Raw genomic sequence first — 144,179 nt, 5'->3', positions numbered from 1 at the left:
TATGTTTCATTTATATTATTGCATTGCAAGAATTTTAAAAGAACTTAAATCACCTTTACCAACAGATTCTTCTTTCTGTTATTACAAGAACCCATATGACAAAGCTGCATATCAGAAATTATGTGATGAATTTAATATTTCTCCAAATACAAATTGGAGACAAAAACTAGAATCATCATGTCAAGGATTAGGAAGTTTTGAGCAATATTATAAACCAAGTGGAGAATATAGACAAAGAAATAAAATTAAAGGACCTTTCTTTAGTACTCATGATACTATTAAGCATGAAAAAGATATAAGTATGGCTTGGACTACTTTTATTTTAGATAATGGGAATGGATTTACACAATCTGGTGTTGAACGTATTAATGAAAGTATTAAAATTTATGTATGGGCTTTGTTAGGTGCACAATCACAAACAAAAACAGAAATTTTAAAAGTAGGAACAGGATTTGATGCACAAAAACAATTCTTAGCAAATGTACAAGATGTAATAAATAGTCCTATCGATTTACCCACCCAGATATCGAATTATGAAAATGTTTTAAAATATGCAAGAAGTAAAGTTGATTATGCTTATGGACTTGGTTTATATATGTCTCCCAGTGATATGGTTTTACAAATTGGAAGTATTGTTGGTTATAATAATAAAATTATAATTGCAACAGAAAATCAAACACTTGGGTTAAATGATGATTTAAATAATAAAAATTTTGATCATGTTGATTTTAAACCAAAAGAACCTGTAAAACCACAAGAACCTATAAAACCTGAAAAGCCTGAAGAACCAAAAATAGATCCAATAAAAAAAATTGAACATGAAGATCATGAAGATAATAAACAAGCAATAATATTTGTAAGTATTGTAATAGGATTTACAGCACTTTATTTTTTCAAATAATCTCTAGCAGCAGTAAACAATAAACTAACAACTAAAATAAGCAATGCCCATAAGTTGTTTGCAAACCAATTTACTACGTCTTTTGTTGCAGACAATAACCAAGAAACAATAGAACCTATAATACCTGGTAATGCAGCTGCTAATTTTCCTGCAAGAAAAGATAATAATTTTCCAAGATTTTTTAATTGTTTTTTTATCCAGTCTTGTACACCACCACCTTTTGATGGAGGAGAAGGAGAAGGAGAAGGAGAACCAGTAAATACTTCAACAATAACACCAATAATCATTCCAAAAGCAGTTAAAACACTAACTATTGTTATTCCTTGTTCTCTGAATAATGTTCTTATTCTTTCACCTAATGTTTTGTCTTCGTTTAACATTTTATGTATTGTTTGTTTAAATCTGTTTACTTGACTACGTAGTTTTTCTTTATTAATATTAATTACTTCTAGTCTTGCACTTCTCTCAGATTCTAACTCTCTTATTCGACTACTTATTCTATTTATTTGAAATTCATCATTGTCTTCTTTAGCTTGTTCTAATTTGGCGTTTTCTTTTGCTAAGTCTTTATTTGTTTCATTCAATTTTGCTAATTCATTTGCAATCTCTTCTTTTACTGATGTCATTGCACTGATTATACCATCCATCTCTCTTTTTGTCATATCTGTTTGTGTTTCTTCATTTATGAAAGATGTTCCTTGTTCAATAAATGAAGTTTCTATTTCTTTCACATGTGTTTCTTCATTACTTGCTATTTCTAATAATTCTTGTCCTTCTTGTTGTGTAGATATTTCTTGTAATGGAATTTCTATATTATCGAGTTCACGAATTGGTGCTTTTATCTTTTTTTGAAAATCTTGAAACACTGATCTACCTTCTTTTAAATAATCAGATATTTTATAATCATCTACACCTAAAACATCCCTGACAAAATTAACACCGTATTCTTTTTGAAGAGTACTAAATTTATAAAACTTTAATACTCCTTTTTGGTAATATGTTAATGCAATATCATTACCTTTTTCATCTTTTACATATAAGATTTGTCTTTCATTATGATCTTCCCTAACAAAAAAACCTACTTCATTACGTGTAGTTTCACCATTTTTTTTATAAAATTGTTTAATCATTTTTTTTGTAGTTTCTTTTTTACGAATTTTAACATCATTTTCTGATAAATCTCTTGATTTTTCAAATTCCTTATTTATATTATTTTGAAACTCTTCATCATCTTGAAAAGACGTTTCTTCTTCTTCATAATCATCATCATAATCATTATTTTTAAACTCAGGATTATCAAACTCATAACCTCCTTCAGCCATTTTATTCATCTAAAATATTAGATAATAAACAATAAAAAGAACCTGTTAAAAACAACTTAAGATAAAAATAATTAAATTTTTTATTTAACATTATTTTTACATTTTCTACTAATTTTTCTTTTGTTTCTTCATCCATTTATTTAATTAAAAATTGATTCATAGTTTGGTGGATTTCCCACGTTCACATAGTGGTGATTTTCAACTAAAGTTATTTTGTTTATAAAAATTATAGATTTTCCATTTTTTTTTTTATTTCATTTCTTACTCTATTTTCTGTTTCTTCTATAATTTTTCTTCTTTCATCTTCTGGTAAACTTTTTGAAGTTTTTAAATTTGCCATTTTTAAATTTTTTTTCATCTCATTAAATTTTTCTAGTTCTTCTAAAATAAGTTTAAATTCTTCTTCACTTATTTTATTGTCAGTTAAAGATCTAGAAATTAAATCTTTAATACTATTTAATTTACACTCTGCTAAAGTTTTTATTTCATAATGTTTTTTAGCTTTTGAAGTAAGCTTTCTTCTTATTAATTTTATTACACCCCCAACACTACCGCATGCGACTGCTGTAATCTGTAATGGTAATAAAATAGGAATAGCAATACCTATACCTGCAGAAATAACTGATGCTGAAATTAAAGTTGTATCTATTCCATCTGTAAAGTTTACTCCTCTTTTATATTTTTTATATAAAGAATTTCTTTTGTCTCTTTCATTTTTTAAAGAATTTTCTATTTCTGAAATTTTTTGTAATCTATAGTTTTGTCCATCTTCTATAGGTAATTCTGGATATAAATTAGGAGCTGTAGGTTGTTTCATTTTTTTAAGTAAAAATTGATTTTTTTATTTTTCTCTTAAATCCCACAGAATTCTTTCTCTGTCAGTTCTCCCGGTTTTTTTATTTATTTTTTTTTGGAATTTTTTTGTTGTTTTTTGGGTGTTTTTATTGTTGGTTTTTTTCATAAAAAAGTATTACAACGGAATCTATTCACAACACAAAATAATAGAATGAATAAACACTTACAGATGATTTTCTTGTGAAATACTCCAATCTCTCCACTGTCAATAAACGTCTGCTATATGTTTACATCACCCAGGCAACATGTTGTCATCAATAATGTTTTATACAGAATCGATCGTTGCTATTGAATTAACTATAGAAAGTTGTGAAAAGATCCTTTGATCATCGGTTTAATGTAATGCTATTGATTTGTATGCTTAGTTTCAATAAAAAGCTGCTTATGAAAAGCAATTGAAGTTGTAGTCGTATTGATCCGTTTTATTACTAGACTATATTGATAAAATTAATTAAAAATCAAGGTTGGGGCGCACTGGGGAAATTATTTTTTCTCTTAAATCCCACAGAATTCTTTCTTCGCCTGTTCTCCCGGTTTTTTTTATTTATTTTTTTTTGGAATTTTTTTGTTGTTTTTTGGGTGTTTTTAATAACGTTTTTTTCCAAAGTAAAAAAAAAATTTTTTTGGGAGTAAGAAAATTTGGTGTTTTTTGGGGTGTTTTTTTGCTTTTTTATGAAAATTTAGGGCTCTTTTACTTGAAATGAGGGTAATTTTTTGGGGGTCAAATTTTTTTTTTTTTTTGGAGGGGGTGCGCTGGAGTCGTTCAAGTACTATACTACTTTCCACGCAGGCATGTACAGCTAACAATTCTTACATACAACAAATAAGTTGACCTATTGCTTACAGCTTAAGAAAAACTGACCAAAACACAAAAACTTTACACTGAGCAATGAACCGTGAAAATGAGGTCAAGGTAAAACAAAAGCTGTGTGACTTACATATAGATCATTAAATATTTCCTATACACCAAATATAGTTGACCTATGGCATATAGTTTTAAATAAAAAGACCAAAACTAAAAAACTGAACTTTGACCACTGAAAAATGAAAATGAGGTCAAGTTCAGATGACATCTGCCCGCTATACATGTACACCTTACAATAATTCCATACACCAAATATAGCAGACCTGTTGCATAAAGTATAAGAAAAACAGACAAAAACACAAAAACTTAACTATAAACACTGAGCCATAAAAAATGAGGTCAAGGTCAGATGACAGCTGTCAGTTTGACATGTACACCTTACAGTCCTTCCATACACCGAATATACTAGCCCTAAAGCTTATAGTATCTGAGATATTGACTTGACCACCAAAACTTAACCTTGTTCACTGATCCATAAAATGAGGTCGAGGTCAAGTGAAAACTATCTGATGGGTATTAGGACCTTGCAAGGTACGCACATATCAAATGTAGTTATCATACTACTTATAATAAGAGATAATTTAACATTACAAAAAATATAAACTTTTTTTCCAAGAGGTCACTGAACCATGAAAATGAGGTCAAGGACATTGGACATGTGACTAACGGAAACTTCGTAACATGAGGCCTATGTGTACAAAGTATGAAGCATCAGGTCTTCCACCTTTTAAAATATAAAGCTTTTAAGAAATTAGCTTACGCCGCCGCCACCACTGCTGTCATAGCCGTAGCCGCCGGAAACAAAAGTTGCTGCCTCGACAAAAACAATCTTTCTTATTTTCTTTTAACATAAAACATATCACTACGAACAAAATGCGACTCGGACACACGGCTGATTTGTTTCACAGATACCATTCGGTAATGGCCTCCATTATTCTGCCATCCATTTACATCGTCGTTTATAAGCGAAGTGTTGCATTATATTAATAATCAAGCAATAATATCAGACTTGAAAAAAAACTCCGCCAATACCTGAAGAATGTAAAAAATATTGCAGTCCCCTAGTTCACGAAGCAAGTTCTAGATTTGCACTTTGTACACAGGATGAAGTTTATGTTGTTTATGGCCCTTGTATTGCGGCATGATCTATTACATGTTAGAAGCATTACCTTATTCTTTTTTTACATTTTAATTGTAGCTGAACATGATGTAAGAAGAATAAGGGAAACAACAGAGGTCAATTTTGATATCAAAAGACATAGGGAGATAACTCTTTTGAAAAAAGAAATGCATAATAGCAACACAAACAAGACTTAAAACGAGCATTATCAACCGATTGATCAGTTCTAAAGGAAAAATCCAAAAACATGAGAAAAATGGCTGTGATGTTAGTATTGGTAGTGTTACACAATTTGAAAGTGATTTTTCTCTCTGTCAAGAAACCATTTTAATGAGTGATAAAAATTATTGTATTGGAGGGTGACTTTGTCATTTGTTTTTGGTTGTACTTTTTTTATGCATATTGAAAACAATTTTTCAGTGATTCGACCATCAGTTACCTGTTATGCTATCTTTAGCTGTCCAATATTTTTAAGAAAGAGGAAGGCTATTCTTAAAAATATTGGACCGTTAAAGGTAACATAATAGTTTCTTACAGGTAAATGATAGTACAATCACTGACAGAACGGGTGCAACAATAGAATGACGTCACAACAATGTTTAAATAACAGTTAAAATGATTTGTGGTTTATGTATGAATACCTATCAAATAACAAATAAAGCCATTACTTGATATCAATACAAAACCTTCAACCTTGAATAAGAGGTTTGTTAACTCCTATATTTACTGATTTTCTTCCCTTATTTCTGTCAATAATATGTAAATGGTTATATCAAGCATCAAACACTAACTCGTCTAGTCTCGTGGTCAATTTAATATACACGAAAAGGTAAAATCACAAAAGTAATGATATTAGAGGAAAATTCAAAAAGGAAAGTCCCTAATCAAATTGCAAATGACAAAAAATATCAAACGAGCGGACAACAACTGTCATATTCCTGACTTGATACAGGCATTTGTAAATTGTTGTAACAAAGTAAACAATTACAAATCAGACCATGATTATAACCATAATGTCAGATCTTCAGTTTTTTTGTCTAAAGAGCTGGATATTATCGCACATGTCTGTATGAGTTAATATAATAAATAAATGTTCTTTCAGTATAATTTCAGCAGTATTACAATTAAACAACTATCATTATATCACAAACTGTGTTATACACTACTGAACACGAAAAATACACATTAGTATCTATTTAATACCCGTTGTAGGGAAACCTTTCTTTGGAAAATAAACACCCATTTAAATTGTCTTAGATTACATTCAATATTATTGAGGTTAATGTACACACTGTTGAGCAGCGATTCGCCATGATAAAAACCACTACGAAATTTGTGAAAGATAGCCTCAATTCCAGGACATCTGTCTCAATGTCAATAATGGTTGCATGTTTGGTCATGGACACAAATGATAATTTAGAAATGCACTGTTTTTATGCAGGTGTCCATTTTTCTTATTTTTCGGAATTTAGATAAAAAAGACAGTGTCACTGTACTATTATTATATTATTTGTTCATATATGTTTAATTGTTTGAATTTGATAATACCATACTCATTTTATCTCGATGTGTTTGTATAAATTTAAAGTGTTCAACAAACTTTCATCGAATTTATTATGTAAAGTTATCTTTACTTACATTTTAATCGACTTTGATACTTGATAAATCAGTAGATCATTCATTCCTTAAAATCCACTGGCAAAACTTGATATAGACATCTTCCAAGCATGAAGACATTTGTTCGTCGGTGTGTGTTATTATATATATAGATGTGTATATACACATGATAAACGGGTGTATGCCAGGTAAATGAACTTTAAAAAACAAATATTGATTGAGTTATCGTTCCTTGTCTTGCAAGTTCATTCGGAATATTACAATTTTGTCGTGTAACTAGCACAAAATTATACATATCCCTTATATTACTATAAAAGCCTGGTATTATCAATATTTTTCATTTAATGATAATTGTACACCCCCTTTTTTTGGAACTTCTGCTTTTTGTTACAGCGTAGCTTTTAGGCGATATTTATCATGTATAATGACAGATTATATAATTATCTTAAATAGTTAAATTTATTTTATGTAAGTAGAGCACTGCCGTTTGTTGTCGTGTTACATGTTTTTCGTTAATTGTGTTACATTTGTCATTTGTAGGGGCCCTTTTTTAAGCTGATTATGCAGTATGTGATTTGCGACAGTTGAAGACCTTAAGATGACCTATACTTGATATTTATTCAAATGTTATTGTGTTTGCATTAAAATATTTGTCAGAAAGAACGATTTTAAATGTTTTAGTCGGTAATAATTTTATATTTCTTTACATTTAAAATTGTATCATGCACACATATCAAGTAATAAGACACACGCCAGGTTTTAAGTTTGTTCAGCAAAATAGCCCAAACATTATCCAATTAACAGCTTATTGATAAATCATGTATTCAAACACTTGTTTATTTGTCTTCACAGCAGGAAATCCCATACACATATGTTGTATTTCTGGAACAGATTTCACTCTATAAGGTTTTATACAATAGTGTTCTACACATTCTGATATATACACTAGTATATTGTTTTCGTTTTAATCCTTTTGTCTCTATGGTCAGTGGTATAATTACCATGATAAAAAATAAAAATGAGCGTCACGGATGAGTCTGATGAAGACGAAACGCGCGTCTGGCGTACTAAATTATAATCCTGGTACCTTTGATAACTATTGAATAGGTTAATTAACATCAATAATTGTGCAATTTGATATCTCCTAGATTTTATTATGAAATTTGGCGTTTGAACTATAACTGTATCAAGCATATTGCAGCAATATCATTATCCAGTTTGAGGATTTTAAACAAAAAACCTAGTTTATATTCAGTCAATTTCAATATTTGTTTAGCCATCGATATGTTTGTGTTTATAATTTTCTAGCTTTAAATCGATTAAGCTTGAACGTTTCTGGTAAAGATATAATTTAATTTCATTTACTATCACGTGTTCGTAGCCATTGTGCTGCAAGCTTTTGAATACGGAATCAATTGGGAAATGTATATCCAGTACGCACATGTAATGCATGTGTTATGCAGAAACAAATTGATTATTTAAAAAAAGGTAACGTAGGGTTGACATCACATAATTTAAAAGGACATAACTATCCATAAACTAATTGACCAAATAACGAAGATTTGCACAATTACAGGTTACCATGGTTTCGGTCTAAGAAATAAATGACAGTTTACAAAACAAGAGAAGAAAACGTAAACGGTAAATCGATTTGTACCATCGAACATGAGGTCGACAAGACATTAACTTGTGATAATTTATCTATTCGTTCCCCAAACCTGAAATTATTTCATTGTCTGCATACAAAATGCTTTTAAATGAATATGACCGTCTTTAGTTTAAAATATATGCCATCCTGAACGTTAAGACATGTTTATAGGTGTACTATCACCATGGATTTTCCCCTATAAGTCTTGGTTAAATTTGCATTTAAAGAAAAAGTACAGGTTTCACCTTTATTTCAACCACAGAAATACTTTGCATGAATAAAGTTTAATCCTTTCCAGTGCAACAGTGAACATTTCACACTACATTCCATTGCATATAAGAACGTTACCATCACCAGAAGTAAACAGCCCATTTTTTACACTGTTATATACTGGTTACCGGCTGGTAACTATGCAACCTTAACTATCCAAAATATTTCATAAGACCATCAAATAAAAGGGACTGAAGCTTTTAGACACCCAACATACATGTTAATGACTCAGAAAAAAATAAGTGAATTGAAATGCAGGGTTTATTTTCTACAACTGTCAAATTAAAGGGAATATTTTTTTAAACTTACTTTCGTATACAACCGGATGGGACGTACCATGATTTGATGGTTTTACACCTACATGAGTAAATGAAAACTTCGTCTCCCGATCGACTGTTTACTTTTACTCTTTCCGTTAATGTTAAGATGGTTAATGTGTATCGTGACGTTTGATAAAAAAAAATAGAGACGTTCCTGAAGCCTGTATTGGACAGATCAGAACTCGGCTAATACAGAAAAATTTCTTCCGAAATCCTGTATTTGTGTTAACTCGGCCAATACAGAAAAAAAAAATTGGCCAAGTTATTCTGTATTGGCCAAGTATATACCTTTTATTGCATATATATAGGCAGTTTTCATCATATTAAGTCCAAAAAGAGTGTGGTTAATTGATAGACCGCTTTTCAAAACTCGTACATCGATGGACTAAAAACAAAATCGGGGTAACAAACTAAAACTGAAGGAAACGCATTAAATATAAGAGAACAAAGACACATTAAAATGTAACACACACATAAACGGACTAAGTATTAGACAAAATCCGATCAGAAAAACAAATATAACATCAACACCAAATACATGAATTTGGGATAGAAAAGTACCGTGACACGTCTTCTAGTAAAATTAAATAAAGGCAACAGTAGTACACCGCTGTTCAAAACTCATAAATCCATGGACAAAAAACAAAATCGGGGTAACAAACCAAAACCGAGCGAAACGCATTACATATAAGAGGAGAACAACGACACAACACCGAAACACAACACACACAGAAACGGACCAAGCATCAGACAAAACACCACGAGAATAACAAATATAACATAAAAACCAAATACATGAATTTGGGATAGACAAGTACCGTGCCACGTCTTATCTTACAGTGTAGTTAATTAATAATGACATGTTTTGTGTACCTTAATTGATATACATTTTAATATATATTTATCCTGTAATTGGGTGTTTTTCTATACAGATACAACCCTCAGACTTTTAACTTTAAAGCTCCGCCCACTGCCGGACTGAAAATTGTATGAACCTGCGTGACCCTAGAATGTGTATTGCAATTGCATTCCAATGACGTATAAATTGCGAATTCTTTGATACGTTCTGTTTGTTTTCAAACATTTCTTTAGAGCAATACAAATCACACCAATTTTCTAGTATACACACATGAACAATGGTCTTGTCTACGATGACTATCGATTACAAAACTTGAATTTGTATGATTGTGTAACAAAAACAACCATGTAAATTTCAGCATGCATATTTAGTACCGTCGCTAACATTTTTAACAATAAAAATCGTGGTTACCCTTCTATCGATAAGTGTCATGCCAAAAAATGACTTACATGTCCCCGTCTTTCCACCAACAATACGGTAAGGTCCACGTTTAATGGTCGCACATTTTCTTTGAATTTCAAAACTGATATAACTTGAAAAACGAACAGTATTATTTATTTACTCACATGAAACAAACCGGGATGTGGTATCCAGTACGTAGGTGAAACTGGACGATATTTATCTAAACGCACCCAAGAACATCTGTATCGTTTTAAAAGACCCAATAAATTCAAAAGTATCTTTTATCAACACCTTAAGAAGCACAACCATCCTTTTAAATATTTAGCAGTTCAACCTTTAGAAGTAGTAAATAAGCAGCCTGGTGAATCTCATTCAAAGTTTGTACGATCACGCAAAATAATTGAACTAAATTGGATTAAAAAATTACAGACAGTCTACCCTCTCGATCTTAATGATAATATCATGGGAATTGGTAATATATCTAGAACCGATTCCGTTAACATTTTGGTTATAGTTTTAAAACTGTTCGAATAAAATGTTCTCACGGTCGCAGATTAAATCGCAAAAGAAGAAAAATTCGGACCAATCATACCAATATTTTTGACCTAATTTCTATTTCAAAAAACAACGGCAGACATTATATGTTAACAAAATGACGTTCATTACCGGTTTATAAGTTAAATAAAATTTTTGAGGAATGCAACACAATTTCATATAGCAGTCCTAAGTGTGAAATTGTTCAAATAATAAGGGCATATTGTTATTCTAAACTATTTCCCAAATGTGATCGCCCTGTAGATCATGAAACACATTTTTTTTTAAATAAAGTATGTCAATAAAGGTTTTGATTTTGTAAATCTTGCCGGTATATTTAACGACCGTTCTGTTAAAGAACAAATTCCGGGAAATTTCGACAACACTGAGCTACCTCTTATTGTTACATTTACAAGAAATCTACCCGGAAGTTTGTGTTTAATTATAGTCAATTGTGTAAAGATGTTAATATCAGTGAAAATACACCTACTTCATGTAATTGTAGTAATTCCGAATATATTTATGGACCCATTTCCCATGTTATAACAGGAGATCTTAACATCGTTCAATCATTCCTCAGAAAAGGACATAAATCTCGTCCCCCGTCAATTATTAATTGGAATAAGTGTCGTAATATCATCCACGACTCACTCCATACTTACTGTATTAAATGGATAAAACGGGAAAAAGCTAACAAAACATATTTGGACTCTTTTTTTAATTCAGTAATGAAGATAGTATATATTTGAATACAACATTTTAAAGAACATTTTACTTTTAACAATAACATGAATAACCACAATACACCCATTTCTCGTATCAAACATAAACTTAAAGAACTAGCCAAGGAATTTGTGTTTGTCCCGGCCGATAAAGCTGTTAAAATTATTATTATTGTTTGACATTGAGGTTCTGAAAAAAGAAATCACCAATTTACCAACATTCCAACTGACTCCATTTTCAGAAAACGACATCTGTAACAAACATAAACTTTTAGCTACCACTTTACAAGCAGATCCAAATACAATGAAAGTCCCAACTTGGTATTGGCTTCCGAAGCTACACAAAACACCTTACAAATATAGATTTATTTCGTCTTCAAGCCATTGTTCCACTACTAAATTGTCTATTCTTCTTACCAGCACACTTGGTACAATTAATCAAAGTACTGTAAGCGCTGTAGGCAGTTAACCAAAAACCAAGGCATAATTATAACCAGTTGCTCCACAGGGCGCAGCCTTATACTACCGCAGAGGTTAAACCCTGAACGGTTGGGGCAAGTATGGACACAACATTCAATCTGGATTCAGCTCTAAATTTGGATTGTGATTAAATAGTTGACACAGCATAGGTTTCTGACACAGAATGAATGTGGTCTAATGAACTTTTTTTTTGTTTTACCTTTGAGCAATTCACTACATTGTTGAATATAAATCCTCTCAAAAAAATGTTTGAAGAAATTTTCTTTTTATTTATGAAATCTGAAATGAGAAAAATTGAAATCAGCATTTTTTTATGAAATCAAACAAAGTTTAATTTTAGACTCTTTTGGGCCTATACATGTAAATTATTATTCCTAAACTGTTGGAACCAAAACTCCCAAAATCAATCCCAAACCTTTCTTTTTTTGGTCATAAACCTTGTGTCAAAATTTCATACATTTCTATTCACTTAAACTAAATTTACAGTGGATGGGGTGACCCTAGGGACTTCCCCTATATTTCATTTGATTAGTTATTTAGTCTCAAACATAAATGAATATTGTCAAGGGGTGGGGATCTCATCCGTTTCAAAGTTTTCAAACAGGAGGAGGTAGAGTGGCCCAATGGACTCCACCTATAGATCATAAGATTTGCTTACATTCAGGTAGCATATATATAGTTGCACTATTTGTACCTGTCCCAAGTCAGGAGCCTGTAATTCAGTGTTTGTTGTTTGTTTATGTGTTACATACTTGTTTTATATAAATAAGCCGTTAGTTTTTCTCGTTTGACTTGTTTTACATGTTCTTATTGGGGCCTTTTACAGTTGACTATGCAGTATGGGCTTTGCTTATTGTTGAAGGCTGTATGGTGATCTATAGTTGTTAATGTCTGTGTCATTTTGGTCTCTTGTTGACAATTGTCTCATTGGCAATCATACCACATCTTCTTTTTTATATATGCATGTCTAAAATCTTTATGTATAAGTTTTGTCCATGTTCATTGGGCCCTTATATGTGTTACATATTTGTTTTTATTTATTTATTTTATATAAATAAGGCTATTAGTTTTCTCGTTTGAATTGTTTTTACATTGTTTTATCAGGGCCTTTTATAGCTGACTTTGTGGTATGGGCTTTGCCTATTGTTGAAGGCTGTATGATGAGCTATAGTTGTTAATGTCTGTGTCATTTTGGTCTCTTGTGGTCAGTTGTCTCATTAGCAATCATACCACATCTTTTTTTTTTATAAAAGAAACTTCCAGCTATTTAACTGACCAATCAAAATTGAGAAGAAAAAAATACCCCTTGAAATTGCAGTAATATGTTTAACTTTTAACGCATCTAACATGGATTACCAACATTTATCACTGATAAAGAAAATTTATACTGTTACCAGGAATATATATATTATTAGATAAACTGCTCCCAGCTTTCACATTGTATTGGATTTTGACATTAAAATTTTTGTACAAAATATGTTCTTCTTTTTCTTTCTTTTACATATATCTTTTGGTTTTCAATTCTAGTGTTTATATTAATTTACCATGCATAGATGCATTTTGTCACCTGTCTGGAATTTTTTTTAAATGATAGCCAAACCCGGGATTACCCTTATCCGCTTCCGGAATCGGATCCAATATTGTATTTGTCTACCGGCAGCCATTTTTTTTCAATGTTGTTTTACAGATAGTGAGATACGATTTAACTCGGATTTACACATTGTTTGTCGGCGATTATCTGTATAAAGCTAGCGGTTGATCAAATTGAACATGGCTGTCATGAATAGTAATGATGAAAATAAGTTTGAGATCGTTTATTTGGAAACTTTGGTAAAAATGTTTGGAAAGTTATTTTTTTAATTTTCTGTCAAGGTCCTTATTTTAATAGACTACTGGCGTAGTTGACTACGTATTGACGACAAACAAGATTCCTACGATTTTTGCAATTTGGGAAATCTAAACTACTAGTCTTTAGAGATTTTCGGCGATTAAATACAGCATACATTTGTTCTTTGACATCTCAGCCAAAAGTTCAAGGGATAATAAAATACATTAGGACTCCAAATGTGCTCTACTTCATATGTGCAACTTCAAATATTTGGGAAAATCGACGATCATTTAAGAATTTTCTGGTCATACTTTTTGTAATCCAGAATGAAAAGTATAAAAAAACTGTCCAATAAGTTACAAATAACATAATATCCAGCTAGAAAAAACAATGGCACGTATTTCAGCATTTCTTGGGTAGAACACAAATCCAAGGTACTCGAATAGGCAGCTTAACTGCCTAAAAACCTGATAATAAATTATTCAAATAAGGCCTCCGAAAATAGTGGAATTAATTACTTTTGGAGTGTCAAGAACTCGTTAGAAGTACTTGATAAATTGCATGCTTATATTGGTGATTTTGAATCTGTTCCAAGTTTTGATTTTTCTACTCTGTATACCACATTGCCTCACATTCTCATTAAGAAAAAAATACACACACCTAATTAAATGGACATTTAAAAAGTCAGAATGTGAATATATATGTTCAAACTCTTTTAGGTCATTTTTTAGTTGCAATAAACAAAACAACTATGTCAATTGGACATGCTTTGATAATATATATGCCCTTGAATTTTTACTAGATAACATTTTTGTTCGCTTCCGTATATCGTTAGGTTATCGGAGTTCCAATGGGGACTAACTGTGCACCACATATTGCAGACCTTTTTTTTTGTATTACTATCAGTTACAGTTTATGACAAAAATAAGCAAAGACCCATCGAAACAACATCTGATACATAAATTTAATAATACTTTTAGATATTTGGATGATATTTTGGCTCTCAATAATGACGACTTCAGTATGTATATTACAGAAATTTACTTTAAATAAAGCTAATAATAACAATGACAACTGCCCTTTCCTCGATCTTGATATATATATCACTAACGGAAAGCTGAATACTAAAATTTATGATAAAAGAGATGATTTTTCATTTCCTATCGTTAATTATCAATTTTTAGATGGTGACGTTCCCTTGTCACCATCTTACAATGTTTATATATCTCAACTTGTACGATTCGCTCGTGTATGTAACAATGTTTTAGATTTTAACGAGAGAAATGTATGTATTACTAAAAAATTATTACACCAGGGTTTTCGATATCACAAACTAGTCAAAACATTTACTAAATTTTATCATCGGTATAAGGACATCATTCGTAAATATAGCTCAACATGCAGACTTCTTATACGTTCAGGTATTTCACATCCAATTTTTTTATGGAAAAATTCTTTATAAATCACAAAGGTGCCAGAATTCACCTCAAAAACTTATAAAACCTTTGAATAGACTTATTAAGAAGGGATATAGTTACGATACTGTTGTCAGGTCATTAAAGATTGCATATTTTGGCGTTAATATTGATTCACTTATAGGGTCTTTGCGTCGGAACTAAACACATTTATTAAAAAAACAGTTGTTGGCATGACACGGGTTATGTTCTTCTCATATATGTTATGATGATATGATACTGAACCCCTAACGGGAAGGATTGTGCCTGATGTTCATATGATGAAATCATAATCTTTCAGTCAACTTAATTGAAGTTTGAAGCTGGCATGTCAGTTAACTGCTAGTAGTCTGTTGTTATTTATGTATTATTGTCATTTTGGTTTTTTTCTTTGGTCACATCTTCTGACATCAGAATCGAACTTCTCTTGAACTGAATTTAAATGTGCGTGCTGTTATGCGTTTCCTTTTCTACATTGGCCAGAGGTATAGCGGGAGGTTTGAGATCTCACAAACATGTTTAACCCCGCCGCATTTTTGCGCCTGTCCCAAGTCAGGAGCCTCTGGCCTTTGTTATTCTTGTATTATTCTAATTTTAGTTTCTTGTGTACAATTTGGAAATTAGTATGGCGTTCATAATCACTGAACTAGTATACATTTGTTTAGGGGCCAGCTGAAGGACGCCTTCGGTTGCGGAAATTTCTAAGTACTGAATAAAATTTCAAATTTGTTTAAACATATTCAATATGCTAATCAAGTTATGTTTATGTTGTAACTAATGGGTTGAAATATTGTTTTTGCTAATTTTTTTGGGAAAAAAGTGTTTTTTGAAATCTCAAAAAATGCAAAAAAAAAATGGTAATTTTCGTCTCAAATCAATGCTTTAGATATGAAAACAACACACAGTAACTTTGAAACCATTCGGATTAGTTTTAAGATTGTTACCGCTTTTTGAATATCGCTCTACACATATTGTCTATGGTAAATCAGTTGATAATGTTTACATTTTAACGATTTCTCGTGGGGCTTCACAAATAAACGAAAAAACTGTATGATTTTTGAAAACAAATTGATGGCAAACACTGTCTTTACCTTTAAATGAGAGGTTGGCATCATTAGTTGGAATTTCTGTTTTTGAAATTGTCGTTTTATGAAAATTTTGTAAAAAAAAAATCGCGAAAAAACGTCACAAAAGGCAAAAAAAAAAAATTTAACGGATTTATATTTCCATAATGATTAAGTGAACTTCCTTCAATATTGATCCAATAAACGGTTAACTTTACCTTTAATTTGAAAAAAGGTCTTGTATCGTTTCTTTTGTTGACTAGTATATATCATCATACCTGTCAATCTTTGGACATTTACATGCAGTTCATGACCGGCATTGAAGAAACACATCTCAAGTCAAAAGGCATACGAACTTCAGTTGAATTCAAGTATTAAGGGGACATTTATTTGTTAATCAAATCTTACACTTTCCTAAATAAGTTCTGATGGTGAAGTACTAAGTGAAAATAGGATAAAATTGATGTGTATATCTGTATCATTTCAAGCCTTACTGTACCCTCTATCCTAGAGTCATTCATTGTATTATTTCAATAAACAAGCTTAAGTACCTTTTTTTTAATTTCTATCCAAATATTCAGCATTTATATAAAATAAAATGTTACATTATTTAACAAAAATATTCACAAAACAATGTAAAAAAGTATAATGACAAAGACACACAATTATCAAGAAATAAAAAATAGTAAATGGAATGACATGCTTTAGTCGTGTAAAGTGTATTCAAATAGTTATACTATCAATATTACTATTCTTATTTCTAAGGAAATTCCCTTTTTTAAAGATAGCTCTCTATATATAACTTAGGTATTTTGATGAAAAAAATATTTAAATTATCAGTTTAAAAGCTCACGAATCCGAGCGGAAAATGGTAATTTTGCGAATTAAGGGATTATTTAAAGGCCAGGTGGGAATTTCAACAAAAATCCAGGAAGGGGCAAAATTATCAGAAGTTACCAACAGTAAAGGGGTCATTTGACAGGTATGATAGCCCCTGAATGTTATGTGATCAAAATAAATTCACTAGAAAATCATACTAAGACTGTAGAGCTACATGAAATAATCCACAAATCTACATGCCATTAAAACAAATCGAACTCAAGTATCCACACTAGAATGCACTGAACAATCATATTCTCACGGAACAGTATCATAATGTTTGTAACAACAGAATGAAGCATTGATCTATTGGTTAACATGGTTAACAGTCAATTGACTTTCAAAATGTACAAATATAAAAAAAAAAACCACATAAGTTTGCATCAACCTTTTAACATTTATGAAGAACCTATATCTGACTCATTAATAACAAATGCAACTGCAGTTTGTAAATATTCTTTCATTGCACTTTTCACTTCAATTGAATTATGTCTCAAGGGTTGGTAGATAAATCTGTACGGTTATGTTCGTAGATGGATATCTAAAACCCAAATCATTTAAACAACTTGTTCTTTTTCTTAACTAAAAGGTGTCTATCTTTTCTCTGTACTTTCACTTTCTCTGTATTTTCACTTTCTCTGTTGTTGTACATCTACTTGTCGTGGTGTGTTAACGTGTTGATTATTTCTAGGTAGTTCTTCTGTAGACGTATTTTATAAGCGGGAACATCTGGTAGTTCTAAAATAATGTAATAAATGTGTTATTAATAAAAATATTCAGTTACATGTTTTCGTACTGTCTTTTCATTCACTACTTTACCAATAGCTTCCAGGATAAATCCATACATTAATTAAACAATCAATTTTTGAGAGGAACATTTGCGCTTTATAGCAAACTGGTAGAATACCTTACCTAACAATGACTTTACGGTTCAGCTAACAAGCAAGCTAACCAAAGATATAACCTTAAGCTATATCCTCATTGAAACCGGCTGTTATAGTATTTACCTGATAATGCATAATGAAAAAAGTTTCTTTTAATCAATGATAATTTTAAACCATTTACAAATGTCATGTCATATAGTTCAAGTAATATGCCATCATAGAAAGCATTTAGCAGTTTCAATAATAATAATGTTTCATTTTTGATAAACCTGATTATTTTTGTATTTTATAAAGATGAAATCTACTGGTGAATTTTCATTCATTTTATTCTATCAATAAGAATTTGATTAAACTGTCGTACAAGTGAGAGGTTCAGCGCTATAAAACCAGGTTCAATCCACCATTTTCTAAATTTGAAAATACCTGTATCAAGTCAGGAAAATGAAAGTTGTTGTCAATTCGTTTGATGTGTTTTGTCATTTGATTGTTTCATATGATCAGTGACTGTTCGATTGAACTCGGATTTCAGTGATTTTGTGAGTTTACTCAATTCAATCAAAATCATCAACTATTAATCTATCACAATCGGAAATATTGAAAATATTAATGGTAATTAAAAAGTTTTAATCAACAATTTATTTGTGCTCTAGTTTTATTCATTGTTCTGACCTATCTAGGATTTTTTTTATGATTATAGCTACAAGTCTATCAGTCAACCAATCTTTTCTACTGTCTTAGAATGCGAAATACTCAATAGTAAGATGTCTTTGTGAACAACAGTTCTTGCTAGAAAATAACACACCATACAAATGAAAAGGGTAGAATAAGTAGAAAAAAGTAGATGTGGTATGATTGCCAATGAGACAACTATCCATTAGTGACAAAAAACAACTATAGGTCACCGTACGGCCTTCAACAATGAGCAAAGCTCATACCGCATAGTCAGCTATAAAAGGCCACAATATGACAATATAAAACAATTCAAACGAGAAAAGTAACCGCCTTATTTGTATAATTTTTTTACGAACAACAAATATGTAACATATAAACAAACGACTACCACTGCATTACAGGGACCTGACTGGACAGGCACATACATTAATACTGTGGGGGGATACATGTTCGCGGGATCCTAACCGTCCCTATAACATGGGACAGTGGTACAATGTAAGAACAAACTATCGGTTGAAAAAGGCTTAATTCTTCAGATGGAAAAAATTGCACGTGGACTTAGAAGCATTCTTGATGCAGTAGCACTTATTATTAATTAGTGCACATGATTCCCTTTTAATGTTGTACATTTGTTGTACATACAATAAGGGAACAGTAATACCTATAGAGCTGTAAATTACACTTTTTTAAAGTGTAAATATGCCTTAGAAATTGCATTGTACCATGAACAAATACTGTACACATATAAAAACGTCGAGTTGATTTAATTTTTTGAAACGAAAAATACCAAATGTTGTAAAGTATTTATTAACTCATGAATTATCTATATTGCCCCTTCTTTTAGCATTGTTATGAGCGTAACAAAAACAATTGAAGGTACCTTAGCTATATTTTTCTATTCACAATTTGTGCAATGTCCTTTTGAGGCGACTGGATCACATATTTAAGATCAAGCACACCATGAGATTCTGTTTAATCAGTGCCAAAATGTCAATAATGTACACGCATGCACCACTATTTATACAAATAAATAACTATCCCAACAATGTCAAAATGTTAAACATAGACTTACGATGTTTTTTTTTTTATAATATTACATATTCTTACAAAAATAAAATATAGACAAATTGTGGACCAAAATATTAATAGGCAATTTATTTTTTGATAATGACTCCATCATCTGGAATAACTACTCTCTCCATAGTAAGTGGCTTGATATGTTTGTTAACAGAATCAGTTGAAATAACAAAATATGATATACTGGTGGCAAAGTGCTAACAGTAGGAGTGATATACAGGTTATCATACGGAGTGATGGACTTTCGAATCATGATATGCTTTACAAGTTGTTGTGTATTGTATAATAGTACAGTTGCTAGGTTTATTACAGCTATTTCTAATTTCGATAAAAGAGTCATGTGCACACAAGGCCTTGTAGGCATAAAACTTTGCTCAGTGCTCGGAGCACAAAAATCATGCTCGAAACATGAAATCCAGCAATTTGATTGGTTGATATTCAAGTCTTAGTACACAAATCATGCTCGAAAGTTTTATGACCGTGGGGCCAGGGATCTATCTGTTTTAATGTACGATAACATACACACATCTTACCTGTTTTAGTGTTTGGTGGCACTGAGCTTGGTGAATCAAACTTCAATTTTTGTGCTAGATCTTTATACCCACTATTTCGCAATAAAACATCAATACAAACAGATTTATTAGGCTCTCCCCTTTTGATCACGATAGCTAGCATGGTGTTTTCCTGGTCAGTATTTTGTTCAATGGTACGTCTGTCGTCTACTGATATCACTAACTTTGTCATCATTTGATCCAAGATATTACTGAAGTCTGATTTGGTATCTACAATCGTATAAATTAACACTTTAAAAATGAATATTATATACAATAGACAGCATTACATAAGAAAGTGTGGTCTCAGGTGTTAATGAGACAGGTATTCGTCGACTAAATGACAATTCAGGTTATTGCAATGCCTTATTTGCTGGCAATTAGCAAAAACTCACTTATATCAGAAGATACGAAATTATTCAAAAAAGAAAAAAAAGAAGTCTTGGTTCCTACGTGACTGAACAATATCAATAGAAAACCAACTGAAATATGACATTACTAGAATTTTCATTGGTCACATTCATTCATTTATTTGTTTACAAGACTTTGGACAAGAGGGAGAACTTCATTACAAGATTTACTTCCGGAGGAATATATTGATTGAGTGTATTTGATAAATCCTTTCGAAGTTTTTAGCTCTCCAGACATTTAACCTTCGTTGCTTATTTAATATTTCAATTTTATTCATTCGAGTGTACCGATTAATTGTGTGCGTTCATCTTAATGGATGACTCTCTTATCGTTGATGAGTTATTTTGCATGTTTCCGTACTTATGAACTTCAAAGTCAAATAAGGAATGTGACATGTTTTAAGACGTTAATGTGAGCTTAACCCACCACTGAAATCAGGAAATACCTGATAGGAAATGCAAGCACGGGAATATCATATCAATTGGGAGATATCTACCCCGTATGCAGATGCTGCTGGAATATTGCTACTTAGAAATGGAAGTACACAATTGGAAAGCTGAAATCATCTCTTTTGTTGTAACGTTTGTTTTTAACCGACCCTCATTGTCAATTTCTAGATGTAGATGTAGGTCAAGATATGAGGTTCTTAAATGTTTTGTAATAGAGAACTGTGCTAATTTAACTTTAGACCTAAATGCTTATAGGTGAATGAAGTTATGTATTACACATTGCCATAGCATCATGTTATTTTATAAATGTGGTTGAAACTGAGTTTAATATTACATCTATTAGGTAGTTTGTGCCTTGGTGACACAAAATGTAACACCAATACATATCAGCTTAAATAAAACCTTACCTGCTGCACGTGGATCTAACTGTATTTGTTTCTGTAGAATAAAAGAAGGGGGTTTTTAATAAAAGAAGGAGGCTTTTTAGAGTTTGTGATAGGAGTGCACATGCTAAAATGTATTGCCTGCTTTATTGACTAATATTTGTTTTGTTGATATTTCTGCAAGGACCTCATTAACTTTTCATGATTCAAGAAAAAGAGTTCAATGTCATATAGATTAAGCCTAAAATACATATACATCAAATGTAATCCTTCCTTCCACAAAATATAATTGACGTATTGCTTATACTATAAAAGAAACCTACCAAATCATGCGAACTTGAAATTGACCAATAATCTATGAAACTGAGGCCAAGGTCCAATAACCCTGTCAGAAGGATATGTTAACCTTAAAATCATTACATATATTTAAAATAGTTAACATATTGCTTATAGTCTAATAAACAAGCGTAGCAATGATACTTTACATTGCTCAAAAGACCTTAAAAATACATTGAATGTCGGATGATTAGACACACATATTAACATTACAACAATTGCATATACGCCAGATGTAGTTGAACTATTATTTGTAATGTAAAAAAACCCAGACCAAAACCCAAAAGTGAAAACTTAGTAACGAACCTTGATAATGAGGTCAAAGTAAATTAAAACATGCAGACTAGCATTGTACAACACTTCCATACACCAAATATAGATTACAAATTGCTTGTAGTTTAAGACAAATAGACCAGAACACAAAACCTTGCTTATTAAATGAGGTAAAGGTAAAATGATAAATGTCAGGCTGACATACTCATTGTAAAATTTTTCCATACAACGAATATAACTAACCTATTGCATACAGAATTGTAAAAACAATCTAAAATACAAAACTTAACTTAAACCACTGCACAAAACGAAGTAGGGTCCGATGATACCTGCCGGTTGAACATACACAACTCCTTATATACACCATATAGTAGAACTATTGCTCATAGTATCTAAGATATGTACTTTACCACAAAAACTTAACCTTCTTCACTGATTCATGACATGAGGTTGAGGTCAAGTGAAATTTTGTATGACAGCCATTAGAACCTTACAAGGTACGCACAAACGAATGAACAGACACACAGACAAAACACAGTGTACCTCTAGGTAGAGCATACAAATAGATGTCACTATTATGTCAAGTGTCCACTATTAAAGTTTGAAATCACTGTTAAAATTTTCAATCACTATCATTAATACTTCAGGTATTGAAGAAATACTAAAAGTTCTCCTGTGTAAATTAATCCTTTTATATTATGTAATTATAATTGATAGGAATGACAATGCCTTCTTATTTCTATGGAGCCTTTATCGTTTATCTAGACATTTTCACAAAATTGATAGAGAGAGACCAGCAATTTAACCTAAGTGTTATACTGAAAATATCAGGTCAAAATTAGGTTGCTAATTAATTTGTTGCACATTGTATTTCAAGATTATACCTTCCGTTATCTATGGAAAGAAAAACTAAATCCAGTTATAAGTTATATATGGAAAACAAGGAAATACATTTGTAAAACGATTAGATACTAGGTTTTGATCATACACAAGCTTCTGTCCACGTTTAGTAAAAATCCAGGAAAATTTGTTGAAAACTTCAACCATAGAGTGAATATAGTTTAAGCTAGCAGAAAAGTCAATGTATTAGTAAAATTCAGATACATAGGAATTTAGTTTTACAAAATTCACTTCTAGATACTATCATAATCAAGATTCAGTCAAAATTTCTTAGAAATCCAACATGGTTTAACATAGTGATTAAAAATTAACCACATAGTGACTATCTGTGCACGCGGCAGATCAAGCCAGCATAATGCTGTGATCACCATGATCACTACGGCTCCCTTTTGCGACAAATGTCAAAGGCTCCACAAAAAATAAATTAAAGTTTAAAAAAAGTGCATGATAAAGGACGAATAAAATACAAAGATCTTCCACACTGTACAATATTATTTGAACTTTCAAAGGTCCTTAGAAAGGAAGATATGCAAAGTGAAAAAGGATTAATATAAGTTGCAAAACTTGCATTGTTTCCCAATCAACTATAAATACATATGTTCAAACTAATTAAGCAAGATATAAGATGCACAGTGACATAAAGAATATTGAACTAGATTTAGATTTCGATTGAATTAACTTTAAGATTTTGTATAACTAACAAAAGGAGAAGGACAATCGCTCTTTAATGAGTCATCTAGTAATTGTCATGCAAACAAGGAGTTATATATTGATATAAAGTAGAGGATCATAGAACAGATTTATAATATCGACCGATGCTATTTGATAACAAAACATTTTATAGCCCTATTTACCAGGTAAGCAAAAAAACAACAATGGCACTTATATTACAACATGAGTATGTGTCAATTTGGAGAAATAATGTAAATTTTCCATTGCTGATGGATCTCCAATGATGAATTTTTTCATGGATGTCATTGGTGATAGTTATAAAATTGATCATGACACCAGTACTATGATTAAATATCTAATGACTATTTCAAGGTTTATATCTAATCTTCAAAAAGGGATAGGTTAAATCAAAATATTGCCTTTTCGATAAAGAACGTTAGCAATATAGTGTTATTTCCTCTGTAGAAACTTACAATAAAATGTGTCTATTAAGTATTAAAAATCACTTACCAATGGTGCTTTTTTGTGTTGATTTGACCATTCGTCAATGAACATGTGTTTAATTTGACATGTATCACATTGATATTCTGTTATAGTCTCTTCCATGAACTTGTTTGGTCCTGTGACACACTTTGGCTCAGTTAGGCCACATTCCCAGGTTTTCTCAAATTTTACATTTGACATTTTGAATCTTTTATGCATGATTGTGTTTAATTCCTCTGTCACAAAGTCAGCAATGTTTTTGTACAAACCTTTTTTAATTTCATTCCCGAACTCCCAAATCTGAATTTGAATAACATTTGGACATGTCATTACAAGTAATTTTCTACATTTTGTTGCATCTTGTAACTCAAAGACAGCAGTGCTTTTGAAAAGAGCAATTTCTCTTTCCTTCTGTCCAGGGACAACCCTAACTGCAATGTTATATTTCCTGCTAAGTGAAGCAATCAAATGATTATGAAGATGTGGAGGTAGAAATATAAATTTGAAACACATCCAAGTTGATCTTTTACCATTATCTTTTGTCACATTAAACATTTCATGAATATCAATCTCAGGTTCTGCTTTAATCATACAAGGTACATAGTAGTAAGGCATTTTTTTGGCACCCTCTGATTTGTTTGAACGTATAATGATATCAAATTTCTCCATTACTTTCAGAATATATTCTTTGTGATCGTACAAAATCGTTGTCTCTTTTTTAAATATATCTTCTAACACCTCATTATTCAATTTCCCTGTATTATAAAATTCATTCCACTTTCTTTGATTCTTAGTACTAGCTTGGAATTTCTCTGCTGTAACAATACATTTAAAAGCATCAGACAGCCATTGTGTATCTAAAATAATATCATCTGGGAGATCCCCGAAATAAACTAAAGATCGGAGTTCATGGTGAAATTCCAGAAAAAATATCAGTTCTTCCTCACTTAAAGGCATTAGTGTATCAGTTGAAATGGCCTTAATTTCACGATAGGAAATGATTGGGAATTCTTTTTTCTTTTCTTGAAGTAGTTGTTCCAGTTGAATGAATTTTAACGGATATTTCATGTTCCATGTTCTCATTCCTCTGGCTAAGTTAAGAATGTTTTGTCGTATCTGCTGGAATACACTGCGCTCATCGTCCTTATTGGAAATGAAGTATTCACATCTCACATGACCACGTTCATCATCAGCCAGTTCATTAGTGTACTTTAACAGGTTTTCTCTGCATGCGATCTCAATTTTTGTCTAATTTAAAACAAAACATGTAACATAAAAGAATCTTTTTCAAATATTGAAAAACAGTTGCTGCATCTATATGTTATAAAAATAATACAAGTGTCCATCATTTCATATTATATCTTTTTTATTATGAATTTGCTTTATTTTCTACACGCTGAGAAAACACGTATACACAAGGATTAACAGAATGACAGTTAAACGATATAACATATGGGTAAACACGAATATTTGTATAATTACGTACAAAAAGGGCATTCTATTTCTCTAAAGTAAGAAGTCAACTGTAGATTTCGACCATGTTCAGAGGCGGATTTAGGGGGGGGGACTTTTTCAGAAACATTTTGGTTGGTTATATGGGGAATCACTGAAGCGTGACGGATTTCCCCCCCCCCCCCTTAGGCAGTCAGTGGGCCCCCTCTTATGAAAATTTCTAGATTCGCCACTGATGTTGACATGATCTCACCCTGCTGTCTATTTTAAACGTTTCTGTTTTTCTGTTATAAATATGGGAATAATATTACAGTGAGTTGACTATGGGTGTTACCGTTAACCTGTAGCTATTGTTCAACTAGATTGAAACATTGACAATACAATAGGGACATTTAAATTGACCAGTTGGTTTGGCAGATTTAAATCTACCTTGATGCTACCTGTACAGTTTTTTATTCACCTAACCAAAACTTTCAGCATGCTTTTTTCCTGAAGTATTTTTTATCCTATGACTTCACCTGTTTAATTGTTACTGTTGTAGTATTGGAACTGAGATAGTTTTTTAGAACTTATAAAAAAAATTGTATGGCATCAAGCCTCCAATTTTTATCTTTGTTGAATAACATAATTTGCATTCAATTAAGTTAGTTTATATGGTATAAATAATGCTAGAATATGACCACTTATATTTGATAACAGACACAAACTTATTTCATGTTCTTATATTAACTAAACAGTTGTGAATTTGATAAAAAAAAAATCCTTTCATGTTTTTTTTTTATTAGAGAATCCTAAAACAGTTTAAGAAATTAACATTGTTATTAGTCTTTTTGTTATGGAAATGGATTTTTCCCTGAAATAATTAATCGTTCAAATGCCAAAAAACACAACATTTATACAGAAAAAGAGATTTTTTTTTACTGTCATTCAAAATTTTAGAAGAAGGCAAACCAGATCAAGACTATATGTTTCCATAAAGGAATTTAATTGCATGTCATATAATTCACTACATTTCCTCCTTAATGTTTTCATAGCCAAATACTATGAGTGCTTAGATTTTTTGTATATTGTTGAAAAAAAAACACTTTTTAATATCTGTTTGGCTTTTTAATAGGAAATAACTCAAAATAATTTGTTTTTGACATGTTCCTTGTACAAATTGTTAATGTATATTCATATTGAAATTTCAAAATCATATTTGAATGAACTATTTTATTTACTCTACATATTTTATATCTCATCCAGTATTCCATTTTCTTTATCTGAAATAATTCATAACATTTTTCTAATTTTATAAACATGATGAAAGTTTTCGAATATTTGTTCATGCTTTTGACTATATAACTAATTTTCTCTCTATATCAATATTCCGTTAAATTTCCCATGATATATATATCCCTAAAAACAGGTACAGAATTTTGTAATATTTGATTATTTCCATTATCACATTTAAAATGAGTATCCTCACTTTACAAATATTTTGGATAAGTTTGTTCATATATTTACACTATATCACTTGATTTTATTATATCCACAGTATTGAGTTTTTATTTCATTTGTCATACATGTATATATTCCAATTAAACAATATTAGATCCAGAACTTTATAATGATTATTTCCAATTTCACATTCATATTATCCCAACATTAGGAATATTTTGGAATATTTTACTTTTTCATTTCACTTTATCACTACATTAGACTATATCCACTTTATGAATTTAACATTTGGTTTCATTTCCATGATAATTCCGATGATATATATTCCATTTAAACAGGTGAATCACTCTTATAATATATCCCAAAATTTATAATGAATGTGTTGAAATTATTTCTCCTTCTTGCATTCAAATTTGATTTTTTATAACCTATATTCCATATTTTGCAAATTGAATTTCCTTCAGTAAACACAGTTTTTTTTCCACAAAAATCCTCTTATAATAAATTACAAAGAAAAACACCGCAAATATCATAATCCGAAATGAAAATCTTGAAGGGACATTATAAAGAAATGCACAACATATAATCCATCTGAAAATTGAAACTGAAATCACCTGGATAGCTCATTCATGTGTCACTGACAAATGGACAATACTATGTATGAGGGTTACAAATTTTAAGAATCATTTATTATTTAAAAACAGTTTTAATTTTCATACATATTAATATGCAGTTAACAAAATATTTTACTGATTCAGATTTTATGGTAAATTTTAGAAATATTATCAATACTGGGGATTTAAAACAATGAAAACCATAAATAGTTCTACCCTTTCAATTTTTTGATAGAATAATCCTAGGTCAAGAAAAATTTCAGGAAAAAAGCATGCTGAAATTTTGGGTTAGGTGAATACATTTTTTTACAGGTAGCATCAAGATAGATTTAAATCTTACAAAACCAACTGGTCAATTTAAATCCCTATTGTATTGTCAATGTTTAAATCTGGTTGAACAATAGCTACAGGTAAACAGTAACACCCATAGTCAACTCACTGTAAAGAAAATTAAAATAATAAAAATTGGTCATCAAAGGACAAGAACTTCTACAATATGCCGTCTAACAGTTTTATCGTACAGACGAGCTTTACATTGTGAACATTTTACCACTGTCAGATTTTTTTAAAATAGGTTTTCAAAATTATAGGCAAAACTTGCATTATTGACCCTTTTGTTCTTCCTTCAACCCTGTAAATCATCTTGGTTGGCGTACCGGATCATTAAATAAATTAATTCCACACTTCATACAAAATGTATTATTGTACCCGTAAGAAAATACAAAAAGAACTTATATTGGTATATTAGTAATTCCACTTGAACATAATAAAGTTATCCCTTAAAGACAAGAACAAACAATAGCAGTGTCTAAATATTTTACAATGTGTAAACATGATATACCGTGTCTGTTTCCGAGGTGGATTTAGGGGGGCCTGCACTGGTCCCCCCTTTTTTTCAGAAAAAAATTTTGTTGGTTATATAGGGAATCACTGAAGCGTGACGGAATCGCTCCCCCCCCTAGGCAGTCAGTGGACCCCCTCTTTCTAGAATCGCCACTGATGTTGACATGATCTCACCCTACTTTCTATTTTAAACGTTTCTGTTTATCTGTTACAAGTATGGGAATAATATCAAAGAAAATTAAAATAACAAAAAATGGTCGTCAAAGGACAATAACTTCAACAATATGCCGTCTAACAGTTTTATCGTACAGGGCCTGGTTGTTCAACTTGTCGTTAACTTAACGTAAGCGTTAAATTTAACGTGTCGTTAAATACTCTAACGTATCGTTTCTTAACCCATGGTTAAAATGGTGTTGTTCAACTTGGTTTAACGCCGTTGTTAGTTAACGTTGACGTTAAATAATTTAACCACTCGTTAAATATTTAACTAAAGTTTAGAGATTATCTTCTTTACCCACAATGCATTGGTTTGTTAATATTTACTTCAACATGGCTGACAAGTCTTCTGCTAAAACACAAAGGGATAGAAAACCCAACTTCACCCAAGAAGAAGTAAATGTAATTCAAGACCAAGTGCAAAAGAATTACAAAGTTATTAATGAAAAGTTTGGGGATGGTATAACCAATTCCAGAAAGACAGCTGTCTGGAGCAGGATTTCCATCTTGGTTAGTGCTTTGGGTGTTGCCAACAGGTCTCCAAAAGACTGCAAAGACAAGTGGGCTAACACCAAGAAGGAGGCTAAGAAGGTTTTTAACAACCGTAACAAAGAGCAGAGGTCTACTGGTGGTGGTCCACAGCCCAAAAAACTGAGTCTGGCCATTGAAAGAACAATAGACCTTTGTAAAGACTCAGCTTCTTTCAAAGGTCTTGAAGGAGTTGAAAGTGTACTTGGTATGTATCAGTAACTAATTTATACTCTTTTGTGAATATATAAAAATAACAAATCTTTAAATGCTTAACGATTAACGTATTATTGTCTTATAATGAATGGCTTGGTGTTAGTTTCAAGACTGTCATTACTCTGGAAAATGAAAAAATAAAAATCAATTATCAACACTAAAAAAAGTTGACTTTTTAGGTCCCCATCGATTAGTTTGTATCGAACAGATGCAGATCGAAGGGGCTAGGAAACCGGTCGATCCCCTCCCCTTTGTGGTCAGTCAGTACCCGCTTACAAAAAGTTCAGGATCTACCTCTGGTATAGGCAATGATGTGAGACCGTGTATCGATCTCAAAGTACACTTAATCAACATTTTTATGAAAATCTTCTAATTTAAATAATTTGGTCTTCAAGCTGCTGGCCAAAGCAGAGGTCCAACAGGTCATACACTTTATCTGGAAATCTCAATTTCATGCAATACTTCTGTAAATTCAACAAGAGTTTTAAGGTATACAGACACATATAAAGATATATGTTAAAATATTCATATGGATGTGCATGTATCATTTTTATTTCAGGTACTGTATTTGAAGGGTGAAATGGCAAAACAGACAAAAGAAATGAGGAAACTAGACCTCCAGATAGAGTTGCTGGAATTAATGAAACAAGACAAGGAGAATACACCATTAACATTTCTCAACTTTTAATGAATTAAAATATTTATTTTTCTTATTAATTAACAATTGTTTGCCACACAGTTTTCACTCGACCTCATTTTATGAATCAGTGAACAAGGTTAAGTTTTGGTGGTCAAGTCCATATCTCAGATACTATCAGCAATAGTTCTAGTACATTGGGTGTATGGAAGGACTGTAAGGTTTACATGTACGACTGGCAGGTGTCATTTTACTTTGTCCTCGTTTTCATGGTTCATTCGTCGATGTTTAGTTTTCTTGGGTAATGTTAAGTTTATGTGACAGTTGTAATATAGCTTTATTATGTTAATCAATTGTGTCTGATTTTATGCCCTTTAAGGGCCCTATAATTTGGGAAATAAAAATATTCTATTCTATTCTATTCGATATTAAGGACTATCCACACAATATCAATGATCAATATCAATGATTAGTAAAGAAGGCTTAATATTTCTGCGTGTGTACTCTTGTTTTAATTCTGGCTATGCATTTATTTGGTATTTTTATATTCATTCTTATCGTTTGCTTTACATCCAGTGGCAAATATTTCATGCATGTTCATGATGAGAACAAATTTACAAAGAGTACAATAACTATAATCAGACCCCTCACAGGATTTTGTAATATGCATGGCGTTACACTATATATCCATACAACGCAATCAGATTATACATCCCCTTTCCAACTGGCGTATTTACACACCCAACAGTCTATGGAAGACCCACTTTGCGACAAAGTGAAAAAAATCTAAAGAATGACCTTAAATGTATACCTTAATCAAGCCTTGGGGTAAAATGTCATTCAGTTTACAGTTGACAATGAGATGGTGTTAAAAAAGTGTGACGACCGACACTTCGTAGTGCCAATAAGCTCATCATAGATACCAGGACCAAATTTAGTATACGCCAGACTCGCGTTTCGTCTACTAAAGACTCATCAGTGACGCTCGAATTCAAAAAAGTTAAAAAGGCCAAAGTTGAAGAGCATTGAGGACCAAAATTCCTAAAAGTTTTGCCAAATACAGCTAAGGTAATCTATGCCTGAGGTAGAAAACATCTCGAATGCATGTATTTTGAGAAAACATAACTTGTATTATTTATCACAATTTTATATTGGATGAAAAAATAAAGACTCTTGTGTATTAAACATGTATTTCAGTTGAAGAAAACTCTTGCGATATGCTCTCTAATGTGTCTACCATCCTGTTCTCCTTCAAAATTCGGAACTTGCACTGGTTGGTCTTGCTGAACATGTACACCACAAAAGTCTTCCAAAGGTTCATTCCTTGTTGAAGCTATGTTATGTAGAACAGCACAAGCACCAAACACTCGACAGACTTTTTCTGGTTTCATTCTGACCTGAAATTTATAATTTCATAATTATGGGCAGGAAGATATCTTTCAATTAAAAAAAAACTGTTTCAGAAACGACTGACTTTGCTTGCAGGAAATAGATTGTGTTTCAGTTCCTTCCGTGCAGTACATTATATGGTACTAAAAATTGTAAATAAAGAAATTATGATACTTGAACTTACTTTGACAGTTTTTCTTCGCTTCGAAATTGCCACCCCGTGTCAAACATAGTTGACACCCGGCATGTGGCGTTCTACACGGTGAATATCATCCCTATTAACTGCGGCTCGATCTGTAACAATTGTCTCTAGTTTTACAGAGCTACATTTAATTTTGATGGGGATAGTGTGGCTTGTATGAATTTAAAAAAGTCAAGACAAGAGTTTCGAGTTAAAAAAAGAGGCAGGATGACAATTTATTTATGAAAGTGTGAAAATAAAAAGGCATTTTTCATACTAGCCATCCCCCTCAAACAATAAATGGTAGCTCCCTAATTAGTATACTTTTTATAATTAGTTTCTTTTTTGTGTCCCTTTTTACTCAATATATATTTTTTTCTTCATGGCTGAAGTTTTTTTGGGCATTTTTTGTATGAAACTGCTGAGGTAAATTAATCATTTTAGCTATGCATCACTATATAGGATTATCTCATTGTTGAAGGCTGTACAGTTACCTAGCGATGTTAACTTCCAAGTGATTTGGTCTCTGGTCATTGACAATCAAATCACTTTTTTGTTATCATATTTCAAAGTATTCTATAATTATTTTTACCTCAGAGTGTAAAACATGAAATCTTCTCTTTAAGATTCCAAAAGCCCTTTCAATAATGGATCTTGTACTGGAGTGTGCTCTATTAAATCTTTGCTGGTGTCTTTCTCTGGGATTTAGATATGGTGTCATGAGAAAAGGGCGACATGCATACCCGCTGTCTCCTAGTATCAAACCGTCTGCAAGTCCTCTGTTGTTTGTCTCCAGGTAGTGGCATAGGTTTGATGTGTTGAAGATGTGGGAATCATGGGTTGACCCTGGCCAGTTAGCAGATATATTGGTAAATTTCCCTGAAAAAATATTAAACTAATTCAATTCTATGCAGAGTACTAATTAATGTTACAGTTAACTGCAGCTTGAATAAAGGTCACTCAGTCTATTGCTACTTGTGATTAATTAGAGGGGGTATAGGAACTGTATCGGGACTCCAGTAAATATATATTTTTTTTTTCAATTAAAAAGTGTAACTCAACTAGAACTAGTCTAATTTTCATTGAGGCTCATTGAAACCCTAAAAAAATGCATACAGATGATTGAAACTATTAGTATATTTAATAATTTTATAATTTATGAATGTTAAAAATCGTCAGTTTCAGTGAAGAATATATATATGTTTCCTTCAGTATGGGGAGGGGGGTCTGGATCCAGAAATCCTGTGCTTAAAAACACAAAATCCCGAGATCCAGAAATTCAAAAAAGAATTCCCGGATCCCGAAAGGGTCATTCCCAAAATCCCGAAAGGGTGTCATTCCTGAAATCTCGAGCTTAATATAACGTACACCTGATCCCGTACAGAAAAAAATACAACAGTAATAATATGCCTTCCTTTGCCAACATTGTACAGATTAGATATAGCACATATAAATAAGTGGCACAAATAACCACACTGTTTGGAGTGACAGGTGCGCGGTCTTATTGGAAAAGATAGCACACAATGACCCGATCGTCGATCGATCACTTTTAATATTTGGGTCGTATCAGATCGAGGGCCGAATTGTAGAGTTACTGATGAGAAAGTTTAAGGGAGATAATAAAGGTAAACAAATAAACAGACGAAGAGGATATAAACAAATTAAATAAGTACCTTCATAATCACACACAGCCTGCACGTTCACACTATTGAACCTCTTTCTGTTAACAAAAGCTGCCTCGTCCTCTGATGGCCCTTGTATCTTGATGTGTGTGCAATCAATGCACTCCAAAACATTTGGGAAGTTCATTTCCATTTGTCTGTGGAAACCACACTTCATCCTGTTTTTAGAATTGATGTATTTTGGCCACTGGATGAAGTTGTCTTTCACATCAAGTAAAGCATTGGTAACATCATTCACTGCTCTAGATACAGTTGCTTTGTCGTAGCCCATTGTATCTTCAATTACTTGTAAAAATGACCTAGAGGCATAAAACCTCAAGGCTATGCATACGTGTTGCTCCACTGTTAGAGCAGTTTCCTTTGCTGTAGATCTTATTAATTTATCACCCACAATATTGCATATATAGGCTATAGAGTCTCTTCCAAACCTATATCTTATTCTCATTTCATTGTCAGTCAAATTGTTTAGATGTGAAACCATTCCTCTGAAGATTTTCTCTTTTCTTTGCCTAGGTACCATTAACAGAGCAGTCATTTTATCAATTAAAAGGCTCCGTTAAGTTTTTAACGTTGGTCAATAGCAGCGTTAGATTTTACATAAGTTATCGACAGTTTAACGTTGTGTTAAATCTAACGTAGAGATGAACAACAGGATTAACCATGTTTTAAATTTTAACGAAGTGTTAGCATATTTAAACGACAGCGTTAGACTTAACGACAAGTTGAACAACCGGCCCCAGATGAGCTTTACATTGTGAACATTTTACCACTGTAAGATTTTTTTAAAATAGGTTTTCAAAATTATAGGCAAAACTTGCATTTCACCTTTTTGTTCTTCCTTCAATTCTGTAAGTCATCTTGATTGTCGGACCGAATCATTAAATAAATTAATTCCACACTTCACACAAAATGTATTATTGTACCCGTAAGAAAATACAAAAAGAACTTGTATAGGTATATACGTAATTCCACTCGAACATAATAAAGTAATCCCTTAAAGACAAGAACAAACAATAGCAGTGTTTAAATATTTTACAATGTGTAAACATGATATACCGTGTCTGTTTCCGAGGTCACAGCATCTTTCCATGTGCCAACAATAACTACTGGTGGATCATTATCACCCAACGGTTTCTTGTCAGATGTATTTTTTCTCTCTTCAAGTCTACTGTAGCAATGTATTGAGTCAATCCATAGTCTGAATAAGGCTACAAAGTCAAAGAACAACTGTTTTATATAATAATTTATTAAAAGTCCCTACTAGTTATGACAACGGAAGTTTTAGGATATCAATTGTATACAAATTGTAAATCGATTCAGAAAATACAAATCACAATTTATAAAGTAAACCATTGTAAGTCAATGTACGGCTTTCAACACGGAGCCTTGGCTCACACCGAACAACACGCTAAAAAGGGCCCCACATAACAAGTGTAAAACCATTCAAATGGGAAAACCAACGGTCTAATCTATATAAAAAAAACGAGAAACAAAAAAAACGTATAAATTACATGAAACAAGGGAAAACTACTGTACATCAGATTCCTGACTTATATAATTATTTTAATTTAATATTTGCAGCTGGATTGCTCACATAACAAGATAATGTATGTTAGGAATGGAAATGAGACCACAATACAAGGATGTTAACAGACGGTACTTAAGTATATTGGTATTTAATGAAACATTTTATTTGTGTATTGTTTGAATACTGCTCTGCTATCATGATCTTTTTAAAGGCATTGAGTTGTAAACTTCAACCAGAATACTTTAAAAATTATAAAACGCTTTCATGCTTTAAGAGTGGTAATTTCTAAAACTTAATATTAACACCTGAATCAGGCAGTTTAACTTTTGTTTACCAACTTAATTTACTAATTCTTTATTTTGCACTATTTTATATCTGTTTGACACAATTGTCTTACTTTGTGGATGTAGTGAAATACAGTTTTATATGTTAACGACAATCTTGCATGTTTATTTGGGATTTCAACATGTTAAACAATTTTCATACGGTCCCTTACATTAAGAAATTCCAATAATTCCATTACACAACTTAACCAAAAATATTAGTAAGTTTAGACATTATCTGATAGTGGAAATCTTGAAATCAATAATATGATCCCTGTTAGACATGCATTATTCACTGATATAAAATGATCACCATTTATTAAAGTTAAATTTTGAATTTAAAATGCATGTATTTTTGAATAGATTGTTACATATAGGTTGCACTTTGTAAACACAGCTGTTTCTCAAATCACCCCAGGCCTCTTATAAGGAGATCTAGAATATTCATAGAAAATTAATTTTGTTTACATACTTGTTCCCAGTTTTGCTCTATGTGTTGCATATCACAGAGACATAACTTGGGACTGTTACCAGAAAATACAAATGTGTATAGTGTTGATATTGAAATCTGTGATAACCTTACAGTAGCGGTAGATATAGTTAGTGAAAATTAGTGTTAGTTTAAATTCTGAGAAGGTCAGGGCATGAACACATTCCTTCCGGAGCACCTGAGATCACCCCTAGTTTTTGGTGGGGTTCGTGTTGTTTATTCTTTAGTTTTCTATGTTGTGTAAAGTGTACTATTGTTTGTCTGTTTGTCTTTTTCATTTTGAGCCATGGCATTGTCAGTTTATTTTAGATTTATGAGTTTTACTGTCCCTTTTGGTATCTTTTGTTTCTTTTTGAAAGTATGCGGCACATCCCTATATTTTGACCTTTGAAAAAAATGTGGTGCATATACATTTTCACTTCTAGGATATGATGGTTTCCAAAACTTTATAGTAAAAGTGGTACAGTTTTTGCCGTAAAAGGAGATCCAATGGGAAATTGTATTGTCAATATTTACAGAAATGCAACCTACAATAGAGTAATGGAAATCCAATTCTTGATTAGCTGATCTTTCAGATATGTGATACTCAATTCGGAATGCATACTGTTGTTTATAATCAAAGCTGTTAACCAGGGTTAAGACAAACATATTAATATGATCAATATTAAAACTAAATGATATTATCACATTTGTTTGAACGTATTCAATTTATATTTGAAAAACAGAAAAAACGTACGATGTGTATTAATTTAGGGGCCATCTGAAGGACGCCTCCGTGTGCGAGAATCGCTCACTGCATTGAAGACCTATTGGTGAACTTCTGCTGTTGTCTAATTTCTATGGTCGGGTTGTTGTCTCTTTGACACAGTCCCCATTGATCTTTTCTGTACTCTTATTTTGAATTGCAGTTGAATTTATTTCATGCAAAGTTAATGATTGATAACTGTACGATAGTTTTAGGGTTTTCAGTGAAAGAAACCTTTTTTTTTCATTCAAGCTGTCAGATTTATCCCACTTTTAATATAGAAAATTATACCCCTCTTTAGATTTTCAAATTATCAGATCTATACAGTAAACACTATTGTATAAAAGCTTAACGCAATGTACATTTGACATTCATTTTAATAATACAGGGGAAATGATACAGGGGTTTAAATATCCAAGGAGGGGGTCAATTTCCTGCTTTGGAAAACTGATCCTTTTTAATTTTCAATCTAGGATTAGACCCAGGGTTAAATTTTCAATGATGAAAATTTCACCGGGTTCAACTTTCCTAGGGTCCAATGTTTCATATGACATCCTTTTGACAAGATATTGTTTCATAGAAACTTGCACAATACAATGTGTACAATATTTTCTCACGTAACCTTCATTTTAAAACAATAAATATCATCTTGTAACAAAGATTGAAACAGTATCCAGTATTTTACATTTGAAAAATAAAGGTCCATTTTAAAATAGAAGAAAAGTCTCAAACGGAGGACAAACATACATTTTTCTCTTTTAAAATATACAGTCTGCCAAAAGTTAAACACCACCTATTTCTATTGCATGAATTTTTTTTACTTAAAAAAATCAGATTATCCTAAAAAAAAAATAGAAAATATTCATGTAGCAGTATTTGTCATCCAATATCAATAAAAGTCTCTACAAAGAATCTTTGGTATATTCGGGAAATTTTATGTCAATATTTGAGTCCATATGATGTGTAATCATCTTTCTTCCGGTATAGAACCATAACTCGGCGTCTCACACTCTGTACAAGCCTTCTGGACTTAAGTTGAGCAAATTAAATAAATTCAGCAACAATTGCTCCTCTTACATCGCTAAGATTTTGCAAAGATGGATCTCTGCAATCGAGATTTCTGCCAATAGCTTCCCAGACATGTTTGAGAGGGTTTATATATGGAGACATGGAAGGACAAAAGATACTTTTTAGTATCACCTGTTTCTGGCTCTGTGTACTTGGTTGCAATCCTTGCCCTGTGTGGTCTAGTATTGTCGTATATGTACAAGGGTCTTGACGAAAGTGGAGGATTATCAAAACGGGGGACTGCTATGTTTTCAAGCACCAAAATCCCTGTTTGTCTGTCCGTTCATGCTACTCTTCAAAATATGCAGACCCACGTAACAACAGTATGAGAAGAAACCTAATACTGTAACATAACTGGCAACGTATGGACATGCAGTTGTCAGGTAAATGATGTTTTGGTCCTACGAAGTTTTTTCCCAGCCATTTAACTCGTATTCTGCAGTCTTTTGGTCGTTTCAGAAACCAACTCTCATATGACCAATGCATTTTTGTTAGCTTCTCATGTTCCAGCGTTTATGAAACCTAAGTATACGGTGCCTGGCTGTTAGTTCAGGTCTCTCGACAACATGACGTACTCTTATATGTAGGTAGCCTTTATGAAGTCGACAAACCGATATTCTAACAAAACCACCTTGAGTCCAGTGGTATCTAAGCTTTGGGGCAGGAGTAAATTAGTTGGCTTAAGCACGTCCAATAAGCAGTCTGACATCACGATCTGTAGCTAGGTGGAATCTTCCAGACCTTGGTTTAACATATACAGTTCCTGTGTCAAAAGATGTTGTAAAAATCTGACAATTATGGTGTGAATATCATCGAAATGGTTACCTATGCTTCCAGTGCTCCTATTGCCATTTGACATGTCAATTGTTTGTCAATGTTCAACAACAGATAATGTACGCCTTGCCATATGTCACAGTGACTTGATGAAGGTCAAATTTCACCTTTACGCGAGACAGTAGGAAGAAGATTTAAAGGCAGCGAAACAATGTATTCGAAAACTGGCAGATGACCTTTAATAAAAAGTTGCTTGGCATGTTTATCGGAGTTTTATTTTCTTTGTTGTAATGCATTTTCTTAGTGTATGTTATAAACAATTCTTAACACCAAATATAAATGTTTTTTTGCGATACATGAAGTTAAAAATTCATATGTAGGTGGTGCTTAACTTTTGGCGGACTGTATATATGTACTACAATCAACCAATTCGAAAACATTATAAAAGCTTTAAATACATAAAATCAATTTTGCAGATGTTAGAACAATCAACAAAATATAAAGTTATAAGTGAAAGGATTATGTATTCAGTCTGTTTGAGAACAAACTTTAACATCAATGAAATAAGTATCATTGTTTAGCATACTGGTTTATTAATGAAATTTTACCTTGTGCATTATGATCATCAGCTTCATTGAGTTTTGTAACAACAAGATACATTGCATCTTGGGACAGAAAGGTTTGATGTGTGTGGTAAAATTCCTCATCTCCTGCAAAATCCCACAACAAAAATGTGGCATATTCCTCTTTGTCATTTACATCAACTTTAGACTTAGCGGATAGCATAGTTTCGAAATCCTTTGCTGCTTGTTCAGATGGCTGCTGGGGAGTTATTTGAGGTTCTGACTGAGGTTCAGCTGCTTCTGGAGGTTTTATTATTAGCTTGGATGCTGTCTCTGATTTCTTTAATTCATCAACAGATGTGACAGGTGTGTTGTCCTTAATGGCTATGTGGGACTCTACCGGTTTTTGAATTGGTTTTTTGTCCTGAATTTTTCCTACGTACTGTTTTAAAAGTCTTGCTTGAGTTTGAGTATCCTCATAGTTTTCTATGATTAGAAAAGAAAAATATTAGTTTTTGTCTAATATGTTGTGTAAAATACTAAAAAGAAATGAGAAAATTCTTAAGATAAAAGTATCAAAAACACATTATACATGGCGAAAGATACCAGTTTCGTAAAAAAACAAAACGACAACAGCCGAAGGAAAGCAACTGTAGATAAAACACGACATAGATTTTGTTTTATCGACAATTTTTTGTTCATAAATAATATCAGCAAACTTTGGAAACATTTAGCGACTCTTTTCATAATACAAGAAAATCCAGAGCCTGAATCGCTCACCTGTTATTTTTTGGTTGTGTTCAATGATTATTTTTGATTTTGAATATATAGTAATGAGTGGTTCAAAAATGCCATTTAAATGTTTTGTACCTTGTCATATTTTCCCTTTAAACATTTAAGCATGCATGTTCATTTGGGATACACTTTATAAACTAGATACCCTAAAGAAAATACAGTTTAAGTTTGATGCGTTTTGGTCCAGTAGTTTCAGAGGAGAAGATGTTTCAAATAGTTTACAACGACAGATGACGACTACAGATGACGGACGGACTTTAAGTGATGACATCAGCTCACATAGAGCCTTTAGTGCCCCGGTGGCAAATACTTTTAATTCTCTTTTAGAAAAACCATAGTAAAATCTTCATATTGGTTAAATATAAGAACATTCTTTCTGAGGAAATGTGTGAGGAAAACTTTACAGAACTTGATACCAACAGATATATGAAAGACTATACCATCAGACCATTATGATAAGTGTACCAGATAAGGACACACCATGTTTTTTTAAGTATCAACACCATACCTTCTTGTTTATTCCATATGCCATCATCAGACATTGCTTTGCATTTAATTTTATGAATTTCTATTCCATTTGTACTGGTAACATCTGTAATGTCTTCACCAAATAATCTTCTTATCAATGTTGTCTTTCCAGCACCTTTTTTCCCAACAACTACTAAACGTATATCTCTCTTAAATTCATAGCCTGACTGAAGTAGTTTGAGGTACAAATCAATTGATCTTTTGTCGGCCATTAATTTGATCTCAGTTGGAACAATATCGCCTGCAATGATTTTTGTTCATGAAGAGTTTTTTTTATTAAGAAGAATATCACAACTTTACTCCATTCAATTAAGTATACTCATATAACAATTCTTTGGTGTGCCTGCATTTACTGTATTTAAATTTGAAATGTTTTTTGGGGATTACGACACACACGACATAACAAAATAAACAGCTATACTAGTAGGGTAAGATTTGCCCTTCATACTGTAAACAGGGAAATTTTCGCGGTAGTTTTATTTTAGCTATTTTCGCGGTAAGAATAGAAACAATAAAACGACCACGAAAATAACAAGGGAACTCTTTTTATTACATTTACTTTTACAAGTTGTGACTTGGATGGAGAGTTACCTCTTTGACACTCATACCACATCTTCATATATCTACGCATATGAATAGAATATATATATATAGGACTACTGTATAACACTGATTTTATAGACGACACATATATAACTGAAATCATAACTATATATCTTAATAAAAAGCAAAGTTAGAAGTTATGAATTTAATGCAAACAGTTCACCATAAACACGAAAGCAATCATAACGGATTTTGTTATGTAAACAATACTCATTGCAATTATGTTAATGATACATGTCAATCAGTAATAAAATTATCATCTCGTTGAATCTACTACACAGATTAATCAGATCAAAAGATCGATTAATTAGCATTAATCCTGAGAGCATTTTATTTTGATTCAATCTTAATTAAGGTCTACTTTTTACAAGCAAACATGACAAACTTATAATCTACTTTAACATTAATGAACCGAAAACAAAAGATTTCTGATTGATTTTATCACTTGATTTAAGATATATGTAAAGCTGATCACTTTTCAAATCATTTATGACAATATTTATATGGGCCACTGGGAAATCGCGAATTCAAAATGGCATGAATTTGGATTGTGTTAGTAAATCGCGAAATAAAGACGGTGCGAAAATTTCCCGGTTTACAGTATTCATATCGAAATTGGTGAAATCATAAAACAGAATAATGAAGACATCAAATTGGTCAATATGCGCAATAGATTTTCCATATGCTGTAATAGTAACTTTTTCTTCTGAGGCTCAATCTATATCGTAAACTTGGATATGTATGATGGCTTGTTTTGAAGCCGAGACATTTTCACGTGTGTGGTTAAATTTTCGAGGTATGAAGTGAGATTCATTTTCCCGTAAATTACCAAACCCAAAAAAAAATCGTGTTGCGGATCCTTGTAGTAAAGAATCCCTTTTCGCACAATAAGATCTATGAAAGTTGAATTCTTTGAAAAACTTTAATAACTTCTTAGTCTTTTAAATTTATCATAAGGTCCTCTTCTTTTTAAATAAAAACATACAACAGCATGCCACATACGGGACAGAAAATATCTTGGTATATATTTCACAATGAATACCCTTCGTCAATATTTTACCCATTGATCTTCTATGAACTTTTTCCTCTGATAGAAAGATGGAATAAAAGTTCAACACATTATCTATATATCTGTGTCTGTGAGAAGAAAAAACTCCAGTAAATCTAGTATTTTTAAAAAGCCATTTTTTTCACCACCCTTTGGAAACTTGTATACATTGGGATGACCGGAAATTTTAACTGTTAACAAAACTTAGAATTTTTTAAATACTAAGGCTTATCTAAATCAGGAATATATTATCTTAGCTGTATTTGGCAAAACGTTTAGGAATATTTGGTCCTCAATGCTCTCCAACTTCGTGTGTTATTTGGATATAATTATTTTTTGATTTGAGCGTCACTGATGAGTCTTTTGTAGACGAGACGGGCGTCTGACGTAGGTGAAAAATTTCAGTCCTGGTATCTATGATGAGTTTATTTATGGGCAACTACTTCGAAACTGGCTAATAGGTTTTATATCTATCTCATTTAATTTCACAATAGCAGCAAACAACTGCTAAATATGCTGGGAATACATTAGATCATTTATGGCAAAAACTTGTACAAGCTGCTGTGTTTTGCAATTTTTGATAAGGATCATACATCTTGCTTTGCCAAATGCCTTACTAGATTCCCCCACCTTGCATGGTCTTCAACAATTGCCAGTATTTATTGAACATTGTCATTAATGATGAATATCTCTATGAATAATTAGATGATAATTTAAATCATTTTGACAAATGTGTGGATCGTATCCTGCTGAACTTTTTTTCTTTTTCTAAAATTTAGAATTTTCAAGATAATGGACAAAACTATGTTTAAAGATATCATTACACAAGGAACAATAACTTGATTAACAAGTCGACAGAAAGGCCATTCTAGCTTATTTGTGGATTTTGACTTGCTGGTCGAAAGTGTATGTTTTTTTTTTACAGTTTTCAGAAATAGTTATCAAAGGTACCAGGATTATAATTTAATACGCCAGACGCGCGTTTCGTCTATATAAGACTCATCAGTGACGCTCATATCAAAATATTCATAAAGCCAAACAAGTACAAAGTTGAAGAGCATTGAGTATCCAAAATTCCAAAAAGTTGTGCCAAATACGGCTAAGGTAATCTATGCGTGGGATAAGAAAATCCTTAGTTTTTCAAAAAATTCAAAATTTTGTGACAGGAAATTTATAAAAATGACCACATTATTGATATTCATGTCAACACCGAAGTGTTGACTACTGGGCTGGTGATACCCTCGGGGACGAAACGTCCACCAGCAGTGGCATCGACCCAGTGGTGTAAATAGTTATCAAAGGTACCAGGATTATAATTTAATACGCCAGACGCGCGTTTCGTCTATATAAGACTCATCAGTGACGCTCATATCAAAATATTCATAAAGCCAAACAAGTACAAAGTTGAAGAGCATTGAGTATCCAAAATTCCAAAAATTTGTGCCAAATACGGCTAAGGTAATCTATGCGTGGGATAAGAAAATCCTTAGTTTTTCAAAAAATTCAAAATTTTGTGACAGGAAATTTATAAAAATGACCACATTATTGATATTCATGTCAACACCGAAGTGTTGACTACTGGGCTGGTGATACCCTCGGGGACGAAACGTCCACCAGCAGTGGCATCGACCCAGTGGTGTAAATAGTTATCAAAGGTACCAGGATTATAATTTAATACGCCAGACGCGCGTTTCGTCTATATAAGACTCATCAGTGACGCTCATATCAAAATATTCATAAAGCCAAACAAGTACAAAGTTGAAGAGCATTGAGTATCCAAAATTCCAAAAAGTTGTGCCAAATACGGCTAAGGTAATCTATGCATGGGATAAGAAAATCCTTAGTTTTTCAAAAAATTCAAAATTTTGTGACAGGAAATTTATAAAAATGACCACATTATTGATATTCATGTCAACACCGAAGTGTTGACTACTGGGCTGGTGATACCCTCTGGGACGAAACGTCCACCAGCAGTGGCATCGACCCAGTGGTGTAAATAGTTATCAAAGGTACCAGGATTATAATTTAATACGCCAGACGCGCGTTTCGTCTATATAAGACTCATCAGTGACGCTCATATCAAAATATTCATAAAGCCAAACAAGTACAAAGTTGAAGAGCATTGAGTATCCAAAATTCCAAAAAGTTGTGCCAAATACGGCTAAGGTAATCTATGCATGGGATAAGAAAATCCTTAGTTTTTCAAAAAATTCAAAATTTTGTGACAGGAAATTTATAAAAATGACCACATTATTGATATTCATGTCAACACCGAAGTGTTGACTACTGGGCTGGTGATACCCTCGGGGACGAAACGTCCACCAGCAGTGGCATCGACCCAGTGGTGTAAATAGTTATCAAAGGTACCAGGATTATAATTTAATACGCCAGACGCGCGTTTCGTCTATATAAGACTCATCAGTGACGCTCATATCAAAATATTCATAAAGCCAAACAAGTACAAAGTTGAAGAGCATTGAGTATCCAAAATTCCAAAAAGTTGTGCCAAATACGGCTAAGGTAATCTATGCCTGGGATAAGAAAATCCTTAGTTTTTCAAAAAATTCAAAATTTTGTGACAGGAAATTTATAAAAACAGACCAAATAATGTGCAAAAAAATCATCATTAAATGGCAATAACTTCAATAAATAGTCGTAAACAGTTTTGGTCATGTTGATGTATTTGTATATAATTTTCTATTAAAGATTCAATATATTTATTGTTGATGTTTAGATATGTCGAGGCAAAACCGCAAAAAAGGTAAGAATTGTCATTACACTTAATTACGCTGACTCTAATAAGAAGTCCACTAAGATTTCAACACTGTTTAATTATTTTTATAACTTGCATTGCTGATCATGTTGCTATTTTAGGTTTCTTTCTATCTATTATAGTTTAAAGCTAATCATGTAAATTGGTAAAACTAGTAAAAATGGTACAATACATATGTTAAGGGTAATAATTATAAGCAGTCGACAGATATTAACAATAGATTGATAAAATTGAGAATTCAAATTGGTAATGTGTCATAGGGATTACAATCCGAACAAAAAGCAGAAAAAAGTCGAAGGCTCAATATTCTGAACATTAGAGCCAAAGTCAAGTTTCTATTTTAAAAGCAGTTTTCCAAATAATGTTCTTTTGTAGCCATGTCAGACGCAACTTGGTTGGCAAGCAGACATATATCTTAACTAGATAGATACCCAAATAATGAAAAATAATAAATTGGTGTCCAGTAATTTGAACTAGAGAAGAGGATAACTGAACTAGAGGCTCTCAAGAGACTGTGTCGCTCAACGTGGTCTATGAGCATATTAAACAAAGGACACTCTCCAACATTGTAGACAAGATTATACCATGGAAAAAATCTCTATTTTGTTGATCTTGTATTTCTGATCTTTTAGTCTGTTAGGTTATTGGACTTTTTAATAGATCTAGCCTTGTTGATCTTTTTTTGTGATTTAGAGAGTTTATTTGTCTAGATCTTGCCTTGCTGATCTTTTTTGTGATTTAGAGAGTTTATTTGTCTATCATAATGAGGCTTAACAGAAAAAGGTTTCTCTCTAAATATCATATGTTACTCGAACAAAGGCAATAAATAGGTGTGCTATGAGCGCATGATATGCCCGTCACATTTTCAGAGAATTAAGTTCAATTACTTTTCAATGTCATATTAGACATTTATGAAAATCAAAAGGGAGCTCAGGCCTCGACAATAACCTTGTCCGATTGTCCGGTACCAGAGAGAAAAAAGGTTGGACAAGTAAAAGCTGTATCACGCTTGTCCATCGGGACAAGTACAATTATTCTGCAGAAAACAAATTTCATCCAACTTTGATGAACAAGTATAATATTAAACAAAAAACAAAAATTAATTTGACATGTTTCTGTATTCTGTTTATTTAAATGCAAAACCTTTTTCTTCAACATGTTTACTTGCAGTGGATAATTTTTAACTGGTTTGTTGTCAGGCACTTTTTAACAGGTAAAAGGTATACTATTCTAGGAAACCAGTCTTACTGATCCGAATCAATGATGCACTTTGTAGATAAGGTAACTTTACCGGTCCTACTAAAAAGCGCCCGAGAGCGCCCGGGAAAAGAAAAAGCGCCCGGGGAAGGAAAATTAGCGCCCGAAAGAATAATATAATAATATTTTATAACAATAAATTTTTTCATTAAAAAAAAAAATAAATCATTGCTTGTGTTGTCCTTAATATACATGTGGATATGATGCCTGAAGTCTAATATTTTCGCAACTACATGGTGAACACTTTTTTATGCAGATGCTGATATACATTTATAATATCTTTTTTATGAAACTAAAACTGTTTCAATGGCTATGCTTATCAGGGTTTTAATGCTTATTTTTAAATTTAAACCAAACTCCTGCTTTTTACCCCCTTGTTTTAACTACGGTACATGTATAGTACTGCTTTATTTGCTGATGTATTATGTGTAACTCTTTTAATTTTGATTAAATTAATATTTATCTGTGAAATTTAAGTCGCCGTTTTTTTTACATTTTTCATTTTGATATCGTTTTTGAAAAACATGCCTTTTGATGTCTTACATTTTATAAATCTTCCGCATAAACTGTGATCCATTATAATCAGACTTTCGAAATAGTATTCATAAATTATATTATTGTTAAAATTGAAACATTCATACTTGTTTTATTACAAATGTCTACTATCTGAATTTGAAAATTACTGGTCTAAAATTCAAAAAAAATAATGTGCATAACTTATTTCATCAACACAAAGTTGTCTCATGCCAATGAAATATCTATATATTTTTCCCGGGCGCTTTTTCTTTTCCCTGGGCGCTTTTTATTAACCCGGGCGCATTTTAGTAGGACCCAATTTTACAGTACAGTTCATCACTTGGAAAGATTCAGCTCCAAGTTTAGCAGACAGTTAGGCACCGTATGAGACATATTTAGTAGACATGATTGATAGACAGTTTGGCAAGCCAGGAGACATTTCGGGACCAAGACAAATCAGTTCCTCATTTTGCTACCTTATTTTGTTCCTTATAATAATAAATACCATACCAGTAATTTTTCCCAAAAATATTGTTTTTTTAATTATTTATCATAAAATTCACAAAATCATATTTGATCATAAGTATAAAAAAAATAATACTTGCAATATGGCGACCTATAGTTAATAATTTCTATGTCAGTTGGTCTCTTGCAGAGAGTTGTCTCTTTGGCAATCAGACCTTATATATATCTTCTTCTTTTTATTAATTGTATTTGAATACACTTTTTTCAACTTCAAAACAACAGGATACAAATCCTATGAGTGTAAAGGCCTATCAGATGGTGCCGCATGAGTCTAATGAGACTGATGAAAAATAGAACCTAACTCCTGTGACATGACAAGTTGTACTTGACTCATATTTTTGAAGAGTATTTCAAAAGAAATGCATCCAATTCTGTTCTATTGTTTGAATATGTTTTGTTCTACTTTAATGAACTTAAAATGTAAAAAGGGTATTTGTAATAAGAAAAAATTGGACAAGTAACAATTTCATTCGGACAATTAAGTTTTGGTATGTACTTGTCCTACTGGACAAGTTGAAAAAAAGTTATTGTAGAGGCCGTGGAGCTTACATCAATAGATATAAATAATCCATCAAAGTGTAATGAGAATTACTGAAAGCATTTTTGAGTTATTGTCCAAATACCGGGAAATCACCCCTTTGATAAGAACAAAACCCCAAAACTCGTAAACATAAAATCTAAAATTTATAAAATTCTAATGAGGCTCACATAAATAGATTTAAAAAAATTACCAAATTTTTATGAGAACTGCTGAAAGCATTCTTGAGTTATTGTCCAAAAACTGGAACATTCCCCCTATTTTATGAATAAAACCCTGTAACTCGAAAACATAAAATCTAAAATGTATAAAACTTGAAAGGGAGCTCATGTCAATATATATAGGTATAAATAATTCACCAACATTGCTTGCAAGTTCAGGTGAAAGCATTCTTGAGTTATAATCTGAACACTGGAAAAATCAATCTTTTTCTAATGAAAAAAAAACAAACTAAATGGAGCTCATGTCAATAGATATAAATAATTCATCAAAGTTGTATGCAAATTCGTTAAAGTGTTTTTGAGTTAATATCTAACATGTTAAAGTTGGATGGACAGACAGATGGACAACAGTATACCATAAAAAGTCCCATAAACAGGCGTATAGAAATGAAAAAAATCGTAAAATTTGCCATTGATGGGCAATAACTTCTATAAGAATTTGTCTAACAATTTAGACTTTTATATGGACAATTGGTAGAGCTCATTATTCTGAACACATGTTTCCTTTCAGATTTTCTCTATTTATAACGGTTAAAAAAAACTAGACAAAACTGTTGATCCCTATGTTAAATTTTAGCAATGACAGACATTTTGGTTGGTAGGCAGGGTTATCTGACACATCATATATAACTAAATACCTTAATGATGATATTGGCCAAGGTTGGTTAAATTGTCTCAGGATTCAATTGACCACATTTGGTCTTTTGAACTTATGTGTAGATCTTATTTTGCTGTTTACAGTTTATCTCCATTCATTATAATATTCAAGATACTAACCAAAAATTTTAAAATTTCCATAAAATTACCAATTCTAAGGCAGCAACCATACAAAAGGTTGTCTGATGCGTCTTAAATTTCAGTTCAGAAGATCTTTACCTGATAAACGTTTTTATACATGTCAGATTTGCTTTCAATGCTTTAGTTTCAGAGATATAAGCCAAACACTGCATTTTACCCCCATATTCTATTTAAGCTATGGCCGCCATCTGGCTAGATGGGCAGGGTATTTTTCAAACTACACATCCTGAGGATGATTGAGGCCAAGTTTGATTTCATTTGGCCCAGTAGTTGCAGAGGATAATTTTTTTTGTAAAAGAAACAGAAGCTCACTGGCCGAGTAAATGGAAACAATTTTATAATGTGAAATTTAATTAAAGGATAAACTTGATGAACTTTCAACAACTGAATTAAAAAAGAAATCTAGAGGCTCTAAATAACCTGTACGGTTCACCTGGATTTATATGCATCTTCAACAATGGACACCCTTTAACATCATAGACCAGAATATAAATCATGACTAAAATATCTCTTTCTGAGTTTATATGACCGAGAGTTTTTTTTTTTTTTACAGTTTCGCTCTTTCTACTAAAGTGTTGCCAAAATACACTATAATGGTTAACTTTTACAAACTGTGACATGGAAGGAGAGTTGTCACATTTACACTCATACATTAAACATCTTCTAATATATATAACAAATATTTATTTAAGGGCAATCACTTAATTTCGACATGGGCCATGGTTTATAAACAGTCTTTAAACTAATATGAGCTGATAGTTATGTAACTTTCTAAAAAATATTGATCTATTACTGTAAATAACAAGTAGTTACTATCAATCTAACTTAATTCTAAGTGTTCGGTAAACAGGAAGTTGTTGAGTGATGATCATGAAAACGCATCACACGGAATAGCTGACTTATATAAACCCAGAAACCAAATTTCAGAAATCCATTTAATGTAATTCCTGAGAGAAAAGCAACGAAAATACTAATTAGACGGACAGACTGAAGACAACCCATGTGTAAAATGATGTAAGATGTAAGTGTTTGGTTAACAGGAAGTTGTTGAGTGATTAATCTGAAAACACATCACACGGTATAGCTGACTAATATATCAACCCTGAAACCAAATTTCAGAAACCTTGTAATGTAGTTCCTGAGAAAAAAAATTACGAAAACTTGGATGGCATGTGTAAAATGATAAAATGTTTTGTTAACAGAAAGTTTTTGAGTGCTGATTATGAAAACGCATCACACGGTAAAATTGACTTATATAAACCCTGAAACAAAATTTCAGATATCCTTGTAATGTAATTTCTTGAGAAAAATGGGACGACATTTTTCAGTTTGGATGTCATATATAAAATGATGCAAGTGTTTGGTAAACAGCAAGTTGTTGAGTGATGAATCTGAAAACCCGTCCCACTGTATAGCTGACTTATATAATAAACCCTAGACCATATTTCAGAAATCCTTGTAATGCAGTCCCTGAGAAAGATACAACGAAAAATATTCATGGGACGGACTGACGGACTGATGGATGGACTGACAGATGGACAGACAGAGGTAAAACAGTATACCCCACCTTTTTAAAGCTGGGTTATAATTAACCTGAAAGTGGTACACTACACTGTAATCTCTTTATTGATAAAACATGATTGTTTTAATTTACATGTATTGTTCTAAAAAAATGCACTATGGAATAACTGTGTTCTGTGTTGCTATTACATGGAACTCTCATGTTTGATCATATATTAAAATGAAGAACAGAAGGTTCTGAATGTTCTGAGCCATACCAATACCGCAATCTGTACCATAATCCGAATATCTATTATAACTGCAAATATCTTTGACTTACTATTTGTGGTTCATCTTAAACTGACCTAATCACAAGTTTAACATGTAAAATATATGCATACTTTTCAAAGTTAACAGACCATGATTGTGGGAACAAAGGCCAAATGATCTCCATGAATATGAGATTTGCTTATTCTAATACACCTGCATATCAAACATTGTTGGTCTGCCTTAAATTTATCTAATCATCTAAATTTTAAGATTTATACTAAGTTAACGTTTAAGGTTGATAGCCAGAGAAAGTTTGAAATTGACATTTTTAACAACTTGCCTTTTAGGCAAGTGACCATGATACATTACTTGTACGCGAGCATGGAGTTAGAAAACAAGTTGTCTAAATTTTGTTCTTGGTTTATAAAATGTTAACTGCCATTTATGGATATATTTCATGTAAATGCATTTCAAAACGGAATAAAATGTAGCCGTTTTGCAAAATTGCAAACGAAGGCATTTAATCCACCTAAGTCCAAATATTTATGATGAGATGTTTAAGCAAAATATCAAAATAACATTTCAAGACGTCATTATTATTTGGATTATATTGACCAAAGAGCAAAGGAGTAGGTCCGGTTAGGACCGATTTTGGCCTCAAATTTCAGGTTCATCTGACAAAAGATGTTGACCACTTATTTTATTTGATTCAATTAATTTATGTGAAAGATTTTAACTAATTTAGTCATTAAAAACGCTCCGATTCAAGCTCAAATATGAAAAATCTACCAAATATGCTGAAAAATGTCACTTTTAAGATGGTTTTTGGCAAAAATGAAAGTGGCCGCATCCGTGTTCATCCTCAACCTTTATATATGTTATGTATTATCATCAAATACAACTTACATTTAAATATTATGGATGAACACGAATGCGGCCACTTTCGTTTTACACGAAAACCGTCTAAAATTTAACCAAAATGCTAGAATTGTGAAGATTTCAGTAATTTAGCATGACTTAATGGTGCTAGTATTCGATATATGTACATCGTATTGTCAAAAACAGTCACATAATGGAAGGGCAGACACTAAAATTACTGAACTGATAGATTGATATGTTTTCCTTCGGAGGTAATTTTGTTTTTTAAATCGGAGATTATGCATCTTTTTCATCCAACTTGAAATATACCCATGTCGTCGACTAGAAATCTAATTGTTCTGCTAAACTGTGTACTAGATAAATTGAAAACTTATGCAAATGGTGTTTTTAAAATAAAACACTTCGTAATTGAGAAGAAAATTGTAATTTTGTTTGTTTCTTTTAACTTTTAACTTTTTTGTCACTAAAGTAAACATTACAGTACACATTCATCGCCTTCTCTAGCAAAGAGCTTCGATTCTTTTGTTCTATTTCAACCGGGTTTCCGACTGTAAATAATATAGCAATGCTGTTCGTAGGCATCCTTAACATAATCATCCTGATCAACGGATCACCAAAGGCCATTTCTTCATAGGAAACAACGCCTGTTTACAAAATATTTTGTACACACGTTGATAATTTTGTATTGGACGAACTTTTTTTTGAATGAACCCTACTCTTCAAGTATAAAGACACAGAGTAACGTTCGTCCTATCATGATTTCAAAGCTTTCAACATCGATTTCAAACAAATGCTTTGAAACTCTGAGTGTTCATGTCAAACGCTCACGTGATACAAAACAGACAAGACCTCATACGGGAAAGATAAAACCCCAGGATTCCGGTAAAAAAGTTTTGAGCGGATATACAAATATAAGATTTTTTGTAGGAACGGAAAAATAAAATAAAATCTTGCTGGTAAGGCCAGGATTTTTTAATTTGTTGGTTTACGGATCCGCCGACCCAATTTTGCTGATTTCCAAAATAAAAATAAAATCGAAATTTCAGGCTTTTTTTTATTCTCGCCGACCCTAACAAATACATTATTCCTGAAAAATAATTAAAATATCCTTTTTTATGAAATGAAATGCATTAATCACTAACAGAAGTGATGACACTTTCTGTTGTGAAAAATTAAACTTTCAGTTTACGTTTCTAAAAATAGACAAATCAATTATTAATGACCTTGAAATGTCGTTTGCGCAAATAATTTTGCGGAACGAAACCTGGGTTTAAAACCAATTACACTATAAGTTCGTTTCCCTTATTTGTCACCAGTCCGTAAGATGCATGTTCTCATATAAATAGACTTGTCCAAATGTGGACAGGTGGAAGTTCAAGACATCAAGTTAAAATACTGAATGTAAACAATTCATTTGATATTTTCTTGTTTTATAGATAATTAAAGAATATCGTCCCTTTAAATAAAAAACGGGAATGCATGACAACAGATTGGAATCAATTATTTAACCTGATATTCTCGTTTTTCCAGTGGACGAGTCTATTACGTTTTTGACACGTGTGTTGAAACTTATTTTCGTACGACGTTTTTACTTTTTTTTCTTTATCAGTTTTCGTGCTTATTATTGTTCACCAAGTTTTGATTAAAAGCTAAGTCAAATAACTGACGTCAATCTGTTTTTCTTGTTTGTGAAATGACGATTTAATTTCGTCTTTGTCAGTGTACCCTCCCCCCCCCCCCCCCCTTTTTTTACGGGAAATTATTAGACATTGTCATGCGATGTTTACAGCTGAGCAATAATATTTCATCAAACTAAAATTTAAGAACGATGAAAAAATAATATGACAAACATATTATTAGAAAGGTGAAATATATTTTTATTTTGCATATCAGTTTTCTGTCTTGAAAGATCTTAATTTTTTTTCTTTTTCTTTTTCCGACCGACCGACCCGACTTTTTCATGGAGAAAATCCGTAAACCAACAAATTAAAAAACCGTGGCCTAAATACAAATAAAAGATTTTCAGGCGGAACGAATTTATAGGGTCGGTCGGTAAAGGGCAAACAAACAATATTTTAATTTAAGCCTCATCAATACAATGCAATTAATTGGATAAAGTCGTACAGTAAACATGTTGTCATTCTGCAATTCCTAGAGTGGTTGTATAATCATGATAATGAGTTAAAGCTAATGAAATAAAAGTCAATAAAAATTACCTTCTCTCCCTTGTCCAGCAGTCACACCTGAAGATTTCTCTGACATGACAGTCTGAAAAATGAGGAATATGCACTGTAATTATATATCTTCACCAATATCACTTGAAGAACTATTAAAATATTTAGCTATAAACCACCTAGAAAATAATATATAATACAAATGCTCCACATTACATGAAACATATCAAACACTTTTTCCTATTTTTCATGATAACAGAGAGATATATTTAAAAGTTTAAAGGGAACAGGTTGTTTTTGAATTTGTAAAATCCCCTTGCAGGTATTTTTGTCCAAAAAAAATTTACACATTATGCAGGAAAAACCTGTCTTACTGATCATTTTGACCAAGCGTTAAAGTTTTAAAGATAAAACACAGAAATGAAAATAAACAAGAGGCTCAATCGCACTTGTATCGCTAACCTTGACATTTCTGCCAAAACTTAATTGGATTCATTGATGGATTGATTGACGGTGGTTAACACAACTTTCAGAATTATTTGTTTCATCATTGCAGTCAGTTTTTATTGGCGGAGGAAGCCTGAGTAGCCTTAGGTTACCATGGACCTTCGGCTGGTCAATTAAGATTGGAGTAAAATGCACCTCATAAACTCATTGTTGGAAGCAGTGTAACAAGATTATTTGGTGAATATAGGAGGTATGTAGATCTTGACAATCAGAGTATTTTTGCTCCTGAGAGATAGTTTTTCAATCAGTTGTGGTTTTCAAGATATAAGACAATTAATGATTGATTGATTGTTTGTTCTTTAACATCCATTAGCAAGACAAATACAATTAATGCAGTTTTCCCTCATGTCTATTTCTATGGCAGCCATATTTAGTATTTTAAGGCTATAATTCCTTTATAAGTCATCCAGTTGTTAAGGTTGTATCAGCAGTTTTATAGACCTTGCAATTCCAATTATTTTTGCAGTTTCAGTTGAACTTCTCAATCATTGTTTTCACGGATATTGGAAAAGCATTAAAATTTGTAAAATAATGTCATTTAAGGTCAATTACTCCTATGGTCCATTGTTTTTGGTCAGGTTGACATTTTAAGATCATTTTATATTAATCTCTTCTGCTATAAACAGTTTTTTACATATCTCATAAAGTTTGTTTTTTTAGAAAAGAGACAAAAAAAGAAAACAAGCATTTGGAGATGATTGCATTGCAATACAGCCCCCCACCTGTTAAAAAATCATTTTATCGAAACAAAATTATAATTTGATCTAGTAATTGTCATGTTGTTAACAATATAACAAATATTACATCAATATCTTCAACCATGACGGAATAAGATGTGGTAAACTGAGTACCTGCGTGAATCCCAAGAACCATAACTCTGCAAACTGATTATCAGAACCAATATAAAATTTGATCTTGAACTATAACTTGTCAGGGTATGTACCAAATATCAAATCAATATCTTCAAGCATAATAAAACTAGAGGCTTTTTGAAATCATCAGTCCGGAAAAAAATCCGAAATTGATCTGTAACTTGTCATGGTCAAGCTATATACCAAATATCAAATCATAATCTTAAAGCATGACAAAAATAATGTGTGGAAAACTGATTACTTGCCTGACAGGACAACAACTCTTCAAAAAAGCATCAGATAGATCTGTAATTTTGTCATGGTAAAACTAAATACCAAATATTAAATCAAAATCTTAAATATAAAAAAGATGATGTGGTATGATTGCCAATGAGATATTTGTTCCGCCTAACCGATGTTCCACCAGAAAACATTGTTATAAACAATGTCATAATATCTGTTCCTGTTGACAAAAACAATTCTATATCATTTATTCCGTTAGGAACATATACTGTAATATTTTCCCCTGGAAATAATATTCCAGAATACTTTTTCCATTTGGAACTTATATAATGAAGGAACTTCTATTTCAAGAAAGAGACAACTCTTCACAAGAGACCAAATGACACAGAAATTAACAAATGTAGGTCACCGTACTGCCTTCAACAATAAGCAAAGCTATAAAAGGCCCCAAAACAACAAATGTTAAACAATTCAAACAAAAAAACTAACAGCCTAATTTCTGTCTAAAAAAAAAGGACGCAAAACAAATAGGTAATACAGCAACAAAAGACAACCACTGGATTACAGGCAATACGAAAAAATGTGTTGGAAACCCAATTGCTGGAGTGAATTTAGGAAGTCCTGCCATATGAAGAACACAAACTCACAACCTGAATGTTAAAAGCCTAGTGATAACTGAGTAGTCAACTAGGTAAGGATACTTGCAAAGTTTTACGAAAGCCAAGCCTAAAATACAATACAGTTATCTCCATTTTTAAGCATTCTACATAAAATTTCAAAAAAAAAACCAGTTAATTGTCGACATACTGTCTGTGAAAGAATATCATATATCGAATTTAAAAAACTTGCTCTCGCCTCGTTCACTCTAGAATGAAATAGAAAACATCTAAAACTTTTGTTGATTATTGAAGAAATCACATAACAATAAATTAGTGAATTGAAAAATGATGGCTTAGCTAGTTAAAGTCCATTAATAATTGCATTACAATTTGATTTTTTTTTCAAGACTAATGTTTAATTGTTTAAAGATTTTTCTCCTGAAGAATCTTGGTTTTGCAGCATTTGTTTTCTTGGCTTTATATTTCTTTATATTTTGTAACTTATTTTCTACTTGAAACATTTGTAATTCAACACTATATTTGTACCTGTAAGTATTCCATCACTTCTTTATACTGTCCTCTCATTCTTTCTGCTGCTAAGTCGTATGGAGTCTGACCCTGAAATACACATAACAGATAAATCTTTATATTGCTTTCATCTTTTTTATTACAAAGAAGACTTTTTTAACATATATCTTATAATTAGTAGCTGGGTGATGTTTTATTTTATTTTTAAAGATGCTAACCATATCATTTTCATTCATTAAATAAATCTCTTCAGACAACATTCAGATTATTGTTCACAATTTTCTGAAGACTTCAAATAGGTTTTTAACTCTTTTTTTTTCAAAGGATATGAATAAATGCTTCATCTGTTCCCATTTGGTCTTGATTTTTGTTGCAGTTTGAAGAATGATAAATACATCCTTATATCTACACAAAGGGTGTGGGATATGGGGGGATTTCATCCTTAACTATCTTTTTACAATTTTTGGACACATTACAAATGTATCATGATTATTGACAGTTCTTTATATTCTTATATTATTCTCTATTCTTTATATTATTGTATTGAATTATTCTATTATAATTGTATCGAATAATTCTCTATTTATTAACTGTTTGCCTATATCTCGATAACCCCTTTACATCCTCCTATATCTGTATAAACCCATTCACTCCCTGGTTTACGGACAACTAGTGTCAAAGGTTAGGGTCGGAGGTAAAAAAAATAAAAATAAAATAGCAATCTTAGATTTTTTTTTTGTTCACGTATAACTGTTCTGAAAAATTTGAGTCGGAGGGGAAAAAAAAAAAAAATGCTGTTCATTCATGACATTACAGGGGTTGAGGAGGAGAAATAGTTTAGCTCTTATCTTGATATGCTTTGCATTTGATGGATGGATGGTCAATTGTTGTTTAATGTCTAGTGGCTAATCAGATGCATAATTAGGATGAGAATATGATAATGAGAAATGAAATGCTAAACTGACACACTGAGCCAGAATTTAAATGTGCTAGCTCACAAGGTAACAGTTCCCCCAAAGATATGTTACCTTACCCAAACACATTATTCTGACTCCTTTAATAATTGCAATTGCAGCGTGCTTGGCGAAGAAGCAGCAGATACCAATTTTTAAGTCTTTGATTTGACCGGGTCAAGGTTCAAACCCAAGATCTCTCACTCTCCAGGTGAACACAATACCATCACATTTAAGGTGCACGTGGTCTTCACGTATGAATATATGTGCATGTTTGACCCAAAAATCTTTTGAGGACAATATACTTGACATAAACAAATTTCTTTGATTTATGAAATGTTTGATAATCAACATGATCAACTGTGTTCATGATCCTATCATGCTGATGAAGAAATAGCAATGTACCAAAGTTTGACTAAAACACATATTTTGTACAGACAAGAAATTTGTTAGCATCTAAATTATGCATGAATCCCGTTCGTTGAAAAGTGGAAATGGTGGCAAAGAAATAAAAAGTTGAGATCAATGTTTTATTTTCAACAGGTAACTGCAGATAGTTCTTTAGTTTTTCCTCTTCCCATGAACCTTCATAGCATTTCTGACAGCAGGTAGCTTGCTCTCAGTACGTTGACCATCAAAGTTAATATTCAACTGAAAGTAGATGAAGCCGTCAGACTCCATGGTCCTCCCTCGTTGGGTTTTTGAATTCGTCTGCGTCATTTCGAAGCTTTTCAAAATACGCCGTTCACTACAAACGCTTTATTGACACAGACAAAACGTTTTGGAACGCCTCGGATTTTTTTATTCACAGCACTCGAAAAATCGGGTCGGCGGAATAAAAAACAACATGAAATCAAAATTTTAATTTTATTTCACTTTTAAACAAAATCGGGTCGGCGGATCCGTAAACCAACTAATTAAAAAAAAAGGCCTTATACATCTTTTTAATGATTCATTACTTAATAGTTGAACACTGGTCATATACTATAAAATATTACCTCATGTGATTTAATCAAGGGACTGGCACCTCCTTGTTCTACCAGACATCTTGTGGTCTGTAGATATCCAAAGCAAGCAGCCATATGTAAAGCTGTGTATCCACTGTCCTATAATATAACCAAATAACATGTAAATATTATGTACAATACTTCGTTATCAATATCAATAATATACAACATGTCCTACAACTGACATTTACACTTGTCTGATAAACTGGACATTGTTGTGTAATAAATATAAACAAAATATATATCACATGAATCAGTGGTCAAAACTGAATAAAATGACCAGTCACACTTGTATTTATATTGTATATAAACAATAAATAAACATGGTTTGTTGTGAAACGTCAAAACTTCCATTAAACCTGATATCTTAAAAAAATATTTTTTTCAAGAAATGTGTGAAATAATTATATCAATGGATTCAGTAGAACAAAACAAGTAAAATGAGACCCCACTTTATATGATTCTTACAAATATTTGTTTGTTAAAACTGTCTAATTAACAACAGGAATTAGTGTAGATTCAGTATAATCATTCATTTTAATAAAAAAATTTTTTTTTAGAAACATGAAAAGGAGTAATATTTTCTGATTTAGTGGTCAAAACTGAATAAAATGACCAGTCACACTTGTATTTATATTGTACATAAACATTAAATAAACATGTTTTGTTGTGAAATGTCAAAACTTCCATTAAACCTGATATCTTAAAAAAAAAAAAATGTTCAAGAAATGTGTGAAATAATTATATCAATGGATTCAGTAGAACAAAACAAGTAAAATGAGACCCCACTTTATATAATTCTTACAAATATTTGTTCGTTAAAACTGTCTGATTAACAACATGATTTAGTGTAGATTAATAGTAATGTGATGAGACTAAGTAGATAACATACTGCTGTGATGTCGATCTTACATCCTGTATCAATGAGGAGTCTACAGATCTCCAGGTGTCCTCTCATGGCAGCCATCATTAATGCTGTCTCTCCACCATACTGGAATAATACAACTGACATCAAAACTTGTCTGATAAACTGGACAATGTTGTGTAATAAATATAAAAAAAAATATATCACATGAATCAGTGGTCAAAACTGAATACAATGACCAGTCACACTTGTATTAATATTGTATATAAACAATAAATAAACATGTTTTGTTGTGAAATGTTAAAATTTCCATAAAACCTGATATCTTAAAAAAAAAAAAATTTCAAGAAATGTGTGAAATAATTATATCAATGGATTCAGTAGAACAAAGCAAGTAAAATGAGACCCCACTTTATATAATTCTTACAAATATTTGTTCATTAAAACTGTCTAATTAACAACATGATTTAGTGTAGATTAATAGTAATGTGATCAGACTAAGTAGATAACATACTGCTGTGGTGTCGATCTTACATCCTGTATCAATGAGGAGTCTACAGATCTCCAGGTGTCCTCCCCAGGCAGCCTTCATTAATGCTGTCCATCCATTACCCTGGAATAATACAACTGACATCAAAACTTGTCTGATAAACTGGACAATGTTGTGTAATAAATATAAACTAAATATATATCACATGAATCAGTGGTCAAAACTGTTTTTTTTGTGAGATGTCAAACTTCCATCAGAACTGTCATGTTAATTTTTTTTATTTTTTTTTAAGAAATGAATAAAATATTTACATCAATGGATTCATTACAATTCCCTGAGTAAAATGACATCTCACTTTATATAATTCTAACAAGTATTTGTTAATATAATGATTAAATCTGTCTGATTAACATGATTCAGAATAATGATAATTTTTTTAAAAAGTAACTTTTTCAAAGAAATATAATAATAGTTACATTTCCTGATTTAGTGCGAGTAGACAAACAAAACGAGACCCCACTTTATATAATTCTGACAAATATTTGTAGTCCATTAAACCTGTCTAATTAACAACATAATTTTTTATATATTAAGGAATGTGGTCAAAGTGAAGCAATAACATACATGTGTGATATTTGTTTTACACCTTGGTGTAAAAAATGTTCTTGTAAATATTCAAAGTAAGAACTTTATCAACTATAATTCAAAACAAACAAAAACAATTAATGAGAGAGAAAAATACCTTTATGCATTTTTTTTTCTCTCACTTAAACTGTTAAATATAAAACAGATTTTGATTTAATATCAAATTCAGTATAATGATATAAATATCAGTTTCCATACAGATATATTATTATATTATGTTCTGAAGTAACATGTAGTTGTGTGTTTTATACTGCTCCTGTACAATCTGTTATGTTATGAAGTAACTTCTTGTTATGTGTTTTATACTGCTAATGTACAATCTGTTATGTTCTAAGGTAACTTGCAGTTGTATATTTTATACTGCTGATGTACAATCTGTTATGTTCTGGAGTAACATGTTGTTATGTGTTTTATACTGCTTATGTACAATCTGTTATGTTCTAAGGTAACTTGCAGTTGTATATTTTATACTGCTTGTGTACAATCTGTTATGTTCTAAGGTAACTTGCAGTTGTATATTTTATACTGCTGATGTACAATCTGTTATGTTCTGAAGAAACTTGTAGTTATGTGTTTTATACTGCTTGTGTATAATCTGTTATGTTCTGAAATAACATGTAGTTTTATGTTTCATACTGCTTGTGTACAATGTTATGTTCTGAAGTACCTTGTACTTGTATGTTTTATACTGCTTGTGTACAATCTGTTATGTTCTGAAGTAACTTGTTTTTGTATGTTTTATACTGCTTGTGTACAATTTGTTATGTTCTGAAGTAACTTGTAGTTGTGTGTTTTATACTGCTTGTATACAATTTGTTCTGTTCTGAAGTATCTTGTAGTTGTGTGTTTTATACTGCTTGTGTACAATCTGTTATGTTCTAAGGTAACTTGCAGTTGTATATTTATACTGCTGATGTACAATCTGTTATGTTCTCAAGTAACTTGTAGCTGTGTTTTTTATACTGCTGATTGTGTACAATCTGTTATGTTCTGATTTTATACTGCTGATGTACAATCTGTTATGTTCAGAAGTAACCTGTGGTTGAGTATATTATACTGCTTATGTACAATCTGTTATGTTCTGAAATAACTTGTTATGTGTTTTATATACCGCTAATGTACAATCTGTTATGTTTTGTAGTAACTCGTAGTTGTGTGTTTTATTATGCTAATGTACAATCTGTTATGTTCTGAAGTAATTTGTAGCTGTGTGTTTTATATTTCTTATGTACAATTTGTTCAGTTCTGAAGTAACTTGTAGTTGTGTGTTTTATACTGCTTGTGTACAATCTGTTATGTTCTAAGGTTACTTGCAGTTGTATATTTATACTGCTGATGTACAATCTGTTATGTTCTCAAGTAACTTGTAGCTGTGTTTTTTATACTGCTGATTGTGTACAATCTGTTATGTTCTGATTTTATACTGCTGATGTACAATCTGTTATGTTCAGAAGTAACCTGTGGTTGAGTATATTATACTGCTTATGTACAATCTGTTATGTTCTGAAATAACTTGTTATGTGTTTTATATACCGCTAATGTACAATCTGTTATGTTTTGTAGTAACTCGTAGTTGTGTGTTTTATTATGCTAATGTACAATCTGTTATGTTCTGAAGTAATTTGTAGCTGTGTGTTTTATATTTCTTATGTACAATTTGTTCAGTTCTGAAGTAACTTGTAGTTGTGTGTTTAATACTGCTTGTGTACGATTTGTTCTGTTCTGAAGTAATTTTTAGAACTTTGTTTGTTTTATACTGCTTATGTACAATCTGTTATGTTCTGAAGCAACTTGTTTTTATATTTTTTATACTTCTGTTATTATAGTTCTAAAGTAAATTGTTGTTGTGTGTTTATGTACAATATTCAACATTTTGAAGTTACTTATAGTTTTCACTATTTCACTGTGCTTTAATTTTAAGTAACATGTAGTTTTGTGTCTTTTTTGTACATGTACCACAAAAGGCTGTATCTTCAAATGATTTTTCTATGAATTATTAAAATAAGGTAGTTTTGAATGTGACTATTTTACTTACATCTTGATAATCAATGTCTGCACCATTCTGTAGGCTTAATTTTAAGGCTTCTATATCTCCATTCCCAGCAGCTGTAGTAAGTTTCTGTAAGTATAACATAGAAATTACATTTAATCTTGATAATCAATGTCTGCACCATTCTGTAGACATAATTTTAAGGCTTCTATATCTCTATTCCCAGCAGCTGTAGTAAGTTTCTGTAAGTAAACCGTAATAAAAATATATTGTAATGAATGTCCTTACTGTTAAATTAGGTAATAATTATGTTTTCTTCTGTTTAGCAATGCCTACATAAATCAGTAGTATCCTTCCTTCAAATAACAGACAGAGAGGAATTCTTTAAATATCATATAATTGTTGGGATTTATGCATTTTATATTATAAAGAAAAACACCAAGAGTGCACACACTGAAATGTCTCGCCTTCTTTACTAATCATTGATATTATGTTGATAGTCCTAAATAAAAAGCTTTATCACAAATGTCACATAAACTTAACATTAACCAAGAAAACTAAACATTGACCAATGAACCATGAAAATGAGGTCAAGGCATGTACAGCTAACAATTCTTCCAAACAACAGATAAAGTTGACCTATTGGTTATAGTTTAAGAAAACCAGACCAAAACACAAAAACTTAACTCTGAGCAATGAACCGTGAAAATGAGGTCAAGGTCAAATAAAACCTGTGCGATTGACATATACATCATAGAATATTTCCATACAGCAAATATAGTTGACATATATTGCATAATGTATTAAATAAAAAGACCAAAACTCAAAAACTGAACTTTTGACCACTGAACCATGAAAATGAGGTCACGGTCAGATGACACCTGCCAGCTAGACATGTACACCTTACAAGAATTCCATACACCAAATATGGCAGACCTATTGCATACAGTATAAGAAAAACAGACCAAAACACAAAAACCTTACTGTAACCACTGAACCATGAAAATGAGTTCAAGGTCAGATGACACCTGCCAGTTGGACATATACACGTTACAGTCCTTCCATACACTGAATATATACTAGATCTATTGCTTATAGTATCTGAGATATGAACCTGAACACCATAACTTAACCTTGTTCACTTTTTCATGGAATGAGGTCGAGGTCAAGTGAAAACTGTCTAACTGGCATGAAGACCTTGTAAGGTACACACATACCAAATATGGTAATCCTATAACTTATAATAAGAGAGAATTTAACATTACAAAAAATATTGTTTTCAAGTAGTCACTGAACCATGGAAATGAGGTCAAGGACATTGGACATGTGACTGACGGAAACTTCATAACATGAGGCATCTATATACAAAGTATGAAGCATCCAGGTCTTCAACCTTCTAAAATATGAAGCTTTTAAGACATTAGCCGCTTTCGGATCACTATCCCTATGTCGAGCTTTCTGCGACTTGACAAAAATTGTTTACCTTCAAAAATTATTTTTTTATAGAATCATGGACTAGATTTGGCATATCCTTGATTTTTCTTTCTTGTAGTATTTTCTGGACTTTGACGTTTGTCCTTTTAAAGACACGTAATACACTTAGTCCTTTAATTGCCCCTACTTTTGTCCTTTTTAAGACATGCAGTTGTGTTTTTCATTCACTTAGTCCTTTAATTGCCCCTACTTTTGTCCTTTTAAAGACATGTACATGTAGTTGTGTTTCATTTACTTAGTCCTTTAATTGCCCCTAGGTACTTTCTCATCCTTTTTAATATCAGTTAGTAGAAATCTCTCTATTACTTTACATAAAGAGATACATATATAAATGAATGTAGACTGAATGAATGTAGATGTAGGATATTAAAAAGCAATGAGAATGTAACCTAACAAGAAAAAAAGTATGTTGTATCAGTCAGCTCTGTATACCATACAATAGATTCGTCTTATTTAACTCACATGAACTTAACAATGGCAAGGGGAGATAACTTCTGTATTTTTTTTTTTTTTTATGTAGAAAAATTGTCCAAATATTTTTTTCAAATAACTCTTCAGACCTTCTTACAGTTACATATTTGAAATTGTAAACAAGGATTCTGAAGGTACTACATAAATAATACACTATCTCCCACCACCCCCTTTAAGGATATTTTTTTTTCTCTCCAACCTCCCGCCCCCACTTCCCATCTCCCTCAAAAGCTGTCCACCCCTCATACATCATGTACATTCATACTTGAAAAGTATTCCCTAAATTTCTTAAACTGCATTTTTGTTTGTCATCAGTTACTGAATACTGATTCAAATGCTGTTTGTGTCACCCGTGTAATGAGTAGAAATGTTTTAGAGTGCACCTTGCTTTGTCCCAGTTTTGTATTTTTTTGTTTTTGGAATAAGTAGTTTGGTAGTTCACTAAGAATTCTACTAGTTTTTGTCTAATTGTACACTAATGGGGAACAAAACCACACAAGGAGACTATTAAGTAAATCTTACCTCATGCCAATCCTCCATTATATCCTAAAAATAGAAAAGAAAAATTGTATTCGATATATACTGTTGAGTTATCATTGAGGTACATGTATTATAGTTACTGCCAATTAAAAATACATGATCATTATTGGATGTAATATACTGACCTAATATTTTTATATATTAATGTGACCTACCGAATTAGACTATTTACCGAATTTGTAATCACATAAGCAACATGACGGGTGCCACATGTGGAACAGGATCTGCTTACCCTTCGGGGGCACCTGGGATCATCCCTAGTTTTTGTTGGGGTTCGTGTTGTTTATTCTTTAGTTTTCTACGTTGTGTCATGTGTACTATTGTTTTTCTGTTTGACTTTTTCATTTTTAGCCATGGCGTTGTCAGTTTGTTTTAGATTTATGAGTTTGACTGTCCCTTTGGTATCTTTCGTCCCTCTTTTAGATACTAATTTTAATTGAATAATAATAGCATTGAAACAGTGATTTATCTCAACTTTTCTGGCAATAAGACTGCACTATTAGAAGTTAATGAACTGAACTAAAAAAAAAATTGAAGATTTGATAACATACCTAAATGATGTACAAATGTATTCTACAAGCAGAATGTGACTCTTTCCATGGAACACCAGAACATCTGTTGCACTTTCCCAGGTCTAAAAATTTCAAAAGGTTTTTTTATCAGCTTTAAGGCACACATAAAAAATATCAAGAAACATTTTCTTAAAACACTATTGATAATCTACTAGAACAGTCACAATAAATTCAACTAGTTTTTTTTTTTATTTTCTATGTGCTTTTCCTATAACATAGTGGATGTAGTTAGAAGTTGTGTATAATCTTTGTTTTTCCTTCATTGTTCTTTTCAGCAGTGGATTTTTTCTTTTGAAATATTTAAGATTTATCATACCAAGGCTATTTATAGATAATTATATGGCACGGGTTTTGCTCCTTGTTGAAGACTGTTGGACAGCCTGTAATTGTTTATAAATGTGTCCTATGGTCTAGGAATAATGGTATCATTGTTAATCATACCACACCTCTTTTTTATCATATGGTATGGGTTTTGCTCATTGTCGAAGGCTGTTGGACAGCATGAAATTGTTTATATCTTTGTCCTATCGTCTAGGAATAATTGCATCATTGTTAATCATACCACAACTCCTAATTATCATATGGCATGGGTTTTGCTCATTGTTGAAGGCTGTTAGACGACCTGTAATTGTTTATATCTTTGTCCTTTGATCTAAAAATAATTGTATCATTGTTTATCTAACCACACTTCCTTATGATTATATGGTATGGGTTTTGCTCATTGTTGAAGGCTGTTGGACAAACTGTCATTGTTTATATCTTTGTCCTATAGTCTAGGAATAATTGTATCATTGTTTATCATACCACATTTCCTTATTTTTATACAATAAAATGATCACAGATACCCCTCCCTCTTAACATACTTAATGTACTTACAGGATTGAAGCTATAAGTAAGTTTTACAATTTGCCTAAAAATATGTTAAGTCCTGGACCATTTGAAGTTTCGAGTGAAAGGCCCTCCTCAAGAAATTCAATGGTCCTAAAATAAGTACTAATGTAACAGATTGTAGGCCATGGACCTTTGTTTTCCAAAATTCAAAGGTTCTCTCACAGAAATGAAGGGTTCCTGACCATTGGGCCCACACTAATTTAAAACTATGAAAAGTAAAGTAAGAATAATGTAATGGTGTGTTATATTGCCATATTTTAGGTTGTTGCTTGGTCCTTAACTAAAAGCTCTTTTCAAAAATGGCACTAGCCTATGCTGTGGGACCATAACTTCAAACAAGACAAATAGATCTGTGTCGCTGCATGCAATTGATTGAGGTAACATATTTACTGAAGCATAAATGATCATTCCATAAAATCATAAGAGCCAAAAAATTTACATGAAAATTATCGTTGTACAATGAGTGTTGCAAAATTTCAAACTATTGACAAACAGGGAAAAGCTGCACAGCCGAAAAAAAATTGCTAACACGCTACAACTCAAATTTGTCAAACTGTTCATCTAATATAAAATCATTCCCTTCTATAGAAGCCAAGAAAAGTTCAAAGAAAGTTTCATTGTACAATGAGTGTTGTATAATTTCAAACTATCGGCAAACAGGAAGCGACTGCATGGTAGATGTGAAAACTGCTTCGTCTGTATTGATTTACCTCATTTTAGAGAAGCAGCAAATATTAATTTTCAAGTCTTTGGTTGAACTGTCCAGGGTTCAAACCCACCACCTCCCACACTTAAGGTTAACACAATACCACAACACCGTGAAGATCAACGAGGCAGTTTTTATGAGAAAAAAAATTGTTATGCAATTTTAAAAAATATGATACATACTAATTAGATAAATACTGATGAATGTACCTCTGAGGTCAGCCTATTTTATAAGTATAAGGTTGTGCCATCATCTAAAGCATCTGTGAAAATTAACTATAAATCATATTTACTTGTTTAAGCCTGAAATATGTAAAATATATGTATCACTTAAAAATACTTCATTGGTACTTCTATTTATAGTTAACTGTTATGAATGTTTCTTATAAATATATCAATGTTTGTGTGTTGTCTCCTTGTATAAACATATCAATGTTTGTGTGTTGTCTCCTTGTATAAACATATCAATGTTTGTGTTTTATCTCATATCAATGTTTGTGTATTATCTCCCTTTCTTATAAACATATCAATCTTTGTGTGTTATCTTCCTGTATAAACATATCAATGTTTGTGTGTTATCTCCCTGTATCTTATTAACATATCAATGTTTGTGTGTTATCTCCCTGTTTCTTATAAACATATCAATGTTTGTAGGTTATCTTCCTATATAAATATATAAATGTTTGAGTGTTATCTCCCTGTTTCTTATAAACATATCAATGTTTGTGGGTTATCTCCCTGTATAAACATATCAATGTGTGTGTGTTATCTCCCTGTATAAATATATCAATGTGTGTGTATTATCTCCCTGTTTCAATAAAATAAACTTACAATTATATTAAAGTTATATGGTTTGCTACTGACCCCCTACGGATCCATAGACTAGAGGGTTATTAAAATCCATAGGGGTTGGGGCCAAAGGGGGTCAGTAGTGAACCGTATATAGGATATAGCAAATTTATTGCACATGGGACTTTTCCTGTTGCATTTTGTAGAAAAATAAACTATGAAATACAACAACATCAATAGATGACGTCACCATTAACAATAGACAGATGTCATGAACCCATATGAAATTTACTAACCCCATACGGATTCATTTGGGGTCGCCATGTGACGGCTTTAAACCAATGACAACATCATAGTTCACCAGCGGAGCGATTAAAAGGTATAATGCGCAATTATTTCATTAACATGAATAAATCCTAAATGTTATGGCCAGCTTCATAAAAATGTAGACCTTGTCATATGAGGTTATTTTTGAATTGTTGACTATATATTGACCTGTACACATCTCCAAATATTGACCTGTACACATCTCCTATATATTGACCGGTACACATCTCCTATATATTGACCTGTACACATCTCCTTTATATTGACCTGTACACATCTCCTATATATTGACCTGTACACATCTCCTATATATTGACCTGTACACGTCTCCTACATATTGACCTGTACACGTCTCCTATATATTGACCTGTACACATCTCCTATATATTGACCTGTACAGGTCTCCTATATATTGACCTGTACAGGTCTCCTATATATTGACCTGTACACGTCTCCTATATATTGACCTGTACACATCTCCTATACATTGACCTTTACACATCTCCATTCTTGACTTGTTGGGTTGCTGTCTCATTGACATTTATCTCACTTTATTTTTCTTTAGCACAAGTTCCATGCTCAAGTTCAATCAATCTATTTTTGAAGGCAAATAACACTGTAATGATGTCATGTGTCTTGTTTACTATAAAAACATTAGAGTTATGGTATTTTGAATGTAAAAACTATATGTTGATTATCTCCCCTTATAGAGTTTGAATATTTTACATTGGAAACAAATTTCAATAGTAAATGATCCTATATAGTTCACTATACTGTACACTTACCTATAATAACAACTTGGCTGGACAAGGATCACATGGACTATAATAACAACTTGACTGGACAAGGATCACATTGACTGGACATGGATCTAATAAGTATAAATAATAGAAGTTCAAACTAAAAACATGGCTAAATAAGAAAAAGACAAACAACAGTACACAAAACACAAAATTAACAAGAATGTGTCCATAGTACACAGATGTCCCACTCACACTATCTTTTTCTGTGTTTAGTGGACCTAAAAATTGGGATAAAAACTATAATTTGTCATTTAAATTATAAAGATCATATCACATGGAACATGTATACTAAGTTTCAAGTTGATTGGACTTCAACTTCATCAAAAACTACCTTGACCAAAAACTTTAACCTGAAATTTGCACTATCATTTTCTATGTTCAGTGAACCGTGAAATTGGGGTCAAAACTCTAATTTGGCATTAAAATTAGAAAGATCATATCATGGAGCACATGTGAACTAAGTTTCAAGTTGATTGGACTTTAACTTCATTAAAAACTACCTTGACCAAAAACTTTAACCTGAACGGTACGACGGACGGACGGAAGGACAGACGGACGCACAGACCAGAAAACATAATGCCCCTCTACTATCGTAGGTGGGGCATAACAATTAAAGACTGAGCAACAGGAAACCCATCAAAAGTTGAGGGCTATCTCAGGTGCTCCACATGTGGCACTTGTGTTGCTCAATAATAAGTCAGGGATGATTCCAGGTGTTTTCAAATGGGTCCCTTGAACATCAAATTGGGAATTTGTATCCCTATTGGGAATTTTTTATGCATTCAATCTAAGACAAAATAATATCATTTTGCTGTAAAAACGGAAAATGTTTATTAAATTTCGCCTGTACACTGATTGAAGAAGTTATTGGATTGAGAGCAGGGAAGTTGTAATACATGAATAAACTTTATAAGATATCTTATATACTTTTTAAGATATCTTATATACTTTATGAGATATCTTATATACTTTATAAATTATATAATCGTGTGGTCTAGTGGAACAGCTACCGTGCAGGCAATTTGGTGTCATGATATCTCAGAAGCATGGGTTAGAATCACGGCGAGGAAAGAACAAAAACTTTGCAAAAGCAAATTTTCAGATCTAACATTGTTGGGTTGATGTTTAGACGAGTTGTATATATATACATAATGTACACAGCCAGGTGTCACCATCACTGCTGGTGATCCGATGGATAAATCTGTTGTAGAGTTGTCACTGGCTATCTTATATAATATAGAAGATATCTAATATTGATTATAAGATATCTTACATAGTATATACGATATCTAATATAGTTTATATATTATATAGTTTATAAGATATCTTATATAGTTTATAAGATATCTTATATAGTGTATAAGCTATCTCATATAATTTATAAGATATCTGATATCCTTTATAGGATATCTGATAAATATACAATGTACATACATTACTCCCAACACTTTAGTATTTAAATCGAAATCATTATTTGTAATTTTCAAAGAAATCGAAATAGTTGAAACACGGAAAACGAAGAGGACCCTAAAATGAACTGGTTAGGAAACAGAAATATGCTCTTGCTCAACGTGGAAGTGGGGTAACAGGCGACCATAAGTACAAAGAAAAATTATATGAGATATTAACCACTGAAAAAGTCATCCATTGGGTATTTTTTCAACAGATCATCTTTATTAACTTACCTTGATTCAAATGGATTTCAAATTGAACTGGCCAATTGTTGAATTCAGAAAATCAATTACAATAGTTTATATACTTAATTGATAAGATATTTAAAGCAATTGAACCAGTGAATTTTAAAATTATTTGGATCATTTTCATATCTTTTGAAACAGTTCCATAATGATGACATAGTATATTTTGGGGGGTAGGGGGAGGGGGGCATTTCATGAATGGTCTATCATCAACATTATTTTCAACCAGTTGCTTCACAGGGCGCAGCATTATACGACCGCAGATGTAGAACCCTGAACAGATTGGACAAGTATGGACACAACTTTTAAGTTTGATACAGCTATAAATGTGGATTGTGATTAAATAGTTGACACACACAACATAGGTTTATGTCACATTATGAATTTGGTTTAAGAAATGAAAATTAGAATTTAAAATTTTTAAATTGGATATTAAACTATTATGGTTCAATATCCAAAATGTAGATACATGATTATATTCAGGATATTATAGAATTCTAAAAATTAGTTTTACCAAAGAACCCCATTTATTCAATTTTTGATGAAATCAAACAAAGTTTAATTTTGGACCCCGATTTGGACCAACTTGAAAACTGGGCCAATAATTAAAAATCTAAGTACACTTTTAGATTCAGCATATCAAAGAACCCCAAGGATTCAATTTTTGTCAAAATCAAACAAAGTTTAATTTTGGACCCTTTGGACCATAATGTAAACCAATTTAAAAACGGGACCAAAAATGAAGAATCTACATACACAGTTAGATTCGGCATATCAAAGAACCCCAAATATTCAATTTTTGATGAAATCAAACAAAGTTTAAATTCCTAAACTGTTGGGACCAAAACTCCCAAAATCAATACCAACCTTCCTTTTATGGTCATAAACCTTGTGTTTAAATTTCATAGATTTCTATTCACTTATACTAAAGTTATAATGTGAAAACCAAGAAAAATACTTATTTGGGCCCCTTTTTGGCCCCAAATTCCTAAACTGTTGGGATCTCAACTCCCCAAGTCAATACCAACCTTCCTTTTGTGGTCATAAACCTTGTGTTTAAATTTCATAGATTTCTTTTGACTTAAACTAAAGTTATTGTGCAAAAACCAAGAATAATGCTTATTTGGGCCCTTTTTTGGCCCCTAATTCCTAAACTGTTAAAACCAAAACTCCCAAAATCAATCCCAACCTTCCTTTTGTGGTCATTAACCTTGTGTCAATATTTCATGGATTTCTATTTACTTAAACTTAAGTTATTGTGCGAAAACCAAGAAAATGCTTATTTGGGCCCTTTTTGGCCCCTAATTCCTAAAATGTTGGGATCAAAAATCCCAAAATCAATCCCAACCTTCCTTTTGTGGTCATAAACCTATTGTTAAAATTTCATAGATTTCTATTCACTTTTACTAAAGTAAGATTGCGAAAACAAAAAGTATTCGGACGACAATGACCATAATGATGACATAGTATATTTTGGGGGGTAAGAGGAGGGGGGCATTTCATGAATGGTCTATCATCAACATTATTTTCAAAAATGCTCAAACTTTTGTCTTTTGATGAAATAGAGTAAAATATAAAATAATTTCTTTTACAAAACAAGCTTTCATCAAATTACATAACCAGCTCTGCTGGGCGATCTACTTTTACAAGATCAAATACTCCCATTACATTGTAATCAATTGAAACTGGCTGCTAAAACTGTTTAACTCATGTTGACATACTTAAATCATTGTTAATAAAATGTGATTGTTGTCAGCATTCTTATCCGGTTTTTACTACGTTTTGACGACAAACTATGAAAAATTATAGTTTTTCTGAAAATACCGACTTTTATTTTATTTTCCTGAATTGGGAATTTATATTAACAAACATTTTGGGGGACGCTGGCCGATTTAAGGGCTGCTAAGCAGCTCTAAACTGTATAGTGGAATCATCCCTGTAAGAACAAAGTTTTCATTGGTTGAATACAATGTTGACCTCTTTCATTGAATGGTTGCTGTCTCATTGACATTAACATCCAATCTTCAATTCATACACCACAAGTGACTTCTTTGTAATGATTGCAATGGTTTGTTTAGTTTGGACTCCCTAAAGCAATTAATTACTCATGGAAAGATTGGAAGAGTATCTTGAATAATTTCAAATCATGTTTAGATATGGTGCGGACAAAAAAGAACAGAAATAAGTGCTGGTGTAATACTCCTTAGAATTATCTCCCCTTTAAGAATGTTAACATTTACCATGTTTACGATTGAAATTTAGTTCTGAATTTCATTTGATAAAATAAATAACCAAACGTTCCAAAACAATTTGACTATAATATTCACTTAATACCTTTACTAAATTATAAATCGACTGGACTTGAATCAAACATAAATGGACAGTAGATCTTTAAACTGAAAATATAAAATAGCTCAATTACAGTTTCAGATAAATATCGGTTGAACCCTTTCTGAACATATATATATATACTTTTTTAGCTTGTGACAAGTACATTGACGTGTAGATTGCGTAGTTAACTTTTTTTCCTACTTATAAAAAAAAAATGTAAACAAGAAATAATTGTAACAGGATGCTGCTACCAAGTCACCCAAACAAAGCACTCAAAATAAGTCATTCCCACGGTCGCCTGACATTGAGCATGTTGAGCAACGTCCAATACAAATTGGTCTGGTTTGGTAAAGTGATATATGCACAAGTGACGTCTAGGTATTACACCTGTATGTCATTCAAATCTTCTTGTTATCATGTAAAGCAATATTCATGATTCAGGGGTGGGGATCTTGACAGTTTACAAGTTCTTAAACAGGCAGGAGATAGGGATAAGAGTGACCCTAGGGGACTAGCCTTTTATTTCATCTGATTTGTTTTATTATCCAATACAAGAATATATATGGTTAAGGGTAGGGGATCACAACCGTTTACAAGTTTTCAAAAAAGAAGGGGGTGGGGTCACCCCTGTGAACTTCTTCTATATTTCATTTGATTTATTTTATTGTCCCATACAAAAATATATATGGTTTATGGGGATCTCAACAGTTTACGAGTTCTCAAACAACAAGGGGGTGTGAGTGACACCTGGGGACTCGCCTTCTATTTCATACGATTTGTTTTATTGTCCAGTACAAGAATATATATGGTTAAGGGTAGGGGATCTTGACCATTTCCAAGTTCTCAAACACGTGGGGTGGGGCTGACCCAAAGGGACTCCCACTTTATTTCATTTGATTTGTTTTGTTGCCCCATACAAAAATCATACAAAAATATATATGGTTTATGGGTGGGGATCTCAACAGTTTACAAGTTCTCAAACAACAAGGGGGTGTGAGTGACACCTGGGGACTCGCCTTCTATTTCATATGATTTGTTTTATTGTCCAGTACAAGAATATATATGGTTAAGGGTAGGGGATCTTGACCATTTCCAAGTTCTCAAACAAGTGGGGTGGGGCTGACCCAAAGGGACTCCCACTTTATTTCATTTGATTTGTTTTGTTGCCCCATACAAAGATATATATGGTTTAGGGGTGGGGATCTCGACCGTTTACGAGTTCTCAAACATGAGGGGTAGAGTTGACCTGACTCCCACTTTATTTCATTTGATTTGTTTCGTTGCCACATACAAAAATATATATGGTTTAGGGGTAGGGATCTTGACTGTTTACAAGTTTTCAAAAAGAAAGGGATGGGGTGACTGACCCCTCTGGAGTTCCTCTATATTTCATTTGATTTATTTCATTGTCCCATACAAAAATATATATGGTTTATGGGTGGGGATCTCAACTGTTAACAAGTTCTCAAACAAAAAGGGGTTCTGAGTGACCCTCGGGGACTCGCCTTTTTTTTCATTTGATTTGTTATATTTTACCGTATAAGAATATATATGGTTTAGAGGTGGGGATCTTGACTGTTTTTAAGTTCTCAAACATGAGGGGTTGGGTGGGGTGACCCCATGGACTCAACCTAAATTAAATTTGATTTGTTTTATGGTCGTGCGATCATTACTAAAAACCATGTGTGTCTGTCTGTCACTTACTGTTTTCAAGTTATAGTCATTTGAAAAATTTAAAAAAAAATCCCATAGGGTTCTATAGTAAATTCATCCCTTCTGTTGGCCCCTCAAAATTCACCTAAATAGACCACAAGAAGAAAAATAATTTAAGAACTGAGCAAAAAAAACTTTGTTTAGGAGTCTTAATAGCAAAAAGTATAATTACAAATTTTGTTATAGTCTGATTTTCTAATTTTCTAATGCCAAATATGGAAAAGGTCGAGTTTGTTGTGGGCAGACATGAGATGATATACCATGGTACTTTCGATACTCTCTGACTTCTACGTATTCATTTAACATTTGTAACTAGATATCATTGAGATGAAAGCCATCTCTGTGGGCCCCGCTGTCAATATCGTGGGGTAATAGTGATAGTACTATTTCATAGTATAATAGTGATATGACTGCATGATGTGAACTAATTGTTGACTACTCTAAGGAGTCTCATGTGTGATTTCAATCTAAGATTTTAAGTTAAAACTGATAAATATTCTCATCTTACTTTCATAGTATAATAGTGATATGACTGCATGATGTGAACTAATTGTTGACTACTCTAAGGTGACTTCTGGATGTATGGATTGATGTTTGAACAATATGTTTAAAGGTGCTGCCCAATTGATATTTGTCACATATTTTTAGAATTATGCCTTCAATATATTATGACCCACAAAGTATAAAGTATGAAATATTAACGGTTCTCGAGAGGTAGAGCGGACACAATTTGTTAAGAACAACAAACGGATGGACAGACTGACAGACTGACCTTAGACCTAGGATGCATACATTATGACACATTCTCTGGTGTTGCTTTATATATATGTTAAGTTGAAAATGTTTGTCAGGTATAAAGTATGAAATAATAACAGCTGTCCTCTCAAAATATAGTGTGGATCAAATTTGTTAGCGATGGACAGATCAACAGACAGACAGACAGACCTTTGACCTAGGAAGTGGTACATACATCATGACACACCCTCTGGTGTTGGTTAAAATGGATGTCAAGTATCATATTTGAAATCATAATGGTTCTCAAGATATAGAGCGGACACAATCTTCACCACAGGACACAGGATTGTCAACTGAAACCAAAGTTTTTTTGACGTTGACCTTTGACCTAGGAAGTTTTACATACATCATGACACGCCCTCTGGTGGTGGTTAAAATGGATGTCAAGTATAAACTTTGAAATCATAACGGTTATCTAGATTTGGAGCGGACACAATCCCACAGGACACGGGGTTGTCAACTCTAAACCAAAGTTTTTGACCTTGACCTTGACCTTTGACCTAGGAAGTTGAACATACATCATGACACGCCCTCTGGTGGTTGTTAAAATGGATGTCAAGTATAAACTTTGAAATCATAACCGTTATCTAGATTTGGAGCGGACACAATCCCACAGGACATGGGGTTGTCAACTCTAAACCAAAGTTTTTGACCTTGACCTTTGACCTAGGAAGTTGTACATACATCATGACACGCCCTCTGGTGGTTGTTGAAATGGATGTCAAGTATAAACTTTGAAATCATAACGGTTATCTAGATATGGAGCGGACACGATCTTCACCACAGGACAGGGGGTTGTCAACTAAAACCAAATTTTTTGACCTTGACCTTTGACCTAGAAAGTTGTACATACAACATGACACACCCTCTGATGTTGGTTGATAATCATGTTAAGTATTAAGTATGAAATCATAATGGTTCTCTAGATATGGAGCGGACACGAAAGTGTTACGGACGGACGGACGGACGGACAGACGGACGGACGGAAAGACGGACGGACGGACAGACGGACGGACGGAAAGACGGACGGACGGATGGACGGACAGACTGATCACTATAGGGCGACCCGCCTTAGTCGGCGGGGCCCTAACTAGAGGCTCTAAAGAGCCTGTGTCGCTCACCTTGGTCTATGTGCATATTAAACAAAGGACACAAATGGATTCATGACAAAATTGTATTTTGGTGATGGTGATGTGTTTGAAGTTCTTACTTTACTGAACGTTCTTGCTTCTTACAATTATATCTATAATGAACATTGCCCATTAGTAACAGAGAAAAATATTTGGTAAAAATTTACATAAATTTACCGAATTAATGAAAATTGTTAAAAATTGACTATAAAGGGCAATAACTCCTTAAGGGGTCACTTTATTTGTAGATCTTACTTTGCTGAACATTATTGCTGTTTACAGTTTATCTCTATCTATAATAGTATTCAAGATAATAACCAAAAACGGCAAAATTTCTTTAAAAATTACCAATTGGAGGGCAGCAAGCCAACAACCGATTGTCCAATTCATCTGAAAATTTCAGGGCAGATAGATATTGACCTGATAAACATTTTTATCCCTGTCAAATTTCCTCAAAATGCTTTGGTTTTTGAGTTATAAGCCAAAAACTGCATTTTACCCCTATGTTCTATTTTTAGCCGTGGCGGCCATCTTGGTTGGTTGACCGGGTCACGCCACACATTTTTTGAACTAGATACCCCAAAGATGATTGTGGCCAAGTTTGGATTAATTTGGCTCAGTAGTTTCAGAGGAGAAGATTTTTGTAAAAGATTACTTAGATTTATGAAAAATGGTTAAAAATTGACTATAAAGGGCAATAACTCCTAAAGGGGTCAACTGACCATTTCGGTCATGTTGACTTATTTGTAAATCTAACTTTGCTGAACATTATTACTGTTTACAGTTTATCTTTATCTATAATAATATTCAAGATAATAACCAAAAACTGCAAAATTTCCTCAAAATTACCAATTCAGGGGCAGCAACCCAACAACAGGTTAACCGATTCATCTGAAAATTTCAGGACAGATAGATCTTGACCTGATAAACATTTTTACCCCTATGTCAGATTTCCTCTAAATGCTTTGGTTTTTGAGTTATAAGCCAAAAACTGCATTTTACCCCTATGTTCTATTTTTAGCCAAGGCGGCCATCTTGGTTGGTTGACCGGGTCACGCCACACATTTTTTAAACTAGATACCCCAAAGATGATTGTGGCCAAGTTTGGATTAATTTGGCTCAGTAGTTTCAGAGGAGAAGATTTTTGTAAAAGATTACTTAGATTTATGAAAAATGGTTAAAAAATGACTATAAAGGGCAATAACTCCTAAAGGGGTCAACTGACCATTTCGGTCATGTTGACTTATTTGTAAATTTAACTTTGCTGAACATTATTACTGTTTACAGTTTATCTCTATCTATAATAATATTCAAGATAATAACCAAAAACAGCAAAATTTCCTCAAAATTACCAATTCAGGGGCAGCAACCCAACAACAGGTTAACCGATTCATCTGAAAATTTCAGGGCAGATAGATCTTGACCTGATAAACATTTTTACACCTGTCAGATTTCCTCTAAATGCCTTGGTTTTTGAGTTATAAGCTAAAAACTGCATTTTACTCCTATGTTCTATTTTTAGCCGTGGCGGCCATCTTGGTTGGATGACCGGGTCACGCCACACATTTTTTAAACTAGATACCCCAATGATGATTGTGGCCAAGTTTGGTTTGATTTGGCCCAGTAGTTTCAGAGGAGAAGATTTTTGTAAAAGTTAACGACGACGGACAACGGACGACGGACGCCAAGTGATGAGAAAAGCTCACTTGGCCCTTTGGGCCAGGTGAGCTAAAAATCGTAGTCAGCGTCGTAAAATGTCCATTCATTCATATTAATTTTCTCTTCAACCAGAGAAAGGTAGGAAACCTTAACAAGAGTGCACACGCTGATATGTCTCGCCTTCTTTACTAATCATTGATATTATGTTGATAGTCCTAAATATAAAGCTTTATTACAACTGTCACCTAAGGTCAGATGACACCTGCCAGTTGGACATGTACACCTTACAGTGCTTCCATACCACGGGGTGGTCTCAACATGGGATTTTGGGTACAGGTGTGCAGCTGGAATTTTAAAAACACCCCCATTCATATATTGAATAATTGTGAAATCCCTACCTATACATATATTTCACATCGAAATCATAACCCATTCATATATTTATCAGCTCAAATAGTACCTATATGCATATACAATCTTATTATACATCAAAATTGCACCCCATTGATATATTTGACGGATCAAAAAAGGGACCCATATCATTCCAGCGGCACATATGTATATACCTTATATAGGAAGAGACCCCCCCCCCCCCCCCCCCCCCCCGTGTTCCATACACTGAATATACTAGACCTATTGCTTATAGTGTCTGAGATATGGACTTGACCACCAAAACTTAACCTTGTTCACTGATCCATGAAATGAGTTTGAGGTCAAGTGAAAACTGCCTGACGGGCATATGGACCTTGCAAGGTACACACATACCAAATATAATAAACAGCTGCGCCATGATGATACGCCCGACGTCTTGTGTGGAAGTTTTATCCAATAATCATAAATAGTTTTTGAGACACGGCGGGACATGTGAAACCCCCAACCCTGTTTTTTTTTTACAAAAAACTAAATATCACTTAAATAAAGTTTTAAATCATCACCAAAAAGTATACAGATCTTTAGATTAATATAACAAAGAAGTGTGTAAAGTTTTAAGCAATAATCATAAATTGTTTTTGAGGTACGGCACAACATGTAAATAAAACCTCCCCCTTTTTTACAAAATACTCAATAACTCAAAAATGAAATTTTGAATCATCACCAAAAAGTATGCAGATCTTTAGATTAATATAACAAAGACATGTGTAAAGTTTTAAGCAATAATCACAAATCGTTTTTGAGATATGGTGCGACATGTAAAAAAAAACCTCCCCCTTTTTTACAAATACTCAATAACTAAAAAATAAAATTTTGAATCATCACCAAAAAGTATACAGATATTAAGATTAATATAACTAAGAAGTGTTTAAAGTTTTAAGCCATATTCAAGTAGTGTTTTTGAGATACGGTGCGACATGTGAAAAAAACACACCCCTGTTTTAGTTACAAAGTGCCGTAACTCAAAAAGTTTTAATCTTATTTTCACCAAAAAGTATACAGATCATTTGACCATCATAAGAAACAACTATGTTAAGTTTCATGAAATTTGGATAAGTCGTTCTCAAGTTAGGGTGCGACATGTTTACGCCGGACACTGGACATTTGTATACCATAATACGTCCCGTCAAAATTTTGACGGGCATATAAAAAGAGAGAATTTAACATTACAAAACATCTTAACTTTTTTTTCAAGTAGTCACTGAACCATGAAAATGAGGTCAAGGACATTGGACATGTGACTGACGGAAACTTTGTAACATGAGGCATCCATATACAAAGTATGAAGCATCCAGGTCTTCCACCTTCTAAAATATAAAGCTTTAAAGAAGTAAGATAACGCCGCCGCCGTATCATTATCCCTGTCGAGCTTTCTGCAACAAAAGTTGCAGGCTCGACAAAAACTAGGAATATAGTACTCACTTTTGGAGGCACACATATACATGTATGGATCTGGGGCCGTATGCATAAAACATCTTAACTTAAGTATTCCTTAAACTTAGATTTCACTAAGAATTTCCTTAGTTAAGTCAAATTTTTAAATGGTATGCATAAACTTACTTAAGTTTTCACTTAACTAAGGAATACTTAAATCGGAACCTATCTCTAATTACTGTATGATATATATTAGCTCATCACATGTACTCACCCGTGTAAAAGTGTGTTATGATTATTTAAATTTATTGTTCAATGCATGCTTTTATTTTAAAGAGCTGGGGTTTATTTGATAAAGGTATGTAAAACAATGAAATAAAACGTAACATAGTTATAAGTATAATGATGAACAATTGGCGCAAATAAGACAACGCTTTTTATGCTTGATGTTTTGACAGATGAGCATTGAAAAAAAATATTTCGGTAATCCAAAACTTTCCTCTACTTAACTTAGGTCGCATTTCTTTCTAACCAAAACGTTTTCTAAACGCTACATAAGTAGAAACAAATACATCGTTTAACATGTTTAATAAGTCTTTAATGTCCCTGTTTGAACTTTCAATAAAGCAAGCACATGTTGCTGGTAACAGACTTGTTTACAAAGGTAGAAACAAATACTTTGTTTTATCAAGTTGAAGATAGAAACAAAAACAGCGTTTTTACTAACAAACGACAAACTGCAGACGCATTTTTAGCGTTTGTATAGTTTGTCAAAGTTTATGGAAACTTTGCAAACGTATGTTTGAATGAAACAATCAAAACATGTGCGCGCTTAGCGGTTTGCATCATTTGTGTTAGAAAGGATTGCTTATGGTAAAAAAAATCTATTTTGATGTGAAATTAACATTGTGATTGCTTCCCTTTCACAACAAAAAAGGGGGAGGGTAGATTTTTTTTCCAGCAATCCATATACAAACTAGGATAATTTTCAAAAGTCCTACAATCTTTACTAAAACAAATTATTACATGAAATATATTCTCCCTGTAAGGGAATTTTTTTTTTAAGGGTATGCCCTACGTCTTTAGAATAAAACTGAATTGAAAATTCAAATGACGCACCGACCACCTCATCCCCCCCCACCCCCATAAAAAAGAACCCCCACACACATATATATAAAATGTGGTTTTGCATGCTCTCTCTTCATTCCTTAATTCTGTTTTAACTAACAGTTACAATTGATACCGTGAGGTGTATTTTAACTATTTTTAAAAAATGTGCAGAGTAAACAAAAGAAAAATAGTACCATGAATACATGTGTGTAAAAACTGAGTACTTTTTGGTATACATAACAACGAGATTGGGAAATAGTATATATAACTACCCACTGTTATCTCTTGATTATACGTGATTTGAAGAAGGTAACGATGATCTTTAATACTTACTTATTATTTAGCAATAAATAAATGAATAATTAGTATTTAATTAGCTCTTCATCTTTTATATAAGCTTTGGATTTCAAATATTTTGGCCACGAGCATCACTGAAGAGACATGTTTTGTCGAAATGCGAATCTGGTGCAGAAAAATTGGTACCATTAATGTTATTAGTACTGATATATATATATATTGATCAATCAAATTGTAGGTTACATATTAATGTTCTACAAAAAACGCAAACTTTCGACTGATTTTTAACTATTTTTGAAAATTTAAGGTAGCTCTATAGGTACCTTAGACTTAAGTGTTATCTTATGCGTTTCCTTAGTATAAGGAGTTTTATGCATACCACTTAAGTTTTGTGGGCGTGACTTAAAACAAATAAGATATTACTTAGGAAATACTTAGTTTAAGATTTTTTATGCACACCACTCAGATAAAAAAGGGCGGAGTTTCCTTAACTTCAGTGTTTTCTAAGGAAAATCTTAACTTAAGTAGCTTTATGCATATGGGCCCTGACGCATGTCCGGAGAATACCGATAAAAGCATAACGTAGAAACTGCTGTCATGTGTGTGTATTAATTTTACTTTCCGCATAGGGCAGAATCCACGTAGTAGTATTTGTGATTGCCATTTTCAAAACGAACTTGAATTATTTCATTAATCGATGCAAATTCAGTACATTTTAATTCAAGCTGTATGCTATCAAAATAGAACAGCTCAAAATTTCAAAAGCATCTTTCTATTATTAGTTTTTCTAACACCAGTACTACATTATCTAGAAGGAGGACACACTTCCTAAAGTAAGATAGTCTGTCTCACTTCCGGTTAGAGGCCAATGCCTTAAGAATGTTTATTGCTATAGCAAGCTATAGCAAACTTTCCAAAAATGAAGTAAATGTAGTAAGATATGATGGGTGTTTTATAAATTGAATTTTAAATAAAAATGGACCTTTCTATGAATAATGGAGGACCTTTAAGTATCTTTGGTCAAAGGTCCTGGACCTTCCATTGCTTAAAGTAAATTTGAACCCCTGAAAATATACAACTTGAACATTTTTATTCATAAACAATTCAATGATACAATATTGCATACATATTATAGAGAATAATACATGGCAAAATCTGTATCATATGTTGTATCATCCTGAGACACCAATATCAGCCCAAGGGCCTTTAAGCCTGATGATATTGGTTGAGGGCATGTGATACAGATTTTGCCATGTATTATACGCTGTATCATATATTTCAACAGGAGTATTATATTATATGAACTGTTTTTTCATCCATAGCACTGGGTTACCTTCAGTTCTACTTTTGTCTTTGGCCTTAAAAGGACTGCTCAATTACTTATCCAAAGCACCTGGGTTACCTGAAAATTTGCGTGCTTTTGTTTTAAAAATATTTTGTTTAATATTGTATTTTTTTGTGTGTTTTGTAATTTTTATAGTTGCATATAGTGTGCCAAAAATATGAAAAGTAGGGGTGTGATAAAGGGTATGCGATAAACATGATAAAGGGTGTGCATTAAAGTTGCGCGATATGGATTTTTTTATCAAATATTCAAAACTACTGTATTTACTACTAAACATATGATAAATTTATGCAACACACAGGCCTCACTGTCAGTCAGTGGTACTACTTGAAGAAGTAAATATTAATATACTTACCAGTATATAAGTAAATTTGTAAGATACTTATACAAGACTTAGTGTATTTTATTTATTTTTATAGGTAAATAATTTTTTGGCTTATACAAGTAAACAAGAGGCTCTCAAGAGCCTGAATCGCTCACCTTAATTCTTTTGGTTAAATCTCTCATCAATGATTATTTTGGCTTTTCAATTTATTTAAATGTTTTTTGGATCGTCCTATTTTCTTCAAAAGCCAAAAAAAATAATCATTTTCTCCTATGTTCTATTTTAGCCATAGTAGCTATGTTTCTTGACATACAAGGAAATAAAATATAAAATTTATACTAAATACTCTGAAACTCATTTAGCCTAAGTTTGGCTGAAATTGATACAGCAGTTTCAAAGGAGAAGATTTTTTAAAGTAAGTCAACATGATGAACAAATTGCGAAAAAAAGTCCTTAAAGGGCAATAACTCCTTAAGGGGTCAATTGACAATTTTGGTCAAATTGACTTAATTGAAGATCTTACTTTGCTGAACATCATTGCTGTTTACAGTTTATTTCTATCTATAATTATATTCAAGATAATAAACAAAAACAGCAAAATTTCCTTAAAATTATCAATTCAGGGGCAGCAACCCAACAACAGGTTGTCTGATTCATCTGAAAATTTCAGGGCAGATACATTGTAGATCTTGACCTGATAAACAATATAGCCCCAGGTCAGATTTGCTCGAAATGCTTTGGTTTTTGAATAATAAGCCAAAAACTGCATTTGACCCCTATGTTCTATTTTTAGCAATGGGGACCATGTTTGTTGATAGATCATAACTTCGGATACAATTTACAAACTAGATACCCTAAGGAACATTCAGTTAAAGTTTGGAAGTATTTGGCCCAGTAGTTTCAGAGGAGAAGAATTTTGTAAAAGATTTTTAAGATTTACGAAAAATGGTTAAAAATTGACTATAAAGGGCAATAACTCCTAAAGGGGTCAACTGACCATTTCCGTCATTTGACTTATTTGTAAATCTTACTTTGCTGAACATTATTGCTGTTTACAGTTTATCTATATCTATATAATAATATTCAAGATAATAACCAAAAACAGCAAAATTTCCTTAAAATTATCAATTCAGGGAAACAACCCAACAACAGGTTGTCTGATTCATCTGAAAATTTCAGGGCAGATAGATCTTGACCTGATAAACTATATAGCCCCAGGTCAGATTTGCTCTAAATGCTTTGGTTTTTGAGTTATAAGCCAAAAACTGCATTTGACCCCTATGTTCTATTTTTAGAAATGGCGACCATGTTTGTTGATAGATCATAACTTCGGATACAATTTACAAACTAGATACCCTAAGGAACATTCAGTTAAAGTTTGGAAGTATTTGGCCCAGTGGTTTAAGAGGAGAAGATTTTTGTAAAAGATTACTAAGATTTACGAAAAAATGGTTAAAATTGACTATAAAGGACAATAACTCCTAAAGGGGTCAACTGACCATTTCCGTCATGTTGACTTATTTGTAAATCTTACTTTGCTGAACATTATTCCTGTTTACAGTTTATCTCTATCTATAATAATATTCAAGATAATAACCAAAAACAGCAAAATTTCCTTAAAATTACCAATTCAGGGGCAGCAACCCAACAATGGGTTGTCTGATTCATCTGAAAATTGCAGGGCAGATAGATCTTGACCTGATAAACAATATTACCCCAGATCAGATTTGCTCTAAATGCTTTGGTTTTTGAGTTATAAGCCAAAAACTGCATTTGACCCCTATGTTCTATTTTTAGCAATGGCGACCATGTTTGTTGATACAAAATGTAGATCAAAACTTCAGATACAATTTATAAATTAGATACCCTAAGGAACATTCAGTTAAAGTTTAAAAGTATTTGGCCCAGTAGTTTCAGCGGAGAAGATTCTTGAAATAGTTTACGACGACAGAAGACGGATGACAGACGACAGACGACAGACGCCTTCGGGACAGGTGAGCTAAAAAGTAATCCTATTTACTTTTCTTTAATTTGAGGACTTCTTTGCTCTAATAGAATTTTTAATTGTCTGTCCTTTGCAGATGTCTTTACTAATCATTTCAGTAATTTCATGGACAATGAAAATCTCATTTGTCTGTTATCTTAAGAACACTGCTCATTTACAAGCCCCTAAGGGGCAATTTTTGAAGTCCTTGCCCTTTGCGCAATCAGTTTCTTTATTGAATCAATGAGATGAAACATTGAACTTTAAACACAAATTATGAGCTAACCTGAGAAAAATTGTTAAAGGCAATGGCATGTTTTCACATCTCAAAACTTGAGAATTTTTGCGGGATTATGAAAAAAAATACTTTAACAAGTTAATTTTTGAGAAAATTAAGGGGAAATTATTCAAACATTATAATTAACTTATATAAGTATATATTATTTACTTCTACTTCTTAACTTACTGTGTCTTTGAGATATAGAACAACAATATAAGCACTGTTCCTTTGCTTTCCGTGTGTGAGTTTTTGTTGTGCATGTACTGATAATGTGTCATAAATGGATACCACTGTCCCCATATCATATGTTTTTTCCTTTATACATTTTATATTATTCATTGTTTTTCAATGGCAGCTTCAGAACATCCAGTATGTGTTTTTGGGTGCCTGTTTTACAAATTTTGGTAAGGTGGAACAATTAAAGACAGCCATCACAAACAAGTGATGCTGCAATATGCAGTTAAATTCATAGAAGTGAATACTTTTCTTCTAAAAATGGAACCATAGGACTATATTCTTCGCCTTTGGCATTACTAAACTGTAGTATTATCTTGAAGAACATATGATATATTAAAACAATAAATACTTAAAAACTATTTGACCAATATTATTTGTTGAATAAAAATACTAATAGAAACAATAATGATAATAACTATTATCATTTTTATCGAGCATACATCCCTGTATATCGGAGAATTCAGCAAAAAAACTAAAAATCAGGATCAAGGCGGTTTAAATTTTAATAAATCTAACGTATCAATAACACAACTTAACTGAAACACAAATAGTATTGTTACATGTACATTTGTAATTAATCATTTATTAATCCAGCCTAGCATTCCGAAAATTAATGTCCAACGTAACAATAACTATACAGTATTATATGGGAAGCAAGTTAACTCGTACCACCGAAAACTCGTACCACGTCAACTCGTATAAAAAACGTTAACTCGTACCACTGGGAAGTGGTACCACTGTAAACTCGCACCATTAAAAATATATTAAAAAAAAACAATGTTTTATGGTTTTTTTTTGTAAAGTTAATAAAAATAAAGTTGAATTACTTGAATTATCTGGATTTAAATGAAAACTTACACAGAAAAGCGGAATGTTTTTTAAGCTTTAATTTTTAAAGTGATCTTTCAAAATAGAACTTAATACAGAAGAAAGTTAAAACATTGCTTCAACTGTACCTTAAAGACAAATCCTTCTATTCAGATCTACCAATAATATCTCCTTTAAATTTTATCTGCACTTTGGCCTATGTAAAAGCTTCAAAATAAACTAAAAAAAATTGGGGTCACTGACCTCTTTTTCGATTTGGAACACCATCTTTTTTTGAAGAATTTGAAAATATTGACTTGTAGTTCTTTGCCATGTAAAATTTTATAAAAAGTCTGAATCACTTGAAAATTGCTTCTTTTGTTAACCTTATTGTTTGCAGAAACTACATTATTCGTATTCTTATTTTCGAAAGATCAAGAGATATCGATAATTTGCTATAACAATTTTCCCGCCTTTTTATGGTGGAACGTTGAGGTTAAATATAGTAATTTAAAAAAAAATGACCAATGATTTTTTCATAAAAATTCAACACAATATTAATTTTTATCTATTAAAAAAAATTTAAAAAAATAAAAAGTAGGGTTACCGTACTCTTAACAAAGATATTCAGACATACATATATATTGTAAACAAAATTGAAATGGCGGGAACAAATTGCACCAATTCTGAAAGCAATGTTGTTAACAGTTATTTGTTTGATCGTTGTTATTGATATGGTTTTACACACAGCATTAAGTTTTCTCCACAGAAGTGTTTAAAAGATATATATGTGATGAACAAATATCTCTCTGAATTTTTTTTTTGTGCTTTGTGCTGATCTGAAGAGTCATCTTTTTCAACAGACTGATTTTCCAGTTTGATATTTTTGAGTACTTTTACATCACTTTCTACGTGAATCGGATGGCCACAGCTTGTATGTGCCTGTCGTAATTGTTGCCGGTTGTTACTTTGTAATATATGTGGTGAACTAATATCTCATGACTGGAGGTTTATTTTTTTGGTAATAATTATTTTGTTGCTTTGTCATGTTTGTGCCGATCTTAGTCACCTTTTTCAACTGATTTTTCAAGTTATTTTTTTGGGGTGTGCTATAACACTACTTTTTTCTAAAATTATAGTTTACTGTACGGTATGGGTTTTTGCTCATTGTTGAATGCTGTACGGTGACCTCAAATTATAACACTTTAGTAAATTATCAAAAATGTAGCAAGGTGCATTTTGAAGTACTGTAAATGACCACTACAATTAGGGTGCGTTTATTCTTCCACTGTCAAAACCACAAGGAGGCGATACAACTTGAATTAGATGGAAGTAAAGGAAGTCATACAGCACAGATGAAAATCTAGTATTACAACAACCAGAAAGACTGTATAAAATATACTAGTACCAACGCTCAGGAGTCATTTTCTTTTTGTTAACGATCGGTCAGCCTTTATCATGAAAAAAAGTAAACAAATAAGTAATTTTAAATGAATGAAAGAAATGCTACCTTTCTTAGTGTAACAGACAAAATTTAAAAGATAATGAATAGTTTTATTAATTCTGAAATCTTTGTAGCTATTAGTTTGTAGGCAGTAACACGAGGTATGTCACTGACACTGGTTTCAAGTGTAGACAGTGCCATTGGTGTGTGTGTGGGGGGGGTGAGGGGGGCATGGGGTCCCCCCTCCCCCTTTTTTGTGGGAAAAACTTGGTTATTTAGGGAATCACTGGAGCATGAGTGGAAGCGGGCCCCCTCTTAGGCAGTCAGTGGATCCGCCACTGCTTGTAAACTATGACTATTTAGTATTACTGTAATTACATGTGTATATTTTACTGTTGTTTGGAACTAGGACCACCACTGCACCAGCTAGGAGCATTTCAACTTGCACGTCTTATTTTAACATACTTCTTTGTGTATTCACAAAATATTGGATATATCTTCGAGTATGTTTGACAAAACCGTCTATTCTTACCATTTTCTATCCAATCGTTACAGGAAACATACTTTGACAGGCGGCGGGAAATTGTACTGTGCATAATATACAACTCGTTACAGGACTTGTTTCCGGAATTTTTTCTGATAGGATTTTTTTAAAGTAAGACAGGTTGCAGTCGTACTGGTTGATCCAGGGGTACGTAGAGGGCGTACGCTACACGATCGTCAAAACAGTTTCTCATTGTTCTCACGATTTATATGATTTTAAAAATGTTAAAAAAATCCGCTCTAAATATGTAATGTTCCGTCAGTTACTTTGTTCCGGCGGAACTTTTCAACTAGTTATGATCAGTTATTTCGTTCCGATGGAAAAAAAGTCGAAAAGTTCCGGAAAAAAATAGCTAGTTGAAAAGTCCCGGAACAATGTAGCTAGTTGAATAGTAAACCCGAACCCTAACCCTAACCCTAACAAAGAGGAATTACAAAGATGTTTTCACTCCCAATCAGACAACTTTAAACTGATGTATTTCATTTCATCCTTCTTTAAATTTTATAAATGAGGTACCAAAAGAAAGAAGAAAGATTAATCTTTCAAATTGTGACAATTTCATTATGAAATATAATTATTACATAATTAATTGTTATGTAATCAGTTGCTATATTGTGATTTCCACACTTGAATGAAATTAGCTTCTTTGTTATTCATAGCATCACAAAACATTTTATAGATTCTTGTACAACACAGCTTGACTTCCAAAACTTTGTCTCAGATTTCCAAAAACATCAATAGAACAAATTTTATACCAAATTAAATTTAGTGATCTCTTGTAAATTGATGTTGCAAACTTCATTGAAGATTTATGAGAGAATGAAATACAATAGGAAAAATCTGAGACACAGTTTTTGAGGTCAAACTGTGTTGTACAAGATTCGATAAAATATTTTGGGATACTATGTAATAATTATGTTACCATAATTTGAAAGATATATCCTTCTTCTTTCTTTTGGTACCTCATTTATCAAATTTAAAAAAGGATGAGAGGAATTACATCAGTTTAAAGGTGTCTGATTGGGGATGAAAAATCTTTGTATTGTGCTACCTTAATAAGTTCCGTTTGACTTTTGTGGCTCGTATCTTTGTTCCCCTTTGAAAAGGTTCAAAAATAATATGTTGCGCATTTACTTTACATCAATTCTTCAAATGGAACTTTCAGTGGCGGATCCAGAAATTTTCATAAGTGGGGCCCATTGACTGACCTAAGAGGGGGCCCGCTCCAGTCACTCTTCAGTGATTCCCTATATAAGCAACCAATTTTTTTCCCAAGGGGGGGGGGGGCATCCGCCTCTGACTTTGTGACTGGTTGACAATGGTTGATAAGTTCCGTTGGAACTTTTGGGCTAGTTTGTTAGTTCCGGTTTTGACTTATTTGCCAAAGAGGAACTTTGTGGCTAGTTGATAAGTTCCTTTTGACTTTTGTAATCAGTATCTTGGTTCCCCTTTGAAATGTTTAAATATAATATGTTGCGCTTTTGCTTTGCATCAATTCTCCAAATGGAACTTTATGCCTGGTTGATAAGTTCCGTTGAAACTTATGTGCTAGTTTGTTAGTTCCGGTTTTTACTAATTTGGCAAAAAGGAACTTTCTAACTAGTTGATATGTTCCGTTGGAACTTTTCAACTAGTCACTTTGTTCCGGTGGAACTTTTAAACCAGAGGAAAACAAAATAACTGTTAATAAGTTCCTCCGGAACTTTTCGACTAGTTAGTTCTTTCCGCCCGGAACTTTCCAACGTCGGAACAAAAAACCATTTACAAATACACCTTATAAAAGGGCCTCCTCATGGGGTTTTTGATTATGTGATACATATTGCGGCAAAAACTGTTTTCTGTTCTTCTGTGTGGTAGGTCTCCCCATGTTAGATGTTCTATCATGTCACTAACGCTTGAGGTGTTTCTGTTTCGGTTAGTGACATATCTAGCAGCCCTTCTCTGTACTTTTTCTATTTTGTTAATATCCTCAGTAAAGTAAGGGTCCCAGACTGAACAGGCATATTCTAGTGATGGTCTGACTAAAGATTTATATGCCTGTTCCTTTACTGAGGTGAAACTGATGTTAAGATTCCTTCCCAGAAAACCTTGTACTGTTGGCATTATTATGCCCCACCTACGATAGTAGAGGGGCATTATGTTTTCTGGTCTGTGCCTCCGTTCGTCCGTCCGTTCGTTCGTCCCGCTCCAGGTTAAAGTTTTTGGTCGAGGTAGTTTTTGATGAAGCTGAAGTCCAATCAATTTGAAACTTAGTACACTTGTTGCTTATAATATAATCTTTCTAATTTTAAAGCCAAATTAGACATTTGACCCCAATTTCATGGTCCACTGAACATAGAAAATGAAAGTGCGAGTTTCAGGTTAAAGTTTTTGGTCAAGGTAGTTTTTGATGAAGCTGAAGTCCAATCAACTTGAAACTGAGTACACTTGTTGCTTATGATATGATCTTTCTAATTTTAATGCCAAATTAGATTTTCTACCCAATTTCACGGTCCATTGAACATGGAAAATGATAGTGCGAGTGGGGCATCCGTGTACATGGGACACATTCTTGTTACAAAAAATCAATCAATCAAAAAAAAAAATGTCCTGTCTATAAGTTCAATGACACTCTGGAAGGCGCCTGCTACTAAAAATAGTACTCTAGATAGATGCTGATTTTCTCTTAACTAAGCATTTTATGTCATGTCAATGTTGTTTACTTTTTCAAATATTTTTTTTAATGAACAATGTTTAACTATTATACCTCAGAAAAAGACGAATGATTTGTGCCGAAAGTTTTAATTGTTGTTTTAGTGTAGGTGTTGTCATCCAGAGGAAATAAATCAATAAAAGAGAGGCGAAAGATACCAGAGGGACATTCAAACTCATAAGCCAAAAACAAACTGACAACGCCATGGCTAAAAATGAAAAGACCAACAGACAAATAATAGTACATAAAAACAACATAGAAAACTTAACACTGAGCAACCCCATAAAAACTGAGGTTTATATCAGGTGCTCCGGAAGGGTAAACAGATCCTGCTCCACATTTGGCACCCGTCGTGTAGCCATGGTAGCAATACACAGTTAGGAGTTTAGTTTCGCATTATGGCCCCTGTGGATTTTTCAAATAGGAAAGTTATTGTGTAATAAAATTATTTTTTAGACAGATTAGTGCTAATTTAGCCTTCAAAGATGGTTTATAAGAGCATCAAGATTATTTTTTACATGTTTTATGGGCTGTTTTCTGTTTGACCACCCGTATTTTCATAGCTAGACCGGCCATCGGTCCAGAAATTAATGTACTGTTTACAAACACTCTATTTATACACGAAGTTTTTGGCGCAATTTTACAAAACAATGAGATGAAAGACATATGATTTTCATTGGATTTGCTGAAAGATGTATGTACACAGTTTCAGAGAAGGTATTTCTTCAAACGATTGAAATTCTACTTTTAGCCAAATTTTTGGGAAACTTGTGACATCTTTCCCCCCTTTTTGCAATATTTTATAACAAATAAATGCAGATTGTTGCCATGGATACACCAAAATGAAATTATATTTTACCATTTTATATACTAGATATAAAATCTATGGAAGATTCTGATTACATACATATGCCCATATATGACAAAAACAGTAAGCTAGATATTGCAAGATATTTTTGCTAAAATTTAAAAGGGCAAATTTTGGTATGTTTTCCTAACTGTTTATTGCTACCTCATGTTAGTACAAATCCGGTAATAAGTCTAATTCGGTAGGTTTCATTTGGGACTTTTTTGTCTAGGTCACTTTACTGGATCATTCAAATTGCTTGTGCAATGAATAAAGAAGTATGTATTCTTATTTAGTTGGACCTTTAAATAGATTAACCTTTCAGTGTTAGCAACCCATTGAAATAGCACCGATAGTTATTTCAAATCATTCATTGCGCGATACACAAAGACGATTGAAATACCTGTAAGACTTGTTTATAAGTGTATTTTAAACAAAAAAAATATGTACATCTTACGAGGCTTTACAAGTTTTATTATGAAGTCCAGCTTTTCTATTTGATATACTATGATTTAAATAACTTAGTAAAATAGTAACTTGAATAGTTGTCTTCTCATATTCCAGAATGAGGTGCTCAAAGGGTATACATACTTGTAACATGTGGTATTTAGCACCATGCAGTAGCAGATGGAGGCTTTCATAGAGGGAGGAGGAAATAGAGGTGTAAATTATTTGAAGCAGGCGCTCAATATTAAAAAAAAACTTAAAACTTAAAACACATGTTTCAAAAGAAGATATATCCCTGATACGCCCATGTTCACAAAAATCTACAATTGTATTTTACTCATAAAGGTCATTTAATGTAAAACACAATTATAGAAAATAACTTTACCTAAAGTTCTGTCTGAATAATGAAAAAGAAGTGACCAAACTGCCGAACTCAAAGAAAATTTTAAATCGGAGAGTCCCTTATCAAAAGGCAAAATCAAAAGCTAAAAACATCAAACAAATGGAAATCAACTTCATATCATATTGATATTTCAAATAAATATTCAACAGAGCTTACTAAAATTACCTTTAAAAGTAGTCCTGTTGGTTAAAGAGAATTTCCATTTTCGTTTCCTTTATAAACATTGCCGATTGTCGACACTTCATTTCTACATACGGGTATCTAGTACGGTAATACAATTCATTTCTACATACGGGTATCTAGTATGTAATACAATTCATTTCTACATACGGGTATCTAGTACGGTAATACAAGACCCATCAATGCAATATAACATATATGTGTTTATTGAACCGATACCAAAGATCAACTTTTAAAAGGCTTTTGTACATAATGCAAACTAGTTTGTGATTTTTCATATGTTAGCATTTACTTATAATGCGAATCTTTATGAAATAATGCAAACCGTTGAGTCATGTTTTTCATATTTAAATTGCAAAGGTAGCTGTTGTTAGAATGAAGTAAGCTGCATGCATTACCCTTTATCTGTTTATTCACTTATTGCAAGGTAAAATGTTGATGGCATGGTGATGAGCGGAACAAAGAAATTTAAAAAACAAATTTAAAACCTTATTGTTAATGAGGATCTGTATGGGGTCCTTTATTTGTTTTCTATTTATGCTCTATGTTTTATAGCAACCAATTATTCTCTCTTCTTTTTGTTTGCCCTACTTTACTTTATTCTTTTCTTTTTTGTTGCCATGTCTTCTGCACATTTTAGTCATATTCATTATTATAAGATAAGATAACTTTATTAGCACTAACACATTGACAATAAATGGTTATGGCAACAAATTAAAGACTAACTACAATAACATATATACAATGAAGGAGTGACAGTGGATATTATTATGAGAGAAATATATAAAAAAAATAAATGAGAAGCATATACATTATTACAGAAATCAAGTACCTTTTAATAATGAGTTTCTCACCAACAAGCATTCATTCAAATAGTTGACAACAATTTTTAATATTGTTTGGGAATTACTATTTAGAATTGATATAAGCAAGTTATATGATAAGGAAGGAAATTTGTTGTTCAATAGAACATTATTTAATTTTTTAATAAGGTTATCTCTCACATATTTATAGGAGGAACATTTTAAAAGAAAGTGAAGTTCATCTTCAATGTCTCCATTGTTGCAGCAAAGACATACCCTACTCTGCTTTGGTATTTTTAGATATCGCCCTCTTTCAATAGATAAAGTATGAGCACTTAACCTCAATTTACATAATGTTGATCTATCACTTTTGGATTTGCATTGATCAACATACGATGGTCTTTTATTTGGTTTATAAAGTATATTAAAAAAATTCAATTTTTTATTTTGATTGATGTCAGTTTCTTGCTTTTGGAAGGCTATATCATTGATTCTTTCTTGAATGGGTTTTAAATACATCTTAATATCAATAGGATTTAGATTAATAAAACATAAAAAATTATATATAACAAGCGGTCGCATAAGTCTTGTGCAGGATTGGTTAGATACAAAACAAGCGTTTATATTAGCCTTTTATTTTATAGGTTAGATTCAAAGAAAACGCCCGTCTGCTTAGTTGCTACACCACTGATAACTCATGTATGTCATGACCACGAATAAAATTAAAACTTTTCATTCTGAATAAAATACAAGAAATATAAATGTGCAGGTGTTCGTCAATGAATCACATTTTGTTTGATTATTATGTAGACTTTTAATTCAATGAGTCTAAATGTACTTGGAGACAGGACAAGTTTTTTTTTTGTCCTCCTCCTTTTTTTTCAAAAATCCATTTTCTTTTCATTTCAATTATTTTCATTTTTTTTTCTCTTTGTAATATTTCAACAAATTTACTAAAACAACATTAAATGGAGAATTTACCATGAATTGTAGTAAAATTACGGATTTGTGGGGAAACGAGACGGAGGATAAGATAAATGTCCTGTCGGTGAGTTCAAAGCACTCCGGAAGTCGCTTTCTACTAAAAGATCACTCTAAGTGGTGATTTTCTATAAACGAAATCTTTACTATAAGTATACTATGCCATTTTAATGTTGAGTACTTTTTTTTAAATTTTGATAATTAAACTATTCTTCTAAAAAAAATAGTGTGTGTCGAAAGTTTTATGTTTTTAGTGCAGGGTTTGGCATGCGGAAACATGAACATGATGAATCTATATTTATTGTCTTAATTACCTGACTGGATCATTCAAATGTCGTATAATCAATGATACCTGTGCATATTAAAAGAATAAGGAAGTTATGTCTACTTCGTTGTTAGATGGACATTCAAATATATTTATCTGCGTTTTAAACCCCAGTTCTATTGTTATACTTCGTTGTTAGATGGACATTCAAATATATTTATCTTCGTTTTAAACCCCAGTTCTATTGTTATACTTCGACTGAGTTCCTATATGTCTGAAACAAGTGTAAACTGAATAGATCTATCGCTACACATAACAATGGATTTTGACCTCAAGGTGTGGATAGCGGGTTTCTGGAAACCCCTGTGTCTACATGCCGAAAACACTAGGCATTGTTACTCATAACAAAAAAAATGTTTATTTTTTGAATATCATGAACATAAGAACTTACTAATTGTGTTCAACACATAGTGTGTCAAGATATAGATTTTTTTTTTTTTTTTAGGAATTCCAATAGCAAAAACAAGATTAAGCATCTATTTTGCATCGACAGGATGTTCTTTCTAACTTTAAAATTCAATATTTTTCTTTTTTGTAATTCATTTGAAAATCGAAAGATTAATATATTGTCTATTTTAAGGCTCCCTTACCTGCTAAATCATATATTGCCTTGTAATGTTGTTTGGCTTCCTAAGTGTGTGTCCTTTCCATCGCCATTTTCTCTTTTTTTTCTCTTCATCAACTGGATATTGGTTGATCTTTTTTACTCATAGATCTTTGTTTGAAATCATCTCAGACCATCTGATGTTAAGCATGAACCTGAGACTGTTGTTGATGAAGACTTGGAGTTTTGAAATAGACATTTTGTTGTTTTCCAAGTCTCAGCTCAATAATAAGAGTATGGTTTTCACATTGGAATTATAACGCGTATTTTGGTCTCGTGAGTGATGTTTCGTGCTTTCCAAATTAAATTGATCCCATCATATTAAATGCAGTTCTAGCTTTGCCAATTCTGATTTTTTTTTCATCTTTATCGATCTGAGCCGCCAAAATTATCCACTACGCTTCCAATGTATGTAAAAGAATCCACTTTTTCTTAAGATTTGGTGTTAACCATCAGACTTGCTATATAGGGACCTTGTATTTGACTTTAAAACATTGATTTTGTTGTGATTTATGGAAAGGCCTGTTTCTGATGCTCTCTTTCCATCCTGCTAGTTTGTCCTGCATTTGGTGGTGGTTTTGGGACAGCAACACAACGTCATCGGCAAAGTTTAGGTCATTCAGCTGGGTGAACATAGTCCATTGAATACCGTTTATTCTGTCGTCCGTGGAATGCTTCATGATCCAGTCAACTGACAGGAGGAATAGCATAGGTGAAAAAGACAGTCTTGTCATTGTTGAAGGCCGTACGGCGACCTATAGTTGTTAATGTCTGTGTCATTTTGGTCTCTTGTGGACAGTTGTCTCATTGGTTATCATACTACAACTTCTTTTGTTTTATATTTACCCAGTTGTAATATCAAATGCCTCTATTTGTTCGCCTCCGTGAATGATCTTACTCTGTATTCCTGTAGAGGTGTTTCAGATGATTGTAACTTACTCTGCATTCCTGTAGAGGTGTTTCAGATGATTGTAACAAATTTTCATGAATGCCATAGTGTCTCATCAACTGCCACAACACACCTCTATCTAAGTTGTCAGAGGAATGCCATAGTATCTCATCAACTCTATCTAAGTTGTCAGAGGAATGCCATAGTGTCTCATCAACTGCCACAACACACACGACAAAAACAGAATAAAGTGATGAATTGAACTCTTTCAGGCTTGTTTAAGGATGATACTTCACGTTTCTAATTGATCTGCACATAGTTTGTTTTGTTTGATTTGAGGGTGGTTGTCACGAATATTTTCATGTATTGCATTTTTGAGTTTGTTTAACATCTCTATTTAAACTTTCCCTGCATTATGTTTTAAGACGATTCGAAGAAAAATCAAAACCAAATCGTGACGCTGTATAATCCTGTGTAACCAATGCAACATTTTTGATGAAATAGATAACATTAATAATCTTTGTACTTTTTATAAAAAAATAATCGCCGAAAATGTAAAATAGATAGTTCCTTATCAAATGGCAAAACCAAAAGCTCAAACACATCATTCGATAGGGGGAAAACGTCATGTAATTAATTACTGCAAGTGTTCCTCGTTTTACAATTATCGATTATCAATTTTGCTGATATTAGTTGAGCAGAATCACGGAGGACGTTACTTCGGGTTTTACTAGACACCTTTAAATTTTATATCAAGATAACCTTTTTGGTGTAACTTAAGAATAACCAACGTAGGTAGATACAAGTATCTTGTCTTAGAGAGGGATAAATCCTACTTTGTAAAGGATCATTCTGATTCAAACAAAAAATTCTCTGAAACTGACATTATCAAGATGCTTGATTTCTTGATTGACAACATATTTGTTACGTTCGGAGGACATGTTTTTCAATTGTCGGCATTCCTGTGGAAACAAATTGTGACCCTCTTCTTGTCGACTTGTTTCTTTATTAGTATGAGGCTTACTTCATACAGGAACTTCTTAGGGAGAAAGACAAGAAGTTAGCGATATCCTTTAACTCTACTTTCCGCTATATAGATGATGTTCTTTCACTAAAGAATTCAAAATTTGGTGACTATGTGGAACGCATCTATCCCATCGAACTAGAGATAAAGGATACTACAGATACAGTTAAGTCGGGCTCATATCTTGACTAACATCTAGAAATTGACAATGTGGGTCGGTTGAAAACAAAACTTTACGACAAAAGATATGATTTCAGCTTTGGACATTTCGTCCCCGAGGGTATCACCAGCCCAGTATATCAATAATGTGGTAATTTTTATAAATTTTCTGTTTACAAAACTTTTTCGAAAAACTAAGGATTTTCTTATTCCAGGCAAAGATTACCTTAGCCGTATTTGGCACAATTTTTTTGGAATTTTGGATCCTCAATGCTCTTCAACTTTGTATTTGATATGAGCGTCACTTAATTATAATCCTGGTACCTTTGATAACTTTGATAACAATGACATCATTGGGTCGATTCCACTGCTGGTGGACGTTTCGTCTCCGAGGGTATCACCAGCCCAGTACGAAGTGTTGACATGAATATCATTAATGTGGTCATTTTTATAGATTTCCTGTTTACAAAACTTTGAATTTTTTGAAAAACTAAGGATTTTCTTATCCAAGGCAAGGATTACCTTAGCCGTATTTGGCACATCTTTTTTGGAATTTTGGATCCTCAATGCTGTTCAACTTTGTACCTCTTTTGGCTTTAAAAATATTTTGATATGAGCGTCATTGATGAGTCTTATGACTAAATGTGTGTCTGGCGTACTAAATTATAGTCCTGGTACCTTTGATAACTATTCCGATTGTGAACTTTCCATTTCTAAGTAGCAACATTCCAGCAGCACCTGCATAATGGGTATATATTTCCCAATTGATACGATATGCTCTGCTTGCATTTCCTATCATGATTGTCTTGATAGAGGGTTGCTGCTCACAAGGCAGCTATTAAACCAAGAGTTCCAAATGGTGAAGTTGAAATCATCCCTTCGTAAATTTTACGAATGCCATTACAAGTTGGTTGACGGTTATGGAATAACAGTTTCACAATAGTATCGGATATGTTCCTTACGTCGTAACTAATATCCCCTTCCCTTTCATGAATGTGACCTACCAAATAAGACTATTTACCAGAATTGTTATTACATAAGCAACACGACCAGTGCCACATGTGGAGCAGGATCTGCTCACCCTTCCGGAGCACCTGAGATCACCCCTAGTTTTTGGTGGGGTTGGTGTTGCTTATGCTTTAGTTTTCTATGTTGTGTCATGTGTACTATTGTTTGTCTGTTTGTCTTTTTCATTTTTAGCCATGGCGTTGTCAGTTTATTTTTGATTTATGAGTTTGACTGTGACTCTGGTATCTTTTGTCCCTCTTTATGGAATTCACAGAACGCCTCTTAATATATTCAGGTGTTAGCAGAATCAAGGAAAAAATTTGAATCTACAGGACAACCTTGATATTCACATACCACTACTCAATTGTATGTTGCTAGCAGAATTAAGAAAAAGTTTGGAATTCACAGGCCAGCATTTAAGTGTCACTGATTGACACTTTAACATAGCAGACATAATAAACTTTATTATTTATCACAGAAGTACATACATAAACATTATTACATCAACAATTAAATATTGCACATATTGTCAGAAATATTTGGTCACTGGAAAGTATTTATATTCCTCTATTAGAGTTCAAATTATATAAATTCACAGTGCTGAACTGTACAGTAAACTAATTATATGACTTTAAATTGCAGTATAATGCATTATCATAATAATAATAATTACTTTTAATATACCATGTAAAACGATAATTTGATGTTTTTTTCCTTCAACACAGGATAAATTATTTTGCTACATAACACCAATTGTAAAGTTCATATAAGACTTTAATAGTCCTTCACCAATATTTTAGATTTATGTTCTTTCGAGACCCAACAAATAATACCAATGCAAAAATATCAAAGTCTTAGTCAGCCTTTTCTTGCAATTTTTTTTTTAAATTCAATTTCTTGAAAAGGAGCTCCATAACCTATCAATATGTTTAGCTTATTTTGTTCCTTATCTAATACTCTTCCAACTTATAGTATCAATTTTAAATTCTACATTTTTTTAATTTCACCTAAGTACATCCTTACGACAAAATGGAACATGAAAGTCTCTACCCTGGTATTTAAAATCTGAAGATACATCAGTAAGTTACAGACTATACAATTTTCATAAATTAGTCCAGTGAAGTATGTCCTGAATATTGACCTCATTCTGGTATACAATCAACACCAAGCTCTGAGGGAAGAATCAGTCCAGCAAAGTTTGTTCTTAATATTGACCTCATTCTGGTATACAATCCACACCAAGTTCTGAGGGGAGAATCAGTCCAACTCCTAGTGCTTCTCTTTCTAATGAAGCCAGTTGTCTGAAATAAAATAACAGCATTCAGAAATTATCAGCAATTACAATCAACCAAATATCAATTAATCATTTTAATGCATTTCAACATTGTTCATTTTGATTGGATATGTTACCAATTTTCATGGTGTCAATTCACAATTGATGCTAGGAAAATGCAAGCGCAGACGACCTATGACAGATTTTAGATTTGATGTTGGTTTCTGTCATTTTCATCAGAATGGAGATAACAAGAACTTATTTTTAGCTCTTATATAGATATTTTCCCCTTTGAAGCAGACATATTTGAAGATGGTTGGGTGATCTACTATAAACATTATCCTATGCATTCCAAAATCTTCCATCGTATTAGTCAGTGGTTATCTTGTTTAATGGTTGATTGGTATAAAAATTTTGAATTTTTCACATAACAAAATGAGGCAAATATGAGTTTTAGCTTTTACCTATAATGGTTTACTTTTATAAATTGTTACATGAATGAAGAGTTGTCTAATTGGCACTCATACCGCATCTTCCTATATCTATTTAATAAGTATCACTTTGTTGTAGTATCATGTAGAAAGTAAGTATGGTTACCTTCTGAGTTTGGTGACCTTTGACCTTAATTCTTTGTCATACTCTCTAATTTTACTGACTTCCTGCCAAGCCTCCTTCTGTTTTGATTGGTCAATTATAGATCTCTGGTATAACCCAGACCACAACACCTTCAAAAACATTAATAACTCAATATCTTGAATAGACAGAGATCAGATAAAAGTGTGTGAGGATGTACAATTAAATACACTTACGACAGGTAAAGAAGTAAGTAATATTACAAACAAGAATGTGGCCATAGAATACAGATGCCCCACCCAAACTACTTCAGTGGACTTCAAAATTTGGGGAAAAACTTTTTGGCATTAAGATTAGACAGATCAAAGCATAGGAAATATGTGAACTAAGTTTCAAGTTAATTGGACTTCAACTTCATCAACTATCTTGACCAAAAACTTTAACATGAGGTTCTGGACAAAAAGACAGACAAATGCACGCACAAACTGAAAAATATAATGCCGCTAGGTGGAGCATAAAAAACCTACTTTTCAGGGTACTTCAGCCAGTCAGGGATATAACTCTATAGGGTTATTACAGGAAAATAACATACATTTGTTATTGTGGACTAAAAAATCATAGAACTGTGATAACATATGTATGTTATATGTTTCAAAGGGACAATATACATCATAAGTTTAGTTAAAATGTATACAAGTTCTATTGATACTACTATTGTCTTTATGTATACTTAACTATTGATAGATATAACATTTCATAGTATTCCAATTTTGAATAGCACACCTATATGTTATTACAGAAAATATATGCTTGTAATAACTAAAGGGTGTTATCATGGATTCTCTATATCACTTCAAAGCATTTGCTCAAACATAAATCATGCTTAATTACAATGTATTTAAATTTATTGTAAGAAATAATGACCAGAGCATGTAATGAGGTTCTGCGCAAGTTTCTCAGTAATTCCCAAGTGTCTTATATAATAAGTTACATTCCTTTAATAACTAAGCCTTGTTATCACAGCTAAGCTAATTCCTAAATAGCCTTGTCTCCTTGATTAACCATGGTTAATCGAAAATGTATTAATTCAATTTAAAAATTAATTATCACAGTGGGAAAGCCACGGATCGATTCTGCGCCTCCTTCCATATGACGTAAAGGCCAGAAAATCAAGGGCGACAATCTCGATTTTTCAAAGAGGGCGACAGTATCGCGCCATCGCGGCAATTTGTTTACATCGTGTACGTGTGATTTTTCGAGAAATTTATCATTAAAGACAATTAAACTTGTGTCATTTCATCATCAATAAGTTATATAGGTAAGTTTTACAGGTGACCATGCTATTTTTTCTTCTTAGAAGATTTTATTTTACAAGAAACGAACATCTGAAAGTGGCAAGTGACGTTGTTAATTTGGGAGATAAAAATATGGCGGGTGTTTTCCCCTTCTGAAAATAACTGACACATTTGCATCCTATTGGCTATTTAAATATAAAATGACCAAAAATAGTATCTATGATGATAGGAGTCCCTAAATATTTGCATAAATACCCATCACCCCGTGTCAAATTGTAACTGGGGCTGCGAAAAGGAAGCACACAAATCGACGCCATTTTTCAACAGATTAAGGTTTCTGAGCTCACGAAATCCTAGTATTATTACTTTTAATGGTTAGTAGAAAGATATTAATACTATCCATAACATAATTTATTGATCTGATCGGGTTATGGCTACATGTTTGCCTCTTTTCGATTCTTAAATCCATTAAATTTCCGTAGACCACATGTAAATAAACGCCCCTTTTCCAGCGTGAGACTTCAATTTGAATAAAACTTCATATTTTGGCAGGTCAATGTTAGCATTTAAATTTTAATTAAAGTTTTGCAGTTGTGTAATGCATATGTGCTGATTTGTTTGGTTGTCTCGAATAGTAAAAAGGTGAAATTTTTTATTTTTGAACCCAAAAAGTGTGACAAAAAACACAAACTAGAGGCTCTAAAGAGCCTGTGTCGCTCACCTTAGTCTATGTGAATATTAAACAAAGGAAGCAGATTGAAAATTGACTACAAAGGTCAATAACTCCTACAGGAGTCAATTGACCATTTCGTTCATGTTGACTTATTTGTAGATCTTACTTTGCTGAACATTATTGCTGTTTACAGTTTACCTATATCTATAATAATATTCAATATAATAACCAAAAACAGCAAAATTTCCTTAAAATTACCAATTCAGGGGCCGCAACCCAAAAAACAGGTTGTCCAATTCTGAAAATTTCAGGGCAGATAGATCTTGACCTGATTAACAATTTTACTTCATGTCAGATTTTCTCTAAATTATTTGGTTTTTGAGTTATAAGCCAAAAACTGCATTTTACCCCTATGTTCTATTTTTAGCCGTGGCGGCCATCTTGGTTTGATAGCCAGGTCACGCCACACATTTTTTAAACAAGAAACCCCAAAGATGATTGTGGCCAAGTTTGGATCAATTTGGCACAGCAGTTTCAGAGAAGAAGATTTTAGTAAAAGATATATAAAATTTACGAAAAAATGGTTAAAAATTGACTTTAAAGGGCAATAACTCCTAAAGAGGTCAACTGACCATTTTGGTCATGTTGACTTATTTGTAAATCTGACCTTGCTGAACATTATTGCTGTTTACAGTTTACCTATATCTATAATAATATTCAATATAATAACCAAAAACAGCAAAATTTCCTTCAAATTACCAATTCAGGGGCCGCAACCCCAAAACAGGTTGTCCAATTCATCTGAAAATTTCAGGGCAGATAGATCTTCACCTGATTAACAATTTTACCCAATGTCAGATTTGCTCTAAATGCTTTGGTTTTTGAGTTATAAGCCAAAAACTGCATTTTACCCCTATGTTCTATTTATAGCCATGGCGGCCATCTTGGTTAGTTGGCGGGGTCACCGGACACAATTTTTAAACTAGATACCCCAATGATGATTGTGGCCAAGTTTCAAATAATTTGGCCCAGCAGTTTCAGAGGAGAAGATTTTTCTAAAAGATTACTAAGATTTACGAAAAATGGTTAAAAATTGACTATAAAGGGCAATAACTCCTAAAGTGGTCAACTGATCATTTTGGTCATGTTGACTTATTTGTAGATCTTACTTTGCTGAACATTATTGCCTTTTACAGTTTATCTCTATCTGAAATAATATTCAAGATAATAACCAAAAACAACAAAATTTCCTTAAAATTACCAATTCAGGGGCAGCAACCTAACAACAGAATGTCAGATTCATCTGAAAATTTCAGGGCAGATAGATCTTCACCTGATTAACAATATTACCCCATGTCAGATTTGCCCTAAATGCTTTGGTTTTTGAGTTATAAGCCAAAAACTGCATTTTACCCCTATGTTCTATTTATAGCCATGGCGGCCATCTTGGTTAGTTGGCGGGGTCACCGGACACAATTTTTAAACTAGATACCCCAATGATGATTGTGGCCAAGTTTGGTTAAATTTGGCCCAGTAGTTTCAGAGGAGAAGATTTTTGTAAAAGTTAACGACGGACGACGACGGACGACGACGGACGACGACGGACGACGACGCCGGACGCCGGACGCAAAGTGATGAGAAAAGCTCACTTGGCCCTTCGGGCCAGGTGAGCTAAAAACAAACAAAATAAAAATATATGAAAAAAATAACTACCCCAGGACAAAGGGGGGTTCCAACTATATGTCCCCATTCAAATGCATTGATCATCCCCAACTAGAGGCTCTCAAGAGCCTGTGTCGCTCACCTGTTACTGTATTTACTGATGTCGGTCATCTTGGTTGGGAGGTTGGGTCATTAGACACTTTTTTAATAGATACCCTAGTTATGATTGTGGCCAAGTTTGGTTAAAAATGGCCCATAGTTTTAGAAAAGAAATTTTTGTACAAGTTACAAAAATGACGAAAAGTTGTTCAATATTGACTATAAAGGGCAATAACTCCTTAAGGGGTCCTCTCACAATTTTGATCATGCTGACTTATTTGTAGATCTTATTTTGCTGAACATTATTGCTGTTTACAGTTTATCTCTATTTATAATAGTATTCAAGATAATAACAAAAAACTGCAAAATTTCCTTAAAAGTACCAATTTTTGAGCAGCAACCCAACAACGAGTTGTCAGATTCATCTGTAAATTTGTGAGGGAATAGATCTTTTTCTGATGGACATTTACATCTTGTAAGATTTACCCTAAATGTCTTAGTTTCAAATATATAAATAAAAAACTGCATTTTACCACCATGTTCTAATTTTAGCCATGTCGGCCATTTTGTTTGGTAGGCGGGGTCATCGGACACATTTTTTAAACTAGATACCCCAAGGATGATTGTAACCAAGTTTGGTTTAATTTGGCCCAGTAGTTTCAGAGGAGAAGATTTTTGTACAAGTTACAAAAAATGACGAATAGTGGTTAAAAATTGACTATAAAGGGCAATAACTCCTTAAGGGGTTGACTGACAATTTCGGTCATGTTGACTTATTTGTTGGTCTTTCTTTGCTGAACATTATTGCTGTTTACAGTTTATCTCTATCTATAATAGTATTCAAGATAATAACCAAATATGACAAAATTTCCTTAAAATAACCAATTCAGGGCAGCAACCCAACAACAAGTTGTCATATTCATCTGAAAATTTTAAGGCAGATAGATCTTGACCTGAACAACAATTTTACCCTTTGACAAATTGCTCTAAATGCTTTGGTTTTTGAGTTCTAAGCCAAAAACTGTATTTTACCCCTATGTTCTATTTTTAGCCATGGCGGCCATCTTGGTTAGATGACCAGGTCACCGGACACATTTTTTAAACTAGATACCCCAAGGATGATTGTGGCCAAGTTTGGTTAAATTTGGCCCAGTAGTTTCAGAGGAGAAGATTTTTGTAAAAGTTTACGGACGACGGACGACGGACGCGGGACGACGGACGCAGGACGACGGACGACGGACGCCAAGTGATGAGAAAAGCTCACTTGACCTTTCAGGTCAGGTGAGCTAAAAAGGGAGATTCCAATCCCTGGAACCTATCCCTGGATCTGTTACTGGGAAATATGATTATTAAAACGTATAAAGAATTAGAGAATTATTTCTAGATAGGAACAAGAATAGAGAAAATTTACCATAAAATAAGTAAAAAATAGAGCATATGACATGCCAGTCCAAATTATGATGAAGTCTGACAAAACTACTTTTTTTCTGGGACGACTTCCTATGCATCCCAGAAAAAAATATTAATATTCTTAGCAGCAAGCCTTAGGTCTGGACATAATCATTTTGAACTACTGTATATTCAGAAATTATTGCGTGCACTTATTATTGCGATTTTGTCATCTTAAACTTGAATGCAATTTTAATTTTTACGATTTTGAGAAAAGTCATGCTTAATTCAGTTAAAATATTACAAAATGCAAGTTTTAATTATTGCGTTTACAACTCTGTCGCATTTTTTTCGCAATAATAAAAACCTCGCAATAATTTCTGAATTTACAGTATTGATGTGCTAATTTATATATTGAGGAAAGAGAAATTATGGACAAAAAGTATAAAAAAAATAGAGACCAATGACCTAAAAGATTAAATGATAAAGAAATGCAGAAAACCCCATCCAGACCCTTGTCTATGTGAACAACAGTACTATTATTTTTGCTGAATAGTGCATATGGGCATGTAAAATATCTTTTAAAAGGTTTCAGGTATATGAAATATTCACCAGTAGGAAAGTATAAATTCTGTCCCTCCTTCCATGCTAAAAAAAAATTATGTGATTTATTGTTGAATTTTATTGCCACCTTCAGTATTGGCTTGGTGTTGTGGCCAGGTTTTATTGGCGTTGGATACATTTATTATCAATTACTGGTATGAAGAATTAAAGATATGAATGATTGAATGAAAAGTTATCTTTTGAATAACAGATCCCTGTAAGATAATTTAATGTTGCATATTACGTTATACTTTATTAAAACATTATTTATATCTTTTAAAAAGGTTGATATGTTATTATGGTGATGAATTTTAAATACTAAGTAAATGAATTTATAAGTAGAAATTTTTTCCAAACATCTGTTGGTGTGTATAAGTATTACCTTTTCTAGAGAACCTTTTTCGGGACGTCTGGATTTGGTAATTTTATAGCTCAGGATTTCGAGATTGATTCTTCGGATTCCAGTATTTCCTTTCAACATTTTTTTTTTAATTGGGACCTCAAAAGATCATGTTTTTGTCATTAGACAATTAAAAGATATATTATAATTTACCGATCATATAGAAAATCTAGAGAAGTTTGCAATTATATTCATTTGATAATATCATCTGCATAAATTATATATTTTCAGATAACAATAGGAATAAGAAGAGCAGGATTTCTATATTGAGGATTTACATGTATGGGACAGAGGACTATTTGAATTGATTTTACTTTAAAAAACTTTTTAATTTTAACAATAGTTCTCCTTAAATGTTTAAAATACTTTTTACATATTTTTCATTTAAACATTTTTTTTATGACTTTGTATTTATTCATCATTTAATAAACTTTTATTTCTAAACATTTTTATATTTTCAAATATACATACAATGTGAAACACTCCACCATTTTATATTGATAACGTGGGGTAAATGTACATGAGACACTATATTGTTGCAATACAATATTACTTAATGTCATTGAAAAACCTGAGATTCATTGATGCAAAGCTAGCATTCTCATAGGGCCCCCCTTTCATAGGAAAAAATTGGTTGATTAAATAGGGAATCACTGGAGCGGGTCCCTCCTAAGTTAGTCAGCAGCAGCAACCCCTTACCCCCCCCCCACCCCCCACCCCCAAAAAAATAGAAAAAGTTCTGGATCGGTCACTGGTATCAGAAATATACATGTATGTACTGTAGTATTTGAGACATAAGAAAAAAAAAAGATATAAAAAGTCAAAATGATGGTCTTTTATTCTTTATAAGGTTTGAATGACTTAAATGGAAAGTTTCTAGAATTGTTCACTTCTCCTAGACATAGTGAGGTCTCTCAAGTAGCCTATCATGACATGACTTTTCACTGTTTTGCTTCCATGTAGATTTCAAAGTGTGGCAACCCCTGCACCTAAATAAATCATTTTCAGTAGATACATATCTCTTTTTTCAGACTTTTTGATGAAAAGTTTAAACTAATATACAAATTAGAAAAAAGAAAACTGATCAACTTGAACCCACAACATATAATTGATCTCATGTGCTCTGGAAGAATAAGCAGATCCTGCTCCTTGTGTAGTATTATGAATGAGATATCTATGTACCCTTTTCCTAGATATGTAAACACATGATTTTGCAAATTATTGCAATTGTGTGCTTTTAGAATGGAGTAAAATGTGTGAAAAGGTATTCTATTGCAGAAAAATCAGCACACAGATATAGGAATGGTATGATTCTTAATAAAGAATAGATCCTGTGTCCAAGATTTGTTTTCTTGTAAACTGGTGTAAAATAAAAATATGGGTCAAGCAGTTATATCAATGCAACAAAACAGGATCACCAAAATCAGAGTAAGACATTCATATACCAGACCTTGGAAGTTATATAGCATTTAGTTAATGCTTTAAATGGTCATATACATGTAGCTCTAACATGTATTAAGAATTTGATGTACTAGGCATTGGGCATTCCTATTGAATGTTAATCTCAAGTTCTCAAGAGTTAAATATGCCCCAGGGCCCAGAAACACTCAAACATGAATAGTTAGTCACAGTGTACATCAGGTTGCTTGATACGCATAATAAGGACAGACATTTATAAACATGTGTGAGTGTTTAGGCAGGCAATTCTTGTTGATTGGTACATGTACTTTTTAAAATTGACAAGTTGAAACATTTCAGATTTATAATAATTTACAGAATCAAAGAATGACTGTAACCATTACCCTAAAAATTGGCTTAAAACAAAGACTAGCTGAGTGCTTACACTTTGCACTTTTGCATGCTTATTCAGACAACAACTTTTGACTAACTGAATTTTTTTTTGTTGAAAAAAGGGGGGTAGGTCTACTTCCAGACAATGGAAGTTATTTATATGGACAAATTCGTTCATAGATTAAACCAGTATCAATGTACTACATAAATCTCGCCCATAAATCTGTTATACATCAGCAGCATAATTAAATAACTACAGAAAATGTGATACGAGGAGTTTGAGCAAATTGTAAACATCAGCAAATGACGTTGTAAAGCCTTCAACCACTCAACGTTTTAAGAAAAATATATTTAAAATCCTGAAAACATCATCACCCTTCGTTGTCTCAATCAATTTTGTGCTTAAAATCTGTAAAATATGACATAATTTGCTTGATTTTGCACCGAAATAACTCCCAAAACGTCTGAAAAATGTTGAATTTTGACCTCCGGTTGAAGTATTTATTATGTAAACAAGACTCAGAGTGACGGGGAATCCTGTACATAGTCATGTGCCCATATGTTTCAAGGTCACATTTATTTATATCTCGACCAATGAAAAGCTTTAGGATGCATTTGTGTCAGTTGTTTGTAGTCATGGGGATTACCCGCGTTTTTTTGGAAATCAACGGAGGTAGTCTTTTGGATTATCATATTTCAATAACGGAGCACTTATTTGAATACCGAATTTGGCAGTCGTGTGACAAAATCTATTCTAAGGAAAAATTAAACTCAAATACTGATGGATGATAAGTTGTTTTAATAGATTTATTGTCTGAAGCACAGGCTACGTTTTTGTTTACACGCTGGTTACAGCGCCACCTCAAAATTTTTAGATTATGTCCCCTTTCCCGCGGGACTACCGGAAGTAGCTCTTCAATGTCACTGGCTTTCCCACTGTCAAGGCTATGCATTTAGTTTCTGCGCAAAGTCTCAAGAGTTCCCTAGAGTCCACTATAGATTAAATGATTTCACAAATAACAAACATATGTTATTACAGGTTTAGAAAATTTAAAGAAAAGTATCTATAATAACACATGTAAGTTATTTTCTGTAATAGCCCTACAGAGTTATATCTCTGACTGTCAGCTATGATATAAGTATATGGTTAATTAAATTAAAAGAGAAATGTTATTTATCATATGTTTAGTAGTAAATACAGTGGTTTTGCATATGTGATACATAGCCTGCTGTTTAATCCATATCGTGCAACTTTGATGCGCACCCTTTATTGCATACCCTTTATCACATCCCTACCGTTTATCGCATACCCTTTATCGCACCCCTACCCTTTATCACACCCCTACATTTTTTTTTAATTTTTTTTTTTTTTACATAAAGTCAGTTTTATTTTTTTTTGCTCAATAAAAATTTCCTCAAAATTCGTCAATTTTTGGAATGACGTCATTATTTGGCATGTGACATCACGACCGTCAAGTTTTCATATTTTTTTAACACTAAATGCAACTATAAAAAGTACAAAACATACAAATAAATACAATAATAACCAAATTTTTTTTTTAAAACAATATCACGCAAATTGTAAGGTGTTTTGGATAAGTAATTGAGCAGTTCTTTTAAGGCCTTTGAAACAAGACAAAAGTAGAACTGAAGGTTACCCAGTGCTATGGATCAGAAAACAGTTCATATTATATAATACTCTTCTGTTGAAATATATGATAAAGTGTATTATACATGGCAAAATCTGTATCACATGCCGTATCACCCTCGACCAATATCATCCCTCGGGCCTAAGGCCCTTGGGCTGATATTGATGTCTCGGGATGATACGACATATGATACGGATTTTGCCATGTATTATTCTCTATATTACATACCAAACTTTGTGGAGCTACAGAGGGCCATATAACTCGTGGATTAGGATCATACATAGGATTAAGATACTTCTGTAAAACTTCTGGTCTTGCTAAATATGTCCTGTAAATAAAGTTAAAGATTAAAATATGATACCAAGACCATTCTTAAATCCAAGTATTCCAACTAAAGAGTTCTAAAAGTATAAGTTTAATCAACAATTCAGTGCTCAAACAATTTTACAGCAAACAAGTAAAACATGTACATGTATCTCATGTGTAATCTTCATTTTCAAGCAGTTTTTGACAAGGCTATTGGCACAGTGATGCTAAAAATGGTATACCAAAATTGCACTTCAAAGAAAAAGAGGGGGGGAATGGTAGGTATATAATTTACAATTTCAAAAAAACAATCCAACTAAAAGATCATAAAATGATAGTTTCTTAATTTACATTTTAGATTCAGTTTGCCAAAATTTTAAACTATAATGCATATGTAGTCATCACCAAATATGGGTCAGGATCTGTTTTTAGAATGTAGCAACTACAAATGATGACTAGAAACAAGATAGATGTAGATTTTATTGGGGATTTTTTTTCTAAATAAATGATAATTTAATTGATATTTTTTTTCAATTACCATAAAGAGACTGTTCTTGAGGACAATTTACACTCTTTTCTTTCTTTCTCATTATTGCACAGGAATGTACCTAAAATTAAAACAAAATATCCAATAACAACAAGCACAAAAATACTGTTCCTTTAACCATAAACTTGGGGACATGTTCCTTTAACCATAAACTCGGGGACATGTTCCTTTAACCATAAACTCAGGGACATGTTTCTTTAACCATAAATCAGGGACATCTTCCTTTAACCATAAACTTAGGGACATGTTCCTTTAACCATAAACTCAGGGACATGTTCCTTTAACCATAAACTCAGGAACAAACAAACTGGTTGACGCATGTCATAAATGGCTGACACTTGTGTGACATAAATGTTATATAGTTGACTGATTTATTTTTTTAAAATGATATATTTTAATGACACCTTGTTGACAAATTGTCTATTTTGGTGACTACTATTTGACAAATGATCTATTTCAATGACACCTTGTTGACAAATGGTCTATTTTGATGACACCTGGTTGACATATGGTCTGTTTTGATGACACCTGGTTGACATATGGTCAATTTTAATGACACCTGATTGACAAATGATCTATTTAGTTGACACCTGGTTGACATATGGTCAATTTTGATGACACATTGTTGACAAATGATCTATTTTTATGACACCTGGTTGACATATGGCCTATTTTTATGACACCTGGTTGAAATATGGTCTATTTTGATGACAACTTGTTGACAAATGGTCTATTTTGATGACACCTGGTAGACAAATGGTATTTTTTTATGACACCTGGTTGACATATGGTCTATTTTGATGACACCTATTTGACAAATGGTATTTTTTTATGACACCTGGTTGACAAATGGTCTATTTTTATGACACCTGGTTGACATATGGCCTATTTTGATGACACCTATTTGACAAATGGTATTTTTTAATGACACCTTGTTGACATATGGTCTATTTTGATGACACCTGGTTGACAAATGGTCTATTTAGATGACACCTGGTTGACAAATGGTATTTTTTTATGACACCTGGTTGACAAATGGTCTATTTTGATGACACCTGGTTGACAAATGGTATTTTTTTATGACACCTGGTTGACAAATGGTCTATTTTGATGACACCTGTTTGACAAATGGTCTATTTTGATCACACCTTGTTGACAAATAGTCTATTTTGATGACACCTGGTTGACAAATGGTCTATTTTGATGACACCTATTTGACAAATGGCATTTTTTTATGACACCTGGTTGACAAATGGTCTATTTTGATGACACCTTGTTGACAAATGGTCTATTTTGATGACACCTATTTGACAAATGGTATTTTTTTATGACACCTGGTTGACATATGGTCTATTTTGATGACACCTGGTTGACAAATGGTATATTTTGATGACACCTGGTTGACAAATGGTATTTTTTTATGACACCTGGTTGACAAATTGTCTATTTTGATGACACCTGGTTGACAAATGGTATTTTTTTATGACACCTGGTTGACAAATGGTCTATTTTGATGACACCTGGTTGACAAATGGTATTTTTTTATGACACCTGGTTGACAAATGGTCTATTTTGATGACACCTGGTTGACAAATGGTCTATTTTGATGACACCTGGTTGACAAATGGTCTATTTAGTTGACATCTGGTTGACATATGGTCAATTTTGATGACACCTTGTTGACAAATGGTCTATTTTGATGACACCTGGTTGACATATATTCTATTTTGATGACACCTGGTTGACAAATGGTCTATTTTGATGACACCTGGTTGACAAATGGTCTATTCAGTTGACATCTGGTTGACATATGGTCAATTTTGATGACAACTTGTTGACAAATGGTCTATTTTGATGACACCTGGTTGACAAATATTTTATTTTGATGACACCTGGTTGACATATATTCTACCTAGACAACACCTGGTTGACAAATATTCTATTTTGACGACACCTGGTTGACAAATTTTCTATTTTGATGATACCTGGTTGACATATATATTCTGTTTTGACGACACCTGGTTGACGTTTTGACGACACCTGGTTGACAAATATTCTATTTTGACGACACCTGGTTGACAAATATTCTATTTTGATGACACCTGGTTGACAAATATTCTACTTTGATGACACCTGGTTGAAAAATATTCTATTTTGATGACACCTGGTTGACAAATGGTATTTTTTTATGACACCTGGTTGACAAATGGTCTATTTTGATGACACCTGGTTGACAAATGGTATTTTTTTATGACACCTGGTTGACAAATGGTCTATTTTGATGACACCTGGTTGACAAATGGTCTATTTTGATGACACCTGGTTGACAAATGGTCTATTTAGTTGACATCTGGTTGACATATGGTCAATTTTGATGACACCTTGTTGACAAATGGTCTATTTTGATGACACTTGGTTGACATATATTCTATTTTGATGACACCTGGTTGACAAATGGTCTATTTTGATGACACCTGGTTGACAAATGGTCTATTCAGTTGACATCTGGTTGACATATGGTCAATTTTGATGACAACTTGTTGACAAATGGTCTATTTTGATGACACCTGGTTGACAAATATTTTATTTTGATGACACCTGGATGACATATATTCTACCTAGACAACACCTGGTTGACAAATATTCTATTTTGACGACACCTGGTTGACAAATTTTCTATTTTGATGATACCTGGTTGACATATATATTCTGTTTTGACGACACCTGGTTGACGTTTTGACGACACCTGGTTGACAAATATTATATTTTGACGACACCTGGTTGACAAATATTCTATTTTGATGACACCTGGTTGACAAATATTCTACTTTGATGACACCTGGTTGAAAAATATTCTATTTTGATGACACCTGGTTGACAAATATTCTATTTTGATGACACCTGGTTGACATATGTTATAAATGACTGACACCTGGTTGATAAATGGTATATTTTGATGACACCTGGTGTTTAAGGGTGAGACATAGTATATATGGTCGACAAAGGGTATAAATGGTTGACATATGGTATCAAACTAACCTCTTTCAAATGGTTACCATGTCTGATGACCACTCACTAAAGGTTAACATGCCTTATGACCTCCGATTAAAGATTAACATGCCTTATGACCTGTGATTAAAAATCAACATGCCGGATGATTTACCTCAAGACAAATGTCAATGTAACATTGTTTATCTCTTTCTTCAACAACAAATTGTAGCTCTAAATCTAAACAATATTAAGTAGTAGCCAGCTTCTGTTTTCTAATTATTATTATTATAATACTAACCAAATTGTGAAGAGTAAGTGTGTTCAAACAGCAGGATAAGAAACTCTTCATTGAACTCAAATGAACAAGGAAACTGTTGCCATATCTACAATGAAAACAACACTTTAATAAGTGAAACTGGAAGCTACTGCTCACTGATGATACCCCCACCCAAATACTTGACAGAAAACAGGAAGTTGTTGAGTGATGATTCTGAAAAAGCATCATACTGTATAGCTGAATCATATAAACCCAGAAACCACACTTCAGAAATCATTGTATTGCAGTTCCTGACAAAAATATGTCGCAATTTTCAACTTGGATATTTTGTGTTAAATGTAATTAATTGCAACCAATGTTATAATATATATATGTACATGCCAGTGTAACAGGTCTGTCTCGGAGTATTTAGGAAAACAATAAAGAATGTTTCATTGATAAATAGTTTATGTGTCCAAGAAGGAATAAAACTCTTTGTTGAGTAGCCTGTAATAAACATATTTAACACGCTGCATTTTTTTTTAGACTGTCCCTAGACAGCAGCCTCTGGCCTTTCTTCTTCATGTATGATTTTAAATTTAAGTTTATTTATGTATTTCAGAGTTTAGTATGACATCCATCATGACTGAACTAGTTCAACTAGTACACATTTTATGTTTAGGGGCCAGATTAAGCATGTCTCAGAGTGTGGGATTTTCTTGCTGTGTTGATGACCTATTGATGGATTACAGCTGTTTTCTACTTTTTGGTCGGTTGTTGTCTCTTTGACACATTTCCCATTTCCATTCTAAATTTTATAAAATAATAAACTGTTGATTCAGAATTTATGTCTAGTCTTTCTGTTATTTTAATATATTGTAAATGTATAAAGCAAATATTGAAATTAAAATGGCAATACTTTAACATGCTCTGCAAGGCATTCAAAGTCAATGGAACTTAAGGTTTAAATTTATATGAAGGATAAATGCCAAAAAAATTGCATTTATCAAATATCTATAAACTAAACTAAAAACCATATATGTGATTTTATTATATTCAGTTAACCATGGAAACGAAATGTGCAAATGCTAATAGAGTTTCATAACACTATTTTCCATCATTATAAGTGGTTGATTTGAAAACTAGAGGCTCTAAAGAGCCTGTGTCGCTCACCTTGGTCTATGTGAATATTAAACAAAGGAAGCAGATTGAAAATTGACTACAAAGGTCAATAACTCCTACAGGAGTCAATTGACCATTTCGTTCATGTTGACTTATTTGTAGATCTTACTTTGCTGAACATTATTGCTGTTTACAGACTTATATCTATAATAATATTCAATATAATAACCAAAAACAGCAAAATTTCCTTAAAATTACCAATTCAGGGGCCGCAACCCAAAAAACAGGTTGTCCAATTCATCTGAAAATTTCAGGGCAGATAGATCTTGACCTGATTAACAATTTTACTTCATGTCAGATTTTCTCTAAATTATTTGGTTTTTGAGTTATAAACCAAAAACTGCATTTTACCCCTATGTTCTATTTTTAGCCGTGGCGGCCATCTTGGTTTGTTGGCCAGGTCACGCCACACATTTTTTAAACAAGAAACCCCAAAGATGATTGTGGCCAAGTTTGGATCAATTTGGCACAGCAGTTTCAGAGAAGAAGATTTTAGTAAAAGATATATAAAATTTACGAAAAAATGGTTAAAAATTGACTTTAAAGGGCAATAACTCCTAAAGAGGTCAACTGACCATTTTGGTCATGTTGACTTATTTGTAAATCTGACCTTGCTGAACATTATTGCTGTTTACAGTTTACCTATATCTATAATAATATTCAATATAATAACCAAAAACAGCAAAATTTCCTTCAAATTACCAATTCAGGGGCCGCAACCCCAAAACAGGTTGTCCAATTCATCTGAAAATTTAAGGGCAGATAGATCTTCACCTGATTAACAATTTTACCCAATGTCAGATTTGCTCTAAATGCTTTGGTTTTTGAGTTATAAGCCAAAAACTGCATTTTACCCCTATGTTCTATTTATAGCCATGGCGGCCATCTTGGTTAGTTGGCGGGGTAACCGGACACAATTTTTAAACTAGATACCCCAATGATGATTGTGGCCAAGTTTCAAATAATTTGGCCCAGCAGTTTCAGAGGAGAAGATTTTTCTAAAAGATTACTAAGATTTACAAAAAATGGTTAAAAATTGACTATAAAGGGCAATAACTCCTAAAGTAGTCAACTGATCATTTTGGTCATGTTGACTTATTTGTAGATCTTACTTTGCTGAACATTATTGCCTTTTACAGTTTATCTCTATCTGAAATAATATTCAAGATAATAACCAAAAACAACAAAATTTCCTTAAAATTACCAATTCAGGGGCAGCAACCTAACAACAGAATGTCAGATTCATCTGAAAATTTCAGGGCAGATAGATCTTCAACTGATTAACAATATTACCCCATGTCAGATTTGCCCTAAATGCTTTGGTTTTTGAGTTATAAGCCAAAAACTGCATTTTACCCCTATGTTCTATTTATAGCCATGGCGGCCATCTTGGTTAGTTGGCGGGGTTACCGGACACAATTTTTAAACTAGATACCCCAATGATGATTGTGGCCAAGTTTGGTTAAATTTGGCCCAGTAGTTTCAGAGGAGAAGATTTTTGTAAAAGTTAACGACGGACGACGACGGACGACGACGGACGACGACGACGGACGCCGGACGCAAAGTGATGAGAAAAGCTCACTTGGCCCTTCGGGCCAGGTGAGCTAAAAATTAGTCCTTGCTTTGTGCCATGAAATATTTAAATTCAAAATAATTTATAGTATTTGCTAGATGTGCCATGGAATCTTAATTTATTGAGAAAACTATGAACATACTAACTTGCCAGACACAATCTAAAAAGAGAAGAAAAATAGGAGATTCACTTCTCTGTTTAGTAATGGCAAATGCCGATTTGGAACAGCGGTCAGCAAATGGATGTCCTCCTTGTAACCATTCACGTTCTACTAAGGCTTCAAATCTAAAAAGAATAAATAAGATTAGGACCAACTTAGGTCAATGGTCAGTAAATGGACGTCCACCTTGTAATCTAGACTTCAAATCTATATATAAATACGATTTGGACCAACTTGGGTCAAAGGTCAGTAAATTGATGTCCACCTTGTAATCTAGGCTACAAATTTATAAATAAATACGATTAGGACCAAATTTGGTCAAAGGTCATCAAACAAATATTCTAATTTAACCATTCATGCCCACCAATAAAAGGTTTAAAATTATGGAGCAAATGAACATGTCAAATGGCAGGTCTATATATAAAATAAAATGTTGGTTGTGTGACATTGTAGCTTCTTCTTTCATTCAGGAAACTGATTTTCTTTTTATAAATTTAAAGAACAATGTCACCTGACATTAAAAATTAAACAAATATTTGCATTAAGTCATATTTAAAAAGATGTACTTAGGTGAGGTTTTGGAATTCGTGTCAAATGTTCGGACTCCTTGGTGTTTTTCCATACAACACAATGTAAAATATTTTGCCCCATAACACCCATTTATTTTTTCATATAAGATTAACCACCTCATGAAAGGTCATTTAACAAAATTTTAGAAGATTCTTAATTTTCTTTATTTTGTAATGAGACCCAATAATACCAATGCAAATATAAGGTAAAAGTCTGAGTCAGTCTTTTCCCGCCCTTTTTTAAATCTCAAATATCTCCAAAAGGAGGTCCATGACCTATCAATATTTTAGCTTATTTTTATCCATAATTGATGCTCTACCAGCTTATAGTATAAATTTTAACTTCTTAATTTATCAAATTTTACCTAACCTCACCTAAGTACATCCTTGAATGCAGTTTATTTTTTCAATATTGGTAATAACTGCTTGAATAGACCAAATAATCTAAAGTTGTTTACCCATTAATGGTCCTACAGTCATGGTCCAATATAAGTTGTACAAGGGAGATAACCTGTAAAGTTGTATCAAATCCCTCAGATCCATGGACCAATACTGAAGCCCCTGTAAAATACAACAACAATAACTCAATTATAGAGTGATGGACTAGCACAGGGGAGGTAATCCTATGTTGTATCAAATCCCTCAGATCCATGGACCAACACTGAAGCCCCTGTAAAATACAACAACAATAACTCAATTATAGAGTGATGGACTAGCACAGGGGAGGTAATCCTGTGTTGTATCAAATCCCTCAGATCCATGGACCAATACTGAAGCCCCTGTAAAATACAACAACAATAACTCAATTATAGAGTGATGGACTAGCACAGGGGAGGTAATCCTGTGTTGTATCAAATCCCTCAGATCCATGGACCAATACTGAAGCCCCTGTAAAATACAACAATAACTCAATAATAAATGATGGACGAGCACAGGGGAGGTAATCCTGTGTTGTATCAAATCCCTCAGATCCATGGACCAACACTGAAGCCCCTGTAAAATACAACAATAACTCAATAATAAATGATGGACTAGCACAGGGGAGGTAATCCTGTGTTGTATCAAATCCCTCAGATCCACGGACCAATACTGAAGCCCCTGTAAAATACAACAAAAACTCAATTATAAATGATGGACTAGCACAGGGGAGGTAATCCTGTGTTGTATCAAATCCCTCAGATCCATGGACCAACACTGAAGCCCCTGTAAAATACAACAAAAACTCAATTATAAATGATGGACTAGCACAGGGGAGGTAATCCTATGTTGTATCAAATCCCTCAGATCCATGGACCAACACTGAAGCCCCTGTAAAATACAACAAAAACTCAATTATAAATGATGGACTAGCACAGGGGAGGTAATCCTATGTTGTATCAAATCCCTCAGATCCATGGACCAACACTGAAGCCCCTGTAAAAAGACAACAACAAAAACTCAATTATAGTGTGATTGACTAGCACAGGGGAGGTAATCCTGTGTTGTATCAAATCCCTCAGATCCATGGACCAATACTGAAGCCCCTGTAAAATACAACAACAATAACTCAATTATAGAGTGATGGACTATCACAGGGGAGGTAATCCTGTGTTGTATCAAATCCCTCAGATCCATGGACCAATACTGAAGCCCCTGTAAAATACAACAACAATAACTCGATTATAGAGTGATGGACTAGCACAGGGGAGGTAATCCTGTGTTGTATCAAATCCCTCAGATCCATGAACCAATACTGAAGCCCCTGTAAAATACAACAACAATAACTCAATTATAGAGTGATGGACTAGCACAGGGGAGGTAACCTGTAAAGTTGTATCAAATCCCTCAGATCCATGGACCAATACTGAAGCCCCTGTAAAATACAACAACAATAACTCAATTATAGAGTGATGGACTAGCACAGGGGAGGTAACCTGTAAAGTTGTATCAAATCCCTCAGATCCATGGACCAATACTGAAGCCCCTGTAAAATACAACAACAATAACTCAATTATAGAGTGATGGACTAGCACAGGGGAGGTAATCCTGTGTTGGATCAAATCCCTCAGATCCATGGACCAACACTGAAGCCCCTGTAAAAATATAACAACAAAAACTCAATTATAAATGATGGACTAGCACAGGGGAGGTAATCCTATGTTGTATCAAATCCCTCAGATCCATGGACCAACACTGAAGCCCCTGTAAAAATATAACAACAAAAACTCAATTATAAATGATGGACTAGCACAGGGGAGGTAATCCTATGTTGTATCAAATCCCTCAGATCCATGGACCAATACTGAAGCCCCTGTAAAAATACAACAACAATAACTCAATTATAGAGTGATGGACTAGCACAGGGGAGGTAATCCTATGTTGTATCAAATCCCTCAGATCCATGGACCAATACTGAAGCCCCTGTAAAAAGACAACAACAAAAACTCAATTATAAATGATGGACTAGCACAGGGGAGATAATCCTGTGTTGTATCAAATCCCTCAGATCCATGGACCAATACTGAAGCCCTGTAAAATACAACAACAATAATTCAACAAGCGTTAGCCTTTCAAAAAGGCTATTCCACTCTTAGCTGATGGAAATGGAAAGTGCTCTCGCTTTGTAGATTAATTCATTTACTATAATAGCCACTTGCATCAATCAACAAATTTTACCACACACGTGAGGTCACACATTATGAAGTAGTACTATATTGTTTAATGTTGTTGTTTATTCCAGAAGATTCGACTATTTATAGATAAAAGTTACCTGTGTAAAATCTAATTGCTAAAATAGAGAGGACAAATCCGATACTCTACGGGATTGAAGGACATTTACTAGGTTTGGATTGTCCTAACCAATCAATAAACTTTGATTATTCACGTCTCGTAATATCTTCCAATCAGGTAGCAAGAAAAATTCAACGCACTAACTGTCCATCGTTTAATTCTTAATCTCGACTCCTAGGAGTTGAGAATTATAAATGATGGACAAGCACAGGCGAGGTAATCCTGTGTTGTATCAAATCCCTCAGATCCATGGACCAATATTGAAGCCCTGTAAGAATCCAACAATTTATTGCTTCCCTGAGTGCAGCTGGTTATAAATGCAAAGGTCCAACCCTGAACAGTTTAGGCATAAATGGACACAATATTCGCGCTTGATACAGGTCTGAATTTGGATTGTATATAAATATTTGACACAAATAGGTTTCTGACACAGAAGAACTGTAGTCAAAGAACTTATAATTGGTAATATAATTTGAATTTATATTCAATTTATGCTTTTGTGCAATACATTATGCTCTTGCATATTGACCCACCCTCCGCACACATAAAAGAAATCTTTTAACCCCCCCCCCCCTCCCCCTTTCTTAATTTTGCAAAAATAATAATATTTGAAAAAAAAATCTTTTTTATATCTGAAATCTGAAATGAGAAAACATTGTCCCTCCCCAAAATTTCATATTTCCCCTTCCCCAAATGGTACAAGTACACATTAGAATCATACCTTCAGAATCTATACACTGCGCTACAGTACAAGCACACATTAGAATCATACCTTCAGAATCTATACTCTGTGCTACGGTACAAGCACACATTACAATCATACCTTCAGAATCTATACACTGTGCTACAGTACAAGCACATGTTAGTATATCTTTGACATGTGATAACCAGTTACTGGATTCTAACTTTGATAACCATTTATCCATACTACTGGTGTTGTCAAGGGATGCTGAAATTGAAACATTACAAACTAAACATCTGACATGTATGCAAGGGTACCACACAATGGGGAAGCAATTTTAAAACACAGCTATAAATCACTTTTTGTTGAAATCTGTGCACTTAAACTACCATTCTCAAAATTAAAATTTATATATATTTATAATTCAAAATATTTTTTATTCAAATTTACACACAAATGATCAACAAAATAATTTTTGTCATAGCAAATCAATTTTGAATATAATTTTATATGTTTTACGTGGTAGGAACAATGAGCAGGAAACTTGAAAAGTTCTGTATAAATTAGTATTGACGTAAAATAAACGTACATTCCATCAATTTGATGAGTGAGTCATGGAAAGCTTGTCTCCTATCCACTGACTGATGTATCCGTCTCCACTGTGGATAATATACTTCAGGTTCATAACCTCCACCTACAAAAGAAATCCATTTAGTATGAAATTTATTATATGTAACAGAGTTCAATGAAGATATGACAGTTTCTAATCCATTTTCTACAAAAATTAAAGCATTACCATCTCTCAGAATTGACTTAGAATTAAGAGAAAATAAAATAAACAAGAATGAGTCCATAGTTCATGGATGCCCCACTCTCACTATCATTTACTATGTTTAGTTGAAATTGAGGTCAAAACTTTAATTTGGCGTTGAAATTAGAAAGATTGTCATAGGGAACATGTGTATTATATTTCAAATTGATTGAACTTTTCAACTTCAGCATAAACTACCTGTACCAAAAAAATTAACCTGAAGCGGGACAGACGAACAAACAGACAGACAGAAGAACGAAGGGATCCACATACCGAAAAACATAATGTTCCTAGGTGGGGCATAAAAAAATCAATGATATATCCGTGACAAAAAACAAATGCACATAATCACATAATAAAAATTTCTGTAGCAGCTTAAAATGTATTTAAAGTAAGCAATGTAACATGGTTCAATTTGGGTTATCTCCCTTGTATTAGGAAAATATCTCAACTGTGGTAACTCAGAGTGAGAGTGTCTTTATAGGACATTTTCTCAGATATAACTTATAAACTCTGCTTCAAAATGAGCTGCTTTGTGTCTATAATATTAACTAAGTTGACCCGCCCAATTACAGATTTTACCATACCTTTATTTTGTGCTGATTCAGCAGCAGAAGGTGACCTTGTGTCTATGATATAACCTTTGTTGCCCCGCCCCATTACAGAATTGACCATTCTTTCATCTTCTTTACATCTTTTGTTGTTCATTCCTGTCAATGGTTGACTACACCTCATCATCACAGCCTGGAAGAAGGAATAACAAATATTAATTAATCATGGTCATAAATTTGAAGAACCTCAATTTATCACTCCGACAGTAGCAAAAAAAGAAAAAGATCAAATTAATTTTTATTTAGAAGTGTACATTCACAGTATGAAGTAATGTTAATCACAAATAACCTGAACCTTTCCAAAAATTCAGTTGGTGTTCACCTGGCCATTTAAATTTACATTTTTCAATATTGTTTTCATGTTTTTATAACTAAGAGTTGATATTTGTACAGCCAAATTAATCAAATAAATAATTAATTGTTTTTTTTTAAGAAAAAAAATCCCATAATGGTTAATCTAACTTCACAGAGTACAGCAGCTATTGTATGTGTTCAATGGGACAGTTCACTTTGTAAAATAATAAATGGTTAACTGATTCTTGGGAAAAGTTTCACTTCCCTTACATTAAACCAATTGTCAATTTTCAGGGATTTTTTTCTTTGGAATCATATCTGAACAAATAGAGCAATAATCAGCTGAACTAGATATTATCTTAACCTAAAGTAAATTCACTATTCTGTATGAATAGAGATTTTTTTTATACTGGTACCTTTGTCTGTCTGTGATAATAACTGAGAACAGGGAACCTGCCGTTTTGTCTGAACTGGGAAGCCTTTATAACTGTTTCATCATCTATAGATTTAGGTACAATCACTGCATGGGGATAGGATGCACAAACCTATAACATCAATTAAATATATGAATATATATCAGTAAAATAAAATATAAAAATACAGTAAACATCTCCATACTAATTTCTTGAGAAAAAAAACTTACCTTTGGTAAACAAGTTTTTCATCAAATTGGGCTTGCCTTAAAAATACTTCTTACTAAATTCAGTTTAATTTAGCCTTGTAGTTTCAGAGAATAACAAAATTTGAAAAGAATGCATGGACATGACAATAGCTGCCAAATGATATTTATCTTTTTGGGTAAGTGTCCTGAGAGCTTAAAAGAAGCACCTGAAATATGTCACAATTTGTTCACTTATTCACCCTTCAGTAACTTACCTTATAATCTTTGTTCACATAACTAAGTCTCCATTCCTCAGAGCAATCTGTAAACCTAGTGTATTCATTCTCTGGTAAAAATGTCTGCCAGCCGTCCTCTAATGGCTCAAATCCAGCTCGATAGAAAAATGGATACTTCAGGCTAATATCATCTATAAATAAAGTATTCTGGGAACTATGCTTGTGTGTATATGCTTTGCACTCATTCTAAAATTACCAAATAGGTAATTAGGAAAAAATAAAAAGAAGAACCATAGCAATAAATACAATTGAGAATGGAAATGGGGAATGTGTCAAAGAGACAACAACCGACCATAGAACAGACAACAGCAGAAGGTCACCAATAGGTCTTCAATGCAGCGAGAAATTCCTGCAACCAGAGCGCGTCCTTCAGCTGTCCCCTAAACAAATATATTATTATATATACTAGTTCAGTGATAATGGACGTCATACTAAACTCCAAGTTATACACAAGAAACTAAAATTAAAAATAATACAAGACTAACAAAGGCCAGAGGCTCCTGACTTAGGACAATAAAACCTGTTTAACAAAACTACTAATTTCTCTCCCCTTTTCCTTGTGTACAGCTTACCATCATGAGACAGATTTATCTCCCCTTTTCCTTGTGTACTACTTACCAACATGAGACAGATTTCTCTCCCCTTTTCCTTGTGTACCACTTACCAACATGAGACAGGTTTCTCTCCCCTTTTCTTTGTGTACTACTTACCAACATGAGACAGATTTCTCTCCCCTTTTCCTTGTGTACTTCCTACCAACATGAGACAGATTTTTCTCCCCTTTTCTTTGTGTACTACTTACCAACATGAGACAGATTTCTCCCCTTTTTCTTTTGAACTACTTACCAACATGGAACAGGTTTCTCTCCCATTTTCTTTGTGTACTGAGGAAGCTGAGCCAAATAATCTCCATGGAACTGAGATGTGCCAATGCTTATCAAAAGTTGTTCCGCATAAACTTACCTAATCACAAACCAATGCAATACATATCAAGTACATTTATACTAGTAATCAAAAGTTTAAAAGTCAACAGACCATGACTGATGGGGGTAAAATTATCTCCATGGAAATGAGATGTGAAAATGCTAAAACTGTAAAACATTAACTAATATATTGCTGATGTTGTCGACAAAAAACAAAACAGGTATTAAAATCTGCTTTTTGAAAATCAGTATATATTTTCCCCTTGACTGTTGACACTTGACAGGATCGTTTTTTCTCTGTATTGTTACAACAGGAATGATTCCACATTACTAGTATTTAAAATGGGTAACCTAGTTCAAAATACAAATTTTCTATTTGGAATTAGAATTTAAATCAACACAGTACATGTTATATAGAAGAAGACATCTTAGCATAATTGCAAATTAGACAACATCAGAACATGTATTGATATTTGTCTCTCTTTCGTATCTTCTTTTTTAATGAGTTCCATGGATGTGGTTAATGTAGCATGTGTAGTCTGGGTTCTGTGTGTGAGGTACATATACTCAGTGTGTACAACATACCCACAATTCCTCATGATTTTCTGATCTAGAGGACTGAATTACATGATGCCCTGTGATACAAAAAGAAACAGTAACTGCTTTAGTAAAAGGACGTTTTATACAGACATTCTTTACTGTAGGGGTCTTAATAAATTCTCCAAATTCCATTTTTTAGAACAGGTAGACACACTACAAAAAGAAAAAAAGAAATAAATGCATACAGAAGATTACTCTGCACATTGCTAATATTATAAATAAGTAAGTAGTAGTACGTTTTTTATTGAGTTTCACATGATTTAGAAAGCCATAGGAGGATATTTGTATAGACATAAAACATTTTGTACATAAACCAAGTCATACTTTCAAGACCATGTATTGTTTGTTATGGTATTTGCTTATTTCATTTGTTTTAAAAGATGAATCTACTTTTGATGGCTGGTTCTTGACAACTCCATCTAAAATAAACTCAGACTATAGTGAACACAGACACTAACTCTGCCTCAAAGTAAAACATACTCAGGCTATATAGTGAACTCAAGATTTTCTAACTCTGCCTACAACAGATTCAGGCTAACATGGCTTAAGCAAACTCAGACAAACTAGCTTGCATAAAATAAACTCTGGTTATAGCAAACTCAGACTAACTAACTCTGCCTAGAACAAACTCTGGCTTAAATGGAGAACTCAGACTAACCAACTCTGCCTGTACCAAACTGGGGCTAAATGGAACTAAGAAAATTAAGCAAGGTAGGAATGTTGTATAATTGTAGCAGGCTCATTGTAGAATCGTAATGAGGACGTAGTAGCATCGTAATAACAACGAAAATCTACATTTTCATGCCTTATACCATGACCTCACCTTAATTTGAATTTATTTTAGATCGTGATGAGCGTGGTGAGATAGTGGACCAGTGTGACTGGGGTATTAGGGTTTCCCATGGATAGTAAAACCGGCAAAAAAGTAACAAATCAGTGTAGTATGGTGTAGGCTGTAGTGCCCTACAAAACATAACAAATATAATTTGTTGAAATAAATTTTTAAAAAACCAGGCATGTGTCATTAATGCATCTCTTAATTGTTAAACAAACATCAACGTGAAAAGCATTAATACCTGGATTGGTAAATATAGATAGATTTCGATATAAAGTAAGCTTCTGGTTTCGTCCTGAAAATTTATCATAATTTTTCAGGATGGAAGTTGCAGACAACTCTATTATTTCCGAGGCAAAAATATATAATTAAAATCAATACAGTTTTCAATTTTTGATTTTCGAATAGCTAAATTCGAAGTAAAATATTCTGTTTTTAAGTTTCAACAAATGAATTATATAAGCCTCAAAGAGTGAAAGTATTTAATTTGCTGCTGAATAGTGTCGCTGGATATTTGGAAGATGGCGGATTACGATGGTAAACAACTTGGTTGCTGACCAAAATATTGCTTTATTTTTCATACTGACAATAACTTGTCGAAGCCATGTTATAGCTTCACTGCAACAAGCATTCGTTGTTCATTTGAAATTTTGTTTTAGATTACCAGACAACCATCAAAATGTTTATTTTCTAAACTTTGAAAATAAGTTTTAAACAAGTGCCACCTTGCTTTTACTTTAAGGACACTATTAATTTGTCATGTTTGTATTAATGGCACAATGATTGGTTGGTAGTCAGTGTATTTTTCGCATATTTTAACCTTTTTTTCCTCATTTCAAACAAATTTCCCTGTTTTTATACCTCCATTTAGGGGACGTAAATGTATTATTATGAAACCCGTATAAATTCATATATGTTCGTGTTAAGTGTTTAGCTGCGCACACCTATATTTTGTTTTATAAGTCTATAAGTTTATAAGGCCGTACTTTAACCCAGGGTTTTAGCTAGGATTTTGAGGGCTTTAGTCACTTTTGCGCGATAAAAATCAGCCTATTTTTTTTATAAAGCAAGGGATCTAGGATGTTTATCCCTTTCGTATTTTACGAAAAGGTTTTAGAAATGACTAAAATATTTCATATCAATTTCGTCACTTAAATTTGGAAATCAAATTACTTGAATTCTACCTGTCTTTATGTTTCTGACAAGTTTATGACCCTCAGGTAATTAACGTTTACCAAAGGTGTTAAAAGTTGTGATGACAAGTAATCCGCCTATCGCCAATCAGATGGGTCACTAATCCCTTAATTATCATTATAAAACCTCATAAATGATCATCATAATAATCTATTTAAGTTAAATCAGTCAGTCAGCTTTTCATTTTAATCATTTCTCACAGTTCAGTTGTATTTTCGTCATTTGAACAAAATTGATAAACTTCCCGGACATTTCAACTTTATTTTATTTTCAATATTTCCCTCACGATCATAATTTGCAGTTTGCTTGTCGTAGTTTCGTCAGTTCAACTTATTTTCGTCATACTTTATATAAATATTCAGTAAAAACTTTCGACAACTTCGATTAAAAAGAATGAACTTTATTAAAAACGTAAATATTTTCACTTGCAAACAGGTGCTTCCTGTTCTATGCATTGCGCATGCGTTAAAGTTCGAAAATGAATCCGGTTTTGTTCTGAAATTATTATTCAATTGTCACTTCCCGTTTTCATTCATTTTGTTTAAAAATCGAAAGTAAACGTTATCTACAGTCTACAGTCATAAGAATCGTCACATTAAGTATAGATGCAGATTCTTCTATCCAATATTAAAGAAATTGATTCCAAATAGATATTAAAACGTATTTTCAAGGATATAAATGATTGTGAAGTGAAAAAGTCGTTACAAGTTCATTTGTACAGTGGTTAAAAAATAGAGGCACCCAATAATTAAGGGGTGTGCCCTGAAAATAACTGAAGTGAAGTTTTGATCTTATTACCAGATCCCTATTCTTATCTTCATATCTTAGCATCACATCAGTCAATTCATTCAATATTGCCAATAACTGCCTACATAAGCAATCCTAAAGTCTTCAAAGATCCTAGACTAGTCCTTAAAGGACTTGGACATATATGTATAGCTAGTTTGATAAACATCCTAGATCCCTTGCTTTATAAAAAAAATAAGGCTGATTTTTATCGCGCAAAAGTGACTAAAGCCCTCAAAATCCTAGCTAAAACCCTGTTTCTACATACATGACATATAAGTTTAGAGATAAGATGTTATGATTATCTATATTCAAACATTTAATTTATTTTATATACAATTATTTATTTGAAATGAAATAGGTGACTGACAAATACATTTTAAATATAAAATCAACATTAAATTTACCACAAAGTAACCAGATTTATATTTCAAGATAATACATGTAATAAAAGAGAACAAATTTGTCATTTTTGTATGATATAAGGGAGGTAATTCATATTGAAATTGAAAATATTCTCACAATGCATTTGGCAATGCTGTTTAAATTAAATACAACAGTGACCTCATTCACTTTTCGGGACACAAGAGAAAAGAAAACAAGTGCCAACTGAGTAAGATAAAGTAGATTAAACCGGTATGTCCATATTAACTAAATGAAGTACTGTGGAATACCGGTACAGCATTCAAGAACCATGCATTAGTATATATCCCCAATGAGTATATCTGTAGTGTGTATTGGATTTCTCCACACGGACATGAAAGAATGACAGGGATGATTCTACTATATAGTTTATAAGGGACGCTATATATAATGTCAATATATATCAACAATATACCAAAGTTTCATGAAAATTGTTCAAATCACTATTGAGTTATAGTAAGAAAACTGGAAAATCTGCCATTTTTTATGAATAAAATCCCATAACTTAAAACGTAAAATCTAAAATTTATAAAAATCAAAAGGGAGCTTATGTTAATCGAAATAAACAATCCCCCAAAGTTTCATGAAAATTGGAGAATACATTTTTGAGTCATTGTCCAACATGCTGACAATGGACAGATGGAGGTGCACGATTTACCAGTAAAAATTAAAAAAGAGGATTAGGTTGTATAGAACAGAAGATAAGTACACAATGTATCTATTGTTCTTAATTTTTCTCACTGTACATAGAAATTACTACCAACTTACCAGATAGGAAACCAACTTATATGGTAATGTTGGACTCCCTGTTGGACTGAGTAAAACACCAATCACAGCAGCAGGTTAAATATGTCTTAAGTACCAATCTGTCACCATCATCATCTGGAGGTATTCAGGATATGTGCAACAAAGACTCCCTGAAATTTAAGAAATAAGTATGAATGATATGAAAATGAGGAGAGAAAGACTCAAAAGAAATACAATGTGAAGACAATTCCAAATGTAATAAGGCCAACAACAAACCAGATGTTCCGCAGGGCACAGCTTTATATGACCGCAGAGGTCGAACCCTGAACAGTTGGGGCAAGTATGGACACAACATTCAAGCTCAAGTAGCAGCTCTGAATTTGGATTGTGATTAAAAAGTTGACACAACATAGGTTTCTGACACAGAATGAATGTGGTCTAAGAACTTAAAAACTTAAAAATTTTAAATTGAACATTTACCTATTATGGTCCAATATCCAAATTCTAAATACATAATTAGATTCGGCATATCAAAGAACTCCAAGAATTCAATTTTTGATGAAATCAAATAAAGTTCAATTTTGGAACCTTTAGACTTCAATGTGATAACTGGAAAAATGACTGGGCCCAAATATTAAAAATCTAAATACATGGTTAGATTCAGCATATTGAACATCAATATGCTGAATCTAACCATGTATTTCAATATGCTGAATCTAACCATGTATTTAGATTTTTAATATTTGGGCCCAGTTATCACATTGGTCCACATTGCAAGGTTGGCAAAAAAGCGGTCAATACTAGTATTTGACCTTGCCAGTGGTAAATACCGGTATTTACCGGGAAATACTGGCAAATACTGGCCTATACTGGGAAATACTGGTCAATTAATATTTTCAGTGGTCATTACTGTAAAAAAACATTATCTACCTGGTCAATTAATATTAATTATTAATGAAATATTGAAAATGTTCAAATTATTTTTAAATCTTTCATTTCTATATCTAATGTAAATTCTAAATAAACATTGATTAATTAGTACATTTATATATTATAATATTAGATAAAAAATGTGTTGTCCCTTCAAAAAACTTTCCATTTCCAGCATAAAGAAAGTTTTTGTCTCACAGTTAAATAGACAGGAAATATTTTATTGTTTAAGGGAGTCTTCAAATATCACTTTTATTACTTTCAACCATATTTTATCAACATTTATTGGGGGGCTGTTGTTTTAGTCATTTAATTTTCACACCAAACAATTCCAGTTGACAGGTAAAAAAACACATGTAACTGCATTTATCTGTAGTTTTGTTTACCTTTAATTTTAATTACCTGTAAAAATCATGCATATATTCCATAAAAAAGATATTGATTTATAAATGTTAAAATAATATGTATTTTTTTTATATATCTAAAGTATGTAATATCATAATTCATAATAACTAAATCAGTAGGAATAAGTGTTTTTAAATGAATAAAAAATGTCAAATTCATTAATTTATATAAGCTGACACAAGCATAAAGATAAAAGTTTAAATATATATTTGACTTTTATCAAGTTTTTACTTCAAGTAACAGTAAAACCAACCATGAAAATTTCAATTGACCAGTATTTGCAAGTATTGACCACTTGGGGAGTATTGTCCGGGGCGGTAAATACTGGTAAATACCGGGGGCGGTCGCCCAATCCTTGCCACATTGAGGTCTTAAGGGTCCAAAATTGAACTTTATTTGAATTAAACATAAACTTAAGCCAATTATGATAACTTTTTAAAGAAGTATACAACTTATTTTAGCCCAAAACCAAATTTCTCGCTCTCGTATTACAGGAAGAAAAAGAAAGTATATTTTGGAGAGTTGCACAAATAAACGACCTTTTAAAAAAAAATTGTTTTAATCTTTGAAATTTCGTAATACAAAACATAGATTTCGAAAATTTTGTTTTGTGATTGCATTTTTCCATGTCGAAATTGGTGATTGCAGACACGTGGTATTAGTCATACACAAGTGTCAGCTTGGGATATTCGCATCCAAACAGATATCACCCTGAGGGTAATTAACACCTGGCTATTTAATCTCTTAATTGCCTTTAAGGTCCGACTTAAAGGGATAACAATTAAAGGTGATATAATTTTTATGATCATAATCGATAATAGATGAAAGTTCAAAATTGAGGACAAGTAAAATAGCATCTTCAAAATAATTATAGCGTCGCGGGAATTATTATAGCATCACAGTGAAAAAATATAGCGTCGCGGTACCGCGACGCTAAAACGGCCTGGAGAGAACACTGATTGAAGAACCCCATATATTCAATTTTTGTTGAAATCAAACAAAGTTTAATTTTGGACCCCGATTTGGACCAACTTGAAAACTGGGCCCATAATAAAAAAAACTAAGTACATGTTTAGATTCAGCATATCAAAAAAACCCAAGGATTCAATTTTTGTTAAAATCAATTAGAAACTTAGTTTAATTTTGGACCCTTTGGACCTTAATGTAGACCAATTTGAAAACGGGACCAAAAATTAAGAATCTAAATACACGGTAAGATTTGGCATATCATAGAACCCCAATAATTCAATTTTTGATGAAATCAAACAAAGTTTAATTTGGGCCCTAATTCCTGAACTGATGGGACCAAAACTTAGGGTTCTCACTAAGGCGAGTCCATGAGTCCTGGACTCATCAAAATCTGTCTGGACTCACCATTTTCAAAACTGATGAGTCCACAGATGCATCAAGATTGTAAAATTTTGTATCAACTGAACACAGTTAAACACAAACAATATCATCATTTTATATCAAAAGTTTAAAAAGTAATCTGAATTTAATGTCCTTTCATTGCTCTGTTAGGCCATGGAGGATAAAATATTAAATTTCATTGCAATAAAATATATTCTTCTTGCTGTTGGACTCACCATGGCAAAAAATGATGAGTCCCTGTACTCGCCTTCAAAAATCCTTAGCGAGAACCCTGATTTAAACTCCCAAAATCAATCCCAACCTTCCTTTTGTGGTCATAAACCTTGTGTTAAAATTTCATAGATTTCTATTTTCTTATACTAAAGTTATTAAAAAAAACAAGAAAAATGCTAACTTGGGCCCTTTTTGGCCGTTAATTCCTAAACTGTTGGAATCAAAACTCCCAAAATCAATCCCAACCTTGTTTTTGTGGTCATAAACCTTGTGTTTAAACTTCATAGATTTCTATTTACTTATACTAAAATATAGTGCGAAAACCAAATGTCTTCGGAAGATGACACTGACAAAGACGACGATGTCATACCAATATACCAACCACAATTTGTTTGTAGTCGTATAAAAATAGGTGTGTTTCCTGTGGCATGGCCCAAAAAAATAAGGTCGGTAGGATGGGGATTTTTTTTGGGAAACTGTCATGAACGCATGGAACGTTTGTATATCAGATTTACAATGTATGGTTGGATTTCATCAACCAAACAGGGAGTACACTAGTAGCCATTTTTATATAAGCCGGCCATTTTTATAAATAGTGCTACTTAGACCCTGACCATTTTAAGAAATGCTAAATGAAAAGCTTTTTTCCGATCACAGTGAGAACAAAAAAATTCCCATCACAGTCATAAAACATTGTCAGGGAAGTAACTCTTAATGTAAAAAACTAGAGGCTCTCAAGAGCCTGTATCGCTCACCTGATTCTACTTGGGTTTTTGAAATCATATAAAAAAATATAAAATTTGGCTAAAAGTAACCCGAATAATCCAGTCGTTATATTACGCTCCCTATCGATCACTACATTAACCTCGAAAGGTGGAGAGAATCGGAGACGGTAAGGGCTTGAATTATTCGAGTTAGGCTAAAAGTGACAACACAACCTCATTTATAAGGAAAGGAACATGTTTAATTTCATTCAAAAGTCCCCCACTGGCGGCCATCTTGGATGACGGATCGGCTACAAAGTAACAACACTTGTTCAGCACCTCATAAGGAACATTCATGCCATGTTTGGTTTTATTCCATTCAGTGGTTCTCTAAAAGAAGTCATTTGTATGCATTTCCCATAGGGTCCTATGTTAAACTAAGTCCCATGCTGGTGGCCATCTTGGATGATGGATCGGCTACAAAGTAACAAATCTTGGTCAGCACCTCATAAGGAACATTCATGCCATGTTTGGTTTTATTCCATTCAGTGGTTCTCTAAAAGAAGTCATTTGTATGCATTTCCCACAGGGTCCTATGTTAAACTAAGTCCCCCGCTGACGGCCATCTTTGATGACGGATCGGCTACAAAGTAACAACACTTGGTCAGCACCTCATAAGGAACATTCATGCCATGTTTGGTTTTATTCCATTCAGTGGTTCTCTAAAAGAAGTCATTTGTATGCATATCCCACAGGGTCCTATGTTAAACTAAGTCCCCCGCTGGCGGCCATTTTGGATGATGGATGGGCTACAAAGTAACAACACTTGGTCAGCACCTCATAAGGAACATTCATGCCATGTTTGGTTTCATTCCATTCCGTGGTTCTCTAAAAGAAGTCATTTGTATGCATTTCCCACAGGGTCCTATGTTAAACTAAGTCCCCCGCTGGCGGCCATCTTGGATGATGGATCGGCTACAAAGTAACAACACTTGGTCAGCACCCCATAAGGAACATTCATGCTATGTTTGGTTTTATTCCATTCAGTGGTTCTCTAAAAGAAGTCATTTGTATGCATTTCCCATAGGGTCCTATGTTAAACTAAGTCCCCCGCTGGCGGCCATCTTTGATGATGGATCGGCTACAAAGTAACAACACTTGGTCAGCACCACATAAGGAACATTCATGCCATGTTTGGTTTCATTCCATTCAGTGGTTCACTAGAAGAAGTCATTTGTATGCATTTCCAATAGGGTCCTATGTTAAACTAAGTCCCCTGCTGGCGGCCATCTTGGATGATGGATCCGCTACAAAGTAACAACACTTGGTCAGCACCCCATAAGGAACATTCATGCTATGTTTGGTTTTATTCCATTCAGTGGTTCTCTAAAGGAGTCATTTGTATGCATTTCCCACAGGGTCCTATGTTAAACTAAGTCCCCCGCTGGCGGCCATCTTGGATGATGGATCGGCTACAAAGTAACAACACTTGGTCAGCACCTCATAAGGAACATTCATGCCATGTTTGGTTTTATTCCATTCAGTGGTTCTCTAAAAGAAGTCATTTGTATGCATTTCCCACAGGGTTCTATGTTAAACTAAGTCCCCCGCTGGCGGCCATCTTGGATGATGGATCGGCTACAAAGTAACAACACTTGGTCAGTAACCCATAAGGAACATTCATGCTATGTTTGGTTTTATTCCATTCAGTGGTTCTCTAAAAGAAGTCATTTGTATGCATTTCCCATAGGGTCCTATGTTAAACTAAATCCCCCGCTGGCGGCCATCTTTGATGATGGATCGGCTACAAAGTAACAACACTTGGTCAGCACCACATAAGGAACATTCATGCCATGTTTGGTTTCATTCCATTCAGTGGTTCACTAGAAGAAGTCATTTGTATGCATTTCCAATAGGGTCCTATGTTAAACTAAGTCCCCTGCTGGCGGCCATCTTGGATGATGGATCGGCTACAAAGTAACAACACTTGGTCAGCACCCCATAAGGAACATTCATGCTATGTTTGGTTTTATTCCATTCAGTGGTTCTCTAGAAGAAGTCATTTGTATGCATTTCCCATAGGGTCCTATGTTAAACTAAGTCCCCGGCTTGCGACCATCTTGGATGATGGATCAGCTACAAAGTAACAACACTTGGTCAGCACCCCATAAGGAACATTCATGCTATGTTTGGTTGTATTTCATTCAGTGGTTCTCTAAAAGAAGTCATTTGTATGCATTTCCCATAGGGTCCTATGTTAAACTAAGTCGCCGGCTGGCGGCCATCTTGGATGATGGATCGGCAACAAAGTAACAACACTTGGTCAGCACCTCATAAGGAACATTCATGCCATGTTTGGTTTCATTCCTTTCAGGGGTTCTCTAGAAGAAGTTCAAAATGTAAATTGTTAACGACGAAGGACGCCAAGTGGTGAGAAAAAGCTCACTTGGCCCTTCGGGCCAGGTGAGCTAAAAAATGAAATTGATAAAATATAAGCAATTCAACAAAGGCTAAATGAAAATATATGTGTGAGTTCCAGTTTAACCAATTTGATCGACACTAGAAATTTCTTTTCCATTTCTGAAAAATAAATTTTGAACAATTCCATTTTGACAGACTTCTGTCATCTGAATTTTTCCATTTAATAGAAGTATCCACTACGGCTAAAATTGCTAAAATTCTTAAAAGAATACAACAAAATTAAATAAAAACAAAACATATAAACATAAGGAGATGTAGTAAGATTGCCAATGAGAAAACTCTAGTAGTGTCTCCACAAGAGACCAAATGACACAGAAAGTAACAACCATACATGTAGGTCACAGTTCATGCAGTACAGCCTTCAGCAATGAGTAAAACCTGTACCGCATAGTCAGCTATATAAAAGGCCATGTAATGACAAATGTAAAACAAACTAGATATGGACAATGCCCCCTCCCCTTTATTGCTCTGCCACATGCATTAGTATAGTTCCACATATTTTAGATTTGACAAACAGTGATGTTGGCATACTGCTTCGAATTGTTACTCTGTCTGTAAGACACAAATAATGCCCAGCAGAATGAAAGTACTCTTACAATAGAACCAAAAAAAGTCCAACTACAAATGAACTACCTGTCATTTTCATAATATTTGAAAAAAAAATCAAATTCCTGTGGCCATGCACACCTTCATCTTCATTATGTGTATGAACATCCTACACAATATTAAAGTATTAAAATATTAAAATGTATCCTAATTCGGACAAACAGACGGACAGGGGTAAATTTATATGCCCTCAATCATTTTGTTGCAGGGCATAAAAAACGAGAAAAATAATGCCCTGATTTAGATACAAAATAATGAACGTGAAACAAATATGATATACAGCAACAAACGACAATAGTTATCAAAGGTACCAGGATTATAATTTATTCTAACATGACGTCCTTCAAACGCTTTGAGTACACACCCGTGGTAAAATTTGAATATATTGCATGGGCTGTTCCGATCATACTTCCACGTCATATGCTTTTTTATGAATGAGTTTTGCGACGTCATAAAACGATGACGTTAGAATATGAGCATTTTTACGGGAAAATACACGCTTTTAAATCCGAAAATCATTACAACATGAAAACGTAAACAAACGATGCTAAAATGTGTTATAAGCCACATTTGTTGAAATATTTAAGACATATAAGTAAATTATCATTTAAATTAATTCAAAACTATCTATATACGTTATTCTAAATAGTTTAAGCATATCACTAATTCAGTTTACTCCGTTCTTTTACGCCAATTTAATAGTGCGTTTATTTATGGGAATGGAAAATATTTGCCTCCACCTAGAGCGCTTCGATCCAAAAGAATTGCCGTATTTGACCTATTAGAATCGAAATAGTTCATGGGGGCTTGAATATATCTAGATTTTACCACGGGTTGTCCCTTTATGCCGATATTTTACCCCTCGCTATCGCTCAGGGTAAAATATTTGTCATAAAGGGCCAACCCGTGGTAAAATCACGATATATTCAAGCCCCCATGAATTATTTCTTAAGTACGCCAGACGTGCGTTTCGTCTACATAAGACTCATCAGTGACGCTCATATCAAAATATTTATAAAGCCAAACAAGTAAAAAGTTGAAGAGCATTGAGGATCCAAACCACTGAATTACAGGCCCCTGACTTAGGACAGGCAAATACAGAATGTGGCAGGGTCAAACAAGTTTGTTGGCGCCAAACCCTCCCCCTTACCTGGGATAGTGATGTAATAGCACAACATAAGAACAAACTATGTAAAACAATAAACGAAAGACAAATATAAAAGAAACAGCAAAAAACGACAACCACTTAATTACCATGATTACCATTATTATAGACCATGTACATGATGTAGGCTCCTGACTTGGGTTACCATGATTATAGGCCATGTACATGATGTAGGCTCCCGACTTGGGTTACCATGATTATAGGCCATGTACATGATGTAGGCTCCTGACTTGGGTTACCATGATTATAGGCCATGTACATGATGTAGGCTCCTGACTTGGGTTACCATGATTATAGGACATGTAGGCTCCCGACTTGGGTTAGGCACAGATACAGTGATATAAAATGTGACAGGGTTAAACCAGTTATAGGCCATGTAGGCTCCCGACTTGGGTTAGGCACATATACAGTGATATAAAATGTGACAGGGTTAATCCAGTTATAGGCCATGAAGGCTCCCGACTTGGGTTAGGCACATATACAGTGATATAAAATGTGACAGGGTTAATCCAGTTATAGGCCATGTAGGCTCCCGACTTGGGTTAGGCACATATACAGTGATATAAAATGTGACAGGGTTAATCCAGTTTGAAGATGCGCCAACCCTCCCTTAACATACAATATACCACAAATATATTTTTATTTTTGCCATAGCAAAAAACCCTACCTGTACCATTCAATTTTTGTTAAAATCAAACAAGTTTAATTTTGAACCCTTTGGATCCAGATGTTGACCAATTTGAAAAATGGGCCTAAATATAGTATTAGATTCACCATGTTTATGATTTGTGTCATTTTGTTTCATTATTGTTACAATTATAATAATCATTGTAATACATTGCTTTGTATCTTATCTTATTGAAATCAATCAAAGCTTAATTTTGCACCCCAATTTGGACACACTTGAAAACATGGCCCAAAATCAAAATTCTAATTACAAAGTAAGATTAATTAAGCCTTTCACAACAGGTGGGTCTTTTCACCACCGAACACCGCCAAACACCTGAAAAACCACCAACCACTAAGAAAAACTTTGATATTATACAATAAAACGATAAAATAAATTAAATTACATATAATCATGATAATTTAATCAATTTTTCGATTTTTCTTGACTATTTGTCAGTCTCAGACTGCCATTTGTTTACATGAACCACGCATGTGCGTACCGTGGGAAAAGAATGCAGTCAACCAATGAAGTGCCGTATAATTGCTCACTATTACTATGGGGGTGTGGGTTGTGGAATAAATAAATGTGCGCTTCCTAAGCAAGAGTTTTAGACTATATACAAAGTCCATCTAACGTCTGCTAGCCCGATACCAATTCATAAATAAAATAAAGTTAAATGTACAGAGCATTTCAACTATATTTATATATTAAACTATTAGACCGTGTTACAAAATAATATTTAAAGGTCTGAATAGAGAAAAGGTGCATGCAAAACAAAGGGAAAAAGAACAGACAAAAAGGGTATAAAAAAAAGTATAGAGAATATTTGCAAATGATGAATGCAGCAGCATGCAAAACAAAGGTGAAAAAAGAATAGACAAAAATGGTATAAAAAAATAAAGAATAACAATGAATAATCGGGGGTACTGGAATATAAAACAATACCTTGTTCCCACTTCCCTTCCCCTAACACCCGCTTTTCTACCTCCAACTCCAAATTCCCTCCCCCGGCCCTTACTCCCAGACGATCATCGATTCGAAAGAACTTTTCCAGCATATCCCTATTTTTTACCCCTCTTCAAGTCTCCCGATTCCCTCCCCTCTCCCCCGGTCCCAGCCCCACCCCAGGGAGGGGGGTGAATGATGGTTATACAATCATATACATACATTTGTTTATAATATTTGCAACCTAGCTAAATTATATACATAGTTATACATTTTACAATACAAATATCAGCCAGCCTCCATAGGCTTATAAAGCACTTTGTCCCAAAAATATTAAACATCAATTATACTAAAAACAAATATGTATCTTTCATTTGTGCAAAAAATTGCTACAGATACGTTTTATGTACGAATGTTGAAAATAACAATAATGAATTTGGTAACTACTTTTATCCCTGTAATGAGTATTGCTGCTCTACTTCAAGTAAAAGTTTTAAGTGTGTCCATATCGGATAGATTTGTAAGACCATAGTAACTGTTATAGTTGGTTTGTTAGTCTGTTAACATGGTAAATCGTTGTGTTGCATATTTTGAGCATGCAGTGAGTACAAAATGAGTCGCATCATTGACCCCGCCTGACTTGCATATCTTACATAAGAGTCTTTCTGCAGGAATTTCTCGATAGCGTCCACGTTCAATTTCTAGCGGCAACACTCCGCATCTTAGTTAAGCAATCACCGATCTTTCTTGTTGAGAAATGTTCATTTTCACATACGATTGACCGTTAGTACACAATCTTTCATGAGTGATTGTACGTGGTTACTCCACATATCACGATGGTTGACCGAAAAGCGGCAATCCCATAAAAAGGTTCTTAGCAGTATTCTCTTCCTGTTCATGCTTACTAGATAATTTTATGTTTTTGAAGTACTTTAACGTAATTTGTACGACTTTGCCCACCTCCCCCCACCCCACCCCCAGCAGAGCTATAGAAAACAGTACATTAACGGGTTTTACACGGACACTTTTTAGTTGTTACCGCCCTCTTTTGGCTCCCCCTCTTTTTATGAATAGAATCACCCGTGCATGATCAGTGAGTTTACGGGCACTTTCAATAAGATTTGAACTTTTTGTTTCACCGACATATTTCCTGTCTTTTTGATTAAAATATTTACTCAGTTTAGCATCAATAAAAATACACTAAGAGATTGACCATTTAACTTTAAAAGAGGGGTGATGTTTTTTTCCTAAAATATATTTTGATTCCCAATTTTATGAGAAAAATATAATGTGGTCAAGAAGAGGACAAGATAATGTTCTGATTCCTGATTTTTCGAATACCGTATATACATAATAGTGCTAATGTCGAAAAAAAAATATTTGGGTGCTAGTGTTGAAAAAACTAAATCATTTTCTTACTCATGTATTGTATAACATTTCAAATAAATGTCCATTGTTATCTCCCTTTGACCATTAACTTGTAAATTAAACAAAAATCATATAGTTTGACGTACGTGTAATACGCCTAACCTTGGTCATTGTAAATTTGTATTTGTCTCCCTTATATTTGAACATACGGAAAGTCAAACTTTGTTCGCAGGGGACACAGGTATAATATAAATGATATACAATTAACAAGAGTTTCTTTTCAACTAATTTTTCAATATGGAGTGCCGCGTTCAAAGAGTATACGGGAATAATTACGAGTTTTCTGAACGTATTGCTTCCAAAAACTATAACGTTGATGAAATTTTAATGACACAAGTTCAGTAATTGAGGTAAATATATACCTGAAGTTCAGTGGTTGTCGTTGGTTCATGTTTGTCATATTTGTTTTTCGTAAATTGTTTCAAATTGTTATAAATTAATCTTTTAGTTTCTCAATTGAATTGTTTCATATTTTTCATGTTGGGCCTTTTATAGCCGACTATACAGTATGCGTTTTCTCATTGTTGAAGGCCGTACGGTTGTCTATAATTGCTTACATCCACTTCTTTTGAACTTTGGTGGATAGTTGTCTCATTGGCAATCATACCACATCTCCTTATTTTTATACTGTAGATTGTAATGTTTTTTTAATATTTAGGCATATTAAAATACCCCGATTGTTTGATCATAAGATCGTGTTCGGGGTGATTGTTTGATCATTAATTTAGATCGTGTTCGGGGTGATTGTTTGATTATTAGATCGTTTTCGGGGATATTGTTTGATTATTAGATCGTTTTCGGGATGATTGTTTAATTATTAGGTCGTTTTCGGGGTGAATGTTTGATTGCCATTAAGGTTTTTTGTATTTGCAAGATTACCAAACATTACAAATCTATGTAACTGAATGCTATATACTCTATTTTGGAATACCGCGTACCATGCATGTGCATACCCAGCATATACAGGCAAATCTTAAGGGGGGGCGTGGGGGGAGCACAATGATTAAAAAAAAACTGTTTCAAGGCAAAATAAAGCATAGGAGAAAGTAAAACGGTAGACCACGGAATCCGGCATAAAACTCTTTCTTTTGGTTATAGACACGATTTGCAAAACGCTCTTATTTTCACAAACACTTCAACAATTTGAAATGGGTGAATCTTAGGGGGAGGAGCATACCCAAATTGTCTAGGTGTTTGCGAAAACGACATAGCCTTGTACAACGTGATGTGTGTTACCAAAGGAAAGAGTATGAGAGTATGTTTTGCTGAATATCGTGGTCCATATATTTGCTTTCTCTGATAATACATTGTTCTGTATAACCATTGTTTTCGATTCATGTGCTCCCCCTCTCCCCTTGAAATTGGTCTGTACACGGTGATATCGAATACTCTTTAATAATATCCGAAAGACTGCGTACCAAAATGGCTATACGCTCCTTACATTCACATCCCCCTCATTTCTTCCTCCTATGTGATGTTGAATTCTATATTTGCTAAATAGAATTAAGTACGAAACGTGGGATTTGGTGTCAAAAATACAATAACTCGACTAAACACATGGCAACTATATTTCTTCTATGAACAACTATTCGGGGAACGACAATTTAACCTGCAAAAAGAGGGGGGGGGGGGGGGTATCATGTTTTTTCCTAAATAAATAAGTTATTCTGTTGTTTTGTTCAAACAAATATATTTTGACCAGAAAGGTGTAAATAAAAATCTCAGAGCGGAAATACCATATAAAATAATGTTAAAAAAAAGTATGATATCGCAGTTATAAACTAAAAAAATCGCGAAAACATCATTCTTACTCGAAAAAAAACATGCCCCCTTTAAGTTATATGCTCGGACCGATCTGGTTATCTTCGAAGGCGCCTAGAACACCAGTATAAGATTACCTCTTTTGAGTCGGACACTAATCAAGCCCTAAAACAGTTTGAAATTGAAATGTATACGAGAATATAATACGGTTACAAAGTAACTATGCAAAATCATAATAATTGTGGGCCACCTGTTGAGTAAGCTCCCTATAGAATGCTTCTGTTTGGTTCGATAGAACCCGTCGGATTGGGACGGGGATTCATGTGCGGGTGTTGTTAATCTGCGTGCAACACCCGGTGCGCCAGCACCTTAAAGTACCACAATTACGGTGGTCTGGTACAAAGCAACTAAATCTTACATACACCTTTTGGCTATAATTTTACGGTTCCAAAATGCATACTCATCCGGCACTTCAAATATCAAACAATAAAATGCATTACTATGGCAAGCCGTTTTATTATTTATTCTAACTTCAAGATATCTCATATAATATATAAAATATCTCATATAATATATAAGATATCTCATATAATATATAAGATATCTCATATAATTTATAAGATATCTTATAAAGTTTATAAGATATCTTATAAAGTTTATAAGATATCTTATAAATATTTTTCATATAAGATATTTAATATACTTTATAAAATATCTCATATAGTTTATAAGATATCTTATAAATATTTTTCATATAAGATATTTAATATACTTTATAAGATATTTCATATAGTTTATAAGATATCTTATATAGTTTATAATATATCTCATATAGTTTATAAGATATCTTATAAAGAAAATTATATGAGATATCTTATAAACTATATCAGATATCTTATAAAGTATATAAGATATCTTATAAAGTATATAAGATATCTTATAAAGTATATAAGATATCTTATAAAGTGTATAAGATATCTTATAAAGTATATAAGATATCTTATAAAGTATATAAGATAGCTTATAAACTATATGAGATATCTTATAAAAAGTATTAGATATCTTGAAGTTAGAATAAATAGTAATAAAAACGGCTTGCCATACACTACACTTGCACCATCAATTAACTCAAGCATTCGGCTCATAAAATTATATATAATTTTGTTTTTTTGTTTCTCTTAATTATACATAGCAACGTTCCTCAATTCGGCTTTAAATTTTTTTTAATTAATTGAAGGGACTCACACTTTGTCTTTTTGCTTTCTAAACTCTTTCCGCACACTAACATTTGGCACTGGGTTTTTTATCTTTCCAAAACGACTGCATCCTCTCAAACTTTGGCATTAGTTTTTTTAATTTCCAAATTTTTAGCACGGGTTACGGCAGTCCTCCTTTACCATTGCGTCCTACAGTGCTTTGTTTGTGTGTTATTTTTGTATAACTTATTTAACTTTCAACATCATTATTTTTCTATTTTATTTACTTTTGGCTTATTATTTTTCATTATTTATATATTTTTTTATTTTTTTTTTTATGCGTATTCATTAGTCAACTGGAGTGTCGCCTAGCTTATAAAACCGTAGTCACTACTCGCCAGTGATGCCTTTCTGGCGTGTACGATCTTAGACTTATCAATGTTCACATTCAAAGCCCATTTATTCGACCACATGTCAAGTACATCTAGACTAAGTTGTGATTGTAGTCCATTAGCTAAAAAGTAGCACAATGTCATCCGCATACAACAGGATGCTAAGCTAAAAATCCTCCTCCAATGTGATTCCACAATTGATAGAGTTAATCTACGGAACTAGACTAGACAACACAGCGAGAAAATCCATGCAATATTTGAGTATTATAAAAAGGCTTGTAAAAGTTGATTTTTATGTTCTATCAAACTTCTTTTATTAAAAGTATTGGTTTTTCCAATATTTTTTGTGAAAATTTACTATTGGTGATATATATAAGAAATGCAATATACTTTGATAGACGGTAAGATTGAAAAAAATGTCACATACATTTGAAAATCGTCCAATTCACTCAATTTATATGTTCATAAGATATTAAAGTTTGATGTCAAATAAAAGCTAATAAACCACTCTTTTATCTGATATTAATTTTGTGATGATATCTTAATTCTGGAATTTATTATAAGCGTTTGCGTGTTTGAAAATGAAAAAGAAAAAAATCCGAAAATCACACTTTAACGCGATTTTACAAAAAAACTACACCGTGGGAAAACTCTACATCAGGACTAAAATGAAAGTATGTTTACTCCATCTTCATGTGGATTTTCAGCCGTGAGGTATTTCGGTCCGTTGAACTCTTTAAATAAGCGACTTTTCCCGATTTGTCACTCCACTATTATGGCCAGATTAAATTGTAAAGACCAGAGTGCCGAACTCGTAACTACTAGTAACTGTGAATGTAAAACTAAAAGAGGCTCGGGTGGTATGCTA

At 32.8% G+C, this 144,179-nt stretch overlaps 4 protein-coding genes and 2 long non-coding RNA genes across 8 annotated transcripts; all 6 read right to left on the bottom strand.

Moving 5' to 3' along the window:
* Window positions 1-16,512: 16,512 nt before the first annotated feature.
* LOC134702158 (uncharacterized) lies at window positions 16,513-26,936 on the bottom strand. Its single transcript, XM_063563242.1, has 5 exons — window positions 26,904-26,936; window positions 24,259-25,479; window positions 21,592-21,622; window positions 20,307-20,555; window positions 16,513-17,878 (listed from the first exon to the last, which is right to left on the bottom strand). The coding sequence occupies exons 1-5, from the start codon at window positions 26,934-26,936 to the stop codon at window positions 17,793-17,795; spliced, it is 1,620 nt and encodes a 539-aa protein (XP_063419312.1). The 3' UTR covers window positions 16,513-17,792.
* Window positions 26,937-31,346: 4,410 nt separating this feature from the next.
* Window positions 31,347-33,964, bottom strand: LOC134702157 (putative nuclease HARBI1). Its single transcript, XM_063563241.1, has 3 exons — window positions 33,421-33,964; window positions 32,340-32,626; window positions 31,347-31,574 (listed from the first exon to the last, which is right to left on the bottom strand). Exons 1-3 carry the CDS (start codon window positions 33,962-33,964, stop codon window positions 31,371-31,373), a joined length of 1,035 nt encoding a protein of 344 aa, XP_063419311.1. The 3' UTR covers window positions 31,347-31,370.
* Window positions 33,965-39,129: 5,165 nt separating this feature from the next.
* LOC134702156 (uncharacterized) lies at window positions 39,130-40,479 on the bottom strand. Its single transcript, XM_063563240.1, has 3 exons — window positions 40,224-40,479; window positions 39,205-39,406; window positions 39,130-39,160 (listed from the first exon to the last, which is right to left on the bottom strand). Exons 1-3 carry the CDS (start codon window positions 40,453-40,455, stop codon window positions 39,130-39,132), a joined length of 465 nt encoding a protein of 154 aa, XP_063419310.1. The 5' UTR covers window positions 40,456-40,479.
* Window positions 40,480-53,382: 12,903 nt separating this feature from the next.
* Window positions 53,383-58,131, bottom strand: LOC134702161 (uncharacterized). The gene is made up of 3 exons (XR_010104348.1): window positions 58,025-58,131; window positions 56,092-56,163; window positions 53,383-53,439 (listed from the first exon to the last, which is right to left on the bottom strand). It is a non-coding gene; the product is annotated as an uncharacterized LOC134702161 (long non-coding RNA).
* A 3,936-nt stretch (window positions 58,132-62,067) lies between these two features.
* Window positions 62,068-92,753, bottom strand: LOC134702172 (uncharacterized). 3 transcript variants are annotated; one of them, XR_010104356.1, is made up of 7 exons: window positions 92,674-92,753; window positions 72,647-72,708; window positions 68,598-68,683; window positions 66,880-66,999; window positions 65,080-65,162; window positions 64,511-64,534; window positions 62,068-62,152 (listed from the first exon to the last, which is right to left on the bottom strand). It is a non-coding gene; the product is annotated as an uncharacterized LOC134702172 (long non-coding RNA). The 3 variants fall into 3 exon arrangements; XR_010104357.1 differs by having other exon boundaries at window positions 66,907-66,999; XR_010104358.1 differs by having other exon boundaries at window positions 66,880-66,959.
* Window positions 92,754-99,203: 6,450 nt separating this feature from the next.
* On the bottom strand, window positions 99,204-125,191 carry LOC134702155 (myotubularin-related protein 9-like). The gene is made up of 14 exons (XM_063563239.1): window positions 125,045-125,191; window positions 124,383-124,499; window positions 123,516-123,722; window positions 123,056-123,184; window positions 122,322-122,478; window positions 121,513-121,617; window positions 121,065-121,190; window positions 117,931-118,033; window positions 116,890-117,028; window positions 114,031-114,115; window positions 110,733-110,802; window positions 110,117-110,216; window positions 100,352-100,479; window positions 99,204-99,782 (listed from the first exon to the last, which is right to left on the bottom strand). The coding sequence occupies exons 1-14, from the start codon at window positions 125,189-125,191 to the stop codon at window positions 99,698-99,700; spliced, it is 1,698 nt and encodes a 565-aa protein (XP_063419309.1). The 3' UTR covers window positions 99,204-99,697.
* Between the last annotated feature and the right edge of the window lie 18,988 nt (window positions 125,192-144,179).

Source organism: Mytilus trossulus, unplaced genomic scaffold, assembly GCF_036588685.1.
Source record: "Mytilus trossulus isolate FHL-02 unplaced genomic scaffold, PNRI_Mtr1.1.1.hap1 h1tg000406l__unscaffolded, whole genome shotgun sequence".
NCBI classification, from domain to species: Eukaryota; Metazoa; Mollusca; class Bivalvia; order Mytilida; family Mytilidae; genus Mytilus; species Mytilus trossulus.
Note: the sequence above shows the minus strand (reverse complement) of the source record. Positions and strands in the feature narration are given on the sequence as shown.

What these genes read in the sequence shown, in the direction of transcription:
- LOC134702158 (XM_063563242.1), bottom strand. Translation starts at nt 26,936, where the DNA reads ATGGAATACTGGATGAGATATAAAATATGTAGA. An exon ending in AACACAAAAAAGCACCATTG is followed by an intron (nt 21,623 to 24,258) that starts GTAAGTGATTTT and finishes TTTATTCTACAG; the next exon opens with AAACAAATACAGTTAGATCC. An exon ending in GTTAGATCCACGTGCAGCAG is followed by an intron (nt 20,556 to 21,591) that starts GTAAGGTTTTAT and finishes ATACGATTGTAG; the next exon opens with ATACCAAATCAGACTTCAGT.
- LOC134702157 (XM_063563241.1), bottom strand. Translation starts at nt 33,964, where the DNA reads ATGACTGCTCTGTTAATGGTACCTAGGCAAAGAAAAGAGAAAATCTTC. An exon ending in GGCTGTGTGTGATTATGAAG is followed by an intron (nt 32,627 to 33,420) that starts GTACTTATTTAA and finishes ATATTTTTTCAG; the next exon opens with GGAAATTTACCAATATATCT. An exon ending in TTCATGTTTTACACTCTGAG is followed by an intron (nt 31,575 to 32,339) that starts GTAAAAATAATT and finishes TATAAATTTCAG; the next exon opens with GTCAGAATGAAACCAGAAAA.
- LOC134702156 (XM_063563240.1), bottom strand. Translation starts at nt 40,455, where the DNA reads ATGGCCGACAAAAGATCAATTGATTTGTACCTCAAACTACTTCAGTCA. An exon ending in CATATGGAATAAACAAGAAG is followed by an intron (nt 39,407 to 40,223) that starts GTATGGTGTTGA and finishes TTCTAATCATAG; the next exon opens with AAAACTATGAGGATACTCAA. An exon ending in CCAGAAGCAGCTGAACCTCA is followed by an intron (nt 39,161 to 39,204) that starts GTCAGAACCTCA and finishes CTGAACAAGCAG; the next exon opens with CAAAGGATTTCGAAACTATG.
- LOC134702155 (XM_063563239.1), bottom strand. Translation starts at nt 125,191, where the DNA reads ATGGAATTTGGAGAATTTATTAAGACCCCTACAGTAAAGAATGTCTGT. An exon ending in ACAGTGTATAGATTCTGAAG is followed by an intron (nt 118,034 to 121,064) that starts GTATGATTGTAA and finishes TGTATTTTACAG; the next exon opens with GGGCTTCAGTATTGGTCCAT. An exon ending in TTTTAGATTGTGTCTGGCAA is followed by an intron (nt 114,116 to 116,889) that starts GTTAGTATGTTC and finishes TTTTCATTGTAG; the next exon opens with ATATGGCAACAGTTTCCTTG.